This window comes from Rhododendron vialii, chromosome 10a (assembly GCF_030253575.1).
Source record: "Rhododendron vialii isolate Sample 1 chromosome 10a, ASM3025357v1".
NCBI lineage: Eukaryota > Viridiplantae > Streptophyta > Magnoliopsida > Ericales > Ericaceae > Rhododendron > Rhododendron vialii.
The window spans coordinates 18,891,711-19,019,720 of NC_080566.1; the positions used below are offsets into that span (position 1 = coordinate 18,891,711).

At 40.7% G+C, this 128,010-nt stretch overlaps 5 protein-coding genes and 1 long non-coding RNA gene across 10 annotated transcripts; 4 read left to right on the top strand and 2 right to left on the bottom strand.

The window, feature by feature from the left end:
* Positions 1-3,378: 3,378 nt before the first annotated feature.
* On the bottom strand, positions 3,379-31,122 carry LOC131302645 (uncharacterized). 2 transcript variants are annotated; one of them, XM_058329391.1, is made up of 3 exons: positions 30,971-31,122; positions 3,789-3,871; positions 3,379-3,522 (listed from the first exon to the last, which is right to left on the bottom strand). In XM_058329391.1, exons 1-3 carry the CDS (start codon positions 31,120-31,122, stop codon positions 3,416-3,418), a joined length of 342 nt encoding a protein of 113 aa, XP_058185374.1. In that variant the 3' UTR covers positions 3,379-3,415. The 2 variants fall into 2 exon arrangements, 1 of the variants encoding a protein (XP_058185374.1); XR_009191849.1 differs by lacking the exon at positions 3,379-3,522 and having other exon boundaries at positions 3,789-3,866; positions 30,971-31,112.
* A 19,351-nt stretch (positions 31,123-50,473) lies between these two features.
* On the top strand, positions 50,474-58,435 carry LOC131303814 (CDPK-related kinase 5-like). Its single transcript, XM_058330841.1, has 11 exons — positions 50,474-51,300; positions 53,800-53,930; positions 54,209-54,250; positions 54,388-54,496; positions 55,476-55,554; positions 55,646-55,942; positions 56,027-56,139; positions 56,979-57,086; positions 57,213-57,275; positions 57,407-57,574; positions 58,205-58,435. Exons 1-11 carry the CDS (start codon positions 50,731-50,733, stop codon positions 58,343-58,345), a joined length of 1,821 nt encoding a protein of 606 aa, XP_058186824.1. The 5' UTR covers positions 50,474-50,730; the 3' UTR covers positions 58,346-58,435.
* A 7,949-nt stretch (positions 58,436-66,384) lies between these two features.
* LOC131304282 (zinc finger CCCH domain-containing protein 62-like) lies at positions 66,385-88,564 on the top strand. Of its 4 annotated transcripts, none has more exons than XM_058331475.1 (9): positions 66,385-66,708; positions 66,824-66,939; positions 77,787-77,904; positions 86,440-86,501; positions 86,631-86,682; positions 86,796-86,901; positions 87,362-87,460; positions 87,560-87,674; positions 87,766-88,564. In XM_058331475.1, the coding sequence occupies exons 1-9, from the start codon at positions 66,533-66,535 to the stop codon at positions 88,302-88,304; spliced, it is 1,383 nt and encodes a 460-aa protein (XP_058187458.1). In that variant the 5' UTR covers positions 66,385-66,532; the 3' UTR covers positions 88,305-88,564. The 4 variants fall into 4 exon arrangements, with proteins under 4 accessions (XP_058187458.1, XP_058187459.1, XP_058187456.1 ...); XM_058331476.1 differs by having other exon boundaries at positions 66,402-66,708; positions 86,787-86,901; positions 87,560-87,679; XM_058331473.1 differs by having other exon boundaries at positions 66,402-66,708; positions 86,787-86,901.
* A 3,890-nt stretch (positions 88,565-92,454) lies between these two features.
* On the bottom strand, positions 92,455-100,258 carry LOC131304283 (uncharacterized). Its single transcript, XM_058331478.1, has 3 exons — positions 100,053-100,258; positions 96,896-98,723; positions 92,455-94,558 (listed from the first exon to the last, which is right to left on the bottom strand). The coding sequence occupies exons 1-3, from the start codon at positions 100,088-100,090 to the stop codon at positions 92,483-92,485; spliced, it is 3,942 nt and encodes a 1,313-aa protein (XP_058187461.1). The 5' UTR covers positions 100,091-100,258; the 3' UTR covers positions 92,455-92,482.
* An 8,591-nt stretch (positions 100,259-108,849) lies between these two features.
* Positions 108,850-109,999, top strand: LOC131302982 (uncharacterized). Its single transcript, XM_058329774.1, has 2 exons — positions 108,850-109,329; positions 109,433-109,999. Exons 1-2 carry the CDS (start codon positions 108,850-108,852, stop codon positions 109,997-109,999), a joined length of 1,047 nt encoding a protein of 348 aa, XP_058185757.1.
* A 5,953-nt stretch (positions 110,000-115,952) lies between these two features.
* Positions 115,953-116,810, top strand: LOC131304284 (uncharacterized). Its single transcript, XR_009192344.1, has 2 exons — positions 115,953-116,240; positions 116,587-116,810. It is a non-coding gene; the product is annotated as an uncharacterized LOC131304284 (long non-coding RNA).
* The last annotated feature ends 11,200 nt before the right edge of the window (positions 116,811-128,010 follow it).

Below are 128,010 nucleotides of genomic sequence, written 5' to 3' on the forward strand. Positions count from 1 at the left end.
ATTTGTTATGAGAGGTTGCCTTGATCCTCGGATTTTTAGCGTGTATCCTCATTTAGGAAGCGTCGTTCCCCAAAAGCTGCTAAAATAAGTTAAGTATTCAGCTAGTATTTCATCAAGAAATTGACCATCAGTTTGGAATGACTTGGGGCGAACAACGTGATACGACAACCGAAGTGGCGTAAGCAACACATTTGCTTTTAGCCTGGGCGGTGCCGGTATCACGATGTTCTGCTTCCGTGTCATTCCTCCTTTTGGTTAATTCCCCAATCGAACACTAGTCAAGGACTTAACAAAATCCTAGTTTCCCTTAGGTTTTCGCTTGAGTTAACAACACGCATAAGGGTGCGTGACTCTTCATCGGGTCTCGGCAACCTCCCAAAGACCGCGCGAGCAAGTCTCGAGAACCGTGGCTGACAGCATGAGGGCGTGAGATGAAATGCAGCAAGTAGACATGATATAGCACGTAATCCTACCCTGCAGGCCCCTGTCCTAATTTGGAATGTTCTATGGCTTGCTAAACACGTACAAAGGCTGGTTTTGGCTTGAAATGGGTTCCCCGGACTAGAGTCAAAGTATACCTCCCATTATTGAGCGTACACCCAATAACGGTACAAACGATAGAGATGACTCGTCATGGTCGAGGGTTGCTGAGCGTTCCAGGATTCCCCATCACCGGCAAGTCGGGCAGGATTGCCGAAACACAACAGCGGGGCTACACAGGATATACACAGAAGAAATAGACAACGAAACAAAATCAATTTGAAAATCCCACAAACATTTTTCAAGCTTGGCTCACAAGTTTAATTAAACCACGTCCCTAGCAGAGTCGCCACTGTGGGCTACCACAGCCCCGGGTGAGATGGGGGCGGCCCAAAAAAAAAAACACATACCGCTCCGGCTAATCGATTTGAAAAATTTGAAGAGTCGCCACCCGGATTTATGGTTCGCCACCCGAGAAACCGTTTTTGATTTGAAAATTGATTGACTTGAATTGAAAACCAGAGACATTTGAGGGTTCGGAAGCCATGTTACGAGGGGGGAAGGGTTTTATAGCACCCCCCCTCGCCCGACGCGATGTCGGTCTCTACTAAACGTTTGTGGGATTTTTCAAATGGATTTTGTTTCGTTAGACATGTAGCAGGTATCCACAAGTGTAGCAAATAGAAGGTGTATGCTGGTGCTTGTGTACAAGGAATGATGAAATGATGAGGGGCACATGCATGATGGCAAAGCAGTATAAACTGCTACTGGATCAACTCTCGAACGCTTGAGAGTACTCTCGAGCGCTTGGGAGTGCTACTGACCAAATCCTGCAGAGTTTGTTAGTCTCGAATAGGATGCCAAATAACGGTGTACACTGGCGCATGTGTATGGGACGGTGATTATGTGATGAAAGACAGCAAGATAACAGGGAATGAAACACTCCTCACTGGCTTCACTCTCGAGTGCTTAAGAGCATTCTCGAGCGCTTGGGAGTGTCTGAACCCCCACCTGCACTTTCTGTTAACACTGACACAACACAATGTAAAGACTGCAAAATGAAATACTGTTACACAGACCACTGGCTCAGCATAGGACTTGAAAAACTGAGATGGGACCTCAAGTTTTCAAGTCATGTATCCTTGCCATTACACAAACGGATCTACAATTCTAAAAGAGCAAATGTACATATCTATACATGCAGAAGCTCAGAAAACACAGAAAACTGGGAAAGTGAAATGCAATGGCATGCATGCACTCCTGAGCGCTTGGGAATGGATCCGAGCGCTTGGGAGTGAGCTGCATGCCAGCTTACTCTCAAACGGAAAAATGGTACTGCTTCACCATACAAACATCCTCATCTGAGTTTTTTTAACAAGAGAAGATCTTATTTTTAACTTAGTAAAACTTTATTCTTACTTGAAATTTGTAAGAAACATTTTTGTTTTAGGAAAAATGATCTTCTGTGTCTGCATGCCAGAATAAAACCATTTTGTTTAAAAGTGCATCTCGTCCCAGCCTACTGCTTAACAAAATGCCATGCATAGGACTGGAAACAGTCCCGAGCGCTCTGGAGCACTCTGGAGCGCTCTAGAGCGTTTCCAGTTGGGATTTTAGGAAAACATTATTCATGGACTCTTTGCTCTTGCCTTTTCCACTAAGGTCTCCCAACCATGCACCAGTATTAATGACTGGGATAGGCTGAGAGACCCCCCTCAGAAGGGAGAACAACCTCTTGATTTGAACCAAGGATAGAAATGTTTCTACCTTTATTTGACACTTTGCTCCTTGGATGGTTGTGAAAGGTGAATGTGGAGATCAGAAACTGAGAGTGCTCTGGATTTCTTGCCTTTTTCTTTGATGATTTTGAAAGAGACCTTTGAAGTTGGACAAGAAGTTTTTATTTTTGAGACCTTTTCCTTTGAACAAGAAAGAGGGAAGAAGAGAAGTTTAGAGAGAGAAGATTTTCGTCCCCCCCCCCCCCCCCCCCCCCTCCTCTTTTTTGCTGAAAGACAAGGTGTATATATAGAGAGGATATAACCCATGGTTTTGATAATCAAGTGATTTTGAAATAAATCCATTTTTAAAGAAAGAAATCTTCAGCTGATCTCTTTTCTGACTGAGGTTGAGTGTTGACTCACCTCAGCCGGTGCAATGATGGCTTGCATGGATAGTGGGAATCTTCTTCACCCATTGGGCACTGGGAGAGGTCTCGAGCGCTTTAGAGTGGTCTCGAGCGCTTGGGACTTCGCTCTTGAACGCTTGAGAGTGAGTCAGGCCAGTGGTTTTTGGAAAACAGTTTGGAGCGCTTAGGACTGCTTCAAAGCGCTTGGGAATGATTTTGGTCATTTCCTCCAAGGAGCAACGTCTCAATTGGTACATGGCTTGTTCTGATCCATATTCATCATCGGGGAGCCCCAGGGCCACAAATTAAGGAAATTTGACAAGTCCAAATTGGGGTGTCTACAATAGTCTTGTTTTCTTTCTGATTCCAAAGGCGGCACATTTATCAGCACTTAGATTAGGTTAGGCCAATACAGCTGGGTTGGGCATCGTGTCGAGATGTAGTAACGATTAGCATGTAGCGAAGTGGTTAACCAGGTTTCTCGGATACCCACTAATCATGATAACAGTATACTTTAAAGAGAGTGACATCTACATTAATCGGTAGAAAAAACAAAAAACACAATAACCAAATAGCTTCTAGATGTCGTCTTGGATATGAAAGGGCAAGAGATTTCACAATAACTGTAAAAAGCAACAAAAAATAGTCAAATCATGGTTAGTGCCTGTGTGAGCATATCTTGGCAAGATGGATAAATAAACAATACCCAAAAAGGCAAATAGATTTGTAGAGTTCACCTTTCGTTCTTGAGAGAGGGTTCCAGACCTTTGAATGAGCCCGTCCATAGTTTGAAATGAGCGAGATAAACTGTTATACGAAAGAAAAATGGTGAAAAAAGAAGTACGGTTCAACTGTTCCTTTGCATCTACTGCATTTTAAGGATAACGAAACTTCACAAATCCAAAGCCTCGTGGTTCCTTAAAAAATTTATCAGAACAACAATAAGCCATGAAACTCTAAAAATGTCATTGCGAGATATAAGAATTTAGTAAAACTAAAAAATCCCACCGATTTGGCAGTACTTTCAAAATTAAATGTAAGATTTAAATTTTTAATGTCTGAATCTTTGGTTATGCAATGAACTTGAATGTAAAAATAGATCTTTGCAGAAACCAGAAAATAACTAATCAAGAACGCAAAGTTACAAACAAACAAGCAGTACAAAATAGATGAAGTTGGCATACCCAGTGTAGTAATTCGATCTTGGGTAGATAAATATCTTTTACTGCACCAAATCGTTCAAACGGGATTCTAAGATCTTCTGGCCTGCAAGAAGCAAGCAGAATCATTAGATTTCCTCTTTTTAAAAGAGAGTGTTTCACATTCAAAGACGAAAAAATTGAAACCCAACTACATAAAACGAAATCAATGATAATGTTTTTTATTTGGCAAAGGGGTTAGGGAGGGGGATTTTTCTCACAATGGCAAAAACTCCAATGAGTGCAATTGATAAAGGGTCCTACACTCCTACTTGCCTCATGAAGCAGCCACACCACCTCCTCCACATTCTCTAGCAAGTTTAAGCTTCGAAATTCCATGACAACAACAGGTAAATGTGTGGGCACATGCCCCTAAAATTTTGTATAAAATCAGGTGTGCCTTTTTGGAAAGCGCGGCGAAACGTGCAATTCAGAGTCGCCACTTGGGTTTTTGTGGTATGCCACCCAAGGAACCGAACTTGAAACATTTGCTATATTGTTTGATTTTTGAAAAGGCATAGACTGGTCCATCTTCACCTTGAAATTTGAGGTTCGAGAGCCAGGTTACGAGAGGGGAAGGGTTTTAAGGCACCGATCTCGCCCAATTCAGAGATCGGTCTCTACTCGAGCATTTGTAAAACATTTGGATTCTCTCTCATTAATCGATTTTTAGCCAATTAGGGCGAGGGAACAGTTAAGGGGATTAAAATTGTAACATGTTTAGCATGATGTGATAAAGTGGCATGCTCGCTTATTAAAACATTTAGTATAGGATGAAAAAAGATTCCTATGGGAGTTTTAAACAGACTAGAAGGCACTGCCTTGGAATGAAATACGCAAGAAAGAATCAGTATTCACTGATCAAGTCACTGCATGCTGACCCTACCTGCGTACGCTACACCAACACACGCGTACACCAGTAAGTTTAAAGCCACAACTCTTATTTTCAACCCTATGGGCTCTGAAAAATGACCAGTGCACACCCAGGACAAACCAAACAGTATTATATACAGATAATATGCAGTTATAAGCAATTTAAATGGGTTACAAAGCCACAAAATAAATACACACCCCATAAACAGTATGAGGACAAAACAGAGGCCAAGGCCTAGTTACCATGTAATGGCCAGCCATTGGCTTGGGCATGACCTGCGTGCGCGGGTAAACCACTACAGCACGCAGGTTGTAACCCATTGGTCATGGCTTTGCACTTTCTGGGTTCTGAGACATGATCAGAAAGACTCCAGAGGTATTCCTGTAGACACTCTATTCTGGACTATTCAGATTAGTTTACTTACGGACTTTGATCCCCCAATGATGATTAAGGTCAAGAACACCCTAAGATTGTTGGAGTGTTTGAGCTTTGAGCATCCCGAACCTCATTCAAACCCTTTTGAAACCCCTTTTCAAATCCTTCAAAGCCAAAACCAAATGGCCTCAGCAAAACCCTACTTGTATACACTGGTATTGTGCTGGCGTGCGCTAGTAAACTGGCACATGTCAGTCATCGATCGTTGACTCAGTTGCCACTGGCGCACGCAGGTATAAGGCTGGCGTACACCAATCAAAACCAGTCAAATGTCACTATTCAACCACGTGCATAAGACTTTTACAGCCACCCCAACACGATGAACAGCCTCCTGATGATTGTGAATGTACCGGGATGTTCTCCCCTCTCCTACAAACCCTTGCATGCAACTCCCATACATTTGATGCATGGAGACTTATCTCTCTAACCCAACCAGCCTTAAACCAGCATGGTTACTACCCTCTTACCAGCCCTCCTTACCTATATATATCCCCCCTTGAATTTATATGCAAGGGGTTAACCTCCATAAAAGCTCTAAGTCTCTCTCTCTCTCTCTCTCTCTCTCTCTCTCTCTCTCTCTGGGTTCTTTGTTTCCTCTTCTCTCATCCATTGAAAGTGTAAGCAAATAACATCTCCATTCATCCTTCACTCTCCTTACATTCATCATCCACCTCTCATACCTCAAGTTCAAAGCTCCAACATTCCATCAACCTAAAAAATAAAGGTATACCACCTTTTGCAACCTGTCTGTTCTGACCCCTGAGGGGGGTTGGCAAGGTCAAGGTTGGTAATAAATACCAGTCTTGGTCCTAAAGCTGGCAAGGTTTCAAAGATAGTGAATAGCAATCAGTGGCGCACACCAGTAGATTTAAGTCGTACGCCAGTTATGGTTGTACACGCAGCACTGGTATAGAGATCACTGATGAGCTATTTTATGTTTTTCTTTCCATTTTATCACCTTATTGCATGCTAAAATCAGTTTACTATTTTCTGTATCTAGAACTGTGTAGTCATCTATTTGTTTCTTTCACTTTGGAATGCCTCTGGGGTTCTTCTAGTCATGTTCCAGAACCCAGAAGATGCAAAGCCAAGCACTGGACAAAAGCATCTAACTGGCGTACGGTTACCACTAACTGGCGTACGACAATAGGATCTAGCCCAGTGGTTGGCCCTTGCATGTCAACTAGGCTTTGGCCTCTGTTTACTTCCCCACACTGTTTATGGGGTGTTCCATTCATTTTATGTATCTAAATCTATTTTTGTTGTCTGTAATTGCTTAATATCTGCTTTATAAACTGCGTGGTTTGTCCTGGGTGTGCACTGGTCCTTTCCAGAGCCTAGAGGGGTTGAGAGTAGAAGCTGTGGGTTTAGGCTTATCGGCGCACGCCAGTCCTAGTGTGGTGTACGTAGGTAATCTCTGTATGCAGTAGCATGGCCAGTGCATACAGATTTATTCCTATGTGCATCGTTCCAGATCAGTGTGTTCCAGTTTGTTTAAAGTGCTCACAGGTATTATATCTGTTTAGATAAATTATCCATTATATTTTATCATATTGCAAATTTGTTACTGTTTTAATCCCCTTTAACTGTTCCTCCGCCCTAATTGGCTAAAAAAATGATTAATGAGAGAAAAATACAAATGTTTTACAAAATACCTGAGTAGAGACCGATCTTCGGATTGGGCGAGAGGGCTATCATAAAACCCTTCCTCTCTCGTAACCTGGCTCCCGAACCTCAAATATCGAAGGTGACGACGGACCAGTCTATGCCTGTAACGCCCCCAATTTTCTGGGTATGTTAATAAGACATTTTATTACAAAAACAAAGTGAGTCTGGCTCATTATTACATTACAAAGTCTTACAAGAGTACTTTTCCAACAAGGGAGGGAACTAGGGTTCCTAACTACTGTTCCGCCTGCTCTTCCATCCTAGCAAGCTCCTTGGCTCCGAAGGCCTCCAATGTATACAGCTCACCCTGTTCATCTATGAGGTCTGACACATTATACCGGCGTCGCCACCAATATAATATGTCAGGGTCACCAAAAGGTAACACCATGAGCTACAACGCTCAATAGAATAACCCATACCCTCTAACCCTTAACTTACAAACATTAAACCATAAAATCAACGATTTCCACATAGTTCAAACATATTTGACAAACAATGACACATCCACATTCATTATCCAAACTAACATTGGTGTCCATGATTTTCTGAGTTTCTCCTACGCGACTTCTCGTAAACCGTGTCTCCATTTCATAACCATATCAACATTTTCAAAATCATTTTTAACACACCCAACCTCAGTTCCGCCATTCCGGTCTCCCGAGTATCCTCACAATGGTTCCGCCGCACTGGGTTTCCATTGGCACACTTTGCATTGGCTACTCTCCACGGATAACCAAGCCACACACCCAACCTCGGTTCCGCCATTCCGGTCTCCCGAGTATCCTCACAATGGTACCGCTGTCCCGGGTTCCCATTTGCACATAAAACACACACCACACAATGGGCTACCACGTCCAGCCACATTGCGGTTTCCAAAATATTTCACCTTTTCAAAACACGCTTTTTCTTTAACCACACCCTAGGTGTCATGTTTCTACTTTCTCGATTTCCGTGTCTCGTTTTCATGCAACGACTCTGCGGTAGGACTTCATATGTAATCATAAATCATTCATTGAAATCTTGAAACTAAACTAACAAGATCATCCAACTCAATATTATACCACAAGTAATACAAGGAATTCATGTATACATGCTCATAACTATCCTAAATATCAAAATATGAATACTTCTATCAATGATAAAGTCTTGTCTTTTGAAAAAACGTTCTTTCTCCCTTTGAGGGAAATTCAAAACAACACATGTTTATTAAGGAAGAAGTCAATTATTCCAACATGCTCATACTTCCATTAGCGAGAATAAGTTTACTAACAATCATACATTTCAAACCTTGTAGGCGATAGATAACCTTATATACTTAAAGATATGATATAAGAAGATTCTACGTTATACTTTTCAACCTACGGTTCTATGTTATACGTAGAGTTTAGCGGACAAGGGATCCTACCTTACTTCTTGGCGGTTGGTCGGTTTTGAGAATAGATCGTCGGTTTTGCGAATCGGCAGCGTAACGGCTCCAGTTTGCTTCGAAAGGAAGAGAGATGGATTTTCTCTTCCTAGAAACAACTTTATTAACTAAACTAGACTATTTTAAAGATCTAGGGGTGGTTTGGTAGTAGCTCTCAAGAACTTCAAGAAAACTCAAGAAACTTGAACTTTGGAACTTGGAAAGCTTAGAAATTCTAGAGAGAAATTGGAGCAAGGAGTGAAGGTGTGAGTTTAAGCTTAAATGAGCTTGCTATTTATAGGCCAAGCATGCCCCCTCTCTCCCTCTCACCTGAATCTCTCTCTGTCTCTCTCCTATCTTGGATTTTTATCATGCTTTGATTGAAAGATCAAGGATTTGCTTGCACTTTTCTACCTAGTTCTAGGCTTGCATGGCTAGATTTAGTACTTTGGATTTGATTTTGGAAAGATTGGTGGGAGAAAGGAGGATGGTACAAGGTTTTATATTGGCAATTGTACATACAAGGACAATGGAGGATAGATTTTTGCTTGAAAGAATATATAATCATAGATTGGAAGGATGTAAGAAGATCATGGAAGTCAAGTCAAGGTACAACCAAATCTCCTTCTCTTCTTCTTTCTTTCTCTCTCTCTCTCCATCCCTCTCTCTCTTGGCCACTCTCTCTCTCTCTCTCTCTCTCTCTCTCTCTCTCCCCTAGCACTAGTACATATATATATATATATATATATATGTACTTCTAGGTACAAGTAAACATATATATAGAAATGTACTTAAGGTACTATGTGATCTAATGGGATTTCAAGTCAAGATTTTTCTATTAAACTATTCTAATAAACACATGTGTACTTTTGTAATAATATAAGTGTGTGTGTGTATATATATATATATATATATATATATATATATATATATATAAGTCCAAGTACACACACACACACACACATATATATATATATATAAGTGTGTACCATGCAATCTAGGTAGATTTTCAAATCAAAATTCTTTATTAAAATAGTCCAAATTGGCACATGTTCTTATTATAATATTGTACTAGTGTACCTAGGAAATCTAGGGTATTAAATCTATAAGGTACATACACACACACACACACATATATATATATATATATATATATATATATATATAAGTATATCATCACATGGGCAATCTAAGAAATGATTTATTTAATAAACCCTAGCACTTGTTGGTAAGACTAACTCTATTATCCAATGGGTAATAATTTCCCTAGTAGTTATTGACCAATGGATAAAAGGGTGGAGTACCATATATACTAGAATAATACCATATGTCATTTAGGCATGTGTATATATAACTATATATGGGTATTTTAACAAAATCTAGTAAATACTTTTGGTAGAAAATCTAGGTTTTCTGTTGTCCAATGGATAAAGATTTCCCTAACATTTATCGTCCAATGGGTAATGGTTAAAAGGTAACTAAATGGATGGGTAGTTCGGTTCCTCCAACTAGTTGGTTAGAAGCGAACTATACTTGCCAAGTAGAATCTCTAGCCAAGAAATATAATGTAGAAGTCTCAAATCTAATTATGACGCATTATTAGAAATTAACGAGAAAATTATAAAGCCAACCAAGAGAAATTAGAGAATTTTGAATAAACAACGAGATTTTATTTATTAAAAATCGGAATTGTTACAATGCCTTTTCAAAATCAAACAACGTAGCAAACGTTTCAAGTTCTGTTCCTTGGGTGCTTCACCGCTAAAACCCGAGTGGCGACTCTAAATTGTAGCATTTTATTGCACTTTTCCAAAAAGGGCGCACCCGATTTTATACATAGATAAAATTTCTGGGGTGTGTGCCCACAGTTGCGACTCTGCTGGGGACTCATTGCATTGATTGGTATTTGGAAATTAATACATAAATGAACAATCTTTCAAAAGTCTATCAAAATAGTACGCTCCGTGCTGTTGAAGAACGGAATAGTAATGTAACAAGATCTCATGTCCAACCAATCCGAACTGGGGCTTTTACTATTGTTCACTTGTGTAGTTCTCTCCAAGTACCGGCTAATAAAAGTGAGCCAAGCTTGAAAAGGGTGTTCATCAAAAACATTGCATTTCTCTCTCATTCAAATCATTCTTTGGCATTTTTCATTTGCATCGATGTTGGCTAGCCCCGTTGAGGTGTTTTGGGTAACCGACACAATTTATTGGAGTTCAGGGTCCTCGAACGCCCAACAACCTTGGACGATGATGAGTCGTACTATCGTTTGACCGTTGCCTTGCTATACGCATTGCAACGGGAGGTATACCGCGGCTCTAGTCAGAAGAACCCCTTTTAAACCAAAACCAGCCTATACATGTGTATAAAGCAATAGAACCTTCCAACCTAGGACAGGAACCCGCAGGGTAAGATTTCTTGCATCTAACCCCATATACTATTTATGTGTTACTGCTTTCCCTATCGCATGCCTGTACATACATTCATATCGTTCTGTGTAGGAGCATGCCAGGGCGGCTTTTAGGTTGTCTCTTGTCGACTCTGTCTTATGCCTATTAGGGCGTTGCCTTGGCCTGATGACGAGTCGTGCATCTCGATGTTGCACGTTATCAATTTTGAAAGTCCTTGGATCAACGAGACTTTGGGAAAGTAATACTTTCTAAATCTTTGTCTAAAGCCCGATCGAGGTTTCAAACAGAAAACAAGGAACAACGGAGAGAATGTCATGATACTTACAACACCAAGGTTAAAAGTGCTAATCACTTACACTGCTCAGGCTCCAGCACAGTGCTGCTTACACCACCCCGGTTATGGTATCATGTCATTTACGTCGAGTTGTTTCGATTCCAGCATTGAAACTTCGAGAAAGGAATAGCCAAAGTATTAGGCTGTTTTGACATCTCTTAGTGATAGTCGATCGCATCAAGGATACACCATCGAAAGAATATTCGAGGATTTTTGGCAGCGTCCAAATGTCATGAGGCAAACTCTCTTTAGTTATAGAGTCTAGGAGGACACCGACAACGTTGACATGCGCATTTCCTATTCTTTCAATTCTTTCAAATAAATTACTGCAGGCTGCCACTGAGCTCTTGTACTTTGCTATCTAGTTGTTGCACCGCCAAGGAAAGTTTCAAAATCAAGAGTCAAACCTACTTAGGAACGTCCGCCAGGTCTATAAGAAGATTTGGTAGAGGTTGCTTCCTAGTTAGTCACAACGGAAGCTCTGGCCAGTACTTTGTCAAGGGAGGATTCACCGCCAACTACTCTGCACGAATCTCCTCCATCCACTCCATCTCCACCTGCATCACCAAAGCTTGTCAAAACAAAAGTTCTAGTCGTGGCTGACGTCCCTCCTCAAAACCTTGCTACTGTCCTGGCAGATCTCCAGCACAACCTGGCTATCATGCAGCAAAGGGCCGACCAGGCCGATGCTTCCATGGCCACTTTGCATGCCTTAATCGAAGAACGACTCTCGGCAGGAGGGGGAGGCAGTGAAAGATGCGAGCACAAGCCGCAGCCGAAGAAATTCCTCAAATCGAGAACCCTGCCCCAAATCCCGACATGGCTACACTAATTGCCAAAATGGCAAAGCTTGAAGAGACAGTCTCCAAATCCGAAAAGATTGGTGTTGGTGGTTTAGACATGGATTGACTTTGCCCATTTCCGAATGCTAGGCTACTTGAAAGGTTCAAGATGCCAGATTTTACGAAGTTCAACAGAACTGGTGATCCAAAAACTCATCTTTTGGCTTATCATGGTGCAATGAAATTGCATGGAGTTGAGGAAGATGCAATGGCTCAGATGTTCCCGCAGACACTCTCTGTCCCGGTATTCCAATGGTTCCTGTCTCTCGACGTATCCAAAAGAAGGACGTGGGAAGATATCAGCACGGCTTTCAATGCTCAGTACAGTTACAACTCTCAACTCAAAATGACCACTCGAGAGTTGGAATCAACCAAGATGCACGCAAAAGAGTCTTTTGCGGACTTTATCAAGAGATGTAGGGCCAAGGCAGCTCTTATGACCGATTGCCCGAGTGAGAGGGACCAGATCCGCATCATCTCCCGTAACCTGCAGCCTGACTTCGCCAAGAATCTTGTGTTAGTTCAGGGGGCTAACTTTGAGACTTTCTTTGACTTTGGCCTGGCTATCGAGGAAGCTCTCCAAACAGGAGTTTTGCCAAGGAGTGACACCTCCTTTTCTACCTCAACTCCAAAATCTAAGCCCCATGCTTACATCGGAAACAATACTGCTCTATTTGGCGGTAACAACTACGCCCATGCAACTTCTGCTAGCAACAATGCCACTACTCAAAGCTCCAACCACATTGCGGATGTTAACCAAGTGCAAACCCTTCAAAAACTCCGAAACCGAAATCAACCTCGAAACTTTGCCAACTTCGAGGCGCCACTTTCCTCGGTGTTGGAAAAGTTAATCAAGACTGGTCACCTTAGGCCCTTGACTCGTACCCCACTTCCTCAAAATCCGCCTCCCAGCCATAACCCAAATGTCTTCTGTGCCTACCATCAGATGTCTGGCCATCACACCGACACTTGCTATCGTCTCCGACATGCGATACAAGATTTGGTGGACAATGGCACCCTCCTAACTCCACCTACTTAACCCAATGTCATCTCCAATTCCTTACCCAATCACAATTCTAACCCCCAAATTAACTAGATAACCCTCAGCTCCACCATAATCAACCCTAACTCCACCATATTCAACCCCACTAACCATATCATCCCAGAAAACCACCCTAAATCGATTATAGCCATCCTGATCGACCTTGATGTCAACATGCTGGTTGTTCGTTGGAATATGGAGGACAAAGTAGAAGAGTGGAAGGAACTCTATGTAGATTGGAATGAGCCCTACCACTTGGGTTTCCCTGCAGCTCCATAAGTCGATCAAGAGTGGTTGGACCATTGGGAAGGAGAATGGAATGCGGCGCAGGCAGATCCTTTGGATGGCTTATCTCTGTTCATGCTCTATGATCAGTCTGAACCAGTCATTCCTAAGGAAGAAGTCGAAGAGTACGTTCGGGACCCACAGCCCGATGTAGCGCAGCTAGCATGGAATCACAATTTCAACATGAGTCGAGTTGATTCCGACAGCGACATAGACGAGTAGTACTTGAACTTCTATGTTGAGGAAGAACTTATTTCCAGTGAGAGTCGCCAGCTTGGGGCTTTTCTTCCTCTCATAGACTCAATTTCAAACGCTGTTCATGAATGCATTCTCGAGTGCAATCATACCCTTAATATAGTCTTAGTGGAAGAATTGCGTCTGTATGTGGCTCCTAGCGATGATTGCTCTATCATGACTCTCGACGCACCACCAGATGACTTATGGGATGTGGGTGAGATGGTTGACCTGGGCAAAACCCCATCGCCTGCTGATCTTCGAGATGCGGACAAAATTGTTGATTTGGACATGGGAAATGAGGTGTGGACCGTCAACATTACTCTTGTGGATGGAGGATTTTGGGATGTTCCGTTCGTCACCAACCCCGGAACGCCTTTCGAGGAAGCTGCTGCTCAGGACCCTGCTTTTTGGGAAGGTTTGGTAATGGAAGATTTGGAATGGGATTCAAGTCTGGGGCAAGATTCGTCTGCAACAATTGCATCAGTCGACAAGGGGAAGCACAAGCCGGGGGATGTACCTACCGACCTATGGGATTTTGTTGATGCATCTTCTTGGTGGGATGTCGCTAATGTCACAAGGAGTAGCCGAGTCTTTTAGTCATCCAATCTGCAGGCCAGAAGCTCGTCTAATCCTCCTGTTCAGAAGTCCGCCGCTCCTACCACTCAAAGAAACGTTCCAGTTGTTCTTAGCGGAGTCCCGGAGGAGGATGTTATCCAAAAGCAACTCGAACAAATCCCTGTTGCCGTCTCTATTTGGGGTCTGATATCTTCCTCAAAGGAGCATCGTGAGAAGTTGTCCTCAGCTTTGGCTCATCTTAAAGTACCAACCAACATTACTCCTAAGACTATGATCGCCCTCATATTGCCGCTTCTCTGTAAGCAGTGCCTCCTTCTTTGCGGACAAAGTAGTTGTCGGGATTACCATAAAAAGTTCGAGGTCTTCCCGCATCTTTTCTCTTTTTGGCGTCTTTGGCAGGGGGAATGTATCCCAAACCAAAGCGGCCTTCGGTAAAAGGAAAAATAGGGAATTCGGCGATCCCTTGTTGGTTGATCCCGAGTCCCAATCCAGGCATAAATGACATTTTCCTCATCATCTCGAGGGTAGTTGAACTTATGATAAAATCATCATCCACGGCAATGGCAAGGACTGAGCCGGATGTGTCAAAAGAGAAGCCACAAAATTCTGAATCTTCCTCCCTGTGAAGGATTTCCAAAATCGGTACCCCATCTTCAGCGGGTAGTGTGTGTGGATGGATCCCAAAGTCTCCGCAGATTGTCAAAGTCCCTGTGAGGAGTCCTAACATGACCTTTTGATGTAGAGTCAAAGGTACTGCCATGATGTTCGGCCTGTAAAGCCACGGCCTGCCCAACAACAGATTGAAGGTAGCGGGGATATCGACAACATGGAACTCCACATCCATCTCGAAACCCTCAGTGTCGAGTTTGAGCAATAGGATCCTTTCTACCACGTGGCGCGTGCTGTGATATGCCTTGACCGCCAAGCTAGACGGTGTAAGGTCTTTCTTGGTAAGTCCAAGACAGCAAGCAACCCTCATAGGGCAGACGTTGATTGCAGAGCCATTGTCAATAAGTACGGTTGGCACCTAATGTCCCCTACACTTAACAGTGATGTGCAGCGGGCGATTATAAGCAATCCCTTCGACATGCAGATCCCTTTCGGTGAAGGTAACAGACTGCTTACTTGGGACAGGTCGAACCGTTTTGGGATCCGAAGACTTGCACTTGGCTACCGGGTTTTGAGATCTTTGCTTCTGACACTTGGTCCGACAGCGAGGAGGAAATGGCTAAAGAAGAGCTTGCCAAAGAAGAATTCAAGAGGCAGCTAGCTGAGATCAAGGAGAAGGCTGACTGGCTGAAGACTTTTGTTAGGGGAGCTTGAAGATGCTATTCTCCCAAGTAGGTTTGGTTGGCAAGGATGAAGAGGCTGAAGTGCTAATGTTTGGGCCTGAATCTCCAGACACTCTCGAGGATCCCACTTCTCTCATTGTGGAAGCAAAGGGAAGTATTAATAACTGTATTTTCACTCCACGTTTGACATGCATTGATGATACATCTGAATCTGACATAGAGTCTGTCAAGTCTAGGTCTAGCTCAGAGTCAGAGTTTGTGCCTCTTGGCCCTCCACGTCATAGTTATTACTTTAAGTTCGATTCATCTGTACTTGGCAACCCTGTGGGGTTTTATGAAATGCATGATCCTACTTTCGACTACTTTGTTAGCTTTTATATAAACTGTGTCGACCCCGACGATGAAGGAACAGACTTCGACGGGAACATCCCAGCTGAGTTGCGTCCCCTTATCGAAAGGGAAGACGAAAGACATGCTCAACCTCTAAAAAAAGAAGTAATTTCTGTAAATTTGAAAGACGAGGATGACCCATGTATGATGCAAATTGGTTCAAACCTGTCCCTAGAGGACCACGCTGCAACAATCGAACTGCTCAAGGACTTCTTCGAAGTCTTTACATGGTCTCACAAGGATATGCCTGGCATTGATCCCGAAATAGTGCAGCATCGAATTCCTTTGACGCTTGGGGCTAAACCTATTAAACAGAAACTCCGCAGAATGAGACCGAACTGGGTTCAGAAGATCAAAGAGGAAGTCACCAAGCAAATTGATGCAGGATTCCTGAGGGTTGTGGAGTATCCTAAATGGGTTGCCAACATCATGCCCGTTCCCAAGAAAGATAGGAGAATCTAAGTCTGCATCGATTTTAGAGACTTGAACAAAGCGAGCCCCAAAGATAGTTTTCCCTTGGCACACATCGACATGCTTGTGGACAACACAACAGGGCATGCCTTGCTCTCTTTTGTCGACGGATTCTCAGAATACAACCAGATTTTTGTGGCACCAGAGGATCAGGAGAAGACAACGTTCGTCACTAAATGGGGTACATATTGCTATGTGATGATGCTGTTTGGGTTAAAGAATGCTGGTTGCACTTTTCAACGGGCACAGACGACCCTGTTTCATGACTTCATCCACAAGACGGTGGAGGTCTACGTCGACAACATGATTGTGAAGGCAAAAGAGCAGAAGGACTACATTCCTTCACTCAGGTAGTTCCTCGAAAGACTCCACAAGTACAAAGTGCGTCTCAACCCGTAGAAGTGCACATTTGGGGTCACGACAAACAAGATGTTAGGATTCCTAATCACCGCAAGAGGAATCGAGGTAGATCCGTCTAAAATCAAGGCAATTTTTGAGATGGAACCACCGCGGTCTGAGAAAGGTGTGCGAAGTTTTCTAGGAAAGGTCCAGTTTATCAGCAAATTCATCGTCAAGCTAACCTTGACTTGAGACCTACTGTTCCGTTTGCTCAAAAAGGATGTCCCATTCGAGTGGACGGACAGGTGCCAAGCCGTTTTTGAGTCTATTCAAAGATACTTGCAAAACCTACCAGTACTAATGCCACCTACACCTGGTCGACCATTGATTCTATACTTGTCGGTCACTTCAACGGCCATGGGATGTCTGCTGGCACAAGAAGGAGATAATGGAGTCAAGAAAGCTATTTACTATCTGAGCAAGAAGATGGTAGGATGTGAAAAGCATTATACTCCTTTGGAAAAGACGTGTTAGGCACTAGTTTGGGCTACCAAAAAGCTTAAACACTACATGCTAGCCTATTCGGTGAGACTGATTTCTCGGATGGATCCTATCAAATACCTATTTGAGAAGCCTGCGCTCACCCATAAGCTAGCACGTTGGTTGCTTCTGCTGGCTCAGTTCGATCTCCAATATGTCACAAGGAAAGCTGTGAAGGGCCATGCTGTGGCAGAATTCTTGGCCGATCACCCAATTGCTGGTCCAGAGGATGTGGATTTCACTTTCCCTGATGAAGATGTGCTAACAGAAGTTAAGCAAATTTGGATGCTCTACTTTGATGGGGCTGCTAATCAGAAAGGATTTGGGATTGGGGTGTTGCTGATCACGCCTGTCGGTGCTCATATTCCGCTTGCCTTTAAGTTAAACTTCAACTTCACCAACAATCAAGCTGAGTATGAGGCCTGCATTGTTGGAATGGAGGCTGTTATTGCTCTGGGAGTCGAGAAGCTCGAAGTAATTGGAGATTCAAACCTGGTGGTCTCTCAAGCCAATGGAGATTGGAGGGTTCGTAAGGAAAAGCTGAAGCCTTATCACCAAAATTTGGAAGAACTAATTCCTCGCTTTAATAAGGTTACCTTCACCCATATTCCATGCTTGAAGAATCAGTTCGCCGATGCTTTTGCGACTTTGGCTTCAATAATCGAACTTCCAATAGGAGTTAAACTGCGACCGATTGTGATCGAACAGAGGGATTTGCCCGCTTATGAATACGTCAACACCATCAATGATTTTGATGATGGCTTACCCTGGTACCATGACATTTTGGAACTTTGTAGAGCGTGGGGAGTTCCCTGCCGAGGCCACTAAGAAGGATCGGATCGCTTTGCAAAGGTTGGCTATTCAATACATCATTTGTGGGGGGGAAAGTGTATCGAAGATCTCACTGTGGGATGCACAAGCTCTGTGTTAATGGTGCCGAGGCAACAAGGATAATGGAGGAGATTCACGAAGGAGTCTGCGGTCCTCACATGAGTGGTGTTATGCTTGTTAGGAAGATCCTCAGGCAGGGCTACTACTAGCCTACAATGGAATCTCAATGCATTGATTATGTGTGGCGCTGCTACAAGTGTCCAATCCATGCCAATCTGCAGCATGTTCCCCCATATAAGCTGTATGGCATGACCTCGCCTTGGCTTTTCTCTGTATGGGGCATCGATGTTATCGGCATGATTAGACCGTCTGCTTCGGACGGCCATAAGTTCATACTGGTGGCGATTGACTATTTCACCAAGTGGGTCGAAGCTAAGTCTTACAAAACCTTGACAACGGTTCAAGTTGCTCAATTCATTCAGAAGAACATCATCTATCGATACGATGTCCCTCAAGCATTTGTATCGGACAACGGAAGTCATTTTAAAGGTATGGTTTTAGAGCTCTTTAAGGAGTTCAAAATCGAGATCCACCATTCCACGACCTATCGTCCACAAACAAATGGAGCAGTCGAGGCCGTAAACAAGAATGTTGAGATGATCATCAAGAAGACTACTGAGTCTGCAAGAGATTGGCACGAACAACTACCTTTAGTGCTTTGGGGGTACAGAACGTCGATCCGCACTTCAACTGGTGCGACTCCATTTTCCCTAGTCTATGGAATGGAGGCAGTACTCCCCATTGAGCTTGAAGTTCCATCTTTGAGGATCATGGCTAAAAGTGGTCTCGAGGAGTCCGAATGGTTGAGTGGGAGGTTTGTCGAGCTGATGCTGTTTGATGAGAGAAGGCTTCGTGCTTTGTATCATGTTCAAGGATATAAGCGTCGAATCACTCGCGCGTTTGATAAAAAGGTGAAGTCCAAGGGCTTGGTCGAAGGGGACATGGTTATAAAGGAAATCCGCGCTCCATTGTTTGATCCTCGCGCGAAGTTTCGGCCAAAACGATCTGGGCCTTACATCATCAAGACCAGCCAATCTAGGGGTGCTGCTAAGCTCATTGATCTCGACGGCAACGAATTCAATACCTTGGTCAACGTGGATCAACTCAAGCGATACTATCCCTGAGAGATGCTCGTTGGATCAAAAATCACAAGGGTGGGTGATACCAAGCAAAAGTTAGAGCAGCCTGCTAGACTGAAAACCTAAGGAGGCGGTCTAGGCAAAAATAAACAGGCAAAAAGTCGAAAGCTCGCCAGACCAGAAACTTGAAAAGATGGTTCTAAGCAAAAGTCAAAGCGCAAAAGGAGAGGTAAAATACACGAGAGAACCTTGGCCTGAACTACGTTCTGACCTGATTCCTTGAAAATGGATACGTAGGCAATATCTCCTTGAGATTCGGTCACAATCTTTCAAGTCGATCCATGGTTGACACATTTTGGTCCATATCAAAGGTCGAGAACAAGTCGAAGCTGCATTGGAGAATCAGAAGGGGGAAACCCTTCGTCTTTCAATTTTATTGCAAATCACTACCTCTAATACACAAGCTGAGCATAAAAGCCTTAAAACATTTGAAGCATGAAAAACAGAACAAAATGCTTGAGAAGCCTAACAGCTCATAACTTATTCTAAGTGCAGCAAAGTGGTCTGGAGTCAGTCAATATTTTCTCTTGCGTTTACTTCTGCTCATAGCCACTGCTTGTAGCGATTCTTTAGCCTTAGGGTGGTGAATTTCGTATCCTCTGCTTGGATACTTCTCAAGCCCCAGCGCCTTTGATATCCATCGAGTGTCTGAGCATTGAAGTTGGGAAGACGGAAGTTCCCAATGCCAAAACAGTTGTTCTCTTGGCAAATGCCTAACTGGCGAAGAATGCGGCCGGGAATGTAGAAAGTGAACCTTGTCAATCAAGCAATCACCATTCTGTCAAACCCGTCAGAGTGAGTAGCCATGTCAGGAAGATCCAACCAGGGGCACCTCCAGACAATCTAGTCAGGCTACATCTGTCGCAGGAACTCATACCAGCCTTCCAGATTCATGTCAAGATATTTCATCTCTCTTTGGTGAATCCTTTTTGGGAAAAGGTTCCAACTTGTCGCCGGTGGGTGCAGCAACCCAAGTTTATCCGACAACCATATCTGCAGGAGTGAAAAGACAAGTAAGAAGCCAGATAAAGCCTGAGTGGAAAAACAAGTAAAAGAGCTAGGAAGCAGCCTAAGCCGAGAGTCGAGGTAAAATGAAAAGGTGCAAAAAACTGGAAAAAGGCGAGCTGAGTGAGTTTACTTGAAGCAGAAGCGGACTTCCACTGAAGGTGTTTGTTTGGCCGGTATACATCAAATCCAAATCTAGGAGAGTCTCTAACAAAACAAGGGGCACCACATTTCTTCGCCCCCCCCCCCCCCCATTTGAGTAACAACACCCACCTGCAGGGGACTAACTCTTCCATTGGCAGGAATGAGCAGATAGGCAACAAGCAAACAGATTACCAAGGCAAAGCGGCGCCGAGCCTGCACGACATTATCGTCCAAATCACCATCTAGACTGTACATCTCAATCAAGTGCATGATGTTGACTTGACCACCTTCAAGCAGAGTGTTGGCCAAACCCTGGGAAATGTTAAGTGAGGGTGCCAACATGACAGGCATGCTCACTTGGTAGGGCGGAACAACGAGTGTAGGGGAAGCAAAGCTCCGAAGCTATGCTTGGAACTCTTCGACAATTGGGCACATCTCATCGTCGCCAAAGCGGAAAACATGGACATCAGGATCCCAGAACCTGAGAGCAGCTCTTAGGAGGGCGGGACGGAGTGGCATATGTCGAAGGTATCGAAAAGGGACAAGGCCGTGCGATTGGAAGTTCAACTAATCGATAGCCGGAAATTGCACTAACCAAGGCCTGATCAAGGTTGGGAGTGGGTTTTCCATGAGAAATGCTAGAGAATGCTGAATATGGGGCTTGAAATGAGAGTGTGGATGTAAAAAGGCATACACCTTCCATTTGTAGGCCAGAAATACACCTCGTTTCCTGCGTCAAGTTCAAATCTAAGCATTAGTGTCCAAGCAACCATTGTAAGGAAAGACTCTGCCTTCTGCAAACTCAGAAACCGTGTTCAAACTGTGTGGGGGTGAGGACAAAGTGCCTTAGAAAAAGGACAATTGGTCAAACAAGTGGATCTGCATCAGACTTAACTGGTGTGCGCCAATTACCAACTAGCGTATACGTGTCCCTCCCTACTGGCGTACGGCATCAAACCACTGGCGTACGCCAGTTAGATGCACTAGAAATAGGTTTTGCAACAGCTACTGCCTCTGTCATGCCGTTTTTTATTCCAAGGCCTGTTTTGCAAGTTTGATGAATCCTACAAGTCATGAATGGCATAAGGGACTATGTCGGAGCATCGAATTCCAAACGTCGCGCTTAACGAATATTTCAAACCCCCGACTGCTCGTTTCAAGTTCAAATCAAGGTTTCAGAAGGTCGAAATCTGTCCCAGGGACTTTTGCCAAGTTTTTTCATACCGTACGCGTCATATGGACCTAATGTGACTGTACGAGGGTGTCGGTGTCAGTGTCGGTCCGAGACTATATTGAGTTATCTTTTGCGTCTTATGTCCATTTTTTTGACATTTTTAGCATTTTGGGTTTATTTCTCGTATCGGTGCGCTTTTACCAATTTTGTCGATTCATACAGGTTATTGTACAACCATATGGTCTTACAAAAGTGTCAGTTTTCACCGTTTAGGAGAATTTTGAGTTTTGGCTCATTAATGCCCAAAATTTTATTATTTTCCATGTGTCTAAGGATAGGTGTCGTATCCTGGGGCTTTCCTACCCTTTTCTTCTGAGCTAAGTCAGTTGTATACGTATGCAAGTGTCTATTTGACAATTCAGATCATTCATCAATGCATGTTGGGCATTAGTGGAAGGTTTATTCTTTTCCTTTGCCAATTCTCATCAAAAGGAGATTAATAAACAGAAAATGCAGCTATTATATACTAGCAAGTCAATATCCGTAAGAAAAAGGTGAAAATGTATGGAAGCGGCACAACGGCCCGAGCAAAACCAATATGTACTGGACATATCTGCCCGAAAGTCAAGAGGCACGTAGACCCCATCCCATAACCAAATTATCAAAAGTCAAAAGGCAGTAAAGTAACTGAGGCTCAGTGATAGCCCTCAGTCATTGAAAAGGTCCTCGTCGTCGTTGCCATTTCTCTCTTGGGTCTCTTTTGTACCCAAGGTCGTTGGCGGAGTCATCGGAGTCGCTGCTGAAAAGTGAGCGCTCCTCTTCCTCTTCTTCCTCCTCGCTCTCACTCTCTGTAGTCCGAGAGGTCGTTGCTCCTTTCCTTTTCTTCTGTGTTGGCCCCTGAGCTGGTTTCTTCTACGCTGGCCTCTTCCTTAGTTCTCGACGGAACTGTGGCTCGTCGCTGGTAGAGATGATCTCTACTCCTTTCTAAACGATCGCCGCTGGTCATGAAGCGTTCACCTGTCTTTGAGCTGCGACAGGAGTAGTAGAGGCGCTCGGTGCCGCCTTCTTCTGAGGAGGTGGCCGCACACTCTTTCTCCTAAGAGCCACCCTAGCCTGTCCCTGCACGGTCATTTTATTCAATTATTTAGCATACATCATACATATTGTATATTGAAATGCTGAAAATAGGAAATATCAAAAGCAATTCCATCAAGCATACATTGAGTCAAAGGCAAGCCTATCTACGTGTCGAAAGCAGAATGGAACAAGTTTTTGAGGTTATACCTGAGGCTGTACAGTAGGAGCCGAAGCCGTCGGTGGGTAGTGCAACTACAAAGGAGTGTCGCTCGCTATCTTGTGGAATTCTCTTCTCCATGGCCTGCATTAAACGGACGGCCTCCCGCACCCATTCAATTGGTGTCTGTATTACATTTTAGAATAAAAATCAGGATACAGTTCAAATATGGTACAAAGTAATGAACAAAACTGAAACTACGTCATACCGGTCCTGTGATCTCCGCTGGCTCTGTCCTAGCAGGCTCAAACCTAACTATGGCAGCTTCCTCCTGTGCATCCCGTACCTCCAACGTCCACGAAAGTCGAGGAAGCCCGGTCGCTGCAGCATAGTCACTCCTCTCCCTCGAGCGAGCTGTCCTGCCCCTTTGGCTCCGTCTCTCCTCGCCAGCCTCCAGAGCCTCGCTCTCCACAACTATGTGCTCCATCACTCTAAGTGGCCTCGCCAGATATTGCCTTTGGTAGACGGCATAGTTGCGCTCAGGCCTTAGGAAAGTAGCAAGGTCCTCCGGAATGGTAAAGTGCTGCAGCTTAGCCAGCGTGTACCTATCTGTATGTGAAGCACGAGGCGGAAGAGGCCCGGGGACCTGGAACTCAAGCAAGCCAAGTGACTATCGTGTCCCAGGTCACCTAAATACCACTGCCACCCAAAAGCTGACTCTAGCAGTATTCGGCTCACAGTCACCACCTTACTCTTCACCAGGTACTCAGGCTCAGGCTCAGGCTCTACAGTGCTCCACGGGTCCCACTCCACCTGCTAAATAGTCAAAAGCCAAAACCAAACAAGCATCAGTGACAGCATTAAAGCAATTCAAAGGCAAAGATAATCGATGAAAGTTTTGTTTACCTGAGTACCCGATAGCTCGTCAAGGTACGCTCTGAAGGCTAGGAGGCTCCCTCTCGATTTCTTCTTGCCTATGTGCAAAGGCCCCCAAATCATAGCATGTGGAAGCATCCTCATGTCCAGGCACTTGTTCTCCGGAGGGTACATCTTCAGCACCTCGTAGGCCCACAACTGCAGGTTTTTCAAAACAATCAAATCATCAGAAATACAGCAAATACGATTCAAGGGAAAATGCGAGTATCAAATGAAATCGAACTACAAGTTTTGTTTCTTACCTTCCATACTCTTCAGTAGCCGGCGGTCGCCTTCTTCCCTTGCGAGAACTCGCCCATGAAATTGTAGCAAGCCCCCAAAGCTGCTCCTCCCCAATCGTACCTGGAAGTAAGTCGCGGAGGGCTGGCAAGTAAGACAAGTGCACTGTGGCCCGCTTGTTCGGGTACAGCATGGCCCCAAACAAGTACAGTAGGTAGGCTCTCGCCATCTGCTCATCCTCCTGCTCCATAGTCGATACTCTCCCCTGTAAGTACCTCCTGAACTGGTCGTGATGGACCGTCTCTGCACCACCCTTCGGCACCTGTCCCAAGAACCACTCCAGTGCCGCTGTATCTCTGTGAATCCCCGAGTCAAACAAGATGGGCTCTCTTCCTACCCTCAGGCCAGTAAGAGCTATAAAGTCTGATGAGGTCACTGTCATCTCCCCAATCGAAAAGTGGAAGGTATTGAACGTATCCCACCACCTCTCAGCCAGTGCAGTAAGTAGGGCATGGTCACTCTTCACCGCGATTAGAGTGAGGATAAACAGACCAAACCCTGCAGCATCTACCAAAGCCCTGACTCGCTCAGGCAGTCCTCTGTACAGCTTGAATGAACTCGCTGGACCGCCATGTCCTCGCGTGCTAGCCGCTCCTCTCTGCACACCAAGACAGCCACAACAGAAAGAATTTTATCAATAAAGTGAAATGCAGTTCAAATCCAACAGGCAGTTGAATCATTTCAAAGTAATCCCACAATCGAATCAAGTCAAAGGCATTCTAATTAGTCAAGTCCCAACTATCGTACATTCTACCGGTCGATCTCAATTATATCAGGGCATTATCTCCAATCAATTACGTCAAGGTATGCTTTTCAGTCGATCCCAATCATTTCAAAGGCATTCTACTTGTCGATCAGTTGTTATCAGTCAATCAAGCTACCAAGGGCAAACTACCAGTCGATTCAAGCTATCGGGCATGCTATCCACATGATTATCGTATCGTGGCATTCTACTCAGTTGATTTTCAGCTCTAAGGTTACATTACCAGTCGAGGCAGTCTACAATCGATTTGAGCTCACCATTAGCAATTCCTATCAAGTTCAGGCATGTTATGGTCAAATCAAGCAATCAAGGCATTCTAATCAGTTGATTATTATTCAATTGAATCAAGTAATCATGGCATTTTACAAGTCGAGTCCAAGTTCAAGTCACATGCATTGTAAGCTATACAGTACAATTTCAAACACATGCAGATACAACAGTACAAAACGGAAGCTAAAGCATGTTCAAAAGTATACCTGTGCCCAGGTCACGGACAAGGGTCTCTTGGGGTCCCTCAATATGAGCTCTGCATCGTAGCTATCATGTCGGGGCACATAGCTCTCGACCCCAAACGGTACGAACAAGTGTGGCTCTGGTGGGGTGTACGTTTCTGCCACAAACTTGGCATGGGGTGCCTACCGTAGGGACTCGACAATTGTCACTGCGCGTTCATGCGCCCATACCCCCTCCTCCTGGGCCTTCTCAGCCATCTCGGTCTCTCTCATAAAGGCCTCCTCTTCAGCCCTAGCCCTCTCAGCCTCGGCTCTAAAATGCTCCTCCTTTTGAGCTCTCTCAACTTGCCTTTGTCTATCCTCTCGAGCCGCTATAACTACTGCAACCACCGCCGGATTCTCCCAAAGCAATCGGCCAAGCTCCTCCTCCATCACAAACTCCACGAAGTCTCCGCGTGTAATGCGACCATGCGCCGAGGACCCCACTGCTGGCCTAAACTCGGCCATTTCTACTGGTACTTCCCCGGAAGCCTCCTCCACAACCATGGGTCCTTGGGCCCTTGACGGATCTCTCCGAGGTGACCCCGATTGAACATCACCATCGCCGCCACCAATGTCACTGCTTCCAGCCTCAGCCGAACCTACCCCGGTGACCACCAAGCCTTCCACACCACTCCGGTAGTCCAATCGACTAACCCATGGGCCTCCTATCTCAACAACCACCGGCGTACGCCCCACCTCCTCTAGCGTACGCCGATCGCCCTTTTTACCAGCCCCTGTTGCATGGCCACCATTGCCATCGCCAGCGCCCAAAACCTCTGCACCAGAACCCGACGAAGCCCCAATTACAAGTTGATCGTCGATTTGAGGCACCGGGACCTCAATTTCACTCATCGGTCGAGTCTCATTGCCGCTATCTCCCTTGCCACTACTGCCCGCCTCCGCCATGGCTGTGGGTATGTGGGTATTGCAGTCTAGGGCACGAAATCAAAGGGGGAAAATGAAGAAGGTGGAGAGAAGAAGAGCATGTGGGAAGCTTGGAGAGTTTGAAAGAGAAACAAAACTGATAAATGGCGGTTTCATCATCTGCATGGAGTTATAAAGTGTATGAAAGAAGTCGGGCTGGATCTGGGCTTGGGCCCATTAAGTCTTCTGGCGTATGCCAGTAGTGTGGCACCGTACGCCTGTAATATCTGGGCCTCAGGCCCAAATCACTCTTTGCATTGAAATTCATTCTCAACTGAATCCCATACTACCCTAGTTCACGTTGGTACGCATGGTTAATTATTTCCCAAGTAGAGTCCGTCCAATTTCAAATCAACAACGGTCCGCCTGTCCAATTTTAAAATCAACGACGATCCGCCCGTCCAATTTCAAAATCAACGATGGTCCGCCCGTCCAATTTCAAATCAACGTCGGTCTGCCCGTCCAATTTCAAAATCAACCACGGTCTGCCCGTCCAATTTCAAATCAACGACAGTTCGCCTGTCCTATTTCAAATCAACGACGGTCCTCCTGTCCAATTTCAAAATCAACAACAGTCCGCCCGCCCAATTTCAAAATCAATGACGGTCCGCCCGTCCAATTTAAAAATCAACGACAGCCGCTACTGTCCTTGTTCTTTCAAATCAAGCTAGCAATGCTGACTTTCTTACAAATGGATTATTCCCCAGGAGAGTCCACCTTCTGTGACAGCCCGTTCTGGCCTTTCAATTCAATCAAGCAGCAATCAATCCTGCCCATATTATCCCCAACAACAACAGCCTGCTCCGCCCATTCAAAGCGGCAATCTATCCATCCATATAATTCAAAGCAACGATCCTTTCATCCAATCCATCCAATCAGGTTCTTTACATTTCATGTCTACTTTGACTCGTACGTTTTGTTCTGGATAACCTAGAAGGGTGTCTAGAAAACCTTTGACATTACTTGTACCAGGTCAATGGTGCTCTAAGTTCTGTCAAAGGGGGGCTACTGTAGACACCCTATTCTAGACTGTCCAGATTAGTTTACTTACGGTCTTTGATTCCCTAATGATGATTAAGGTTAAGAACACCTTGAGATTGTTGGAGTGTTTGAGCTTTAAGCGTCCCAAACCTCATTCAAACCCATTCGAAACCCCTTTTCAAATCCTTCAAAGCCATAACCAAATGGCCTCAGCAAAACCCTACTTGCATACGCTGGTACTGTGCTGGCGTGCGCTAGTAAACTGCCATGTGTTAGTCATCGACCATTGACCTAGTTGCCACTAGTGCATGCAGGTATAGGGCTGGTGTATGCCAGTCAAAACTAGTCAAATGTCACTATTCAACCACGTGCACAAGACTTTTGCGGCCACCCCAGTACGATGAACAGCCTCCTGATGATTGTGAACATACCGGGATGTTCCCCCCTCTTCTACATACCCTTTCATGCAAGTCCCATGCATTTAATGCATGGAGACTTATAAAATGCATGGAGACTTATCTCCCTAAACCAACCAGCCCTAAACTAGCCTGGTTACTACCCTCTTACCAGCCCTCCTTGCCTATATATATCCCTTTCTCTTTTCTTTGGGTTCTTTGCTTCCTCTTCTCTCATCCATTGAAAGTGTAAGCAAATAACCTCTCCATTCATCATTCACTCTCCTTACATTCATCATCCATCTCTCATACCTCAAGTTCAAAGCTCCAACATTCCATCAACCTCAAAAATAAAGGTATACCACCTTTTGCAACCTTTCTATTCTGATCTCTGAGGGGTGTTGGCAGGGTCAAGGCTGGTAATCAATACCAGTCCTGGCCCTAAAGCTGACAAAATTTCAAAGATCGTGCATAGCAATCAGTGGCGCACGCCAGTAGATTTAAGCCATATGCCAGTCATGGTTGTACGCGCAGCACTAGCGTGGGGATCACTGATGAGCTATTTTATGCTTTTCTTTCCATTTTATCACCTTATTGCGTGCTAAAATCAGTTAACTATTTTATGTATCTAGGACTATGTAGTCATCTATTTGTTTCTTTCGCTTTGGAATGCCTCTGGGGTTCTTCTGGTCATGTTCCAGAACCTAGAATATGCAAAGCCAAGCACTGGACAAGAGCATCTAACTAGCGTACGGTTACCACTGACTGGCGTACGACAGTAGGATCTGGCCCAGTGGTTAGCCCTTGCATGGCAACAAGGCTTTGGCCTCTGTTTACTTCCTCACACTGTTTATGGGGTGTTCTGTTCATTTTATGTCTCTAAATCTATTTCTGTTGTCTGTAACTACTTAATATCTGCTTTATAAACTGCATGGTTTGTCCTGGGTGTGCACTGGTCATTTTCAGAGCCCAGAGGGGTTGAGAGTAGAAGCTGTGGGTTAAGGCTTACCAGCGCACACCAGTCTTGGTGTGGTGTACGCAGGTAATCTCTGTATGCAGTAGCATGGCCAGTGCATACAGATTTATTCCTGCGTGCATCATTCCGGATCAGCGTGTTCCAATTTGTTTAAAATGCTCACAAGTGATTGTTCTCAATCTATTATGTCTATTTAGATAAATCATCAATTATATTTTATCATATTGCAAACTTGTTACCATTTTAATCCTTTTTAACTGTTCCCCCACCCTAATTGGCTAAAAAAATGATTAATGAGAGAAAAATACAAATATTTTACAAAATATCCGAGTAGAGACCGATCTCCGGATTGGGCAAGAGGGGTGCCATAAAACCCTTCCCCTCTCGTAACCTGGCTCCCGAACCTCAGATATCGAAGGTGACGACGGACCAGTCTATACCTTTTCAAAATCAAACAACGTAGCAAACGTTTCAAGTTCGGTTCCTTGGGTGCTTCACCACTAAAACCCGAGTGGCGACTTTGAATTGTAGCATTTCGCCGCGTTTTTCCAAAAAGGGCGCACCCGATTTATACATAGATAAAAATTTTGGGGCGTGTGCCCACAATTCCATAGCAGCAGGTATATTTATTGAAGATACAACTAATAGATTTATTAATAGAAAGCAGTAAATTGGTTTTAACATGCTCACAGGTGATGAAAATGGAAAGAAAAACATAAAATAGCAAGACCCCAGTCCCCATGCTGACCTGCACGTGTTACCACATAGTGGCGTACGCGTCTTATGGATTGGCGCACACTGGTCCTTGCTCTGACAGTTTTTAAAACTTTGCCAGATTTAGGGCCAGGACTGGTATTGATTACCAGTCTTGCCCCTGCTAGCCCCCCTCAGGGATCAGAACAGAATACAGAACAAAGGTGTTATACCTTTGGTTTTTGAGTTTGGAAGGTGTTTGAGCTTTTAACTTGTGGTTTTGATGATGAAGGTGTATGGATGGATGAATGTAGTGTGTTAGAGGATGAAGAACAAGTGTTGTGTTCTTGAATGCTTTTGTATCTCTTTAGTTTGCAAAGAGGAGTACAAAGTGTATAGCCAAAAGTTGTAACCTTGTAACCCTTTGAAAGATCAATGAAGTGGGTATTTATAGGAGATGAGGGAGAGGGGGGGGGGGGTTAAAACCAGTCAAAGGGGCTGGTAGCTTTACCTCAAAAGCTTCCCTCTTATTGGATGAGAGGGAAAAGGTGATAGGATGGGTGTAAGAGATGTCCCCTGGCGAAGACTGTTTTTCCGACGGATTGGAAGGTTCCCATGTGCTGTAGACCCCTAATCATGGCTTCTGCATGCTGAATAAAGCAAGTTTGACCAGAAGTTCGACCAACGTACATAGGTAGTTGACCTTCGTACTCGGGTCCAAACTGCCTTGCCCTGTCAACGGTCAAAGCTGGCCGATGACTGACACATGGCTAATGGACCGGGGCACGCTGGTTTTGGACCGGCGTATGCAGGTAGGGTTTGGCTGAGAATTGACTTAGGCTAGGTTAGGTTCAAAAGGGTGTCAAACACTCAAAACTCAGACACTCGACATTCTCGGGGTGTTCTTGATCCATTTCATCATCGAGGAATCAAATACCGTAAGTAAACTAATCTGGTAAGCCCAGATTTGGGTGTCTACAAAATGATGCAACTGTGTTACTCTTCTGAACTATATTTTTATGGCTTATCTTGTCAAAAGCTAATCTTAAAGGTTTTCTCCCCCTCCTCATCTCATTTGAATCTCTCACCTATAAATTTATGAATATGTACTATGAGACTTCTGTGTCTTGTCAAAAGCTTATCCAAAAGGTTTGTATTCTCAAGGGATTTCTTGTCTACTTGTACTAGAATTACAAGATTCACTACCAACAGTGATTCTGGTATTTTATTCTTGAACCAAAAAAAAAAGTATGAGAAATATTAAACACTTCTAGATACTAATCAATAGAACATGTTCTCATGGGAGTTTGAGACGGAATCATCGGAACCTTCAATCTCACGGCCACCTTCGGATCCGGCCTCTAGGGAAGGCAGTGGTGGAGTGGGAGCTTGTAGCACCAGAATCGGTCTCGAGAGGCAGAAGGCTGCCCTCTGGGATTATCTGATATTTTTTTAGATCATGTTTGGTTTGGTTTGGTTTGCTTTGCGTGGTTTCATTGTCGAGTTCTTAATGCTTCGATTAGGTGTTGAAGGAAAGCAAAAAGTTGATTTAGGCTGGTTATCTTTCGCTAATTATGAGCATGCAAATCGATTACTTTTTAAAAGGAAATGAACATGCAAATGTATTGTTGTTGTCTATAGTCCATTTCGTGAACTTTGATTGATTATTGTTGTCTATAATCTATAATTGCTGACTCTCAAGCTGCCCATGAAAAGCTTGGTTCGTTTATATGTAAACACCCAACTATTCAAAGCAAGGCTTCCGTGGAGTTCTACTACCTGAGGGAAAAATGCGGGGCAAGTTCAGAATGTCTTAAAATGGATACTCAATTGATAGCTTGGTTCCACTACTAACATAAGTAACAAGAAATCAAGTCACTGCTCAAGTTCAATAGCCACACTCGCACAACACGATAGATTATGACTAGATATATCTATCTACCTATCTATCAATTTATACATACGTATACGTATCGAGGGATTAAGAAAAGGACCTTGCGTCGAGCGAGATGTTGCGAACAAGGAGACCAAAAGGAGTAGGGGAGTACCGGTCACGACGAGACCTGGAGGAGTCTCGATGACCCAACAGATCGCAATTTTCACTGCCAGGAAGCCCCCAATAGCTCTTGTGATTATCTGGAACCATTTACGGTTTAAAAGAGGAAGAAAGAAACAAAAGATCTACACGTTGTGCGATGCCAGCACAATAAACAAAAGATCTATGTCTGAAAGAAACAATCATCAGCTGCACAACACAAAGAAAATACGAACCCAAAGAAAACGGCAAAAACTTAAAAGGGTAAGGATCCCACCTCGTGCGACCAATTTCAGCCGCCGACGCCACCAGAACAAGATGCAATAGTCGATCGACTTTGCTCCACCAAGACAAGAAACCTCCAATTGCTATTATTTGACTTTGCTACGAATTTACTCACCTACGCAGCACAAAAGGAAAATGCAAACCGAAGAGGCAAAAAATGGCGCGAACCTTAACGGGGAAGAACCTCACCTCACGCAACCAGCTGCAGCCTCCAACGCCACCAGAATACCCGATCGCCACTCTCCCCAGAAACCCACAGACGCTATTCTCTCTCACCATCTAGAAACATCTGTCGAAGATATAGGAAGGAAGAGAGAAGGACGTAACATCAGCAGTCTGTAAATAATAAAAGACAAAATTACCCTCAACAACAAAACAGTCAGCCACCCAATCGAGGGGCATAATTGGAAAAATTGGGGGGGGGGGGGGGGGAATGGGCGAGCGGTCCAATTGCTTTAACTCTCTTAGTTTTAAAGCTTTAGAGATAATAATAATAAAATGGAGCGATATCTTTTTATTATGTCCAGCCATATGAAACGAGAGTAACTTTTATAGGCATCCGATACTGTTTTTCTAGCATCTACCTCTTTATCACCCTCCTCATTTTTCGAATAATGTCTCTAAGTTAAGCACCATTTATTTTACCATTTTAGTCAAAAAAGGAAAACTTCTCTCCAAGTTTCACATCTCTCTCTCTCTCTCTCTCTCTCTCTCTCTCTCTCTCTCACGTGTAATACCCAACCCATTAACACGTAATTAATGGTACCAATCTGAATTTACTGCATTCCTTCCTCTCGTCTTTGCAATCCCCGTCAACACTAACTCTTACATATTTAAACCTTATCGCCATATATCAAAATGATTATGATTGGTTTTATAAATGAGTTTTAACTTTTATTTTAATGTAACAGTGTTTTTTTCCAAATATTAAAGAAGTTATTTATCACTTTATATTTGAAAAATCCTAGCTCGCCTAGGTATATAAATATTTGCTATGTATGAATATTTAATTAATCAACCAACCAACCAATAACAAAATCATTCGCACAAACGAAAGCAACCAAATAGATAAGAGCCCTGTATTTTTTTATTATTCCGAGGTTTGATGAAATGTTAGAATATGGATTGCACGTGAGAGGATATCGTAGTTGTTTATTTGGGATTAAACGGGAACTAGTGAGAGAGTACAAGGGTAATAAGTGGTGCGAAGTGTGAGGGTGTGTGTGTGTGTGGTGCATGTAGGGAATAATTTCCCATGTCTCCCAATTATTTTTGGGGCCAACTATTTGCAACCACAAATTTTCTAAGTCTAGCCTGTTCTAAACCTAACCCACAAATCTTATAACAATTTTCTATATGCAACCTAACAAATATCCCTAAACTTCCAAAATTACCCTCTCCTTCCCCCTTCTATCTCTCTCGTTTCTCTCTTCTCTTCTCCCCTGCACCACCACCAAACTCCATAACCACTGTGGGTGTTCATCGAGAACTCACCGGCAACGTCACCAACACCACTGCCACCATCGTTTTGCCCTTCTCTCTCTCCCCCCATTTCTCTCTTCTCTATCGGTTCACTAGATGCTCAGGTCCTACTGGGTAGGATGGATTTCCCCTGCCTAGACTTTTGTTTGGTGCCTGCACCCCCTATCCATTAATTGTTTGCTATGCCTACCAGCCCCTCGGTCGGTCTCGATCGTCATCACCCTATGGGGAAGTTAAATAGCAAAAGGGAATTCTTGAATTTCTAAGATCGAAGGGCCACCACAACAGCCGACACCACCAACACCAGCAGCACAACAGCAGACGCTTCTTCCACCACATCCGTCGGCCACAACCACCACCACCAACACATTCTCAATTCTCTCTTCTCTTCTGTTGTACATACCACTGGGTATCCGAAATTTCAAAAAAAAATCCCTGACACATTCAGATACACATTTCTGAATTTTTTTGACAATTTCATATTTTAAAACTTGAAAATGTTTACAAATTTCATATTCTAAAATTGGAACACTTTATAACGCATCTTGAAGATGCGTCATGTATTTTTTTTTTGTTAAAAACGCAAATTCTGACTGTTAAAAATGCAAAAAAAAAAAAATGCAAATTCCAAATGCGTCATGCTCCATAGAACGCATTCACGAAATGCACGATTAGCATCGCACATTTTGTTAATGCGCAATGGGACTGGGTTCGTCGGCGAAGAAATGTGAATTCCATACGAAAACCGGCGGCCAGCAATGGAGTTGGTGGCAGTTGTTGCGGTGGCGGATGTAATGGCAACGGCGGTGGTGGTGGGGAGTAGGAGGAGGGGACGGGTGAGGTGGTGGTATTGGTAGGTGGGAGGTGCAGATTAAAAAAAAAGACTGGTAGGTGGGAGGTGGGTTGGGGAAGAAAAGTTGGGAGGAAGATGACTTAAAACGACGTCGTTTCATTGGGGGTATTTTTGTCCATTTTTTAAAAGGACATTTTTGTCCGAAAAGCATTATTTTTAGAATGGGCTATGCTTAGGAAATTTGTGGTTGCAAATAGTCCGGCCCTTATTTTTTCCCAGCACCTACCCTTTCTCTCATTTCTCTCTAACTCTCACGCTCACTCTCTCTCTCCCGAAACCCTCCCTCACTTCGGCTCCCTCTCACTCTCTTAAGTTCTTACCAAAAACCCTCCAAATAACCAAAGACCCAAGAATTTCAACCTCCAATATACCTCCTACATGTGATTTCAACCTCGATTTCAGTGGGTTTAAGCTTGGATCGAAGTTTTCAGGTTGATTTCAAGTCTTGGAGTCAAGGGCTCGGGTAATCTCGTGGGTTCGGCTTTGAGACTTGAGGTAGGGATTTCTTGCACATGTTATAGGTTGATATGATGTTTATGTTGTTAGATCATGCTTATTATTGTTATTAAGGTCATTTGTTTGAATTTCTGAAAATATGTCGAACTGAGAATGATCGTCCAAAATTTTCAGGTTCCTACCAGCAGAACCCCATCCCTACCGGTAGAAATGGCCTCCTACCAGTAGAACTTCCTTCCCACCGGTAGAAAACTTATGAGCTCAAGTTGTGTCCCTTCTGACCTCATTTCCTACCAGTAGAACCACTTCCCTACCGGTAGAACTTCAGTGTTTTTCTAGTAACGAATTTGGTGGCTTCTCTGGATTGATTTTGTACTGGTAGGACTTCTCCCTTACTGGTGGAGCCTCTTGAGTTTTAGAAAGGCTATACTACTCTACACGACCTTTCGTTTCGCCATATGGTACTCTCTCTCATACGATCAGCTTTGGTCGCTTTCGATTGGTGATTCGTCGTCTTGATTTCTGAGCATTTCAAACACACTCAGGTTATCCCAGAGTTACCTTCAAACATGACTGTTGTGTGTTTTATCGATTCGTTGGACATTTCTACTCCCTTGACACTTGTAAAGTGTTATCTTAGTATCGCAGAAAATAGAAGAAGTACCATAAGGTTGACTAGGGGTACATGGGGGTGTTGAGGTGAGCATCAAGGGTAGTATGTAGTAGAGATATTTATGGGGTAAAACGTTGGGTAGGACGTAGCATTATGCTCGGAGCTAGAACGGTATGGTCAAATGTGATGATTGATGCATGCTATAGTTGACCGTTGATTATGAGAATGGGATTACTAACGGTTGTTGTAATAAAACGGGATAGTGAGAACATGAATGGTTATTATGATATGAAATGAATATGATTGACTTACTGATATTGTGGACACATGTATATATACTCGAGTATCATCGTTCGGTTGGAATCCGATATGGTTGACAATTTGGGACGTTTTGAAATGTAATCAACGTGGTGGATTGGTAGGTAGTTTAGGATGCTTGAAGTATGATCGATGTTGTGATAGAATTGTTTTGGATGATTAAATTGTGATTGATTGATCGATACGTACGGATATGATGAGATATGACACTATGGGCACCACTTATATGTGATGTGTCCCGGAGTATGTAAATGGGCATCACATATAGTGTCCCGGAGTATGTAAATGGGCATCACTTATATGTGATATCTCTCGGAGTACGTGCGATATATGCGAAAGCCTTGATTGATGAGATATGAGATCTTGAGAAAAAGAGAGAAAGGTTGAATTTTACTAAATCGGATTGTTTAAGAGGAAAAAGGATTTTGATATAAAAATCCTCCGGCATTCTTGAGTGAATCAACGATTTTCGGTATTCGTGCAAAGAATCAACGGACTCCGGCTATTCAAAACTCGAATCAACGGAGCTTGACCACTATAGATCAAGTATTTCTATACATAACACCAATTTGGAAAAAAAGGTGGTTTTGATAACAGATGAGGATGAGAAAGGAGATTCGATGATGGAACGAGAAATGTGAAAGATTGTGATATTGAATGAGATGTGATAATACGGTATCAAAGCCGTTGCTGACTCATTATGTGGATTGATGTGGGGGTATTAGTGGTCCTCGTATGGGGTATATACTAAAGGGGTATTGCGTATTGAATTGCCTAAAATCCTTTGGCCATAATGAGCTTCCTGTCGATAGTCATAAATACTTTGGGCGTACCTGTCTACACTCATTCACTCTACAAGCATACTCACTGTATTTTCTTATAACTTGTGCATAGATTTTTCTCTACTAGGCGCATGTTTGCTCAACCTACCATTTCAGGTTCCTTGTAAGTCATGGTCATGAAGTGCTTGGAGTGCATGCTGACATTATCGAGTAAAGTTATTTGGAGAGTACTTTATTATTCTTATAAGATAAACCGCTTGTTATGAAGTTCCTATTTTGGAAGATTGTATTTGTAGATCAGTTTGTGTAATTGGAAACTGTATTGTATTTTGGGGTAATGTACGTACGATTGTGAGGATTTTGTATTTCAAATGTTATTTTTAGTTATGTTAAAAAAATGAGGGCATGACATAAACGCAAGGATATACGTGGAAAACTCCTAAAAAGGTAAAAAACCACAGGAATGAATCAAACACTATAAAACATTATGCAATTATAAGTTATCTTGCCCTACGATTCTAAATCCTCACAATCGTCCTAAGACCTACTTACCGAATCCTCGTTCACCACACCCAGTGTTTGATTGCCACAACCTTAAATCCTCAAGTCTTTCGAAAATTCTTCCAGAAATTCACCAGAAGCAACTCTAAATATTTTGAGACAAAGTTATAAATAGCCCTTGGAGTTAGATGAAGACTTTTATTCATAAAAGGCAAGCCAAGGAAGAAAATAAAAGGCAGATTGTTCCAATAGATAGCAGATTGATAACCCAATCAACCTGTTCCAACTGAGCTCCCTCTAACCAATTAATCTTATCGCACAGTCGTACTTCCTTTGGTCCTTCAATTCAATCACTCTCAATTACAAATAAAATAAAGATTCCTTTCACTCTAATTCTATACAGACTTGTCATGCTTAGAAAAAATAAAAAGAAATTACAACTCAATAAAGAATGTGTAACGACCCTGATTTTTAGTAAGTAAAAATTTTGTTAAAAATTTGAATTTTTATTTGCTTTTAAAAATTCCCTTTTAATTCTAAATAATCCGTCATAATTAGATTTTAGTCTATTAAAAATTATACTTCTTGGCTAGAGATTCTACTTGGCAAGTATAGTTAGATTCTAATCATTTAGTTAGAGGGACCTAACTACCAATTCACTTATTACGTTCTCCTAACCTTAGATGAGCCTTTTAAACCTTCTTGAACCTTATGAGCCCTCCAAACCCTAGTGGAACACTTTGGACCTTTAACCTTTACCCATTGGACGAAAAAAGTTAGGGAAACTTTTATCCATTGGACAATAGATCTTTCATCCAAGATCTTTTGATAGATTTGTTAAAGAACAAATATATAGTTATATATAGGTATATATACACATGCCTAAAGGACATATGGTATTATTCTAGTGTATATAGTACCTCACTCTTTTATCCATTGGTCAATAACCGCTAGGAAAATTATTACCCATTGGATAATAGAATTGGAAAGTACTAGGGTTTTATTTAATAATTATTTCCTAGATTTTCCATGTGATGATATATTTGTATAAATATATATGTGTGTACTTTATAATATACCCTAGATTTCCCTAGGATTCTCTAGGTACAAAATCTAGTAATTTAATAAGAAACATGTGCCTATTTGGACTATTTTAATAGGGAATTTAGATCTTATAATTTTTTTTATTGGATATTGAAAATCTACCTAGATTACATGGGTACATATATATATATATATATATATATATATATATATATATATCATATTATATAAAAGCCTAGAGAGAGGAGGGAGAGAGAGAAGGAGAGAGGAAGAGAGGGAGATTTGGTGTACCTTGACTTGATCTTCCATGATCTTCTTACATCCTTTCAATATATGGTTATATATTCTTCCAAGCAAAATCTATCTTCCAATGTCCTTTGATGTTCTTTAATCATAAAATCTTTGTACAACCCTCCTCCAATCTTTCCATAATCCTATTCAAAGTACCAAAATCTAGTCTTGCATGCCTAGAACTAGGTAGGAGTTGTACAAGCAAGCCATAACCTAACCCATCAAGCTTGACAAGTGAAAGAAAAGTGAGGTATAGAGAGAGAGAGAGAGAGAGAGAGAGAGAGAGAGAGAGAATTCGGTTGAGAGAGAGGGAAGCCTTGGTCTATAAATAGAAGGCCATTCCAAGCTTAAACTCACACCTTCTCCATATACTCCAACTTCTCTCTAGAAATTCTAAGTGTTCCTAGTTCAAAAGTCCAAGTTTCTTGTTCTTTCTTTGAAGTTCTTGAGGAATACCTCCAAACCATCTCCAAAAACCACCTCTAGATCTTTAAAGTAACTTAGTTTAGTTAGTCAAGTTATTTCTAGGAAGAGAAAATCCATCTCTCTTCCTTTCAAAGCACTTCGGAGCCGTTACGCCGCCAATTCGCAAAACCGACGACCAATTCTCAAAACCGACTTACCGCCAAGAAGAATGGTAGATTCTCCCTATCTACTACTCCTAAGTATATGTAGAATATCCCTACCTACTTCCCCTAAGTATAAATAGAAATATGTATGTTGTTGTCTATCGGAATGCATGGAAGTATTCATATTTTGATCTTTAAGATGGATATGAACATGTATTATGAATTGTTTGTATTACTTGCCTTGTTGTAAAGCATAAGTGATTTTCACTCCAAAGGCGTCCATACATGTGGCGTTATGCTTTAAGTTGTGGTTTGAGCATGATGACTAATATAGAATTGGATGATCTTGCTAGTTTAGTTTCAAGATTCCAATGAATGATTTATGTGTACTTATGTGAAAAGTCTTACCGCGGAGTCCATGCATGAAAACGAGACACGAAAACCGAGAAAGTAGAAACATGACACCTAGGGTGTGGTTAACGAAAAGGTGTGTTTTGACTTGGATAAAATATTTTTGAAACTACATAATGGCCGGACGTGGTAGCCATTGTGTGGGTGTGTTTTTCGAAAACCCAATGGGAACCCAGAGTGGCGGAACCATTGTAGGATACTCGGGAACCCGGAGCGGTGGAACCGAGGGTTTTGAATTGTGGATTGGTTATCCGCGGAGAGGAGCCAATGCCAAATTCAATGATTTTGTGTGCCAATGGGAACCCGGAGCAGCGGAACCATTGTGAGGTTGTGTGCGTTCCCATGGGAACCTGGAGCGGCAGAACCATGGTGAGGATCCTCGGGAACCCAGAGCGGCGGAACCGAGGTATGGCTTGGTTATCCGTGGAGAGGAGCCAATGCAAATTTTGTGTGCCAATGGGAACCCGGAGCGGCGGAACCATTGTGTGGATACTCGGGAACCCGGAGCGGCGGAACCGAGGTTGGGTGTGTAAAAACGATTTTGGAAATGATGATTTGGAAAATGAAAAGTGGAAAATGGTGACACGGTCCACGACAAGTCACATAGGAGAAACTTAAAAAACCATGGACACAAACGATAGTTGATTAGCGAATGTGGATGTGTCATTGTGAACTGTTTTGTTAAATATGCATGATCTATGTGAAAGTTGTCAGTTTTATGATCTATTGTTCGTAAGTTAAGGGTTAGTGGGTATGGGTTATTCTATTGAGCTTTTGTAGCTCATGGTGTTACCTTTGGTGACCCTGACATATTATATCGGTGGCGACGCTGGTATAATGTGTAAAACTTTGTAGATGAACAGGGTGAGACGTACGCCTTGGAGGCTTTTGGAGTCGAAGAGCTGGCTAAGATGGAAGAACAGGCAGAGCTGTAGTTAGAAACCTTAGTTTCCCTTCCCTTGTGTAATGAAAGTACTCTTACGGAGGTTGTGATGTAATAAAGAGTCAGACTCTATTTTGAAGTTGCAATAAAATTGTCTATTTAACGTATCCAAAATTGGGGGCATTACAGAATGGGATACAAAAAAAAATGCATTTTGTTAATGGAATTGTCAACCAAAAAATAGTGCCGCTTTTCGGAGCTAACAATACTTGCAAGAATAATAATATGCAACATGATTGAGCTAATTATAGAAATCAACTTCATGAAATACCTTTAAGCATGATCATTTGCTAGTCTATATAACAAAATGTCAACCTAATCTACACCTCTAATTATGAGTGACCTAATCCAAAAAGTATTCTACTTTTCATGTGTATATGAATACCCTCCTTAATACTGCTACAGGTATGTGACTCTTACATCTACTACTTATGTACTTTTTATACTACACAGCTACAAAATTTCAAAGTGGTGTTGGTAGGTACCACACCGGTGTCATAGTTCCTACTTGTAGGTCAAAAGATCAAGATTGCTCTAAACCATGTCATCAGTTGGAGCCATCTTTGGAAACATCTTTCTTGTTCCCAAAAAAGCAATATATGATGGACAGTTAGTGGCTCAAACTCGATGCATGGCATCACCATCCAAAAACGATGGAGGACACAATCTTGGGGATCAACATGGCAACTAGGATGGCAGGATGGGATGGCACGGAGTGATTCCGCACACTGGAAGAGCAAGTTCGTACGTTAACTTAAGGGATGCAGCAAGTCTTACAACAAAATCAAGCCCTCATGCAACGATGTCAAAAACCACCCCCGATCTAGCACTACCAAACGAATTATTGATGGCCCAGCCAAACTAGCAACACAGCCAACGTGAATGAGACATTCAGGAAGCCAGTCGTGTCCACAAACGCAACCAATGTATGAATCCACAAGCTAGGAAATAATCTGATCCAACCCTGGAAAAGTTTGAGATAGATAATAATCATGTCGACCAGATGAAAGAGATGAAAGCTCGACTGGAATAGATCGCAGATGAAGGCTATTAGAGAATTCTTAGAGGGTTCTAAACTAAATCAATTGGCAATAGGTGGAGTAACTTCTAAAATATGTTAATCAAGTTTGGATGGCTTACAGAGCGATATGGGATAAAGTCTAACACTCCTCCTCACTTGCAGTCAGATGCACGTAAAGCTATGAATTGAGGAGACAAGGAGATCTGACTCAGGCTACCCTCATGTGCAGCTCGGATGTACGAATCAATGAGGTGAGGCGATTCACTCAGGCAACAGAGACTTGATCATGAGAGGTGAGGCCACCCAAGACCTAGCTCTAATACCATCTTAGATTTCTTTTACCAATTAGTAATAGGAGGAGTAACCTCTAGAATATATTAACCAAGCTTGGGTGGTTTAGATGAGCGAGGTGGGATAAGGTTTAACAAAGGAAAAGGCCCATGCAATGGAAAAGGAGTTGGTTCAAAAAGTTGACTCGCCCTTTGCTTCATAAGTGATGGCGACACCACTTCCCCGCAAATTTAGGCCGATGCTTCAGACTGAGAGCTTTGATGAGACCACAGACCCTTTGGACCACTTGGAGACTTATACATCTCTCACGCATCTCCCGGTGGTGTTGGATAACATCATGTGCAAGTCTTCCCTAACAACCTATTATGACCTCTAAATTGGATATGTCTCACCTTTTATTAATACGTATGTACTGTTGTGCGGCGGGCCCCCGAAGGACCCAACCACAACCCGACGATTATTGATGTTCATGATATTGGAAAAATAACCAAACCAAACATATGCGAAAAACAACGGAGAAACCAAACCAAACAAAAAAACAAATAAGAGAGACCAGGATATACGTGGTTCGGTTTACGACTATAAACCTACTCCACAGGCAAGCGAACGAGAGATGATTCCACTATGTGAAGAGAACGATGCTCCAAAAAGCTACAATGGTGACAAACAAACAAAGCCCTCACAAAGAGACTCTCACCAATCCCAAAATACAAATTCTCTCACCAAATAAAAAACCCGATTGGAATCTCTCACCAAATATAGAGTCTCTCATCTAGTCTCACAAAATCCCTAGGGTTTTTAACCAAGAGACACAAACGGAACGGAGTTTCTCAAACGTGACCAGATGTCACATAGATACAGATGATTTTCATGAAACCCAACGGTTTCAACCAAAAAGAATCGTTGAAACAGATGATCTTCCAGATGGCCGAAGGCCTACAGAACCCACCATGAAAGGGGCAACCAGATGCAGATGAAGATCTTCCAAACGAAACCTAAAGTGATGAGGCCCCCTAGGGGCCTCTCAGAGGGATTCACTCAAGAAGTCCAAACCCTAATGAGAGAGAAAAGCTATATTTATAGCCACAGATTGCTTCCTAAAGCCAGAATCCTTGCTAGATTATGTTTCCTTTGCATATAGAGTCCAAAACCAAAAAGGAAACTCCAAAATCAATCTTTAGGAAGTCCAGAATATAACCAAAATCGGCTGAAACGCGCACGCTGGTCCGGACCAAGTGTGCGCTGGTCCGGACCAAGATTCCAGCGAGCACTACCTTCGAAACGGGATGACTGGTCCGGACAAAAGAGGAGCTGATTCGAACCAAAATACCGGCAAGCTCCAAAAACGTATGACAAGCGCTAGTCCGGACCACCAAGGCCTTGGTCCGGACTAACCAAGCTGCGAACTCCCAAAATCGAACCGAAAATCAACATGTACATCTCTCTATCTACAATAGTTTGATCTCTAACATTTCTTAATTAGGTAAAAAAGAAAAAAGAGAGAGGCTATGTTAGGAGAGTATTCTCAATGTCACGAGAAACTAGTAAAGCTCAAGTGTGAAAGTATTTAAGCAAACAGAAGAAAAGGAGAATATATCAATTATAACATATTGAATTACACCAATAAATAAAATTCATTCCTTGGACTCGGGGAGCCTGTGGTGAGGGAGGTCACCACAAGTGTGCACCTAGGCCAAAACGATGTCGTTTCATTTAGTGAGGCACTCCCATCAAACTATAACAGATGTTCTCGAAGTAGGGGATAAAAATTCCCAAATAGCGACAAAAAACACAGTAACATGGTTTATTTCACAACAGTCTTCTAATCCCTTCCAAATTCCACTTGAAATCCTCCGTTTCATAATCTTTGATGTTGTATTGCCATTTGATCCACACGGCCATCCTTGTTTTTGCAATATCCATAACTTCACCAACTTCTAAAACTATTTTGTTAAAGACAATAAACTTCCCACATGACTGCATAAAAGCACATTTCCCATACCCATTTCTCCAAATTCCAAAATCTGTTTGAGAACCAAAAATACATAGCCAATTGCTAACTTGAAGCCTCTCAATCTCTGTTCTAGCTAAGCCAATTGCTCTTCTTCCTAAAACTTCACCAATCTGCTCTTGAATGTTTCTAATAAGTTCATATCTACTGGAGACGCCAATGGGGATGGATCGGTGCCATGGAGATGGGAGACACTGAAGAGAACGAATCGACTGTGGGTGACGCCAATTGTGGTAAAGAGTGAACGAATTGACTGGGGAGCCATTGAAATGCGAAAAAGTGAATCAATATGATTTTAGGGCTCATGTCTTTTTTTCATCGTTATTCGGGAAAGGCAATTGCTAAACACCGCCATGGTGCGCCCATGTAGTGTAGGTCCACAGTAGCTTTTTACATAGGTGTCAGTACAAATGTCTTGTTCCACTGACACATTTTACTTTCCCAACCCGAATTACAATACTGTACTTTGACTTTTCTCCAGATTTCAATTCTTCATTTTCTCGATAAACCCATCTCCTCGGATATTTTTTTTGATATTTACGTGGCTCATTACATGTCCTATAAGTTTATTCAAACCATAACTATTCTTAAAATAGTACTTTTTATGGGTTTCTGAAAAAAATTAGCTCAATCCGATATCGGTAAGGGCTGTTTCAGAATTCGTAGGGTTATGAATTCTGAAACAGCCCTTGCCGAGATCGCATTGAGTTAATTTTTGTTCAGGAACCTATAAAAAATATGTAAGAATAATTTGCGATTTGAATCATCTTTGTAGGGTCTATAATGAGTCCAACAAAAATCATCAATTTCTTACCCATTTTTCACTGCACCAAATAGGGCCTTTGCTGCAACAATTTTTTAATTTCTACGAGGCCCATTATGGGTCCCACAAAGACAATTCAAACAGTAAGTTATTATTAAAATATTTTTTTGTGGGGTCCTGAAAAAAATTAGCTCAATTCAATATTGATAAGGGTTGTTTTAGAATTCATAGGGTGCACTACGAATTCTCAAAACAACCTTCACTGCTTACGACGAAAGATAGTACTTCTGGATGTCTAGCCCGAAGTGTAGGGCTTCCTCGTCATTTGCAAAATAACTCAGTAAGACCGAGATCGTACCACAAAGAGCTCGAATATAACTAATTCGGATTGTAGGCTTTATGTGAGGTTTGCGGCGTTTAGACGACCAACTGTCGATTTTGCTTTTAAAGTGGAAATACTCTAATGAAAAGACTAGAAATGAGGTTTTAAACTTGGTAAAAATGTGGCAAGGTCGAGGGGATAAAACCACCCGTGACGTAGCTGTTTAAATCGTTTCTTTCTTACAACTCAAGGTCAAGAAGTAGACAATCTTGAACCCGAAGCACTCAACATTAAAAGTCAAGCATAATCATAGTTTTAGTTCGGAAATAGCTTAATCTCGTTTGGTAAACTTTTAGTTCAAACACAAGGAGCGTTAAAGCTCCAAGCACCGTGTGCAACAAGTAGGTTAAAACTCCAGCCTACACACGATAAAAAAGGGTAACAACTTTTTGGTTTGGCCGAAAACAATAGATTTGAGCATTTCCTTAGTAAACCATGATCAAGTTAGAGTTAAACCATTAAAACCACTAAGTCATGGGGAAGAAATCACCCATCACCCAAGCTTATAGTCTACTCACACATAGTAAAAGAACAAGGCATTAAGCTAAAAAGAGACATAAGATTTAACCGATAAAAACGAGAATAAACTGGATTTATACGAAGATTCAACGCGTAGCTACAACTTTAACAGTTGACAAAATAACAAACAAACTAAACTTACTTAAGTTCTTGAGGAATTGCACTTGAAAAGAGCTTAAGAGCTATGGAGGAAATCCTAGAGTGAAAAATGACTTAAAGCGTAAAAGACTAGAGATGGCCATAAATGGCTTACAATCCTATTTATATGACTTGAAAATCAGCCTTACAAAAGACCAAAAAGTCCCCAAAATATCCCAAAAATAAGCTACAAGTGGAAACTTTTCATAAATGGAAAAGTGGCAAAAAGTCAGCAAAAATCTGGATGAAGGACTTTGGTATCAATACCTCAAAACTGAGGTATCGATACCTACAGGCCTGTTCAGTTTCTGAGTGATTTAAGATGATTTGTATCGATACCTACGAAAACTGGTATCGATACCCAAGCCATTAAGGCAGATTTTGCTTAGATGAACTTCGTGAGCTCGCTCCGGACACTCCCAAACTCAGATTTTGGTGTTCTTTGGACCGTTGGAAAGTTTGTCGAGTCCACTTTCTAACCCAAGTGGTTTGGATCAAAAATAATTTATACATCAAAAGATATGATGATTCTATCCTTAGTTGGTCGGAAGATGAGTAGTTTTGGAATGTCCTCACATCTCCTTCAATTCTCTTGACCCTTGGGCGATCCGAGCAACCTACAAACCATCTTTTCATGACTTTTCGGGCACAACAATGGGGTGGCATGTGGCCTTGGGTGCTTGGTTGTATTCGGAGCATTCATTGGCGTTCAAACGCGCCTTATTTATACGAATTACCTAAAACACACAAAAACGTACTTTACGTGCAATATCGCATAAAACACTAACTTTATAAACATAAATATAATAAAACTAAGGACTTAAGCACCAATAATATACATTATTGGGTGTTTATTATTCACCGATATCTGATTGAGCTAAATTTTTTTCAGAAATCTATAAAAAAAATATTTTAAGAAGAACTTGCAATTTGAATCATTTTTGTAGGACCCATGATGGGTCCCACAAAAATCATCAATTTCTTGCCCATTCTAGCTGCACCAAATTAGGCCCTTGCCACAATAATTTCTTGATTTTTGCGGGGCCTATTACGGATCCTACAAAGATGATTCAAATAGCAAGTTATTTTTTAAAATATTTTTTATAAGTTTTCAAAAAAATTAGCTTAATCTGATATCGGTAAGAACTGATTCGCAGGGCGGCATATATATGGGTTGAAGTTGTAATTTGCGAAAAGTAGAAGATGGCATGATTGCTTTGAAGCATGTGTCAGAAAAAGTTGTTAACCCCCGCTACCAAGCGCCTATTAGAACAACCCTTCGGGAATTCTTATCCCCTAATTTGAGAGCAGTTGTTAGAGTTTGATGGGAGTGCCTAACTCAACGAAATGGGCCGTTTTAGCCTAGCTGCAATACTATGGTGACTTCCCTCACCACAGGCTTCCTGAGTTTGCACTTCCTTATATATTATTATAACAGTACTCATAACAGATTCATTTGCTAAGGTATGAATTACACCAATATAACGTATGCTTGCATATTCGTCCATTGGTCAAATTGGATTCTAATTAGTAATTTTGCAACTCAAAAAGCAAAACAAAATAAATTTAAAAAGCAATTTTAAACAGGACTCGCGTATTAGTATTTCGCCTAAAGCCTCGGAAGGCCTTTGGGGCGCCTCTAAAAACGGATGCAGTGGAATGTTTTGCTTATGTGAGAAAAAGTCTACATCAAATAGGTTGACGCCGAATACAACAAATATATTTGTTTGGTTATATGTCAAAATTGCTTTGATGGATACAAAAGTACTTGATTAATTGCCAGTTGATAAGATCAAGTCCAATTGGAATTAAGAGGGCAACTTCAACCGTCACTTCTTACGTAGGCCAATTTGACCTGTCATAAGCTTTGAATTTTCAAGTTTATGCATTTTTTTTTCTTTTTTTCATGTTTTATACTCCTAGTAACCAAAAGGAGCACTTGGTATAAAGGTTTGACGATTGAACAAATAGTTTGGTCTAACTTTACTAATGGCTAGGGGAGGAGTACAGTACCAAGTCACCAACAGATACGTGTATGACAATTAACAAGTACAAACAATTACACACATATTAAAATCATAATCAACAAATTAAGATTCGCTTTTTAATTTTCTTTCACCAATGGACAGAGATAAGATATTGATGTTCTTGATTCTCCTATGGTTTTGGTAAGCTTCCTCATGTTATTTCTCAAAAGAGAACTTATCTCCTTAACCATTCGGTAGCCGTTTCATGGTGATTGGCAGAGAGAATTAGTAAATAAATTTTTTCTAAACAACTCTGCTTGAGTTGACTGACCTATCTAATTTTTTTTTTTTATAAGTGACTTATCCATTCTTCTTAAATTTTTGATTTGGTATTTTTATTTATGTTTTCTGAAATTTTGTTAGATTCACATATTATTTTTTTGATATATTATTCGTATCGATTAGCAGAGTCTACAAAGTAAAAAATATATACTGTCAAAAGGGGGGGAAATCACTAAATACAAGAAAAAAACACAAAATAGGTGATATTTTTGTCTTTGGTGAGTTTTATATGAATTTTTTCTACTTCGGTTCAATCTTGTATACTTTTTTGACATGATGTTGGTAGTTTTATACAAGTCAGGGCTGGAGTCAAATTCGTCAATACGGGCAACAAGGCAAGTCATGTGGGCTATAGTCCTGTATAGTCGTAGACTAATTGTAATTTCTTTTATTTTGGTTTTCAATTTGTATTTGGTATCGCGCCGTAGTAATTTTGAAATGAAAGACGTATTCTATAAAATACGATCATTTTTTTTGACTAGTTTTTTCCTACATTTTATTTACGTGGTTCAAAAGATCTTTTAGAGAGCTACTCCCTCTGTCCCATATTGCTTTGGAAACTGTGCATTTCGCATGCAAAAAATAATCGCTAGACAGATAATCAAATTCAATTAAATTAACAGCATTGGCAAGTGGAGTGGAGTGCAGTTGGTGTCTCCTTTATGCTTCCATGCACATGGACAAAATTCGATTCACATAAGCACCCATCCCCTTTCGAAGTCCCGTGGGATATAGTAGATTAAGTTTAACGAATGCCAAAAACAAAAGAAGAAAGAATAAACAACATTGACTCTTTAGTTGGGGGGAAAGCAGCAAAAGTGAACAATTCAACTAACAACAATTACCCAATGGCTCATGGCCCTAGCTCTTGATGATGTTAGAGCCTCAGACTCATCTTCTACTATATCGTAATAAAATCTCCTTTCGGTTTGAAAAAAAAAGCTAACAACAATTCTTGGGGCTAAGGGGTGTTTTGACCTAATGATTAAGTCGGCTTATTAGATTATTGGATTATTTAGCTCCTTTAAAAAATTAAAAAGTATTTTGGTTTGGCTTATTGGCTCTTTAGTCGGTGGATTATTTGATTTCTTTTACCTTCCAATTTGGACACCCCACTAATTATCAGAATGCCTTTGAATGAAGGGGCAGGTAGGGATTAACACAAACAAAAAAACAAAAAAAAAACGGAGAGGAGAAGGGTAAAGTGGTCTATTCATGACATTTTACCCTAGAAATTGATTTGGGCTCTTGCCACGTATAGGTAAGAAGCCAGTCCAACCACTCTTATTTTGAGTCCAAACAAGTTGGATTTATTGGCCATGAATAATTCAATAATTCGGATGAACTTTTTTAGCCAAAGCACTCCTAAATTTCGTCTTCCCATGCCCGGCCACCGACTAGGTGTGAGAAAAAAAAACGCCAAACCGCGAGTCCAGAATTTCAAGTCCAAACCGAATGGTTTGGTCAGGTTATTTAGTAGTGTGGTTTGGTCTTAATTTTAAAAATTAAAAACCGTGTTCAATATTTTTAAAACTGTGTTCAATGGTTTAGTCTGTAAATTTATGTTAACGGTCATTCCAATCCAATCCGAACCATGTGTATATATATATGATCTAGATACACCAAATAAATATAGGCTAATCATAGTCGAATAATTTTCTAGATAAAAAGTATTCATATTTGTCATTCCTGTCTTTTTTAGAATGATATCATCCATCACAAGAATAAACTTACCTATTCCATTGGAATGATGGGTCACCCAATAACTACGTACTAAATTTGCCAACATATGCAATTTGACAATGAAATTTTAGTTATTTTATTGTAGCGATGGTCTTGTTTTTTCTTTGTTAAGTTGTTGGAGATGCTCTTCAACTTTATACGAAAGTCATGATATTCTCTGCGTGTTTGTGAGGATATTTTATTTTAATTTTGAGATTATAGTTTTTCAAAATCAATTGGGGTATTTTTCAAAAATTCTAGATAACGGATTATCAAAATGTTAAAGTTGGGTTTGGGTAACTTTTAAAATTCTGCAACACAAATTCTCATAATCTCGCAGTTGCAATAAGCAATATTTCTGAACTTTTACTAAAATTTGAAATTTAAAATCTGCAACATAATATGAAACTAAAATCTATATACACATCTATCGCAAAACACGCCCTATTACGTTCTGTAAAAAATAAAAACAAGACAAAAGCGGATATAGTTTAATCATCTATGTATTTATTTGCCTAAGTTCGGACACTAGATGAGACCGTTCAAATTTGAATTATACACCGGTACAATTAATGATTCAGGTTTATACAAACACACTTACCAATAATAATCATTTTTTTTCGAAAGAGTCCTCGAACAAATACAAATCATTAATTGCAACAATCAAATATTCAGATTTGGACTTTTTCATCCTATACAAACTCATTCTATACAAACAAAGGTCCGACTCCGTTCTAGTACCGCATATAAGTACCTATTTTGTAATTTTTAAATTAAAAAATAATGGGCGTACTGAAATCTAAAAATATACAATATAAATCTTGTTAAATTAAAAAATTATTTTTATAAGTTTATTACTATTTTTTAAATTGAAATTACAAATAAATACTTAGGCTCCGTTTCAGAAACCTTTTTAAAAAATAATAAGCTTATTTCATATTTTCAAACTCAAAAATAATGTAACTGAAAAATAATTTTTTCATTTTTTTTGCCTCGTATAAAAGATCTTGATGAGATCTTTCAAATAAGATCCATATTGCATATTTTTGTATTTCAATAAGCCCATAATTTTTAAATTTAAAATTATCTTCTTAAAAAATAAATTTTTTTTTATCGCTCCATAACGAGGCATTAGTACTTTTCTGGAACGGGAAGGAGGGAGATGATCTAAACTCCTCCTCTTTGGCCCACCCGAGTCACCTGACTATAAAACCGAAAACATATCCCCTAGGTTGGTTTTCCATTTTAACTTTGTTTTATTTTATTTTTTAATTATTATTTTATTTTTTTTTTCAATTATTATCCTACTAGGAGTTTGTTCAGGCACGGTGCAACGTGAGATCTAATTAGTGGTAACTGTGCAATTAATATTGTTTGGGAGAAAGAGAAAGAGCCATAGGATTTATGAAGCAAATCAATGGTTAGGATCTATGAGACATAAAATTAAAAAACCATTCTCCTTTATTATGTAGATTTCTCCAATTATTACTTTCATTTCTTTCTCCAATCATTATCCGTCTTCCCAATCTTTACTCTGCTATTAAATTATTATATCCACTACCAAAACTAAAATGAGAATAAATTGTTTACACCGCCGGTGTAAACATTTGTTTCCTTCAAATCAATTGCATTGCGACACATGTCAAAATAGTGGTCCCAATTAATAAAATATAATAACGTGACGCAATGCAATTGATTTAGAGAAAACAAATGGTTACACGACACTGTAAACCCAAGTATGAAAGCCAAACAAAGCCATGTCGTCTCCTTTTTATCTACCATCTCCAGATCTCTCTCTCTCTCTCTCTTTCTCTCTCTCTAACAACCAATTCCGTCACATTATTCCTAGGGCTCGGAAGACAGACCACCAAATCCGAGTAAAACCCTAGGAAACAAAAAAGCCAATCCGAAAACGTCTAATCAAATTCAACCAAGTCCTCGTGTAATGCTCCAATTCCCAGCTACACCTACAGCAACATTCCGTTTGGAACGGCGAGCACGTTAAAAAAACCTCCATGGGTATTTGCACGTCCAAGCCCCCCACAGAAACCAGCAACCGCTACGCCAATCCAGCAAAAGACATCATCAACTCTGGTCCCGGAAACGACGCCGTTAAACCATCCGACACTGCCCAAAACCCTACGAACGAGGATATAGGCAAGAAATCTCCCTTCTTTCCGTTCTACAGCCCGAGCCCAGCCCACTACCTGTTCTCCAAGAAGACTCCGGCGGCCAATGGGGGCTCTGCCACCTCGACGCCGAAGCGGTTCTTCAGGCGGCCGTTCCCGCCGCCCTCGCCTGCCAGGCACATCAGGGCGGCGCTGGCGAGGAGGCAGGGGTCGGTGAAGCCGAATGGGAGTGAAGGAGGGGCGATACCGGAGGGCAGCGAGGCGGCGGGGGAGGAGGGCGGTGGGCGCGTGGTGGGGCTTGATAAGAGTTTCGGGTTTTCAAAGAATTTTGGGGGTAAGTATGAGATTGGGGAGGAGGTTGGAAGGGGGCATTTTGGGTATACTTGCAGGGCCAAGTTCAAGAAGGGAGAGATGAAGGGGCAAGAGGTTGCGGTCAAGGTTATCCCTAAAGTCAAGGTTTGACATGTTCCAACTTCTGTTGTTATTGTTTGGAATAATTTTTTTGAACAGATATTTAGGTGACAGCCTTCTATGCTTGTTGAACTTCAGTTTTAGCTCTGATAAAATGAAAAAAAATATCCTTCAGTTTTAGCTCATTTCTTTTGGAGATGAAATGATTTAGATATGTAGGTTCATGGTTTGTGATTAATCTTGGTCTTATGAACTGGGAGCTTTGATGAGCTTGACTTTAGAGGGGTTACGAACTGTGGTGCAGTTGATTCCTCTGTCTACTGTCGTGTAGACAAATGTCTTATGGTCTTGTCTTTCCTTTAGTTGAGTGATTGCAAAGCAAATGACACCATTAGTGCTAATCGGTTGGAAGTTGGCTGGAGGACACGCCGATGCTTAAGTCAGCTTCCCTTCGGGAAAGTACTGAACCATAGAAGTGCTATGTGTGGCGTAACTCTTTTTAGGGTTTCAGCTCGTACTTTTTAGAGAGAGAATTACTTGCCCTCCAAGCACCTCCTGCCCGGTTCGTGCCTTCATAATGGCCTCGTGCTCATGACATCATCATGTAACCGTCTTAGGAGTAATCAAAGTCGTCATGCATGCTCAGTGGCACGTTGCCACCTGGCCGAGTAATCACCCTGGCATCCACGTGAGGCTGACTGAGCCAAATGCCCAAGATGGGCTGACTGAGCCAAATGCCCAAGATGGGCTGGGCCTGGTCCATCACCACCCGGCTCAATAACTGGGCGGTTCTTCTTGCTTGTCACACCATAAGGTGGGGTTAAAAGCCCATGGTCCAGCTGATCCTAGCCCGATTAGTTCACATCATCTTTGAGTGTTCGACCCAATAACCTGTATGGGCCTCGGGCTTAGTATGATGTTTGGCCCAGTAAGTGTCATTCAGCCCTCCACAGAAACAATATAGAGTACTGTGGTGGCATATTTTCTGGACATGTTTCATTTGTCATTGGAGATAAAAGGAGGATATTGTTCTCATGTTCTGGAAACACATATGGTGAGGGGGTGTTCGCTTATGACAACTTTGTCAGAGTCTACCAACTACCATGGATAAGGAGCGTGAGTTTTAGGTAGGGGATTGGGAGGTTTGAGTTTATTAATGTGATTTTTGAGCTGCTAAGTTGGAGATTGATCTGTGCAGGGACGTGTGATGTTATGGTGGAGCCTTGGAAGTGAGAATTTTAATCGAATTTGGTCCATTCTATCGTATGTGGTGATTCTAGTAAAATATTCCCTTGGGAGAGTATTTGGAGGATTTGGATGCCATTTTAGCAACAACCTTTAACTCCATCACACCATGCATGACATGCATGGGAGGCGCCACATATTGCTTAGGATGTTCACGCGAATACAACGAAAATATATATGTATGTTTAGTTGTTGGACCTCACCCACCTCCATTACATGATTTCATCGCCTAACCAGCTCATTCATTTTTCTCTCTCCATCAACTATAGTTTTGGTAGTACAGATGGATGTATTTTCCTGGCCAAAAGAAATTTGTATTTGAAATACTTTATGTTGAGCTTATTATACAACTATTGCAAAACCGAAAAAACATCTAGTGTAAACTTAGATTATTGGAAATAGGTGATCGGTGATCCATACCAATAAATGTGAATATTAATATACACCAAACAATACTAGACGTTGTGTCTAGAATGAGGTCAGCTACATGAAATCTTGCCATTCCACTTTGTCTACATTTAGTTAGATTTAATTAATTCACAATCATTTTTTTACCATGACATGTCAATATGGATCTTTGTCTCCTGTTAGCATTTTTAATAACTATGATGAAGTTAATTTTTTTTTGGCTGTTGCATCTGATGGTCTTTGTTGTATATGACCAAACATCCCAAAACCACCTTGGTCTATTCTCTCTCTATACGTGTTAATATCACGCATAACAAATATGTATTCTTTGTTAGCTCTTCACTTATCCTTCTATGGTTATTAGATGGAAATTCCATATATTCAATTTTATTTCTACTTATTTTGAAAACTTGGCTCTAATGCTTCTCAGTTCTCTCCAAATTGGTAGTTTAGCATTGACTCGTTTGAGTTTTATCAACTAGACAATATCATTGACTAACAACAAAACTAATGAAAATAAGATGATGACTCAAAGCTGACCCTCGATGATTGGAAATTCACTTGTTTCTCCTATTGAAAGTAAAGATCACATAATATTGTTGCTCAAGGTGTCTTTGGAAAATTGTGTTCCATTTCTTCTTTCTTTTCTCAAGGAAAGGTGTATGAATCAATTTAGCTTGCTATATTTACTGATGTTTTGGTTGGAACTTATTGAATTTGATCCTTGTGTCAATTTGATGTTTGAACCCCTTGCTCTCTGCAAGAGAAGCATAATGAGTTCTGGTTGATATCTTAGTTGATTTGTAGAGTGCTTTCAGTTTAGTTCAGATTTTTCATGTGTTAATGTTTTGACTTTGTATGCTAATCCTGCTCTATTATACTTGTAACTAGATGACCACCGCCATAGCCATTGAGGACGTAAGAAGGGAGGTGAAAATATTGAGGGCTTTGTCAGGACATAACAATCTAGTCCAGTTCTATGACGCATTCGAAGACAATGAAAATGTCTACGTAGTGATGGAGTAAGCTTTCATCTTGACACCTGAATGAATTTTGTTCCCCATCATACAGTGCAATTGGCTTCGCCTATATAGTGGTGACAAATTTGGATCTTTGATTAGTTTAGTAACCACTCACATGAATTTTCATGTTTAGCTAACAGTTCTATCCTCTATGTGAACAACTATGTTGAGAGTACCTTTGTATTTTGCTAACTGATTCTGTGCACGAAAATGAAGGGCAGTACCGCATGCTTGTACTGGGTTAATTTCTAACAGCATCGATGAATTACTTTTTCTAGGTTGTGTGAAGGTGGGGAGCTTTTGGATAGAATACTGGCGAGGTATCTTTTTGTTTTTAGCTATGCTGAAATCTTGTATTTTCACGTATTTGTTTTGGACACTGGTGGATAGAAGGGAGAACTTTGACGGATGAAACTGGGCAGTAATTAACGTATGGATAGTTTGTTTTATTCTGCAGGGGTGGCAAATACACAGAAGACGAAGCAAAAGCTGTCTTGGTCCAAATATTAAATGTTGTTTCCTTTTGCCATTTGCAGGGTGTGGTTCACCGTGATCTTAAACCTGAGGTGGGCTATAATGTCAAGTTGAGATTGCACACACGGCATTATTGGCATTAGATGTAGAACTGTTTGATTGTGAACTGTGGTAATTTTTTTTGGGGTTTTTTGTCTATGGCAAGAGAATGGATTTGTCTGCTTGAGAAGTTTCTTGGGCAAGCGAATGAAATATTGTAGTTTTAAGATTTGACAAATTTTTTTTCCAGATTATGAAAAGAATTGAGATTTTGGTATTGTCATTGATTGCTCTGAATGAGAAGCATGGACATCGAAGAGAAGGTGTGATCTTCGTGTGAGTCTCGCGCCAAACACCAACAGGAGTCAAACTGTCGCCAATGTGTCCTTTATCAGCATCTAGGAATGACAGGTGTCCAATGCTTAAATACATGAGATTCGTTGCACTTTGAAGAAATAATGTGGGATCCTATGTCAAATGACAACAGTGGATATCTCAATCATAGTGTCCTCCTTTAGGCTTCTTAATTTCATAAGATTTCTTAGTTTCCAAATCTAAACCCCAATGCTTAGCATATTTTCACCAATAGAGCTTTTTAAAATAGATATTAAGATCTTTTGTTCACACTTGTTTCTCAATTTGTAGAACATAGAAAATGATTTTAACAATTCTCATGTAGTTTTGTTGAATATAAACAACATTAAAATTGAGAAATAGTTCTTATATCTATGTATACTTGTCGTGTCCCTGGTATTGTTCTTCAAAGAAAATTGACGTGTGAGTTTCTCGGTTTCTCCATTCGTGTCCTATCTGTGTCCATTTCCTATCCATGCTCTGATTGCTTCAAACCTCAAATGTTCGACAAAGAAGATTTGCACTCATGATGATGTTGGTTATTGGCTAAAACATCTATATGACTATATCAACAATATTTATATTTTATATTAGTAATATAACTTTGCTTTAGTATTTCTGTGTCTTTTCAGTTTCTTATGGTATTTGTGTCATCTAACTATTGAATTGCTGGATCAGAACTTCTTGTTCACATCAAAGGAAGAGAACTCACCACTAAAGGCCATAGATTTTGGGTTGTCAGATTTTGTGAAGCCAGGTCTGTCCTTCGTAATGCATGTCATACTGTTGTCTTTTGCGTAGAATGGCTTAATAGGTTAGGTTTTCTTGACATGCCTAGTTATTTGCAGATGCGAGGCTTAATGATATTGTTGGCAGTGCATATTATGTGGCACCAGAAGTGCTGCATAGGTCTTACAGTACCGAAGCTGATGTCTGGAGTATAGGGGTAATATCCTATATTCTATTATGTGGGAGCCGCCCATTTTGGGCTCGAACAGAATCTGGGATCTTCCGGGCTGTTCTAAAAGTCGATCCCAGTTTTGATGAATCACCTTGGCCTTCTCTATCGTCTGAGGCAAAAGACTTTGTCAAGCGCTTACTGAACAAGGATCCACGGAAAAGAATGTCAGCTGCACAAGCCTTAAGTCAGTGTCCCAAACGCTGTTAAAAGTTTGCCGTTTACTGTTTCTTACATTTCTGAAGCACTACATAACAATCTTTTCTTATAGGTCATCCATGGATCAAAAATAACAATGACGCAAAAGTGCCCCTGGACATAATGATCTTCAAACTCATGAAGGCCTATATGCGTTCATCTGCTCTTCGTAAAGCTGCTTTACGGGTTCGTATATGCCCCTACAGAGAGTATATCTTTCTGCCATCTTTGTTGGCTTCTTCCGTAGGAATTCATGTAGAGGATTCCTTTAACAGTGTTACGCATTGTAAAGAAAAATAGCTTCACCTTTCCTTTTGGGAGAAACAAGTTATGTGCACGTTTGTCTTTTCTTTTGTCGCTGTAGTCTTCTTATGTATTGATTCTAGTGGAAGCATTGTGGAACCTGCAAAAAACAAAAATTGATGATTGTTTTCCATATTTAAGTTCCTTTACCAGAATTGGAACAATGGGATGCCCTTTTCTGCAGCCTGAGAACAAATTGAGTGAAGCATTGGGTTTATTTCTTCCTTTCATGCATGCAGCTTGTGTGAAGTTTGAGGAAATAATACAATGTAAAACAAAGCAAATGAGGCCATCCCTGGAGTTTTTTCAGAAAATACTTTTATATTCATTTGGGTATCCAATTTGTATGTGATAAACAGCAGGGTTTCCATGCATTTCGGTTTGCATTCTCAAGCACTTAAAAAAATTGCGGCAACTTGCATGGTTCTGAATTTTGCCTTGATTGGTTATAGTCACACATCTGTAAATAATCTGGATACTATCCCAAAAGAGAAAACTAAGACAATATATGAAAGCATAAATACCAGTTGGACAGTAGGATATTAGTTCCACTGACCATCTGAAGTTTTTGCTTCTCTCAGTTTTGTTTAGTCATGTTTTTGCGGAGATTATTAATTTGCATTTATTTGTTTCCTATGCCGATTGTGGTTTGTACTTGACAGGTTAATACATAATACTTCTAGTAGTTTGTGTTTCATTTTTTCTCTCTTGTTATTTGGCAGGCTTTGTCCAAAACCTTGACAGTGGATGAGCTATTTTATTTGAAGGAGCAGTATGCGCTATTGGTACCAAACAAAAATGGCACCATAAGCTTCGATAATATCAAAGCGGTTGGTTGAAGCAAGACAGTTGCATATTTATACTGTATTTGGTGGAAATGTTTTTTTTTTTTTTCCTGGGTAAAATTGGTGGAAATGTTGCTGCTCAGGTTTTGTTTGTTTTGATGATTTGGTCAGGCCTTGACTAAAAATGCAACAGATGCTATGAAGGAGTCCCATGTCCTTGAATTTCTAGCATCAGTATGTGCTTTGATTGTTATGCTGCAATAAATGGTTTTTATTTCTTTATGGTGTTCTGTTGTTTGGAGTGGTATACTGTTTTCTCTTTCTTTTATGACAGGTTTTTTTTAACTGGCATTCTTTTATGGCAGCTTAATGCACTTCAGTATAGAAGGATGGATTTCGAGGAATTCTGTGCGGCTTCATTAAGTGTCCATCAGCTTGAGGCTCTTGAACGGTGGGAGCAACACGCTCGTTGTGCTTATGAACTTTTTGAGAGTGATGGGAACAGGGCTATTGTCATTGAGGAACTGGCTTCGGTAAGTTGTTTCCTGTTCCTGGGCACCAAAGGGTGGTCAATTGGCAACCCTCAAAAACTAAGACAGACAATGGAACTTCTTAAAATAATAAATGAAGACCCAAAATGTCTTGGTCTTTTTGTTTTGAACCTTAAAAGGTTGATTTGAACCGACTTGAGGACTCCAAACACTCATTTCCATTTAGCTCATTACATAATCGATTTTTCAGCTCAACCTAGATTAAAAATAATTTTAGAGCTCTATCTAACACAAATAACTAAAATTCCTGCAACCGCCACTGCATGGCACCATATTGATTTATCCCGGTTCTTGATTGATGCAAGATCTTAGTGTTTCTATATTTTCTTCCTATGTATATAATTTTTACAGGAAATGCTAGGGTGACCACATTCCCTTATCCCTTAGTGTCTCATTATGTTTACCATTTGATGGAACACATCCACGATCTATAATGCGAGGGGCCCACATGAATCCGTCTAATGTACTGCATTGTGGGTATGCCAATGGCCACGTTTGATGGTTAGAAGAAAATGGGGTCGACCAAGTTATACTGTAGGCTTATGAGTTTCATGATTCCAGTTAACTGCAAAATCGTAGATTGATTTGTAGTATCTTGGAAATTTGTTTCAGGAACTAGGCGTTAGCCCATCCATCCCAGTTCATGCTGTTCTTCATGACTGGATTAGACACACAGATGGAAAGCTGAGTTTCCTTGGGTTTGTCAAGTTGTTGCACGGTGTCTCTAGCCGGTCTCTTGCAAAATCTCAATAACACTCTTCCACCAGGCAATTATCGTCGATTACCAGTTTCTCTGTGCTTGTCTCTGCCTATAAAATAGCAGAAGAAAAGTGGTCAACATACTTACTAATCCTTCAGTATGAGAAACTTCCACTATTTCAAGAATGGCACAGCACTTTCCATTTTGGAACTGGTACTGCACTAATAGCAGCGGTTGAAGTAGCGACTGTTGTAGTATTTGAGACACAGGAATTTGAGTTCCCACTGTAAAGTTGTAGCCTAGATTTGTCTTCAGTTGCTGGTTGAGAATATTTCTCAACTGCTTACGATCTTTTTTACCTGAGATATGTGCCGACATATTTTTCTGCGATTGTCCTGTATGGTCTGATGTGCTCTAATTTGTATTGTAGTTATGGGATTGGGTTCAACTTAACTTTCCAAGGGTCTGTTTGGACAGCCATAAATGGAAGGCAGTGGGAGCTAGTGAAATTGCCTGATTTTCTTTGTCAGATAGATCTGATCTTTGGAGCTCGATTGAACTTGAAGTAAACCAAGTTTGAATAACTTTCTATTTAGGACCATCTGATAATTATGTAAGAACAGTAGTCATCCAGCTAAATTTTACTGTCGTTTTGCTTTTTCTAGAAAGGCCGAAAGATTTTACATGTGCTGACAACAAAAAAATGACAGTTTGTATGTGCTGACAACAAAAACAATGGACAGTTAATACACATGCATGGAAGTAGGGGTGCAATCGAGCCGAGCCGAGCCGAGTTTCGGCATGTTCGGGCTCGGCTCGCCTCAAAAACAATGAGCTCGAGCTCGGCTCGAGCTCGTGACGAGCTGCAGAACTCGAGCTCGAGCTCGGCTCGATAGGTATTTTCGGAGCTCGAGCTCGGCTCGTTCGGCTCGTTTATGAAACAAATATATATAAATATATATATATAAATAAATATAAATATGTAAAATATATATATATATAAATATATATATAAATATATTATATAATCGAGCTCGCGAGCCAATTCGAGCCGAGTTTCGACTAGCTCGAGCTCGGCTCGTTTATGAAACGAGCTCAGGACTCGAGCTCGAGCTCGGCTCGTTTTTGTCTTGAACCGAGCCGAGCCGTTATCGAGCCGAGCTCCGAGCCGCTCGCGAGCGGCTCGGATCGTTTGCAGCCCTACATGGAAGGTAAGGAAACGATCTTAATTGTTGCTCATACCCACAAAAAATGTAAATCCCCGCACATATTGTGAGAAATTATAAGCCAAGTTAAAGGTGTTGGAGGATTCTCCCATTAATTTCACCTCTCAATACTTTTTAAGACATTTTTGCTTAGTAAACGCCCATAAAATGTATTTTTTCACTTTCTTGCAGTTTTCTCCTTTTCTCCCACTAATCAAATGAACCTTCATATGTTGTGTTTTAAGAGGGTAAGGAAGAGAAAAGGAGGAAATTATAAAATAAAAAAAATTCATTGGCTAGTTTGAAAAGAAAAAAGAGGATAAAATAACAAATTAAAGCATTGAACACTTTAAATTTTCCTTAATACTTTCTTTACACTTTTGTTTATAATTATTTTCATTTTGCTTATCTTCCTTTCCCTCTAAATCAAACATGAAACTTAGAATTTTCTTTTCTTTCCTTTTAAATATGGGAAATGGGTTTTGCACTCCACTATTTTATAACGAAAACACTACCGACATAGATGGTTTTTACATAGACATTACACAGATTTTTTGTGGGACCCACTATGTGATCCCTTAAAAATGATCCGAACCGTCCATTAATTTTAAATATTTTTAAGAAACCCTGTTAAAAATCAACTCAATAGAATACATGTAAGTGTTTGATCCAATCTTACAATTTTTCATTCAGAATATTGAGTTGATTTTTAACATGGTTTCTTAAAAATTAATATTTTAAAATTAATGAACGATTCAAATAATTTTGTGGGACCCTCTAGTGGGCCCCACAAAAAAATCTGTGTAATGTCTGTGTGAAAACCATCTGTGTGGGTAGCACTGTTCATTTTATAAGTACACTTCAAATATTGCCTTCTAGCGTTCTTATTGTGTGTAGTTTGAAGCACTAAAAGATAACTCTTGAAGTGTATTTATAAAAAAGCGAGGTGTAAAACTTTTTCCCTTAAATATTTTTCTACTAAAAGCATCTCAAGCCCTAACCCATTTTTTATTATCGATATTTGGCTGAAAATTGGGTCAAAAGCTTCATTTGGTTATTATCCATATTTGGCTAGGCTTTCATTAAGCTAAACAAAATTAAAAAACACAAATTTCAACACTTTCTTTTTATTTTTTATACACTTTCACACACTTTTATACATTTTTCACACTTAACTAGGACCCCATTCCATTAAGCACTAAAAGGACTTTTTAGGACTTTTTATTTTTGTTTTTATTTGAATTTTTTTCTCTTTTGTTAGTTTTGTGCCAATTTTTTTATTGCTGAAAAGTAAATTTTATCCAAATATTTTTAAAATGACCACTTTTAAGTAAAAAAAATCGACTCCACAAAAGTTTGGCGTAAAACGAACAATCACAAAAAAAATTTGAATGAGGACAAAATGTTCTAAAAGAAAAAGTTCTTAGCGTAATGGGGTCTAAAGCCCTCCTTACCCAATTTTCAGCCAAATTTGGGTTAGAAGCTTGATTTGGGTAAAGCATCTCCAATGTTAAACCCATATTTTTACCCAAATCTATTATTGAATGGCACACTTGTAATTAATAAAGTGACACATAATTGATGAAAGAGAAAATAGGGTTTAAAAAAATGGGAATGAGTTTGAGTCTCCCCAAATTTGGATAAGAATATGATATAACTCAACGAGATGGGTTTTTTAAGGGAGGCGGCTATTCGCAGTCCTAACTAGGGCTACTTGCGGTCCGGTTTGGTTCAGATTTCTAGGAATCTGAGGACCGAACCGCTAGTCATGGTTTTTACAAAATGAAATCCGTGTCCAGACCAAAAGTCCTACAGTCCGATTCCAATCCGATCCGTGACTCGCGGATCGGTTACGGTTTTGTCCACGGATTTTAGCAAAAATAAATCTCAAGCATTTATCCCACAATAAAAGAGAAGAAGGTGACATTCAAAATTAAGTTTAACACCACCAGAAAATACTTGTTACATAAACCACCAAAGGCTTACTTTAGAAATCAAATTCAAAAGAATCTAAAACACTAGTAGGATTGTCTCATCTCTATTATAAAACACAATGGTGTAGGGACAAGTTGTTGCAATGGTTGAGATTGAATTGATCCAATGGTTGAGGTGAAATTTTCCTTCTATTAAATTGTCCAGCCTCTTTCGTTTAATTACATAATTGCCACCGATCAAAATTACACCCACTTTCAAATTTGAAACCCTACTTCAGAAGAGTTCTCCTTCTCTCTCTTTGATCCTACACAAACACTACCTCACCCAGACCATCTCTCTTCTTCTCATGCGCCCTTTTCTCCTTCACCGTCCTCCACCACTCACGACGACACTGACCTGCCTTTTAAGCTCTCCACAATCGAGACCCCCTCGCCCCTCACTAGCTTTTGCTCATGGTTCGAATCTAACGGAAGGGTACAAATCAATTCCAATCAGGATGGGTAGTGCCGCAGGCACGGGTAAGCACTAGTTATAGTACATTACATAACATAAAAGAACCGGAAAAAAAACGAACTGCTGAAACTCAACTAGGGTTACTCGTAATTTATACGGAAAAACTAGGATTTACTCCTTATATTTTATGTTCATCTACACTATATCCCATTATTAAGATAAAATACTAAAATTGGTGGAAAAAAGTATTAACATTACAAACAATTTATTATATAAATACACACACATATATGTATTATTTATATAAAATAAATATCCCACGGTCTGGTTCGATTAATCCACGGTTTCGTAATGAAAATCCGTGAACCGAACCGCGAGTCACAGTTTTCTAATTTTTCAATCCGGTGTCCGGACCATTAATCCATGGACAAAATCCAAAAGGTACGGATCGGTTCGGTCCAGACTGGTTTCACGGTTCACCAGATTTTTTGAGCAACCCTAGTCCTAACCCCCCCCCCCCCCCCCCCCCCGAAGACCGCAGCACCACCCTGTCACACTTCCGTCCTCTCTTCAAGGTCTCTCTCTCTCTCTCTCTCTCTCTCTCTCTCTCTCTGTATAGTCACCAGTACTTCCAAACTGCAACCATTTTGAAACTTTTGGTAAAATCTAAAATTTGTAAATGTTGAAATTATGGGTTGATGACGAACATGTTTTATTGGGGCATTTTTGTCGAATTAGTTAACCCTAAACGACATTTAACTACTGAAATAGTTTACACACTTCAAAATTTTTAACCCGTAATTGTTGAGATAAAACGGAAGGTAAATGTCGAAAACAAAGTAGGTTTAGATTCTCCAAAATTTAGATTCTGTATGAAGTTATTAATTTCAGTTGATAAAAACTGAAGAATTATACATATATCGGTTGTTAGATGTTGAAATATGCCTAAGCTGGGCTTCATAATTTACGGAAAGTAGATGCCGAAATTGGTTAACATTTTAGGTAACCAAAAACCATATTAGTTGCATATTTTCGGTTTTTGAATGTTGAAATTGTTATTGTTGGAACTGTGCTTTGTATGTTAATTAGGTGCTGGAAAAGCCTATGAGTGGTGAAACTGGTTTTAGGACATAACACTTATAGATTTCAAGAGTATTATTGGCATTCGTAACTTTTTTTTGCCTTTTCGGACTTCTAAGTTTGTATTACTGTTATTATATGCAGGTTATTATGCGTCCACCATGTGGAGTTCGAGGCCGGGGCCCTCCCCGAAGCACATCTACAGGAAGAGGAAGAGGTTGTCCATGAGGACGAATCTGAAGCTGCTGAGGTAAATTGCTTTCAATAGTTTTGTTTATTGTGACGAATTGAGGTAGTTTTTAGTAATCGGAGATTGACAACAAAATTTTCTCTTTTAAGTTACCTAGAATTTGGCTTGGCTTGCTTTTTAATAACTGATATACCGCACATTGTTTCTTTTCTTCTTGTTATAATTGTTGAAAAATTGTGTACAAAAAACTAAAATATGTAAGTACTTTCAGTAACCAGAAACCAAAATTGTTTACAAGTTTCACTAATCATAAACCGAAATGTTATAATTATTTCGGCAACCAAATGTTGAAATTCTAGCAAATTATTTTTTTCCAACTTTACACTAAGTCAGTAATTTGTTTTTGTATTTTATGAACACTAACTTGTATTATTTTCATATATGTGTTGGTTATGCATACACCGCCTCGAGTTTGAGGTCAAGGAGGTCGAGGTTGGGGCTGGGATGGCCGAAGTGCATCCACATGAAGAGGAAGATGTTGTCGTTGAGGACATACTTGAGGATGAGGTATTTTATCTTTTTTTGTTTTATGAAAACTAACTTTTAATGTATTATTTTCATATACGGTTACAATATTTTTAAACGAAATGATACGTTCGGTAACAAAAAACTGAAATCTGTAATTACTTTCGGTAACCAAAAACCAAAATTTTTTACTAGTTTTAGTAATTTGAAACCGAAATGTTATAATTATTTCGGCAACCAAATGTTGAAATTTTGGCAGATTATTTTTTTCCAATTTTACAATTGCTAAGTAGTTTATTTTTGTATTTTGTTAAACACTAATTTGTATTATTTTCATATACGTGTAGGTTATTGGTCGATAACCTCGAGTTCTAGGAGGAGGTCGAGGTCGAGGCTTGGGCCTGCCCGAAGCACAGCCACAGAAAGAGGTAAACTTTTTTCAATTTTATACTTGCTTTCAATAATTTTTTTAATCTTTATTTGTTCTATGAACACTAATTTGTATTGTATTATTGGCATATATGTGTAGGTTATGGGTCCACCGCCAGTAGTTCGAGGCCGATGTCGACGTCGAGGCCGGGGCCAAGCCGAAGTGTAGCTACATGATGATGCGCCTTTGGATGTGGGTGGTCCAAAGGACCTATCCTTGCTAAAGAGTTTTCGCATGCACATGGCTAAAGCCATTTTGGAGGAAGAAGAGAGGAGTACATTGAGATTGCATCAACACTCGGTTCTTTTGGGTAGTTAAAAAAGACAGGTTCAAACAAAAGATTGTGATTGCTGTTAAAGACTGTGACAATCCAACCTTCCAACCCCTTAACACATCCCAGTTCGAATAGGCATTCACATTTCCTAGTTCCTGTGATGCGCTATCTTTGCCTTTGGTTCTTTGTCATTCTCTTTGGCATTGCCACCTTTGTCCTTTGCCTTATTGATATACGGTCTATACTTTCCACCCCGTTCACACGCAAACCGCATCCTTGGCCTTCAGTTTTTTGCCATTCTTTCCGACGCCTTAATGATAATCACAAACCCATTTTTTTTACCAGTAGATATTATCCAATGTCTCAACTCATCTTCGGATGGAAAAACCTACAAACATGATTGAACAAAAACATTCAATACCAGTAAAAAAAACAAAATCAAAAGAATCAATAATCATCCACCTGTTTGAAAACCCTCACATTCCCCATCGTAAACTCCCCTATGAAATCATATAGGGCCACTGGACCTATGTGGTTGCCGTGCGTTGAAGTATCACCCTGAAAGTATAAAAAATTGAAAAGTCCATTTAAAAGAAGTTTTCTAGCTCTCTGAATCTGTTTCGGTAATTAACAGTCGACAATACCTACAAATTTTGATAAATAACTATCGAAATTTAATCTATATTTCGGTAAGTGAAAGTCGAAAATATACTTACAATTTGGTATCTAACTGCCGATTATTACTAAATGAAAAGTGAATACTAACACTTCGGTAACTAACTGTCAAAAACAAGTTTCAATTTCGATGTCGAAAATATGTGCACAATTCGGTAACTAACTGCCGAATTCTAGTAAAAATAAAACATGTGTGTACATATACGAAAATTCTACATACATTTTGGTAAATAGCTGTTGAAAATAAGATTATATTTCAGTAACCACATATCGGAAATGCGTCTACATATCCGTAATTAACTGCCGAACTAGAGTAAAACAAAAATAAGATACATATATTTCGGTAATTGAATGCTGAAATTATATCTTAATTTCGGTAACTAACTCTCGAACAGTGTAATTGTTTACTGTAGTTAACTACCAAAATGACTTAACTTATTCGGACTTGAAACACCAAAAAACTGGTTTAAAAATTTGTAAATTAGGAGGTTGGCCATTGTGAACGGAGAAAATTTACCTCCTCACGCGGCTTCCAAGGTACAATGTCCCTCACAACATCTTTCTTCGCCTCAGCCATCATATCGTTGTCGATAGAATTTGATTTGATTTCAATTTTGAAATCATAATCTAGAAGTGGGTCATCTTTTTTTTTCAATTGAAGGACTGGAACCTTCTATTGATACAATATTTGGCTCCTCCATTGAGATTAAAATGATAAACAAGCTTGAAAGAGAGGAGAAGAGAAAGGATGAAGATGAAAGAAGAAAAAAGGATGGATTTTGATTCCTCAAAACAAGCTTGAGAGAGAGGAGAAGAGAAGAAGAAGAACAAGAAGAACCAGATGACTAGTTCTGTTTTTTCAAACGCGATGAATTTCAGGGGAAAGGGAGGAAGATAATTTAGAGGTTTTGGTTATAAGGGCATGTAAGTCATTTCATGTATAAGTACAAGGGCAAGTAGGTCATTTTGCATTGAGTCATGTTGTAATCAGTTGAAAATTTTTAGTCTCTCTTGTTCGGTTATGGGTTTGAAAAATTTTTGGATTTGGATTTTGGGTAATGAATGAGGAGAGAAAATAGGGTAATAATTTGGAATATGAGTAATGAGTGGAGAGAAATAAAGAGATAAATGAGATTAATGATTGGATATAGGGATAATGAGTGGAAAGATAAATAAAAGTAATGATTGAAAATATAAATAATAAATGGATTTGGAACCGAACAAGCGCCCCGGAGAAAATAAAAGATTGCAAATGTCTTTTAAAACTTTTTACTCAAATTTTGGGCATGGATAATAAAAAAATGGATAAGGAACGGAAATGAGAGGACTTTGAATTTCAACGGTTACGGGGAAGGATGGCCGAATTTCCGACGGTGGAATGGTGAAGAAATATTGACGAACCTCTATTTCGTCGATTGACGGAATACTTCTGTACGTCTCTCTCTCTCTCTCTCTCTCTCTCTCTCTGTGGACATGACCGAGAGGAGAGGTAACAAACGAACTTATATTCAAATCTCTTCATCTTCTTCTGGAGATGATGAAGAAGAGGAAGAAGACCGAAGCGAATCACAATCAGAATCAGAATCAGAAGAATATGATGGCAGCGACGATGACGAATGTGTCGAGATCAGGGCTTCTTCTACTCCCTGGTACTTGTCGTATATATATTTATTTTTATTATTTAATTGTGCTTACCTGAAAAAAAATGTCAGAGGGAGAAAGAATACAAACATGAATAAATTAGTTTTGTATTTATCGAGGCAGTGACGACGAAGAAAGTGGAAGTGATGACGAGGATGATGAATCCGACGACGACAAGGACGAGAATGATGAATCCGACGAGGAATCTCGCTGCAATAGCGTCATCCGCCTCCTCCGAGGTTAGGTTTTTCTTCAAATGGTTGATGGTCTAAATTTCAATTTTTGCTTAAGCATTTTAGTTTACTGAATTATTTTGATGTGAAAGTCCGTGAATCATTTGGTATATAAAACTGAAGATATAGAGTGGTTTTTTTTTAAGGTTAGAAAATAAGAGGGATTTAAACACACCTCTTTGGCGGAAAACATACAAACCTAGAAAGACTGGTTGCTTGATTACGAGCCTCACACGCACTTGTGAAACCAACTCGTCAAGAAGAGAGACTACTAGAGCCCCTTTGATATTCCACACTCTAAATTCCAAGGCACAAGATGGTAGCCTTTGAGAAAAGACCACAAGAGAAGAGTCTCTCACACACCCACACTGTAGCAAATCCTTCTCTTTAATTGTCCTTTTTCTCTCGTCTTTTCCTTGAACGTAAAAAGGGGTGCTTTATAGGCACTTTTCTCCCTACACTCATGCATGGCATGTAGTACAAATGTACATACAAGTGTAAGACAAGGAAAAAAAGGGACATGTGGGATAAGAGTGGAAGATGGGCAGCCACCCACATGGGTGTTGACTTATATCTCTCACTCACACATGTTGGTAAGGCTGGAAACTAATCTCTTCTCAATCTTGCGTCTCATTATCTAATCGTACATAAAATAGAGCTTGTGATCGGACGAGAAAGTTTAGAATATGAGTGCTATATTAAGTCACCATCATACTAACATAGCACGTCACTCATGATATCTCGCCTAAACCCCAGACTGCTTGAACACACCAAATCAATCATCTTTAATCCCTCGTGAGTCCTCACTCAAAACAATGCTTGAATCTCCAATCAGCGTCTATGTTCTCAGGATTACTTTGAATAACAAATATTCAAACATAATCAGCCGGACTATGAGCTACATAGCTGAGGTGTGTTACCAAACAATCTTCCCTAACCTCTTTGTGGGGCTCCGATGAACGTGGCTCGGTTCCTCTGGAATTGTTGTTCGTCTGAATCTAGCCTCGTTCCCTTGAACCTAACCTACACCACGAAGCACGACTAAAGATCACACCGGAGGAGCCCCGGAATGGCCCTCCGGCATGAGGATGAGAATAGTGCAGAGAGAGGAAAGCAAAGGACCAGGGTTTCGAGGGTAGGAGACGATGTACCTTTTAGGGCGGCTATCCCTTGGTATTTATAGAGGGTTCTTGGCTTGCTCTCCAAGTTTGTCTATGCGTTTGACACGCTTCGGCTGACATCACCCGTGACGTAGCGGATAAGGCGGTTAGTGTGAGCTGTCATTGGAGACATGGCCGAGCCCAGTTGCCTAGCTCCGGGCCGAGCCGAGCCGAGCTTCGAGAGAGCATCGTGGGAGATATGGCCGAGCCTAGTTGCCTAGCTCTAGGCCGAGCCGAGCTTCGAGGGAGCTTTGTGGGAGACATGGCCGAGCCTAATTGTCTAGCTCCGGGCCGAGCCGAGCTTCGAGGGAGCATTGTGGGAGACATTGCCGAGCCTAGTTGCGTAGCTCCGGGTCAAGCCGAGCTTCAAGGGAGTATTGTGGGAGACATTGCCGAGCCTAGTTGCGTAGCTCTGGCCGAGCCAAGCCTCGAGGGAGTTGTCGAGGGAGACATGGCCAAGCCTAGTTGCCTAGCTCTAGGCCGAGCCGAGATGGACCGTGGAGGGTAGCATCGTGGCCTTCCATCGAACGTAGTGACTGTGGCCGAACCAGAATATTCGGACCACTACACTCTCATCTCGGTCCGCTTAAACTAGACTGTTTTCCTAGACATGCTCCGCTGGACTGTATCGATCATGGCCCTTGGAAATCATGCTAAAGTAGCAACATCGAGTTCTCACTTCTTGACGTAGAGTTAGGTTCGAGGGCATTGTTTAGACCGTGCAATGGTCTCTGAGGGCTGACACAGTCCTAGAGCAGGGATCAACTAGCCACTCCCTCATATAGTCGGCAATAGCACATACAATATGTATGCTACAGCATAACTCCCGCTAGATTGTGCTGTCACTCTTGAATGCCATACGAATCTTAGTCTAGTTGCCCCGTTGGCACTCAACTTGAATTTCTTTACACAGTCGCCTATCAAGCGCTTGTTTAAGATTTCACATTCGGCTTTTTCAAGCTTCATGAATTCGTGGAATGACTTAATTATCAACTTTTAAAAAAAAAAATTAAAAAGTCTAATCTTGGATGATATAAGGTGACATCAAAATAAGTAAATGAGTTTTGTCTGCTCCACAGGCAGCAATATTCTTATCTTGCTTGCTCTTTAAGCACCAAGATAAATAATGTCTCATCTTGCTCGCTATCTAAGTGCCAAGGCGATCACCCGTGTGAGTGGGTCGATCTTAGCCTGGTGACATATGTTTCTGTGTACAACTTTATAGTATGCATCATGCCATAGAAATCACATCTATGTAAAGAACTCATAAGGTGCTCATAAACATACATCTCACAAAGTACATAGTCAATAAGGTGTCTACAATACGTATCAAAGCCTACAAAGTCCCAGACTCCTTACATGAGTCTGAAAGACATCTGTACTAGTGGCTTTTGTAAGTGGGCCTGCCACCATCCTACTGATGGAGAGATGATGTAGAGTCACCTCTCCTCGCCCTACCATGTCGCGATGTAGTGACATCGAACATCTATGTGTTTGGTTCTACCATGATACTTGGGATCTCCTTTGTATAAGCTAGAGCTGCTGTGCTATCACAGTGAACCATGACAACTTCATCTGCCGAAGTTGTGACTTTTTCTGCCCTGAAGAAATCTCTTCAACCGAACAGCTTCTTGCACTGCCGCAGAACAAGCAACATATTCAGATTCCATTGTGGACAGAGCAATGCAAGACTGTTTCTTACTAAACCAAGAAACAGCTGCTCTACCAAGCAAGAATGTGTATGCAGTCGTGGATTTATGCTCATCTCTGTCACTGGCCCAATTAGCATCACTGTAACCTTTCAAATCTCAAGCTACCTCTCTGGTAGTGGTAGCAGAGAACAAGATCCGGTGTCCCGAAAAGATGTCGGAGAATTCTCTTAAGTTCTTAACTTCTAACCAATGAACATATCCTGGGTTACTCTGGTAATGATTGGCCATACCAACTGCGAAGCATATGTTCGGTCGAGTACACAACATAGCATACATCAGATGTCCAATTGCACTCGCATAAGGTACATTTGCCATTTTTTCTTTTCTTCATCACTTTTTGGACAATTGTCCAAGCTCAACGTAAATCCCTTCTCTATAGGAGTGTCAACGGGTTTTGACTTGTGTATGAAATTGTTCTAAGACCTTCTTAATATAAGTCTCTTTGGACAAATTGTGAAGTCTTTCAGAACAATCCCTTAGGATCTTAACTCCGAGCACGTAATTTGCCTCACCCATGTCCTTCATCTCAAAATTAGAAGACAACCGCCCTTTGGTGGTGACAAACAACTCCATATCATTTCTGGCTATTAATATGACATCAACATATAATGACAAGATTACAAACCCTCTTCTGATCGTTTTACATTCACACAGTGGTCTTAATCCATAGATGGAACATTTGAGACGGCATTTTTTGTGCTATTGTCCCTCAACCACAAAGCCAATTGGCTGATCCATATAGATTTCTTCGTCTAGATCTCCATTGAGAAATGCAGGTTTCACATCCATTTGGAATAACTTTGAATCTAAATGTGCAACAATAGCTAGAATGAGGCGAATAGAGACAAACCTCACCACCAGGGAGAATGTCTCTTGATAGTCCATACCACCTTTAGCCACGAGATGGGCCTTATACTTGTCCATTGATCCATCAGCCTTGCGCTTAATTTTTAAGATCCACTTATTTCCAATGGTCTTACACCCAGCCGAAAGATCAACCAACTCCCAAACTTGGTTACTGTCCATGGAATTCATCTCATCTTTCATAGCAGCTAATTCCTTGTAAGTAGACTCATTGATCTCATCAAGGTCTACTGGAACACACATGAAAGTGTTCCCCTCAATCTCAAAATGTCGCCGAGGAATTATTCCACGTTCACTTCTACGTAATTGAGATCCTTGAGAGTCTGATTCTGGTGCTGCACTCCCACTAGGAGACAAGTCACTCCCACTATCTTTGGCGATGTCAGGATGAATTACTTTCCCACCCTCGCTCAAAGATAATGGAACTCCCTCAAGTAGTCAAGTTCTTGTAACTCATAAAGTTCAAGATCTTTCTTTTCTTCACCTATGCTAGGAAAATTTTGCTCAAGAAAAATGACATCTTGTGACTCAATTTTAGTCATTCCTCTGATAGGGTGTTCACCATACATTAGATATCCATTAGAGCAGTCAAAATATCTTATGAAAACTTGTTTGTTTGCTCTAGGGCAAAGTTTCCCATATCTATGGGAAGATGTGTGAACAAAACCCGCACAACCCCAAGATCGCAAATGCTCCGAATCTGTCTTTGCTCCGATCCATAGCTCATATGGAGTTGTGGGAACAGACTTGGGAGGCACACCATTAAGGATGTAGGCAGCAGTTAAAAGGGCATCCCCCAAAAGAATATTTTGTGGTTAGCTTGCTCCATCATCAACCTAACCATATCCAATGAGGTCCGATTCCTTCTTTCCACAATGCCATTTTGTTGCAGCATTCCAGGAATTGTTAATTGCCTGCGTATCCCCTTAGCCTCGCATAATCCTTGAAATCGATGAGACAAATATTCGCTACCACAATTACGAAGGGTTTTTAAAGTTTTTTTCTTTCTGATTCTCAAACCTTTGATGAAAAGTGTTTGAAGCAATCCAATGCTTCAAAATGATGGGAGATTAGATAAACGTAACTGAAACGTGAATAGTCATCAATAAATCGGAGCAAGCAAGAGGCGCCTTAGCGTGCCTTCACATTCATAGGTCCACAAATGTTAAGAGTGAACTAGCTCTAAAAGATAAGATGCTCTGGGTGCCTTTCCAAAAGGCTTCCTACAGACTTTTCCAGCTAAGCATGGCTCACACACAAGTAGGCTTATACTAGCGAGAGACCTCAATAGGCCTTTCTAGGTAATCTAGCCATTCTATCTTTACCTATGTGTCCTAGTCAGCATGCCATGTCATAGAATCGGCATCATCATCATTATAAGCCATGTAAGAAGATGAAGAATAATCTAAGTCCAACATGAAAAACCCATTTGGTTGATACCCACATCCGTACAAAACTTTATTTAGGTACATCTCGAACATGGAATTTTCAAAACAAAAAACTGAAACCAAGCATTAACAAACAGGAAACTGATAATACATTGAACACCAAGTGCAAAAAGTACATCATGGAGGAGTAAGGTGCGCCGTGCCCTTGATGCATCTTGAGTTGGTACACTCCAACTCCAAGAACAACTTCCCTTGTGCAGTTACCCAATGTGATAAGCTGAATAATTTTTTTTTGGGTACTTCGGAATATGATATACTGAGTATTTGCCGGTATGCTTCTCTAATCTATGAACCCTTATCGTTCTCTTGCTACATGCCTGATTGCTCTTTTTTGTTTTGATAAGTAGATTATATTACCAAGAAGTCATTAAGGGAATGCCGCCCATATACAATTGAAGACCACGAGACAAAAGGGGCCTATACACTTGCACTCCTATTCGACCGAAAAAGCTCAAACCAATCTAGAAATTGGTCAAGTTATGGAAAATAATCATACATGCCTGATTGCTCTTACAATCCATCCAGGGGGAGAGTGAGCAACAAGTGCATGTGCACAAACCCAAGTAGGGAGAGAGTTGAGTTTAAGGTCTACCTCCTTTGGCTCAGTGCATTCACGAGCAAAGTGACCCAGCTTTCCACAGTAAAGCATTTCAATTTCGACCTGTCCTTTTTTCCAGAATGCTTGCCTTTGGGGTGCTTCGCAACATTGCCCTTTTGGGCCCAAGGTTACTGTTATAGCATCCAAATCCAAACCAATTGGCAAGGAATGGAGAGGTTGCCCAGGCTCATATACTAGTTTTGGGAGGAGATTATTAACCGATGTGTGACAAACTCCAACACTCCCCCGCACGTGCGACCCTCGACTCGCACGTGGAGAGGTAAACAAATGATCCATAACACTTGGATCACAACAAACAATGATGTTGGCAAGGAGTGGAGAGGCCGCCTAGGCTCATATACTAGTTTTTGGAGGAGATAATTAACCGATGTGGGACAAACTCCAACAGTTACCAGCTTTCCCTGCACGCTTTCCTTGTCCTTTGCGCTTAGCCTTGAAAGGCTAGCACTGCCCAACATCGGTGATATGAAGCATAGTAAGCTTTGGAAGCATGCCCAAGTGCTTTGCTTCTAGCTCGAGGTGTTGAGAAATATCAACAAAAAAATTTATATTTTCGCTGTGTCATCATAAGCTTTGATTTGCCCCCTAGATAGAGGCAATGAAGGTATGACAACGGTAACCTCCCTGTCACCTGCTGCTTATCAGTAAGAGCATAATAGACACCTTTCAACTTACAAATTATAGTTGACATCGCTATCAGATGCTTAGTCATCGTGTGCTTAGGGTCCATCACATAGGCGTCAAACTTCAAAGTAAGAGCCCGCAACCTAGTTGTTGATGTCGTCCCATAGGCAATTTTAAGCCGCTCCCACATTTCTTTAGCAATCTGGCAATCAACAAAGCCCCTTGGATATCATCCTACATGATGCTCAACATGGTAAAGCGCGCAGTCGTTTTTGAACCATGTGTTGTAGGCTTCCATGTCAATATTCTATTGGGCATCATTTCCCTCAAATGGCTCATCAGGCTAAACCATTGAATTTGTCAATGTTTCCATGACTTCCTGTTCATTGAGCAGATATTGAATATTTCTTTGCCATGTGTCGTAATTGACCCCATCAAGTTTCTCTCCTCTGTTGAGATCTGCAATTACGTTTTTAGTAGCCATTTCTCTTCAATCATGCGCATATGATATCCTTTCTTACGTAGTAAAATCAAATTAGCATATGATATTCTTATTTTTCTCAAAAAATCTAATTAGCATATGATATCCTTCATCAAATTATAGGGTCATATTGAATTATCCTTACAACTCAGGGGTCCCTATGGTACTATCTTTAAAATCTCAATGGATATATATATAAACATATACACACACACAAAACCTCCTATAAGGGCGGCCTTAACTTGTTAAGGTGAGGACCTCTCTTTTCCCGATCGAATTTCGATGATCTGAGCCGCTCAATGTCTTTAGAACGTTATTTTAAGGGTACTTGCGAGAAATTGAAAAAAAAATGTCCGGGAAGGGCTTTATCTGAGCAGTTTTTGTTTCTTTTTTATCAAACAGTTCAAATAAAAACTGCTCGGATGAAGCCCTTCTCGGTCTTTCTTTTTTGCTGATTTCGCAAGTACCCCTAAAATTGCGTTCTGAACACATTTAGCGGCTCGGATCATCGAAATTCAATCGGGAAAGGGGAGAAAAGGGGAGGTCCGCAACTTAATACGGTAAGGGTGCCCTTACCTGAAGCTAATTGCTATATATATATATATATATATATATATATATATAGAGAGAGAGAGAGAGAGAGAGAGAGAGTTCTTTTCAGGTTTGGACGCCTTACTGTCCGGACCTCCCATTTCCCGATCGATTTTCGATAATCCGAGCTGCTCAATGTGATCAGAATGTGGTTTTAAGGATATCCGTGAGAAATCAGCAAAAAAAATGATCGGGAAGGGCTTGATCCAAACAGTTTTTTATTGAACGGTTCAGTAAAAAACTGCTCGGATCAAGCCCTTCCCAATCATTTTTTTTGCTGATTTCTCGCAGATACCCTTAAAATCACGTTCTGAACACATTGAGCGATTCGGATCATCGCAAATCGATCAGGAAATGAAAAGTCCAGACCATAAGAAAATCCGGGCGATTTTATATATATATATATATATATATATATATATATATATACGGGGGCGATTCAGGGAACAACTAATTAGACACCTAAAAAAACACCTCATAGTTTCCGATCAAATTTTGATGATCCAAGCCGCTCAATGTGATCAGAACGTGATTTTAAGGGTATCAACGAGAAATCAGCAAAAAAAAAAGACCGGGAAGGGCTTGATCTGAGCAGTTTTTATCTTAGATTTGATGAACGGTTCTATTAAAACTATACAAAACAAGCACTTCCGGTCATATTTTTTGCTAATGTCTCGCGGGCACCCTTAAAATCACATTCTACACACATTGAACAGTTTGGATCATAAAAATTTGATCGGTAACTATGAGATTGAGATTGGGGTGCCCCTTGAACCGCCTAATCTCACCAACTACCCCTTAATCTCCTTGGCCAAGTACCAACTAGTGACTACTCACCTAGTAATCGCCGATTAATCCCGATTTTTAGAACACTGCAATCATGTGCAATGATTGTAGAGAAATGGCTGCTAAAAACGTACTCCCTCCGTCCTACTTTAAATGTCCCGTACGGGGTTCTGTGCATTTTCAAACTCAAAAAACAATATTTTTAAATATTTCTACATTTTTTTTATTTTCTTACACCAAATTGAAGTCCTCAATGAGCACTTTAATTTGGTGTAAGAAATTTTAAAAAATAATATGTAGAAATATGTTTTTTGGGGTTTGAAACTGTACAAATTTACGTAGGGGACATTTAAAGTGGGACGGAGGGAGTGATTGCAGACCTCAACAGACCAGATAAACTTGATGGGGTCAATTGCAACACATGGCTGTGAAAAATTCAATATCTGCTCATTTAACAAGAAGTCATGGAAACACTGACAAATTCAATGGTTTAGCCTGATGAGCCATTTGAAGGAAATGTGTTCAGTATAATCTCAACATGGAAGCCTACAACACATGGTTCAAAATGGATCGCTCTGCGTGCTTTACCATGTTGAGCGCCATGTAGAATGATATCGAAGGGGGCTTTGTTGATTTCTAAAGAGATGCGGGTGGCTCTTCTCTAGTCATGTAACATGTTTCCAAAGATAAAATTGTTTTTTTCGAGACTAATTAACATGGGAAAAAATATGGCTCCCAAAGTTACCATTAAAACTTTTTGACGGGAACATAAAACTTCATAGAGGCGAATACAAGCAATATATGTGCTCTACAGTGTTCTAAAAGTCGGCTGCCTAGGCCGACTAGTCCCCGCTTAGGCACTAGGTGGTGGTACAATGCCTAGATTAGTCAGCCTACTAGTCGGCACTTAGTCCCTACCTAGGCACTAGGCAGCCCTTTTCCGTCCGACTAGCGCCTAGCGATCTTTAGAACATTGGTGCTCTGACCACTGTTAGAAAATAAGAGGGATTTAAACATACCTCTTTAGCGGAAAATATACAAACTGAGAAAGACTGGTTGCTTGATTACGAGCCTCACGCACTTGCGAAACCAACCCATAAAATAGATAGACTACTAGAGCTTGATACTCCACACTCTAAATTCCAAGCACAAGATGGTAGCCTTTGAGAAAAGACCAAGAGAGAAGACTCATTGATACACCCACACGGCCACACTATAGCAAATCCCTCTCTCTAACTGTCCTTTTTATCTCGTCTTTTCCTTGTACGTACAAAGGGGTGCTTTATAGGCACTTTTCTCCCTGCATGGCATGTAGTACAAGAGTATATACAAGTGTAAGACAAGAAAAACAAGTCCTTACAACTTGTTCCAAAAAGGGACATGTGGGATAAGAGGTGGAAGATGTGCAGCCACCCACATGGGTGTTGACTATATTTCTTTCTGGGAATTAACCGGATTGCTCGTGAATATGTGCATGTAGCTTAAGCTGAAGCTCGCATTGTTTGAGACCTTAATGGCGAAAATGAATTCATGTAGGAGATCGCAATTGATTGGGACTTAAGGCTCGTTTTTTGGTTTAGTTTAAAAAATGTTTGGATGGCAGGAATCAAAGAGAAGGAATTAAAAGCTGATCCACCGAACTCTATTATTTGTTAGAGAATAGATAACGGAGAATCTGATCAATGGAGAAAAGGTTTTGCTTTATTTGGAAGAATGACTCCTGCCTTAAGTAGGTAGCGGAGAATCATTTTGCAAATCCAATGCATTCGGAATGGTGGAATCATCCAGAATCACCTTTCCATTGCCCCTCTAACTGAGCCTTACACTCTGTTTGGAAGTTGTTGAAAGATTGAGTAAAAGAAGGAAAGTAAATAGGAGAGAGTGTAGAGAACCCGAGAACATCAACTGGCTAAAGCCAGAGTTAAAAACCGAGAAAAAAGGAAGGAGACATCTAACAACCAATAGCTCAAACAAGATAAGCAACCTGGAATTTCCAAATCAACCTCTCAGCAATCAATACCGTAGCAGAAGCATTCACACTCAGAGGAAGTTGCTTGTTAACAGGTTTACGCTTGAATGCTTGATCACTCCAGCTTGAATTGATTCTGGCTCTACTGGCATTCTTAATCTTTGCAATGACATTATACAAGCCCAGAGCTTTGCCTTTGAAATTTCTGGCACTTCCTTCACCCACAAAAAGTATGTAGTAGCACGAGAAAGCTTATGGATTAAATCTTAAAAGGTTCCCGTTTTGAATTTAGAGTGTCTCCACATCTGAGAATGAAATCGCTATTGAAAATTAAGTATGGGAGCTTCTCTCTCTTTTTCCCTTGTTCCTCTGCCCCCCCTCTTTTTTATCTCCCTGTTTTAAAGCTAAATGCAGATTGGGTCATAGGACACATGGTATGTAAAACCTTTTCATTCTACCTAGTTTGCAATATTAACACTTCATTGTACCATTATGAAATATCTTGCTTTTTTACATGAATGAGCGAGTCGAATATTGTTGATGCACAGCCACCAAGGTTCAAAAACGATCTCTTTTCAAAGGTTTCTTTTGTTATGCAGAAAGGAGTGGTTTGCAAGAATTAAATCTTAAAGATTGCAGAGCTTACTTACGGAAGCATGGACTGAGAATAACAGGGACCAAGGTAGAATGTATACAGAGAATCATGGAGCACTGGAGGTCAGTTGCTACAAGCCACATAAAATCGCTTTCAACCCTTGTCTGCTAGAACTAGTGCCTTGGAGTCAGTTGTATAGATACGTCATTTTTCTGGTGGCTGAGACCTTTTGTTCAGGTTCCATAAAGAAAGTTTGCTAGTGAGATTAAAGGAATTAAAAAAACATCAAAAATAAAAGGTGGGATTACTCCAGCTAGAATGGAAAATGGCCAACTCTCAACAGCATGCTCTGCCATGTACTCAAATAGCTTTTAGGCACCAAGGACAAGCAATATTGGGATCTTTGGATACTTGTTCAACATCTTTCTCATAAGGAGATGATAATGTCAAAACCCATTTTGTTTGTGCCAAAACTCATTTTGTTGCTTCCAAAACTCACACTAAATATATCCGTAATTGACCTATTTGTCCTTATAACTTGTAAGTCCTAACTGTTAAATTGTTAGGGGTTTTTTTGTTATGTATCTTTTAGATAGGGGTATATTTGTACTTGTACCTTTGTCCCTATATATACAAAGTGTGAGAGAGGGAAACCTAATTTGGATTGGCTCTCATTTTTTCCCCAAAATTCACATGGTATTAGGAGCTCCAACGATGTACCTGGCGCCTACCTTATCATCCTCCGTCAGCCTCTTCCGATGCCGGCGAGTCCTCCGTCAGCTCTTTCAGATGCCGACGAGTTCTCCTTGAGCCTTTTCTGACATCGTTGTTGCTGACCCACTCCTTTTTCCAGCCATTTCGGCACTGGGTACTGCTCGTTTCCAGTAGCCCAGACCTTTTCCAACCACCACCAGACATCTCTGGCCCTAGCCGACCATTACCCACCTTCCGGCGACCGTCGTAGTGGCTGTTTTCTGATTTCGAGCCTGCCACAGTGATTTCGAGTCAGATCCGTGGTTTTTCAAGCTCGAAATTCACTAGGCTACCTTCGCCAGGCTCTCGCCAGTCGCTGTACGATCGCCGACGACACCTCTGACAGCTTCTGCGAGGTTCTTCGTTGAAGACCCAGTACAACCAAGGCCTCCAACAGCTTCGCCTACTGTTCCGAAACGACTCCAGCCCATCTCCGACGACCTCCAGCTTTTTTCGACGACACCCAGCCTTTTTCCGACGACGCCAAGGCTCGCCGGAGGTCCGCCGGACCACCTACGACTGTCTGACCTTCGTACGTTCACTTTACAGCCACTGTTTACTGTACGTCTACTGTACAGGTACTGTTTGACTATTTACAGGTACATTTTAAGGGTTTTGTGCTATCAGAGGTGGTGTTTTTGGTTTATCAGAGGCTGGGGTTTGTGGGTATGTTGTTTTCGAGTTCATACGGGGTCGAATAGGTCACTGTTTGCCGCCGTTGCTATTTTTCAAGGCTGTCTAGTGTTGGGTTTATTGGGAATTGCAGTTTCTGAGTTGACTGGTACTGAGTTAGTGAGTTTAATTTGTTGATGGAATTTCACTGGGTTTGATTGAACTTGAATTGCCCATTTTTTGAACTTTAGAGGATTATTTGGACTTCATCTATCACTTAGTATAGTTTGAAGGGTTGTGCCTCTGTTATTAGTGGTCCGCAGTTTACTGTTACGACAATTTTGTAGTCCCTGTTTTTTGGGGGCTGTTTGGATATTATTTGCTACTATTCTGCCCTGTTGAGGCTGCTTATGTGCTGATTTCTGGGGCTGTTCTGTCCCACTTTGGTCTTCATTTACAATAGCTTGGCGCACTGGTTTAGGGAAAGCCTTGTTCTCTGTTTCTGGGCTCTTATTGCAGTTGTATTAGGGATCTCTAGTTCATCTATTGGGTGAGTGAAATCGGGCTCCGGTCTCATGGACAAAGTACTGTTCTTTTTGTTGGTATAGCGAACGATCTCAAGAAGAATGATCTCAAGAATGCTCTTTCTCAGGGGGAGTTACAAACTCTCAGACGCCTAATAGCTAAGCTTAACATTCCGTCTACCACAGCTTCCACCACTACCTTCTTTGCTCACACAGGTATCCAATCTAGTGCATCTACTGCCTCCTCTTCTCTTCCTTGGATAATAGATTCTGGTGCTACAGATTATATACAGGTTGTTCATCTGTTTTTGCCTCCTACTCTACATGTTCCGGTAAGGATAAAGTTCGAAGCGTAGATGGATCCCTATCTGCTATTTCAGGCAAAGGTTCCATTCACCATTCTCCAACCATCTCACTTTCTTCAGTTTTTCATGTTCCAAATTTTTCTACTAACCTTCCCTCTGTTAGTAGTCTTACTCATTCCTTAAATTGCTTAGTGACATTTTTTCCTACACATTGTGTCTTTCAGGAACTGGATACGGGGAGAGTGATTGGCAGTGGTAAAGCCCATGGGGGTCTATATTTTTTGGAGTCTGCACCTCGTTCATCTTTTCCACCTTTGTCATGTGGTCAAGCTCTTAAAACAAATGCTGGTTTTGCTCTTCCTTTGTTACATCAATGGCATCGGAGATTGGGTCATCCTTCTTTTGGGATTTTAGAAAAACTTTTTGCTAATTTAACTAAGCACTGTCCTAGGAGTCAATTTTTTTGTGAAGCTTGTGAGCTTGCGAAACATAAACGTTCCTTTTACGCTCCTGTTAACCAAAGAAGTGCTTCTCTGTTTATGGTTATCTACTCTGATGTTTGGGCTCCTTCTCCTGTCACCTCACTTTCTGGTTATCGATGGTTTGTCACTTTTATCGACCGTTATTCTCGTGTCACTTGGGTGTACTTACTTCGATCTAAAAATGAAGTGTTTTCGTGCTTTAAATCCTTTCATAAAATGGTGTGTACTCAATTTTACACTCACATCAAGATTCTCCGTAGTGATAATGGGACTGAGTATCTAGATGGGCTCTTTCGAGCATACCTTGATGACAATGGCATTCTCTTTCAGACAACTTGTGTTGGTACTCCACAACAGAATGGAGTTGCTGAATGTAAAAATCGTCATCTTGCTGAGGTAGCTCGCTCTCTCTTGCTCACTATGCATGTCCCTAAACACTTTTGGGGAGAAGCTGTTCTCACTGCAGCTTATCTTATCAACCGTATCCCATCCAGTGTTCTTCAGTTCAAAAATCCTCTTGAGTCTCTTCCTGTCAATTTTCGGGTCTCCTCTCTTCCGCCCAAGATTTTTGGTTGTGTGTGTTTTGTTTATGCCCCTAAACAACCTGGTGGTAAATTAGATCCTAAAGCCCGTAAATGTGTTTTTCTTGGCTACTCTCCTACCCAGAAAGGCTACAAATGCTATGACCCTCACGCCCGAAAAATGTTTGTTTCTATGGATGTCACCTTTTGGGAACTTAAGTCCTTTTATCTTTCGTCTAGTCCATCTCTTCAGGGGGAGAGTGACAGAGAGGAAGAGCTGTTGATATCTCATAATCAAGAGTCATGGTCTTACTTCCCAATGGCTTGTTATGATGAGGGGGAGAAGGAAAACTCAAGGGAGGAACCTATATCTGAAACAAGAGCAAAACATGACATTGGTGGCCGAGATGTTGATGACGATAGGCTTTACCCGCATAGGTTGCCTAACTTGCAGAAGTTTTCTTGACGGAAAAAAGGACAGCCAGCTATGATGCACGGACACGGACACCGACACGGACACCGAAACCGACACCGGGACACGGGAATTCTAAAAAAATGGGGACACGGACACGGCGGGGGACACGCCACGTGTATATTTATTTATTTATTTATTTATTTATATATATTTATATATATAAATAATTAATTAATTATAGTTTAGCACCCAGAAATTTAAAAAAAATATAATTTGGCCTCAAATTTTTTATAAAAAAATTACAATTTGACCCCCAAATTTTTCAAAAATTACAGTTTGGCCCCCAAAATTTTAAAAAAAATTACAGTTTGACCCCTGCCGTGTCCCCAGCGGTGTCCCCGCCGTGTCCCCCTCAAAATTTAATATTAAAATATGGGACACGTCACGTGGCGTGTCCCGTACGTATCTCCGAGGTGTCCCGCGGTGTCCCCGTGTCCTGACACTGCGATACTTCGACCTTTAGAGGTGTCGGTGCTTCATAGACAGCCAGCATGTGCGATGCCACCTTGCCAATCACTATCACCTACTTCGGCTCCAAGTCCAGTTTCTGATTCTTCGGCTGACTCATCTGGTAATGAACCATCCCTTCTTGTTTCTGATAATCTTGATGCTCCTATTGCTCATAGGAAAGGAGTTAGACAGTGTACTCAACATCTCATCTCACAGTTTGTTTCATATGATCATTTATGTCCTTCGTATCGTGCATTTGTTTCCTCTCTTTCTTCTATGTCTATTCCACAGAATTGGCACGATCATTTATGATACCTAAGTGGAAAGGAGATATGGTAGAGGAGATGACAGCTTTGAAAAAGAATGACACTTGGGAGTTAGTATCACTTCCAGGAGGAAAGAAATCAGTGGAATGCAAGTGAGTTTTCACTATTAAGCATAAGGTAGATGGGACGGTTGAAAGATACAAGGCGAGACTTGTTGCCAAGGGCTATACTCAGACATACGGAATTGACTACGAGGAAACCGTTGCTCCAGTAGCAAAGATGAACTCTATTCGAACCTTACTCTCTTGTGCTGCTAATTTGAATTGGCCTTTTTAACAATTCGATGTTAAAAATGCATTTCTTCACGGTGATTTAGAAGAAGACGTGTACATGGATATTCCACCAGGTTTCTCTTTGCAACCGAAGGGAAGGTGTGTAGATTGAGAAAGGCCCTCTATGGATTAAAGCAGTCACCGAGAGCTTGGTTTGACAGATTTCTTAAAGCTATGTTGAGATTTGGCTACCGACTGAGTCAGGCAGATCATACCATGTTCATCAAGGGAGGTAATGGCAAGATTGCTATTCTCATTGTCTATGTGGATGACATAATTATGTCTGGTAATTATGCAGAAGAAATACTCCATCTTAAGGCTCGTCTTGCTCAAGAGTTCGAGATTAAGGACTTGGGGTCATTGAGATACTTTCTTGGGATGGAGGTGGCAAGGTATGATAAATGTATCTTTATATTCCAAAGGAAGTATATTCTTGATCTCTTGGAAGAAACGGAGATGTTGGGGAGCATATAGATAAGGAAAGATATCAGAGGCTTGTGGGCCGCCTGATATACTTATCTCACATTAGACCAGATATTACATATGCCGTTGGAGTTGTCAACCAATTTATGCATAAGCCACGTACAGTGCATCTGGATGCAGTCTATCGTATTTTGAGATGTCTCAAATCAGCTCTAGGTAAAGGAATCTTGTTTTCCAATCATGGTCACTTGAGGTTGGAAGCATTTACAGATGCAGACTGGGCTGGTTCAGTGGATGATAAGCTCTCCACTTCTGGCTACTGCACCTTTTTTGGTGGGAATTTGGTTACTTGGCGCAGTAAGAAGCAGTCAGTGGTAGCTAGATCCAGTGCAGAAGCTGAATATAGGGCTATGGCGCACAGCGTGTGTGAACTTTTGTGGCTCCAAACCTTGTTGAAGGATTTGGAACTCTTTGACGATGGCCTTATGAAACTTTATTGTGACAACAAAGTGGCTATAAATATTGCTCATAATCCTGTGCAGCATGACAGAACGAAGCATATCAAGATTGATAGACATTTCATCAAGGAAAAGTTGAGCAAGGGTTTGATATGTATGCCGTTTGTAAGGTCTGAGGACCAGTTAGCTGATCTATTTACGAAAGGGCTTAGTAGTAAGATTTTTCATCCCATTGTATTCAAGTTGGGCTTGATAGATATCTTTGCACCAACTTGAGGGAGAGTGTTAAATTGTTAGGGGTCTTTTTGTTATGTATCTTTTAGATAGGGGTATATTTGTACTTGTACCTTTGTCTCTATATATATAAAGTGAGAGAGGGAAACCTAATTTGGGTTGGCTCTCATTTTTTTCCCAAAATTCACACTAACCCATATCCTTCAACACCAAGTCCCCCTCTTTTCAATGTTTCTTCTTCCTCCTTTGTTGCTCTGTTTCCCATTCTCAACTCATCCTACACCATTAAAGCCCTCATCAAGCTTGAGAGTGAGAAATCCTGAGCTAGTCGTTGATACAGGCTTAGATCGATCTTGACTCGTCAAGTCACGACGAATGAAATCAACCGAGTTGGTTGTTGGACCACTTCAAAAAACCTCGTGGCCTCTGCTTTTGAAGCAATTCTCGAGCTTGAGCTCTAAATAAACCTAATCTGAATGTAAATGAGCAATCCCAATTCAAATTTGGCTCCAGTCCAAGTAAAGGGTTCGTCAATGGTTGAATCTCCAATTGTCAGATTTAATTATAAATCGAACCTATTTTCGAAGCTCGAATATGTTATGTAATTTGAAGAACTCAAATTAGGTGAGAGAAGAAGTTGCATTCTCCATTGTTGAGTTGAGTGGGTTTAACAAAGATGTGGGCCGGTTTCCTTCAAATTTGAGATGAACGACTAGTATAAAGGTCATAAAATTTTGTTTCGAAAGTAAAGAAAGGAGAACGCAGTTCGAATCGATTTGTGGGTATATAAATGAGGAGAATAAAATCGGGGTTGTTTGTAGTTGAGTTGCAAGAAGATAAAATAATCAGAGAGTAGAATTAAGGATGGGAAACAGAGGACGAAGCAACAATAGAAAATAATAGAGTGCTAGGATTGAATGGGTTAGTATTTAGGAGGACAAATAAGTCATTTAAGTGTAAATTCATTCTGGGTTTTGGCAGCAACAAAATGGGTTTTGGCATTATCATTTCCCTTCTCATAAACATAAAAGTTATGCTAAATAGTAGTTGTCAATATTAAAATGGGAACCCGTCCTTTGCTTGAACCCTATGATGCATGGACACAGGGACACAGGAATTTCTAAAAAAATGGGGACACGGACATGGCGGGGGACACGCCACGTGTGTGTGTGTGTGTGTGTGTGTGTGTATATTTCAAATTTTCCCAAATTTAAATGGCAAAATGTGGACAAAACGAAAATTCCATAGTTCCAATACCATTTAAATAAAACAAGACATCCATAAGTTCAATACAACCCCATTGAAAAATTACATTTTAACCCTTGAAATTTTAAAAAAAATTTACAGTTTGACCCCAAATTTTTTTTAAAAATTACACTTTGACCCCGATCAGTGTCCCGCCATGTCCCCCTAAAAAATTTATATTAAATTATGGGACACGCCACATGGCATGTCCCATACGTATCCCCACATGTCCCCGTGTCCAAACATTGCGAAACATCGACCCCTCGAGGTGTCGGTGCTTCATAGCTTACCTATAAAATGGTTCCTTATTCCCACTGTGTCCCTATCTCAAGACATGGTCTGTGTTTTATGAGTAAGGAGGTTTGTGTTATGTCAGGAAACTGATGATGCAGGATACAAAAGGCCATGTACTTATGCCATTCAACCATTATTTGGTCCTATTATATGATTAAAACCATCATTAAACCGGAAGTATATTGTATAGTAATTGTCCTAGTTATGATAACCTAAGAAAAGGATAAAGCAAATTAGAACAAGAATAGCCAGAAGAAGCATTAGGTGCATGCATCAAAAAATTTCATGGTTGCGAGATTTTCCATTGTTTGATCAGTCTGTTTCTTAGTTGCATAAAGCGGAAACGGGTGTGGGTGCGGAAGGGGGGGAGCGAGGGAATATAGAAGCTCCCAAGGTTGGGAGCGTGAGAGGAACGTGGACTTATATTATTAAAATAATGTAGCATAGAATATTCACTTCAAAAAGTACAATAATTTAGGAAGTAAAAATATGGGTCAAGTCCTCCATAAGTGTAAGAAATGGGCTAGTGGTACAATATATGATTTTCTTTTCAAGATATCATGAATTAGGCTAGATATATGAGTTCATCAAAGACCAATTAATAAAGCCAAGTGATAGATCCCTGTTTTTCTATACAAATATCATATAAAAGCTCCCATCTTTGTAAGGAGCGAGCTCCCATCTCGACTCCTTAGTTGGGAGTGCAAAAGCGGGCTCCCAAGGTGGGAGCGGCACTACTTTAGGAGCTCCCTACAACTAAGGTCTGTTTTGTAAGCCGTTTTCAAAAAGTAGTTGAGGTGGAGGTCTTTAATTCTTAAATTATTTGTACCTTTATGTTTCTCATACCAAATCAAACAGAGCCTCCAGTCCTAATCAATTGGAACTAAGTTTAGAAGGTAGTCTAAATCTGTAGATTCTATGCTCAAAAATGTCCCCTTCTAGCTTCTATCCATACTTTTTGCTTTCATGTTACATGGACTCTTACCACCGGATATGACAATGTAAAAATAAGGATATTTCCCATACCCAAATTGGACACTTGGATTTGTTTACTTTTAGTGCTGTTTGACGGAATGAATACTTTTACTGCTGTTTGACAGAATGAATCAAAAGAAATTTTCTACTCTCACATGATGAAAGATGGAAGTTGAATTTTTCCCCCCTATATACCCCAATGAATTTGAAGTGCATTCCAAAACTAATAGCAAAATTTCATGCCAAAGAATCTTCCAAATTGTAATCTCTTAAAAGGTTTATGACGCATAATTCATGACTTCCTTCAGAATAAAAGATGGAAATGCTGAAGCACTATTTCCGAGATCATCCTTTACCATCAACTGTACTGGTAAAGTTTCATTTAGTCCTGTCTTTTGAGTGCACTATTTGTGTTTGCTTCGAGAGTCATTTTCTATATATGTATTTACTATTGCTTTTCTCTTCTTTTTTGAAAATGTAACATTTTGTTCCCTTGCAGGTGATGTCTGCAAAGGAGATACTGTTTTGTTCACGCAGAAAGTATACAAGAAGTAGTAACTCACTGGTTCCAGCTCTTCTTTCCTTTTGTATATGAATCTCTCAATTTCAACACCAAGTTTTAAATTTTATTTGCACTATAAATTGAGGAGCTAAGTCTAAACAGGTTTGACAAAGTGACGAGGAGTGGAACTTCTATTGGGAAGAGAACTGTTGCTGGGAGGGTTGTTAAGGAAAGCTACGGTGCTGCCAAACAACAACATACATTCACGGTAAGTCTGGGCAAGGTTAAAATAAATATTCTTGAGCTTATATTTGAGGGTTCCACAATTATGGTGCACTTCTGGCCAGGGCACATTTGTTACGAATCACATCCAGGAATCATGTGTACATAAATACTGTTATTTATATGTCCAGAGTCGTGATTGTTAAGTTTAGGGAAATGATTTTCACAATCCCCTTTTTATCAATGACACTCCTCTTTTGTCTTGTAGTTGGGTGAATCTACTAAATTATCCTTCAATGCAATAAACTTTCACAAAATGCATGGACTATTTTGTAAATTCATGCACTACAAGACAAAAAGGGGAGTGCCATTGGTAAAAAAGAGTGTCAAAATCATTTCCCTAAGTTTATAGCTATTGTTGATGCTTTCTTTTCTTATGATTGTTCTGATTTGATTTCTACTAACTCAACTCCCCCATTTATATATACGTATACTTTTATTTAAAGGTTGAAGTACTGTGGAGCAAAGGGATGAAGAAATTGCCTCCACTTTTTCCTTTGCTTGTGAAAGGTCGTAACCTCTACAAGTTGAAGACTTTCCGGCAGGTGAATGTATACTGATTAGAATGCAACAGAAGTTCTCTGGTATGTTCCTGTTCTAATGGTTTTTAGTTGCTTGGTTTCGTATACCTATCCTTTTTTTAGCGTTGGAAGAATGAAACAGAAAGACATAAAGTTCTAGCCGAGAAGCACAAGAGAGGTGCAGCTGCAAGACTTGTGAGAGCAAAGATGAAGACAAAGAAGGCATGCTCTAAAAACGGTGGGGTATGGAGAGAGAGTGAGAGAGAATTTCGTCTTTCTTTCTAATTCTTTATGTTTCTGTGATTAACTTCAGGTTTGATGTCAAACAGGTGTTAAGCGTCAGAAACGTTATCATCCAGAAGGAAAGAGCGCTGGACTGGAGAAAGGGAAGCACGCTAAAGGATGTGACAAGGCCCCAATGGAGCACGCAAAATCCAGTACTCATCGTCAGAAGGCCCCAGCAGTTGCAAGAGCAAACCTGGAAAATTCCTTTTCAAGCGCGTCTAAACCTTCTAGGAATCGTCCAAACCCTCCCCATCCCAATCAATATCGAGACTTAACAACCCGTACTTGCACTTTTCCTCCTCAAAATTTTCACCAATCTCAAATGCCGTATCACCACCACCAGAGTTCTCTCCAGTTTCCACCAACGGGCTCTACTTCATCTAGAATGGGGTTCCCTCATTTCAGGCCTTATGTCGATTCGTCTGTCATGCCATTATCACAACATCAAGGTTCAAATCACGGCTTTTATCCCTACCATGTTTATTCACATCCTAGCTGGGTGTTCGAACCCAGTAATTTAAACCCATCTCCAGAATTGATGAACATTTATGGACTGTCAAAAACATATGGACAAAGGAGGTAAGGATTTTAGAGCTTTTTGGAATAGGTGTTCAAAGGAGATCAAAGGAGATAAGGATTTCAAACCAGGAAAAGCCAGCGTATCGGTTGGCTTCACCAGTTGCTGGATTTGGTTTGTTAACATGCAAAATATTTTGGGTATCTTTTCTGGGGGAACTATTTTCTCCTTTTGTCCGTTATTATACCAACAGCTTAGTGTATAAGAGCATCTCAATCAGTTTTTAGAGCCAATATTATGGTCAAATTTTTTGCTCCCCACGTAAAGTCAAGTAGCAATGCTGTCTACATTTTTTCCACTCATCCGTTCTTTAACCACCGTGTTAAACAAACACCTTGTTTTTAGAGTTAGGACCCAGCTTCTCCACAATCAGATTGCAAAGAAGTCTTCGAACCGTAGTTGCATCTTGGTCGTCCAACTTAACAAATAGTGATCCAAAGTTTAAACAGATTCTTCCCGTGAAGAATAGATTCTTTCGAGGAAGAATCTTTCAACAAATTTGATTCATTCTGAGATGATGACTTTTTTCAACAGATCAGGACTTGTGTGTTACCTTCCATATTCTAAGCATTAAAGAGTTGGACACTTTAGAAAAATGTTTTGTCCTTTTTTATCTTTGGTACTTTAACCATCACTACAACCAGCCAAAAAAAAAAAAACACATCGGAAGAAGCAGCAGCAGCCAACACAACAATTAATACCTTAACACTTTCTAATGTTGACATCCGATAACTAAGAAATCTACCACACATGTGGGTCTCAGTTTTAATATCTTTTGAATACTACATCAGTTCCAAATGATTATCTGCTTCGTAAAACAAGAACTTAAAAAGAAATCATTTTTGTCAAAAAAAAATTGAACTTTTTATTCCACAAATTGAAAGAACTTGGTAATATCTTGTACCTTGCTTTTTTTGGCCATTGGTGTTGTGATTGTCGGGGTTTCGAGGTTGCCAATCTAGTTGAGATGTCCGTGCTTCATTGTGATGCCTTTTTGCCTCGGGTTTGTTTAATCGTTATAAATTGTTTCAATGACTAATAAAATTTCCTTTTGCTGAGCAGAAAAATAAAATTTAGTGACTTGCCAAAAAATAAAGTTTGAATTTGTTTGGTAAAATGCATTTTTTTATGTTCTCGTTTAGCAGGCACAAACAATCTTTCGAGACCGTAGTAGTAGCACATTCCTAACAAACGGTTTTTTAAATGTCCAACTATTTTTGATGCTTAGAATATAGTATGGTACACACGAGTACTCCGTTGAAAGAAGTCAGCATCTCAAAACAATACCCGGTCTACATTTATTTGGTACTCCCTCCGTCCCTTTTTTAAAGTCCAGTATTTCATTTTGGGTTGTCCCTTAATAAGTGTCTATTTTGTAAAGTTAGTGGGTAAAAGTTGGTACATTTTTCATTTTCCCCTAAAAATAGATTCTATTTTGAAAAGTTAGTGAGTAAAAATGTAATGATGAGTAAAAATGTAATGATGATGTCTCCATAGAGGGTAAATAGGAAAAGTGGAGGTAAAAGTTGATGTAAAATGTGTAATGATGATGTTTTCTTAATAAGTTGAAATTACGAAGCGAGACATTTAAAAAGGGACAGAGGAAGTACTACTTGGTGACTTTTGAACTTGCTTGCCAGCCGAGATGCTTATTTTGTATTTTCTCTAGAGTTCAACTTTCATCCCGTTCACCGGCAATAATAGCTCTATTTGGTAACGCTTTCACTTTTCTGTATCTTGTTTTCTATTTGGTGAAATCAATTTTTACTTTTTATTAAAAAAAAATGAAAGCAAAAAACATGTTTGTGTCAACTTGTTTTCAAAATAACCAAAGCAAATTAGTTGTTCGAACGGTGAAACCATATAGCAACATCAAAGGAACCAACTCAATCAAAATTACAAGATTAATAGGTATTCCTCTTACATAAGCTTTGTGAGAGGAAATTACTTTTTGGCAGCTTGTTTTTTGCTTCTGAAAATAGTGAAAGCTGTGTTTTGTTACTTCCTCAAATTATGAAAATAGTGTGAGTGATTTCTAGAATTTGGGAGCGGAGGTAGTGCACCAAACAAACTTTTAAAGTTAATTTTTGAAAATTTTGAAAATGAAAACAGAAAATAGAAAATAAAATGGCTACCAAACGTGACCAATTAAGTCTCATTTGATGTTTCTTGCTTAAACTGATGAAAGGGGGGAAAGAAATGACACTGCTTGTGTTGAAACTCGCTTGTCATTTCGTTGATAGCTTTCGTACTTTTTTGCGAGCAGGTAAGACGGCTGATAAATTAACACTGAGCAGATTTTCAGATTTTTTGAAAGTGAACCGAGCACGAGTTATTGACAAGAAAAAAGAGGGAAGAAACTGAGCACTGACGAGTAACAGTAGTTTTTACCTTTGCCCAATCAGTTTTTATATGCCTAGAATCTGCATGGTTAACCTTTGTGACAAATGTTCAAGCATAAGTCTAGAATCAGACCCAACTTACCCAGAACGTCATAGCCAAAATCAGCTCCTACCATACACAAATGCTACTCAGACGCAGGGGCAACGACAAGAATTTGTTAATAGGGTCAGAAACTTGAAAGTACTAATACTTATCCTACAAAAGTCCATACTTGTCAACAGCCATCACCTACTTCAATAAACATGGAGAATATGAGTAACAACGAATACACAATTAAAACAGGAGTAACGATGAATCAACAGAGTAATAAAACCGTTTTTGTTGATGTCAAAACTCTAGTGCACAAAAGGCTTGTACCATTTGCAATACACAAGACTTTTATGCACTGGAGTTTTGGCACCAACAAAAACAGGTTTGGCATTATCATTTCCCAATTAATATGTTATACTTATTTTTCATATGATACATCCAGTAAAACCCCTAAACAACCAGTTCCTCATTGATTCAAAGAAGAAAAAACAGTTCCTCATTATCACCCATTTTCCTTCAAATTAACATACAGTCACTCGTACATACAGTTGAGTCCACAGTATCACCAATTTTCCTTCAAACTAATGTACCATAAATTGAACACAGTTGTACAATGGCCCTTGCAAAATCCTTAACAATGACAAACTTTCTTCTCAATAAAAGCTTGTGTGTCGGAATCAAAAGGCAAAAATCGAACAAGGAAAAGGAAAATCCCTACAATTGCGCTTCTCAAACTCGAGAATATGAAATTGAGCCCACAAACTAATACTGGTTGCTTGCTTGTCACAGAGAAAAACAAGTTACTTTACATTTTGCTAATATCTTGATTATTGGCGTGTTTTTCGTGTTTAAAGTACGTTATTGATGACCAGAAGCAGAAATTAAACGATAACATGAGCAAGAAAATAGAGACAGCACTGTTGAAGCATGTGTCACATAAATAGTTATACTTAGAATATAGCCCTTTCTATTGCCCTTTCACTGGAGTGTGGTGGCCTTGGTGGGAGAGTGGCTGGAGCCTATAGCAGCCAATTTGAACAATTAAGAACTAAAAGTTATAGTAGGGTCAACTGCCACCAGTCATTCCTTTGTTGCGTTGCCCCTGGCTCAGAAGCCAGTGCTGAAGCCACTACCCAATTTGCCATCACCACAAAGGGCACAGTTTAAGCAATTAATCGATGTGTTTTACATAGCTTCCTTTGCACTGAAGGCCTGAGACTACAAAAATCTTGATGGTTTAATTGATCGATCTCAAATCTCACGTTGCCAGTAAGTCTCTGAAGTCTTTTTGGTGGAAAATTTCAGCTCTCATGAATAGAAAAGGACAATGTTAAGGTGATTTTCAAAATGAACAATACGACAATACCACATTAGAGAAGGGTGATTACAAGACCAAAAATAAATTTGCTTGTTCCGTATGAAAACAAGGCATAAAGAGTAAAAAAGAAAGAGAAATTCCAAATAGTACCCATGGATGAAGAATTGGAAAAGAACTCAAAACAAAAAATTCATTTGTGCTATTAACATCACCCTCAGATAAGAATATAAAAAGAAACTATCTTTTACTATTTTTTTAGCTACTTTCAATCCTTAATTTCAACTCTTCAGTTTTAAAACATAAGGTAAGAATCATCAATTTAGATGTGATATTTCCTTTTTATGATTTGGAGGAGTTGGCACAACTTTAGACTGACAATAAAGAAGACATGGTGGCGAATGTAACTTTAATGATAATTATTTAAGTTTCTTCATTAACCCACTTGATAAGAACTTACAGATCTTGGTTGAGATTTACTCACCAGAGTTTGCGGACCACTTACAAAGAAGCTATCAGAGTGGCTTTCAGAAACACCAGAGGTCATGGAAGAACCCTCCTTTGGCTTACCCATCAAATGAAGTCCAGAAAGATGGTCTCCCCAGATATCATACTTGAATAAATCTTCATGCCCAGTCTTTTCTTCTGGTTGAACTGCTTTCTGGTTAAAAACTTTGGATCCAGGAGCCCGGGCGTGCGGAGGAATGGGAGAAGTTGAAGCCATAAAACTCGGGACAGGCCTATTTGTGCAAGGGAAAGTAGCAGAAGGCAACAAAACAGGTTTTCCAGGCAATTTTCTTGGAGTAGAGGGCTTCTCTTGAACGAGGAAAACACAACTTTCATTGGATAACTTCATAGAAACCTCAGGTTCTACTATATTCCCCTTAGTGGAAGCTTTGGTATCTGAAACCTTCTGACACTTTTGTTCTGCCACTTCTGCAAATTGACTCCTAGCCTCAAAAGTCTGATCCAAACCAGAAGTCACTGGCCAAGATCTTTTGGGTGTAAAAGATGTGACTGGTGACAAGGGTGATGAAGGTGTAGAATTACCACTTTGACTGCTTGAAACTTCAAATATTCCAGTTAATCCCGTTCCTGAACCCTTTCTCTTTCTTCGCCTTCTTCCCTTCTCTTTCCCAACCTTAACAGTAAGCTTACCGTCTTTTGATGCATCCTGAACATCTGAGTGCTCAACTCTATTAGACTCCGGTAGGGCACAAGATTCGAATACCATTTCCTTTTGAGCATGAGGCAAATAGTTTGCTTGTCTCTGATTTCCCACAGTTGGCTTGACATGTCCCTGTTCTAAGGCAACTCCTTCACCATCTGGATAGCTATTACCAGAATTGAGCAATAATGTTTTATCCTCCTTGACTGAGCTAAAAAAGCCATTCATTTTAGAGGACCAAGAAAACCTGCCACTGTTCTTCTGGTTGCGATGCACACGAGAAGATTTCCCTACATGCCTGACAGTGGCTACAGAGCTTTCTCCACTCTTCAAAGTGTAGTCCTGGGAGCCCAGTGCCAGAAATTGGGGAAGGATGTAAAATAATACAAGAAAAACACCAAAAGTAGAGAGGAAGACAAAGGAGAATTTCTTCACTCGCAACCAGAACATAGATTTTTTGCAAAAACTGAGCATGTGTAGAGGGAGGTTTGCTTTCATAGGGATCACAAGAATACCAGTACCCAAGGCCAGTTCAAGTTCTCTCTGTACATTGACTGCAGAAAAGTCAGCTTTATACGAAATCAGAAGCTGTGTGGACTCTCCAGGTTCAAGAGAAAAACCTTTACAAGTATGCACTAAGAACCCATCCAAGCCACATTCGGTCCCAGAAACCTGAATTCTTCTGAGCTCCAGAGGCAGGTCCCCTGTGTTCTTTGCATACAGCTCTTTGGACAATGGCTGGGAACAGGTAGAAGTGGCTTCTTCGATGCTATAGAAAATATCAGGGGGGGAGATATTTAGAGGACTTGGGATGTTGAACTTAAATTCTAAACTCTGAACAGGCTTAGATCCTTCAAACAAAATGAGGGAAAATGACCCTCCAAATCCTCGCAAAGATAACCACTCCACACCAGAAAGATTGTTCCTTATCAGTGCTGAACTTCTCCACCCACATCGATTTGAAGGGTGAAAAAGAATTGGCCCAAAAGATGCTGTCCCATAAGGATGGACATAGGCCTCTGTTTGTGCACTCTCTCCTATCGAGAATCCAAACCTTATTGGTGCTTTATATTCACTAAGAACCAAGCCACTGGATGAAGATGGCTGTAAAGGCCCATCTGCGGACCTACACTCGTCAACAATTACACCTGAGTTCAAAATCAACTGCATTACAACAGGTTGTTGGCTCGGATTTTTTACAGTGATCCACTTCGAGCGATAAGTTCCAACTTGAACTGTAGGGAACAGAACCTCATGATCATGAAGCACAGACATGCCACTAGCAGTGCCTAGAGACTTCCAGTTTTCCAGTACCAATTCATCTGGTCCTGCTGCATCCATTGCCTTAAATAGAAGTACACACAAGCATAAGAGAAAATTTCAATGTTTAAGTACTTGGAAACGGAAATGAAATGAAACTAGAAGTTAAAGGATCCTTGATTATTCTGGAAGAACCTCTAGATTACATCACAACACAAACTTAAATTCGTACGTACTTATGCATGTGTGTACGTAACTACATATAAATCCGTGTGCGTGTACAAAATTATTTCTCAAATCTACAGATGCGAGAGTTCTTTGCCCAGGAGAACCATCACAATCAATTAAGTGTGAATTCATCATATCAAAATATTATCATGATATATACATAAATTTAAGTACAAAATGTTAAAACTGCAAACAATTGCATTTCCTACACTCCACAGGCTTCATCTTATTTGGAAATCTCTTATTCATCCAAGTAGCAACTGTGAAATGTCATTAAAGTATAAACGACAATGTACAATAGTAAGACAATGCCCGTTTCTCCCATGTCAAAGATCTATAATGCTTTTTTCATTGCAAGCAAAAATCCATCACTAATGCACCATTTTGACTGTAGTTGGATTATCTCTTCCTTCTATATCCAGAACTGGAAGATGGGATTGGCTTATTGGTAGATATCATCTGGCTTTGAGAACATGAGCTCGAGGAATAATAAGAAGACAAGACAAGGGACCGAGCTGTAAAATTGAGTCCCAACGCATTTGACAGCCTTTTATATCTGTTTAATTCCAATATCATCATGTGCAAGCTTTAGAGCTTTGGCATGAACCGTGTGTTAGGCGCAATGGGTAGAATGATGCCTCTTTTATTTAAACCTAGTTGTTTCGCGAAATCAAATACATACCTGAAGCCGTGCAAGAAATTGTGCAACGATTAAAAATAGTGAAGAAGCACAACATAAAGCATGGATATGGAGCACAGGACAACATTACAACGGTTGTGTTTGGTTGGGAGTTTAGTTTAGTTTTGGTAGTGAGTGGAGAGAGAAATAGAGTAATGATTGGAGAGAGATAGAGAGAGATGAGAAAGTAATAATTGGAAAAATAGGGTAATGATTGGAGAAAGAAATAGGGTAATGATTGAAAACAAAACTAAAACTAAAACTAAACAGTTAACCGAACAAAGCCAGCATCATCTGAATATGCCTAAATGGAAAATTCCGCAAAATCATGCCACAGACCCGTCAAGGACATTATTGTATGTGAATATTGGCTTATTTCATAAGCATTAATATTTAATTTCTTTGGATATACCAATTAAATCTATACATTAGGAAGAAGTCAGTAGAAAGCCCTTACATTTGCAGTCTTACATTTGCCAAAACTAAAAAGTTCTAACAGGGGACTTGGATAAGTACAATCCCAGCTCATTTTAACGTGTTCCTAAGGGCACTTGTTAACATGGTTAAATTCATCGTACATCTTTGTAAGAGTGCTCAGAATATTACCACATTCAAAGCATGTAGTTAGATGTTTATCTATGCCATATATGTTCGAAAAGTTTAATCAGAGGTAATTAGGAAGAAAATATAGAACTAAGTAAAACTAAAATAACAAATTTCCAATATACATCAATTCATCAGCAGTTTAGTAATGAGATGATCCCGGTGGCTTGTCCATAAAAATTGGTTGATCACAGATCACTCCCTTATGGTGATTTCACACAACAATTGTATTCACTTAAAAAAGAGAAAATAAACCATCAATGATCTATCATTTACTTTACCACAAAACTATTCCATTCATATGCACATTAAAGATGCAATTTATTATCGAATGAAAATTGTTTCCAATTTTTAAATCGAAAAGCTAACAGATGATGAGGTTTAATTCAACAATTTTATTATTTTACCAATGCATCACACGTTACTTTTTCAAACCTTGTTACGTTGTGTTGGTGTAAGTGATGATATGTGTACCTCAAGTGCCCAAAGCGTGTCCTGTTCTAAGAAATGGAATAATAATAATACAGCAGAGGCAAAAGTCTGACACGTGTCACTGCAGGATTAGATAACACAGACACATTAGGAGGTAGAATTCAACCATTTTATTATTTTGCCAATGTATCATGTGTTACTTTTCCCCAACTTTTATTGTTTTGACCTTGTAAATGATGATACTTGCGTCCTTCATGCATCCAAAGAGGGTCCAGTTCTAAGACAAGGGAAAATGATAATAAATGTCGGGCAAATGTCTTTGACACGTGTCAGGATTATTCACCAACATGGACAGGCTACCTTTTTATATTAATTTTTAACATGAGAGAGGATACCTTGACAGCACTTTAAGATGGTTAATGATTGTGAAACACAGCCTTTCTATCGTACCAAGTTAGGAAGGATCAGAATCAGCATACCTTGATCTGGGACAGCGATTGCCCTCTGCTGCGTAAAGACCCTGTTCTTGCATTGGCATGTTTAGCCTTTCCATCTTGTTCAAAGTTTGGGTATGAATCGGCTTTCGAACAAATGTTGACTACATCCTGGCAGAGAGCCTCAATCTCGTGACTACTCGAGTCATTTATCAGTATCATTATTTTACAATTCAACTTCATTCTGGGAATATCAGACGGAGGCTGGGAAATATAGCTAACCACAGCTACTTGTGTGACAGTGCCTGGAAAAAGAATTAAGCCCTCCATGTACTTAATCTGGAAAAGCTTAGTGCCCTCTCCAATTAAACTGATCTTAATAACATTCAGTAGATGAGGAACACCATTTCTCAGCGAGAGAGCAACAACAGCAGTTTCACTGGCATCGCACGGGACTAGAGTGTCAAGTGATAACGAAACAGAATCTGCATGATAATTGGCTGATTCACCCACTTCTACTTCAAGAGGAACCATTATTGTATCTGACTTGTCTTCTGAAGACCTAAGCAACTGAAGACAAAAGGCACCAAAAAGTTTTCCTACGGAGTTATACGAGTGGTCAATCTCTAGAATGGTCTCAGTGCTACCAGGGTCAATATCCCAATTTCTATGGGGCCTCATTGCCATTAGTGGTGACCCAACTTGACTACTTTTGACATCCATCCACTCCTTACCATTCACCACACTATGATCAGCAGAACCTTGATAATTATCTATTTTACAGATTGCTTTTGTCAAATGTGAAGTATTCCCGGAAGAAACTGATATCCATGCAATTACTTCCTCCACATGGAGGATTTCATCAAAAGGATTAAACAAAGAAAGATTCTTTCTCCACCTTCCACTGGAGAATATATCCACTCCCATTAAAGGTCTAATCCCATATGGGGACTCGACAGCAAAACCTTTGGCCTGAATCAAGAAACCACCAGAGCTTGTCTGCAATATCAGATGAGCTGAGGACATGCCTAACCATGTCGGGAGAAACACAAAACAAATTGAAGTTGTTTCACCAGGTCTCAGGAGGAGATCACTAAAATTGCAAGGATAAAATTGTGTATTTGGACTGAAAGGTTCATATATGTTCAAAATGATGTCGGTGTGGGTATTTTCCACAGTTAAGAAAGCAAAGGAAGGAGAATATAAATATTTATCTCCCCAGTCAAGTAAAGGAGGACTTATATCAATATAAGGGGACAGAGAACCATCTAAAAACCCTGATTTGATCATCTCAGAGCCCCCATTCAAGTTGGAACCTGGAATCTTCTCATTATGCAAAGGTCCTCCGCATGAAGAAACGTGGTTTTCATTACCACTACTTGTTTGGATAGATGAGATGTCCTGGATTCTCTCTTGGGAGTTCAACGAACAAGAAAGGGCATGTCCGCTGAATAACAGAAATGTACCATAGTCCGAGGACCAGCTTAAGTTGCTTCTTTCTTGTGCTGCTCCCAGAGGGGATGTGGCATCCGATTGAACTCCAGATGCCTCCTGAACGGTTGATTCAGGACTATGGTCTTCAGATAAAAAATCAGGCAAGGTTGAAGGAAAGCAAAACAAATTTGAATTGCTACATAAATTCTCAACACTTGGAAGGCCCAACCAGCTCTTTGAATCAAACCCTGAACTTCCACCATCAACATACGCATCCCGAAACCCGGCATTGTGATTGGCACTGTAGGGCTCAACTGTATCATATTCCACTGGACTATGCATCCCATTTATGGAACATGGTCCGCATGCAGCAATGTGGAACAAGGTACATGTCAGAACCACCATAAATTGGCATGCATTGGTTTGGTGACACATTATCCTGAATAAACCACCACAGCAAGTGAATATTACATGCTAGAATCTCCATTCGCTGAATACACCTTCAAATGGCATAATTATGAACAAGCACCAGAAATCCTATGTAGCTGAATGTATACCTTGAAATGGCGCATTATGAAAAAGTGACAGAAAGCCTATGTACCGAAACCAAACCCAAATTAGAATTTACCTTGGCATGCTATACAACTAGTAGCAACAAAAAATTTAAAAATAAAATCACTAAAATTGTAGACAACTCAAATGTGGATGGAGCATTTTGCAAAACACCAGCATAATATCATCAAAAGCACTACATGATCGGTTATTTGAATTGACGAGTTGACAACAATACAAATATAATCACTAATTATTTCAAACAGATGTACACGAAACTTCCATGTACAACTCCACACTAATTATCACTCAGAAAGGACAACAGTCACAGACACAAGACTAGTACAATACACCTGACAAGCTAAGAGTTGCTCTAGGAAAGCTTCAAGTGCACCTCCAAGTGTACTTCGATACACTCTCCTACGCACATTATCAAATGAAGCATTCTCCCTCTGAGAATGTTTAACTACATTTTTCCACGTTATAGACCAGTCAAGAAGGATTTCAAATATTCTACAATGGCCTAGAGAGTTATCCACCGTTTCAGAATCCTCTAGAACATACTCTCAAAACTCCCAGACCCCTCTAGAATTTCTCTAGGATTACTGAGAATTCTAGATCCGCGCGGGTTGACTCTCATGAAAAGCATACTGAAAAAGGGCAAAATTTGAAATAATGCACCAAAAAAAAATTACTAACAGAGAAAGAAGAAAAAAAGTTCCATTAATGTTGCATTTTTACAATCAAAGTTTCCATGACCCTGTGTATTAATAAGACTTATTAATTACTCCAACTTAATATTTCCCATTTTGTCCTTAGTTTCCATTATGTTTTGGAAGTAGGAACTACCATCCGTATTAATAGCCGTAAGCAAAAAAAAATCAACCAACACCCACCATAAATGTTTTTAGAACCAACCCCCACCCCCCCCCCCCCCCCCCCAAAAAAAAAAAAAAAAGTAAGTGCTAAAAAGGAGAAAATTTGAAAATCACATGAGATGTATGAAGGTTACTTGGAAATCACCAATACAAATCCTTGTCACCACAAACCACAAGCTTTATACGTAAACGATTAAAAAAAAAACCTTGTTAGAACGAGAGATTTAAAAGGAATCGAAGATCGAACAGTGAACTGGGAAGAACTTTTAGGGCGACAAAATGTGGAGTAAAAAGAAAAGGAAAAAGAAAAAGAAAGAGAAAGAGATTGTTGGAGTTACCTTGGTCGAGCCCTGATCAGTAGGGTTTGAGAGTCCATATGTGACGAGGATCGAAGGGAAAAATCATGTAGGGTTATCTGCGTCGATGGCGGATTTTTTTCTAGGGTTTTGGGGGCTTGGATTCAGCCGAGTGCTTAGGACACAAGCGCGCGCACACCTGACAACAACGGATGAATGGACTCGGAGAACGAAGAATGGAAGAAAAGAAGAGAGAGAGAGAGAGAGAGAGAGAGAGAGAGTGTGTGGCCCCTATTTGTTGGAATTACCAAATTACCCACAGATGTTCCTTTTTCACAGGTCATCTACTCATCCTCCATTTGTTTTGTTTTGTATTCTACCTGTCCCACAAACGTACGTTCATTCTTTTTTTTTTTGAGTTTCCAAGTGTAACAATCTTAAGGGAGCGCCATCCAAAAACAGGTAGTAGCAAAAAAAATCTTGTGGGAGTGTGCCGCTGAAAATTTATCTATGAATTCGGATGTTTATATTCAAGCCGGCATTTGACTTAGACCGTGTGATTTCATTCTTCAATTGGGATGTATTTGAGTTGACATGACAATATCGACGAAACTAAAATTTTCTATTGGTCTAATGGTGGAAAATCTAATAAAATGGACAAACTCAATTACCCAAATGTTTATATTCAAAGCAACTCGCACCTATTTGAAGTGATTTCATCATTCATTTATAAGTGGATATCTGATTTGACATGATAATATTAATGAAACAATTTTCAATTATTCTAACAATGAAAATGGAATGATTATGATTTATTTAAGTGGCTATTAGTCAAAATTTAATAGTCATGTCATTAAGTTGACACTTGAACTCGAATCCTTTTCAACCGCACAAGTTGTCATTTTGATACTTTAAGTTTTAAGTTAAGAAATTAAACTCCTAGAATAGTCAACTTAATTTCTATTGGTTTAATTTGAAACTGCCATTAAAATTCTTAACGGACAAACTAACCAAATACTTGTGGCCCTAAAAATATGCATTTTCGTGTCCCTAAGGTGTCCAAATAGTTCTTTTGTGGTAATTTTTTTTTTTAAATTTAGAAATGTGACAAAATATGCTTTGTGCGAAGATGGTAAAAACTACATTTTTAAAACCCAAGTGCCACAAAACATATGCTTTTTATAGGTGTAATTCCCTACTTAAAGGATTTTTAAGAAGGGTAAAATGGGAATTAAAGAGGGAGCCCAGTCAGCTGTTGAAGGGAAGTTCGAAGACTTTCTGTAATGCATATATTTTTTTAATTAAAGTAAAAGTTTAGTTTTCGACGGAGACAGTCTGTACGTTCATTAAATTCACGTGGAGCATTGAAACGTATTGATCGCGTAAACTAATGGGGTTCGAAAGTGGAAGGTCCGTGTTACCCTTCTGACACCCTTTTGAGTTTTGACTGCATAGATACACACTGAACAAGTTGTTAGTGACAAAATTTTACTCCACTGTGCAAGGTTAAACTTTCTAGCTATAGTTTACTGGAAAAAAAAAAAGAAGAAGAAGCTGAAACTCTCTAGGAGGGGACAACGAAATAAAACTATCCGAGGATTTTTTTTTTATCGGCCAAAAAAAGTTATTGGGAAAATCTTGACAAGGGGAAAGAGATCTAATCAAAAGTTAGAATAAACCAAAAAAACCCCAATGGGACGCAATCCAAAACATCTAGGAACAAAACCCAAACACCTAAAAAGCCCAGCCAAACAAAAGATGGACCGAGAACAGCCCAAGAAAATCCTAAACCTAACCCTAACCAAAAGATACAACCCTCCCACTGCTACCACCAACATTTCGTTCACCTTCACTAAGCCAACACCACCATAGATCATGGAAACACCGACAGTGCGTGCCGCCGCGCACCTTAGAGTGAACAACACCCGTAAAGGGCCGCCGAGAAACCGCACAAACAACCCTCATAAAAGATCTAAGCCGCTGTCCACTGGAGTACCATAACGTCGCCACAAGCTGCCAATGCCACCCACACACCACCAACCGAGCGACACCAAATCCCACCTTGCCGCCGCTGGACATCACCCAATTTGCATCGCCTCGGAGTTGGAAACCCACACCAGCTGTTAAGCAGATCCAGCTTATCCAAGGAGATAAAGCTGGCGAGAGGTGCGAACCTCGCCACCCTAGCTACCGACCGCACATACACCCATGAGTAGTACCAGCGAGCGACGACAAAGCTAAGGAAAGGACTAAGGCTTGAGAGAGGAGAAAACGGAGCATTGGAGAGAATGGAGAGAAAGCCATAAAAACAGTGGTTAGGGAGAGGGGGGAAGAGAGAAAAAGCATTCGTCTTGACGAGCGGACTATAGAAATTAAAAAAATGATGACCAAAATAAAAAGTTTTCTAGAGATAAAAAAATGCAATATCATTTTATTTTTGTTCTTCTTTTCAGACTTTTCTTTTCATAGAACATTTTAAAACTTGGATTCATATTTTTATATAGAGTGTTGCTAGCCGTACCGACCAAAACCCACCGAAATCGTACCAACGGCCACCGCCGGGCTGTCTCCGGCCACCGGACGGCCGATCCGAGCAGTCCAAAAATTCTAAAAAAACGAACCGAGGGGGTCTTCGTGGGAATTAACGGCATCCGATGTGTGTATGGTAGTTGGATCAAGCACCCAACTTTTTCGTGTATTCGTGTATATACATATATACATGAAAAAATGGGTGCTTGATCCAACCACCATACACACATCGGATGCCGTTGATTCCCGCGAGAGCCCCCTCGGTTTTTTTTTTTAGAATTTTTGGACGACTCGGATCGGCCGTCTGGTGGCCTGAGACGGCCCAGCGGTGGCCGTCGATACAATTTCGGTGGGTTCTGGTCGGTTCTCATAGGATTTCTGTTTTATATAATTTCAATTCTTTTTGTTGAGACAAGTGATAGGTTATAAAAAGGGAAAATTTCAAGAAAAACCCCTGACCTTTCAACTCAATTTCGCATATTCACCTAACCCTCAAGAAATGTAAATCCCCACCTGACTTAACCACTCTATCATCAATTAACCCGCTCCCCCTATTTCCCGTCCAAAATCTAACGGAATTAATGACATGGCGCTTACGTGGATGTTTCAGCTCTAAAAGGATGACACCTGTGCAATGTGCACCACACAATAAGCCGTTCGGCTAAATAAGCCACTTGTCTTATTTTTTTGTTTTTATTCAAAAAAAATTCGCATTTGTTAGTTTTTTGTCAATTTTTTTTGGAGATTATTGCTTCGTCATGATGAGAGGAATCTAAAAAGTAAAAAATTAAGATCGAAACCTAATTTTTTTTGACAAACTTTTACTCAAATTGTCTTTTATCAATTTGTAGCAACCGAATAAATTTTTTTTGTTTTCAAATAAACTAGAAAGGGAGGGGGGCTGGTGGAACAAAGTGTAACCACGACTCTTGCCCTCTCCAGTATTTCCATACAAATTATCTCAGCATGTATACATCTATGTTTGACAAAAGTTGTGTAATATTTGAAACCCTCCCTACAATTCTTCAAATCTTTTGACCTCACATTGTCTTACAATTGGTTATGTGTTCCAAGTTCTAACCACTTATATGAGACCTTACACCAAAAGCTTATCCCTACTTACTCTTTAAAACAACTATATAATTACACGTCAAAGAGAGTACGTAGCACATGCAAGAAACATATCCCGATATAAAATTAGAATAATTTTTCGCACTCCCTAAGAATGATATATGGAGAAGAAACTCATTACAACATAAATTAGAACTTAGAAGGTTAGTAAAATTAGTAAACACCAAGTCTTTAGCTCGAGAACTTGGAACAAGTAGCCAAACAGGGTCAACTTGCAAGTTCCACCGACTTTTTTCAATTACACTACTTTCCCCTCCACTGGTCAAAAATTGAGAAGAGAAATTATCCCACTCCTAATCTTTTAAAAAAAACACGTACCGTGCTTTTGTGTTTACGAGCCAAAGTTCTAGCACAAGAAAGTCGAAGGATATACTTTATTCGATACAAACTCATTTTTTTAATAATCCATTATGATAATGAGAAAGGTTTCTATAAATATGCCCGAATCGTTCAATAATATCAGAATCTAATAAAGCGGCCCAAACTGGCTTACTCATGGAATGTCCTAACACATTACAAAATTTCGCTTTAGACAATGATCCAATCATTGGAGTAATTTTTTTTTTATACATTTTTTACTTAAAAGTGATCCTTATTCAAAATATTTTGGTAAAAGTAAATTTTTTTACTTCTCCGATTCATCTTGACGAGACGAATCAGAAAAGCAAAAAAGTGAGGCGCAAAATTAACAAATGTGAAAAAAATTCAAATAAGGACAAAATAAGAGCTCAAAAAGCCTTTAGAAAAACTTAGCGATAGATAGATATATTAAATGTATGACAGGATAGAAGGGTAAATTTCTAGCTTCACCAATGCAAGCAAAAGAAAAACTTTTGGTAATTATACATAAGAAAGGTGAAGTGAAAAATTAGCTCAAAATAATCGGCAGTGGGATGAACCTCCTCCTCCTTGTAGGTTTCTTTAGCCAAAATCATGACTCTTGTCCCTAAAAAAAGGGGAAAAAATAGAAAAGAAAGAAAAGCTAATGATTTTTTTTTTTTTTGCCAAAAATAAGTTCTTTGATAAGTTTTGTCATTGGTAAACTTTCAAACTACTCTTATCTAATTCAAAATTTCCTTCAAGTTTAGTTCGCCTTGCAAACGAATACTAAAATTCAATTCTGTTGATCAAAGTATATAAAAATAAGTGTCTAAGAAAATAAGTTGATTTAGTGGTTGTTTGGATTGATAATCCATTTGGATCATTTTTAGTCGTTATTCAATTTTTCTCGAATGTGTTAGTTTTGCATAAATTTTTTTTGTCGATTATGAATACTTTTCAACAAGAAGAAACTAAAAAGTTATACTAATTTTTTTTTTAAATAAAGACAAATATTGTCATTAAAATACCAGAAACAACTTGATTATTATCATTAACTTTTGGGGAAAAAATATACGGAAGCGTATAGTCCAAATCTCATTTTTGCCCAATAAAACCCAATGCAACATAAAAAGTTTTCTATATCAATATCTGGGTCATTTTTTACACAGCGCGCGTAATCCTGAAGGAGGAACACCTGACGTGGCAGTAGTGGTGTTGCGATCCTCGATCCTGGATTCCGTGGACTGGTAGATCCGTTTGAATCCGTTTTTTATGACCATTAGTTTCTTTTCTAGACCACGAATTCATCATATCTCCCATTCCATTTGATCGATGATGATGATGATGGTGAGAACAGGCGTGGGGGGTCCATGGCCGCCACCGATGGGATTGTCGTGATCTGATATTCGTCCGGTAATTGCTACAGGCTACCAGTACCAGGGGTTGATAAGGAAAAACAAAACAAAACAAAAGTAAATTCTACACAGGGTCAGTGTAGAATGAAGTGAACGCAATGATCTGATATTCGTCCGGTAATTGCTACAGGCTACCAGCAAAAAAACTATGAGCAGGGACACTCCGAAGGGACAATCCGCAGGGATAAACGCGTTTGGTCCCATTTGGATCCCGAAAAAATCTAAAAAAATATTCATAAATTTTTGAATATTATTTTATGGGGCCCTGTAAAAAATCAGCTCCAGTGGATATCGGTAAGTATTACTTTTGGATAAGTAGGGGCGAATTGACAAGTTTCGCCCCTACTTATCCAAAAGTAATACTTACCGATATCCACTGGAGCTGATTTTTTACAGGGCCCCATAAAATAATATTCAAAAATTTATGGATATTTTTTTAGATTTTTTCAGGATCCAAATGGGGCCAAACGCGTTTCTCCCTGCGAATTGTCTCTGCTCATAGTAGGGCTGGGCTACCAGTACCAGGGTTGATAAGGAAAAACAAAACAAAACAAAAGTAAATTCTACACAGGGTCAGTGTAGAATGAAGTGAACGCAATGCAAGGAAAACACGACAATTCATCAATTCACACCACGTGCAGTTACTTACCAATGTGAAAATGATTTTTTAGAGTTCTATGGAGCAAAAATTTGATTATGAGAGCTTTAGAGACAAAATTTAATTATGAATCTTTAAAATAAAATAATCAAAAAATTAAGATTTTCGCACCGGTTCAAACGAATTGAAAATTAGAGCAGTTAAGTATCTTCTATTTATTTGGGACTCTATGCAATAGAAACTTGATTATAAGAGTCGTGAAAACAAAATTTAATTATGACCTTTTAAAATAAAATGGTCAAAAAAATAAGATTTTTACACCGGTTCAAACAGATTGAAAATTGAAGTACTTAATTTTTTTGAGACTGTTTATATATATTAAAAAATGTGGTTACAAAATTAAGTGCTTCAATTTTTAATCTATTTAAACCGGTGTGAAGATCTTATTTTTTTGATCATTTAGAATCATAATTAAATTTTGTCTCTAAGGCTCTTATAATTAAGTTTCTACTCCATAGAATTCCAAATAAAGAGAATATACATAATTATGAGAGCTCTAGAGACAAAATTTAATTATGACCCTTTCGATTAAAATTGTCAAAAAAATAATATCTTCACACCGGTTCAAACAGATTAAAAATTAGAATATTTAATTTTTTAACCATATTTTTAATGTATAAACGTCTCAAAAAAATTAAGTGCTCCAATTTTCAATTCGTCTGAATTAATGCAAAGATCTTATTTTTTTGACCATTTTATTCTAAAGGATCATAATTAAATTTTGTATTCACGACTCTTATAATCAAGTTTCTGCTCCGTAGGGTCTCAAATAAAGAGAAGATACTTAAGCGCTCCAATTTTCAATCCGTTTGAATCGGTGCGAAGATCTTAATTTTCTGATCATTTTATTTAAAGGGCCATATTTAAATTTTGTCTTTAAGGCTCTCATAATCAAGTTTCTGCTCCATAGTATAGTGGCCTCGGTTAATCTCGGTACTCTGGCCAAATAATCCGATCCGTTACACCGTAATGGCCTAGATTGCAACTTGATAAACGCCAATATCTCTGACATGCTGATCAGTACAGCGCTCGGCGAGAAGCCTTCTGTACCCGCTTTGGTAAGTATCAGCAGTATGCAATGTATTTGTTTGGGTGTTCCCAAGGTTGATGAAGGATGGTAGTTACACCAAATGGGGACCATAAGGATTACGTGGCAATTGTAATAATTGGGATCAGATCTGGACAGCTCCGTAACCGCTTTACCTCTCTCGTCATGTATGACGTCACCCGAGGCGGTTACCCGAGCGTACCCTCCACGCGTTAGCTTGGAGGCCAAGTAAACCTAGGTCTATAAATACAAAGGGATACTCATCTTGAGAGGTATGTCATTCTTCCCTAACCTTAGATCTACATTCTCCCCTGAGATCTAACTTGATCGTCGGAGGGTCACTGGGCTACCCTAGCCCTAGTGACTTGTTGCAGGTCCAACAACGGAAGGACGGAGCAGCAAAGGGAGAACCCTAGCCTATACCGCGGTCAAGGTCCCGTCAAATTGAATCCCTACAATTGGCGACTCTGCGGGGGACATAGCCTACCTTTCAGTGTTCATCTCCCTCTCTCCAAGAAACTCTGTTCATCGCTCCTACTTCAGATATGGTGGAGGTCAAAGAAACGCACTGCAACGACACCACCCTGGGCTCGGCCCCCTCGGGGACTATAACCTGGCGTCCAGCGGAGCCAACGCCCTAGGAAAGGCTCATATGTCCATCGAAGTCGAAGCCAGGACCACAAAGCCAGATGGCCGGATGGCGGCTCGTCCTCTGAACTCCATACTTACATTCGCCACCTTGAAAGGAAAATCGACGACCTAGCAACGGTCGTAGAACATGACAAGCACGTTTGAGACGAGCTGGCGGAGATCAAACATCTCATGCAGATCTCCCCATCTCATTCCTCCGGAAGCCGTGGCTGAAGAAGAAATCATCATAGCCCTTCCCGCAATCACGAAGGAGGCCACCTGGTGGAGCACCGGTCTCGGCCCTCAGTCAAAGACCGCCTGGAGCCACCAGGAGCAGATGATGGTCGAACCGAATGAGGAATGAGGCATAGGGAACGTTCCCGTTCCCCTAAGCAACCTCGTCGGAAAACCATCCGCCTTTCAAGAGACTCGGAGCAGGAAGCGTCTCAGCCTCTTCCACTCATTCGATTCGGATCGGTAAGGGGCAGCGTGAATCCACCCCAAGCATTACAAGGACGGCAAAGGAAGACGACGGCCTCTTGGAGTTCTAGACAAAGGGGTACCGTGAACGTTTGAAAAACGCTCGAACCAGTAGCCTCACCGTCTCACACCCTAAAGAAACCCGTAATAGAAGCCCAGTCACCGAGCGCCTCAAGCCCTCCCCTCGGGATAGCTGCCGAAGAAACCACCACGAGCGCTCCCCCTATAAGTCGGCAAGTGTCGTGCCGAAGAGAAAGGAGTATGAAAGGCTGGATCAGCTTGCCCCGAAGAACCGTAAAGTGACCGAGTGTCTAGACGGCTCCGACCATTCGATTCGACCTCATCACGACGCTAAACTCGAAAGACTCAAGACCTCTCCCTTCATGAGAGAAATTGACTCGATCACCCCCCCAAAGGGATTTACCCAACCCAAATTTGCCAAGTACGATGGCAAGACCGAGGCATACACTCACCTGGTACAATTCAAGCTTGTCATGTCCCTTTTCTCCCGAACGAACCTTCTTATGTAAGGTCTTCCCCGCCAGCCTCGGCAACCTGGGTCTCACATGGTTTAACCAGCTCCCTGCCCGGTCGATCTCCTCGTTCGACTCCTTATGTGATGCCTTCATGGCTCGGTTCGTCACGAGCAATAAGCACAAGAAGGAAATCGATTCCCTCCTCGCTCTCCGAAAGCGAAACGACGAAACACTCCGCCAGTACGCCGATCACTACTGGGAGTTCTTTAACGAAATAGAACGTTGTTACGGTGTCATTTCGACCCGAGGATTTAAGCTCGGTCTTACTTCTCAGGACGAACAAATCTACGACGACCTCGCCCGCCACAAGCCCAACTCCATGAAAGACCTCATGACTCACATAGAAGGATGGTGCCAGCTTATTAAATCAAAGGCCGAGAGGGGCATCGGAAAGCCCATGAGCGCAAAGACGGCGTTAGCTTCGGCGGCCGCTCCAGCTCCCACACCAGTTTCGACCCGTAAGAAGCAGGTCAACAACATCAAGCTGTCACAAAGGAAAGGACCAAAGCCTAGCGACTTCAACGCCGAGAAAATAGTCTTTACCTCTCCAATCTACCAGATCATCGACCAGGTGAAAGATCAGCATTTATTCTCCTTCCCGAACCAAAAGCTTGGCACCAAGAATGGGAAAATCAAAAACCCTATCGTTCGGTGTAGTTACCACAACGAGCAAGGTCACACTTACCACTGCTTGCAAGCCCTTCAAGGCTTACTTGGAGCAGCTTGTCGCGGAAGGCCACCTCAATAACTTCATTGACCACGAAAAGACAAAGGCCCGAGCAGAACGTGCCGAAAACCATACCGAAGAGGAGGTTCAAACGATCCATGTTATCCACGGTCCTCTCAACTCCGAGGCCGCTCGTATCATCCGTGCCAAACTGAATGACGCCACTTCTTCCAAGCACGTCATATTGCTCGGTCCTGAGTCAAAGCGCCCCAGGACCGACAACGGCTCTAAGTGGACCATCACCTTTACCGAGAAAGACCTCGATCGTGTCCAGCTCCTGCACAACGACGCCCTCGTCGTCACGCTGCGCATCAGAACCTATAACGTCCGACGCGTCCTCGTTGACCAAGGCAGCTCGGCCGAGGTCATGTACTACTCTCTGTTTAAAGACCTGAAGCTCTCAGATACCGACCTCCGTCTCCTCCGAAGTTTCCCTCATTGGGTTCAGCGGAACCCCGGTATGGCCCCTCGGCATGATCACTCTCCTCGTTCGTGCCGGTTCAGTGGTCCTTGACATGGAGTTTATGGTAGTCGACGTTCTTAGCCCTTACAACACAATCGTCGGGCGCACCTGGCTCCATAAGCTGAAGGCCATTGCCTCCACTTATCACCAGGTGGTCCGTTTCATCGGTGCTAATGGGCACCAAGAGGACGTGTACGGAGATCAAACCGCGGCCAAAAGATGTTATGTCAACGCGGTCCGAAGCAGTAAGCTGACTTCCTGAGTTAACCTTATTGAGGTCCCCGAGGCCCCAGTTTTGGAAGACGTCGGTAAACCAGCCGATGAGAAAGCAGTAGAAGACCTTGTCACTATCCCAATCACTGAAGATGGCTCTCATTTCTTCCTCATCGGTTCCTCACTTAGTGATACCGACCGAAACAAGACGTTTGACTTCCTCAAAAAGAACATAGAAGTATTCGCATGGACCCCATATGAAATGCCTGGGGTCGATCCCTCGTTTATTTGCCACGAGCTCAACATTAATCGATCCAAGCAACCCATTGTGCAAAAAGCAAGGCGATCCTCTCCGATCCATTCAGAAGCTGTCATAGACGAAGTCAACCGGCTCTTAAACGTGAAGGCCATCCGAGAAGTGCAATACCCTAGGTGGTTGGCCAACACTATAGTGGTCAAAAAGAAGAACGGCAAATGGCGGGTCTGTGTTGATTATTCCAATCTTAAAGACACCTGCACGAAAGATTTATTCCCCCTTCCACGGATTGACCAGCTCGTCGACGCCATAGCCGGCCATGCTCGACTCAGTTTTATGGACGCCTACCGGGGTTATCATCAGATTGCCATGAGCGAAGGAGACGTCGAAAATACAGCCTTCATCACCCTTCACGGCATCTTTGGATATCTCGTTATGCCCTTCGGCCTGAAAAACGCCGGAGCCACCTTTCACCAAATGATAACCAAGATGTTTGAGCGCTTACTTGGTGACACCATAATGGCTTAAATTGATGACATGGTAGTCAAAAGCATGGTCACCAGTGACCACCTAACCCACCTCGCCGAAGCCTTCAAAATTCTCAAAAAGCACAAGCTCTGCCTCAATGCCGAGAAATGCGCTTTCAGTGTAAGCTCCGGTAAATTTCTTGGCCACCTCGTCTCCCGACGCGGTATCGAAGCCGACCCCGCTCAACTACTTGCCATTGAAAGACTCTCGGCTTCACACAACAAGAGAGACGTTCAACTGGCATGGCTGCCGCCCTAAATCGATTCATCAGTCGCTTCTCCGACAAATACCAGCCATTTTTCGCCCTCTTGAAGAGCAGCCGATGGAGCTTCAATTGGACAGAAGACTGTGATCGGGCCCTCCAACAATTGAAGACTTATCTCTCCACAACCCCACTCCTCGTCACGCCTGGGGATCAGGAGGACTTGTTCCTGTACCAAATCATCTCTCCGCACGCTATAAGTTCGGTGCTCATCCGACAAGAAGGGTGGGAACACCAACCCATCTACTACTCCAGTAAGACAATGACCCTCGCCGAGATGCGTTATCTACCACTGGAAAAACTTGTCCTCGCCTTCATCTAAGCCTCCAGGAAGCTTGCTCTTTACTTCCAGTCACACTGCATCATCGTCCTCACCGAATACCCTCTTAAATCTCTCCTCCTAAAGGTAGACCTTTCTAACCGAATCTCTCAGTGGGTTGTCGAGCTCGCGAACTATGAAATCCATTTCCAGCCTCGGACAGCAATCAAAGCTCAGGCCCTCGCCGACTTCATCACCGAACTCATTTCGACCGATCCTCCCACTTCGGGTTTAGCTCCAAGCACCGAAGCCATACTCCAGGCAAGCCCAAGCACAACATGGAAGCTTTTTTTCACGGAGATGTGTGGAAGATGTACGTCGATGGTGCCTCCAACAGCCGAGGCGCAGGAACCGGAGTCATCCTCCTCTCCCCTTCCGGCGTTTTACACAAAAGCTCCATCTCTATCAACTTCCCAGCCTCTAACAACGAGGCTGAGTACGAAGCATTGATCTCAGGACTCAAGACGGCCGAAGCCTTGGGTATCGAAGAACTTGTGATTTACAGTGATTCCCAATTAGTAGTCAACCAACTGTCTGAGGAATACAAAGCTCGGGACGATCAAATGCGTACCTACCTTAGCTCCGTCGTCCGACTCATCAAGAATTTCAAAGCTATCCGAGTTGAACATATCTCCAGGGAACAGAATGCCCATGCCCACGCCCTTGCAGGGCTCACTTCGGCTTGCTCCTCCTCGGGACACCGTTCTATTTCCTTCAATTCCATTAACAAGCCCAGTTTCGAGCTCGAGGTACTTAACATAGAGCTCGGGCCGAGCTAGATGGATGAAATCATTGGTTACCTGCGAGATGACATCCTTCTTCCCAACAAGAAGGACGCTCACCGACTTGGCAATAAAGCTGCTCTTTTATGGCTCAATCCAAACGGTAAGCTCTACCGAAGGTCCTTCACCGGCCCGTATCTACTGGTTGCACACCCCCACCAAGTACAAAGCATCATCGAAGAGCTCCATGCCGGCGATAGCGGTTGCCACTCTGGTGGATGGTCCTTCGCTCACCGAGCCATCTCCCAGGGCTATTGGTGGCCAACAATGAGGAAGGATTCTGAAGAATTTGTCAAGCGTTGTAAGAAATGTAAGATGTTTGCCCCTATCATCCACCAGCCGGCTCGAGACCTTAGCCCTCTCACTAGCCCTTGGCCTTTTTCTCAATGGGCATGGATATCGTCAGTAAGCTCCCCGTTGCTCTGGGAGGATTCAAGTTCCTCTTAACTGCCACTAACTATTTCTCAAAATGGGCCGAAGCTGAGCCCTTAGTAACTATCGAGGAAACAAACGTCATTTGTTTCGTTTGGCGAAATATCATTTCACGCTTCAGTGTCCCCTTCGCCATCATCACGGACAACGGACGGCAGTTTATCAGCCAGAAATATCGATCCCTATTAGACGAGTACGGCATCAAATGGGACACATCCACTCCGGCTTACCCCCAGGGTAATGACGGACAAGCCGAGGCCGCAAACAAGGCAATTTCATCCGGACTTAAGCGTCGACTCTTTTCACGCCGAGGCAAATGGGCTGAGGAGCTACCTAGGGTACTCTGTGGCTACCATACTACATTTCAACAATCCATCGGCCGCACCCCTTGCTCCTTGGCATTTGGAATGGAGACGGTTATTCCCCTCCAAGTCGGGCTCCAAACAATGCGTACTGAAAATTTTGACGAATCGGTGAATAACGACAGCATCGCTTCGGATCTCGACTTGGCCGAGGAGGAACGCAAAAACGCAAGGATCAAGCTCACGTCGTACCAACAGGAAGTTGCAAAAGCTATAACCTCAGCTTCCGTCTTAGGTCGTTTAAACCCGACGACCTCGTCTGGAAAAAGGTGGTGGAGAAGTCTAAGAAAATGAAGCTAATGCCCAACTGGGTGGGCCCCTACCGAGTCCTTAAGCACCTTAGCTCAGGAAATTACAAGTTGGAAAAGTTGGACGGTTCTCCAATTGCTAAAACCTGGAACGCAAACAACCGAAAAAAGTTCTATGGCTAGCAGCCCTTCGGCTCCAGGGACCCGTCACTTCCCTTATTAGTCTTTATCCAAGTAATTTTGTTTTGGAGACAACATGCTTATGTAATGACAGTATCAAACGAGTATTAATGAGAATTGTTTTTTCTTGCCAATGATTGTTCTTTCTGTTTCTGTTGTTTTACTTTCTCCATTCGATTTGTTACCAATCGAATTGTTTTATTTCGACTTCAGGGGTTGTCTTCTCTTGGGTAATACCCTCGGACGAAATTCCCACCAAGTCTCTCTGATCTCCGCGGTCGTCTGGACTATTCGGTCGTTCGCCTTAAGGATACTCGGCTTTTTCCTGAGCCCTTTATACCGACCCACCAATAGTTATTCACTGCTCGGTTTTGCTGCGTCCCGTAGTCATGGCCAATGCCATCTCCTCTTCGGGACTCCAGCCCAAATCCCATAGCAGCCCCACCTTATCATGAGTCTGCTCATCTCCCATCTAATTTCTTAAACATTTAGCCGAGGCACCCTAACTCGAAGCAGGGGCACGAAAATTCAAAAAATTACTTAATACTTGTTTCTGATTAGGTCACTCGGCCCCTTCCGACCCTCCAGGAGGCTGGGGCTTCGAGAATTAACCCCTATACTTCGGTGCCCTTCTTGTCTGTACACAGCAGTCCCACCCGAAGCAGGGGGCACCCACAAACCATTTTTTTCTGAACTAACATCTTTGAGTATGTTTGGCAAATGCTTCGGTTAAACTTGTTTCACAATTCCACAAGTCTCACCAAAGCAGGGGGAACAACACCCGAGCATCAACCATAAATTCATACAAGCATTTCAAAGATAAACGTAACATTCAGGAAAAGAAAGCATTCATTCACAAAAACCACAGTGGATTGCAAGCTCAAATCCTACTTAAAACTATTACAACGATCCGGCTTCGGCCAATTGTTCGACTCCTATCACAATATCAAATATTTACAAACTCTAGAACGGCAAACTCCAAATGTTCGGAGCCGTCAAGCCAAATAGAAAGTCAAAAAGTTGAAGTATTTCCTTGAGAAGAGGGTTGGAGTTCTCCTATGCATCACCAGGAGCAGGGGCATTGGGATCGGCCTGGTTCCCTTGTGCTTGCAACTCTTCCGGGAACGGATCGGAGCTCGGAGTCTTCCGGTAGATTAAGCTTTCTTACCAAAGCTTCATGGCCGTACCAAAGTCCGTCCAAGAATCGATCTCTGTAGAGCTCGGTCTTAATCTCCCGGACCTGCTTCTTATACTCCACGCCGTGTAACATCCTTTTATCTTTGAGGTGCTTTAAAGTTATACTTTAGTAACTTAAAGGACTAAAGTGCAATATTTTTTTAAAATTGTGCATGTGTGCCGTGTGTGTGTGTTTCTTTTAAAACAAAAAGAAAAAAAAGGAAGAAACCCGGTTTTGTTCTAACGTAGAGAGAGAGAGAGAGAGAGAGAGAGAGAGAGAGAGGGAGGCGGTGGAAAGAAGAGGAAGAAGAGTGTTTGAAACCTCAATTCAGTAGGTGATTTTCAGTTCCTTTTTCTTAATTTCGTGTATGCTCTGCATTATGATATCTGTTGCTGGACAGATTCGTACAGCTCTGAGATTGTCTATTTTCTCACCCTTTTATGCCGAAATTTACTTGGGTTTCTTCATGAAATCTGAACTAGATTTGATGCTTGTTCTTTTGGCTTTGGAATTACTTGAAAAGGTTAAGAACTCAATTTACTGTGAATTTTCGAATGTTGGTCTGATCTTGAGAATCTGTTTTGTGACAGATTTGCGAATTTGTTGTGTTTGCCTATTTTTATCATCAACAGGCTGACCATGTTATTTTTTGGTAATTTTTCTTGAGATGTCTCTATGTGTGTAGCATGCGCTGTAAAAATTTCAGAATTTTCTTAGTAGTATGGAAAAAGATAAAAATCTTGAACCGGGCTGCAGTCAGATTCGCGTCTGGGCAGACAGCCCAGACACGTGTTGGAAAAACGGGCATAACTTCTTGCTCGGGTATTGGTTTTAGGCACCGTTTCTTGATTCCGAAACTAGACTTGTATATCTTTCTGAATCTGTAAAGATTGTGCCTTAGTTTGGTCTGAGCAAATTCAGTTTTGGTTCCGAAGTTAATAGTTTGATGATTCTGAAATTCTGGGCAGGTTTTATAGCTGTGTTCTTCATCAGTTTTCTCATAGTTGAATATGCTTACTGACTATGGATGCTGTTGAGTCTTAAACCTTGATCAGTTGGTGTTGTTTTGGCGTTGGAAATATTGGAAAAGATTAAGTGTGTGATTTTTAATGAGCATTCGATCGCAGACTGTTCTGCTGGGTCTGTAGTTTCTGTTTTAGACGTGTAATTTCAATTGAGCATATCTTAGTCATTCGGAGTCCAATTTGGGCAAATTTTATATCTAGATTGATGTACTAGAAGCCTTCTTTCTAATGGTGGTGGTTTCATGACCCAACTTTGATCCTATAAAATGCTACAGTCTTTTAAAGACAGGCTGGTTATAGGATGTTTTGTTATTTTGGGAGTGTTGTTGTGTTTGAACTTCATGTGTGTTATTCTTTGGCCATTGTTTAGTTCCTTATGAGCTTATTATTCTCGTGTTGATCGTTCGTTGAACTCATTACTAATACGGTTAAGCGTGTGGTTAGGTAACGAGCTGAGTAATCGGGAGGTGCCAAAACCGTAAGTTGGCATACTTCGGTCGACTTACAGGTGAGTGTGTTTGATACCTTATATCTTCAATAAGATGTTAACATGTTGGTTGTGCATCATGCTATGGTTGGTTTAGTTACTAGCGTGCATGACTGGTGTATGTTGATTGTACCCGTATAAGGTTTGTGGAGTGAGTCACACCTTGTCATGGGCCGTGCCGTTCTATTTACGGTGAATGGGAGCTTGGTGTGCGGGACACAATACCTTGGGTACATGGGATGTGGCAGACGTGTCACTGCATGTGTTGTGAACATAAATTGTAGTTGTTCAGTTAGTTGTTTTATGTTGAGTTTTATTGGATTTATTCTATATCTTACACACTCCTGGTTTTCTTTTGGATTGCCAGATGGCAGGGGTTCGTAGGATGGTCCACTACCGGTCGGCGTTTTGGGGTTGGCTTTAGGGTTGTCTTTTGTGTCGGTGGTGGTGAATCGTTTTGTACATATTATCAACTCGTTTTGTAAAGGATGTTTTGCACTTTAGTTTGCCAAGTATGTAAAGTTATGGGTTTAACGTCGACTCTTTTAATAATGTTAATGTTAAGTCTTCCGCTGGTTTATTCTGAGTTAATATCTCTTGTTAAGTGATTGTTTGGTTGGCGTTTGGGAATGCCACGTGGCCGCGCCGACTCGGGCCCACAATGGGTGTCGTTTTGCGGGGCGGGGCGTGACACGCCGGCTACGTCCCAGCCTTCATCATAACCCCTGTTTCTCGCGTCCTCCACCTCCCAAGCTCTCGTGACCCTCAGAGTGTTGCATCCTCCTCGACCTTCGTAGATCATCCTTCGGCAAGCACTCTCTCTTGATCACATCTCTGGAAGTCTGCGAGATAGAGGTCGCAGCTTTCCCGAGCTATTTTTAGGTCATCCTCCCTCTGGGCAAGGGCCTGCTTCAGTTCTTCGATCTCCCCTTCCTGCGCCTTGCATCGGTCATTTACCACTAATGCCCGAGCGCCAAGCTGCCAACAGAAAGTCGAAGCATTCCCCAAATGCAAATACCCAAATCAAAGGGAGCAAAGCACAAAATAATACCAACTTACAGTGAAGAGGGCCTGCGCTATCTCTGCCGTAATATCCTCAGTTAAGCTTTTGACAGCTCGGGCGTCCCTTGAAAGAATGCTTCCCCGGAGCATCCCGAACGCTATACCAAGGTTTTTGACGCAGTCTGCATAATGAATCTGACGCCCGGTGTAGTGATGGAATTCTGGAGCCCAGCGAAGTTCCCTTGGATGCACCCAGCGGCCACCTTCCCCCTCCACAGTCTCTTGCTCCTCCTCCTCTGTCCGCTCTTCTTCCTCAAAGATGTGGATGGCTTCTTTTTCCTTCTCTCGGTTATCTCCTCCTTCCTCATACTGAGCTCTCTTCTCCGAGGGCTCTTGGGGAGACACGGGTGACACCCTTGAGGTCTCGGCATCAAGCGTACCGAAGACAGAACCTCAGCCTTGGCCCCTTGATCTTTGGCGCCTCAGATTCAGGACCTCCCGAGTTCCTGGATCAGCCATTTCACCGCTTAGCCCGGTCCTTTCAGGCGTTTCTCTATCGATCACTTCGCGTACGACGCCCTGAGGCCCCGAGGTGCTGCTTTCTGCTTCGGTCGTACCGCCTTCTGTTCCTTCTCCCCTTCCGCTCCCCCTTCCTCTACCTCGTCCTCGGCCTGCCCTCGGGACCCCCTGTTGCCTCAGTTTCTTTTTCAAGAAGCCGGTGTAAGTGGTAACATACCCAAGTAAATCAGAGGCGTACCAGCTTGTGTAGGGATGGTGTAGGCAGCTGTTATCCGAGCCCGTACGGCTCTCTCCCGAAGCTCCTACACGACACCCTTGGCTGCAAGAAAACACCAAACGAAGTCAGTACATGCAAAACATGACAAGATATGTAGAGTACCGAGGTAATAATTTTACCGACCAGGAGCTCCAGCCTCGATCTGGACTGTGGTGGCGGTATTAACGCTCTCCCCGGGACAGAACATAAAATTCCCGGTGACCGAGACGTAGATACTCGCCCATTCTTCAGAATCGGGCAAGTGGTCAATCAGAAATGTGTCGTACCCCGTCCTATAGGAGAGGTAGTACCGATTGTTCTCCCGGTTTATTCCTACCAAATATACGCTGAAGAGCTCTTCGAGCCCGAAGGTCAAATTGTATTGCCTTCTCAGCTCTATGATGTTAGTGATAATTCGGTAGGAGTTCATTGTGAGCTGGGAGGAAGTGAGAGTAAGGGTTCAAAGCACCCGTCGGATAAACTGGTGAAATGGGAATCTAACCCCCCCTCGGTGATTGCCATCAAGGGAAAAATCAACTCCCCTTGCCGGTGCGAAAGATCTTTGGGGTCGGAGTTCGAACGTAGGTGGACCTCGACATCAGGAGGGATGTTGTAAACCCTTTTGAACTCAGCGTAGGCAGGCGAGGTGCCGTCAAAGTATTGATTTTTGTAAGGGCATGGCCTCATCGGTCTCCTGCAACCCCAGACCTCCTCGAAAGTGCCCGCGTATGGTCCCGGCCCTTGGTCCGAAGTACTAGGAGCTTCCATCTCCCGAAGATCAAATGTTGTTACCTCTCAAGGAGCTTTAAAGGGGTCAGGCGGTTCAATACGGTCAACCGAAGTTCAGAAAAACGCTCGGATTCGAAGTGCTTGGCGGATGTCCTCGGGAATCTCAACAGGAGAATCTGAACTATTAGAGTTGCACGAAGAAAGCTCAATGACCATTCGCCCCTACCTAACCAAAGAAAGAAGTGCAAAAACCCATTAGCTATGTGCCAAGGGGAAGCAAGAAGATCTAATGCTCGGGGCAGAACAGTCGTTGCTCCTCGGGATTTCTCGGCCTCGGTTACTATCAGAGCACTCCTCCTCGGGAAGAGCCCCTGGGGTTAAATACTATCCTTATGGTCTCGGGATGAAGATAGGCCTCAGGATAAGTTTAGGCCTCGGGAAAAGCAAGAACAGCGCCATAGATGTCCAGCGCCGCCGTGGACCAGGCAGCGGCGAATGGTGGCACAGTCACAATGCGTGCTAGAATCGATGAAAAGCTTTAAGAAAATGTTCAAAACTTGAAGATTAATGCAAGGGGAGTCATCATACCTGGGATTCGTGTGAAGATCCACTGCCAAAATGCTTGAAATCTCGATCGAAAAGCACAAAGCAATGGCGGCAGCGGTTCGTCTTCAAAACAGAGGGAAGTAAACCGTTTTGTCTTTGTCCATCCTAGTTATAATGGAAGAATCGAAAAGTTACGTGGGAAACGAAGCGACGTGCACGGAGCCATTGGATTCCTGACACGTGCCCTTATCAAACGGTCGGCATTGAGGGCTCTGCACCGAGGTCAGAACGCCGAATCACCGAACCACTGGCATGCTGACACGCATCCCAAAAATGATGTTTCATATCCATCAAACTGACACGGCACGTGCCAAGCCAGCTATAAATTCCTGGCACCTCGACGACGATCGACACGTGGCTTCGAGAGCTGGGGCTAAAGTCTAGCATCGTCCGAAGTCGCTCGTCGCCTCGGTGACCTAAATGTATAAGATTCTGATATGACATTTCACGAGAAGGGTCAACTCCCTAGAGCCGAGGAATGTCGTCCAAGAAGTTGAAGGGCTATTGTAGTGGCCTCGGTTAATGGCTCAGTACTCTGGCCAAATAATCCGAACCATTACACCATAATGGCCTAGATCGCAACTTGATAAACGTCAATATCTCTAACATGCTGATCGGTATAGCGCTTGGCGAGAAGCCTTCTGTACCCGCTTCGGTAAGTATCAATAGTATGCAATGTATTTGTTTGGTTGTTCCCAAGGTTGATGAAGGAAGGTAGTTACACCAAATGGGGACCATAAGGATTACGTGGCAATTGTAATAATTGGGATCAGATCTGGACAGCTCCGTAACCGCTTTACCTCTCTCGTCATGTATGACGTCACCCGATGCGGTTACCCGAGCCTACCCTCCATGCATTAGCTTGGAGGCCAAGTAAACCTAAATCTATAAATACAAAGGGATACTCATCTTGAGAGGTATGTCATTCTTCCCTAACCCTGGATCTACATTCTCCCCTGAGATCTAACTTGATCGTCGGAGGGTCACTGGGCTACTCTAGCCCTAGTGACTTACTGCAGGTCCAACAACGAGAGGACGAAGCAGCAGAAGGAGAACCCTAGCCTATACCGCGGTCAAGGTCCCGTCAAATCGAACCTCTACACATAGTATTCCAAAAAATCATTTTTCACATTGGTAAGTAACTACACGTGGTGTAAATTGATGAGTTGTCGTGTTTTCCTTGCATTGTCGTTCACTCCATTCTACATGAACCCTTCGTGTAGAATGTACTCTCAACAAATAAACACAAAAGAAAAAGAGACCATTCTCGGTGGGCCCCAAAATCTCAATCTGTGGCTACATTTGATTCCTGGATTGGGGTGGGTTGGTTTTGTACGATTATTAGATGGCTAGATTCCATGGGACCCTCTGGTGCTTCGTAATTGAGCCTTCCAGTTCGATTTGCATACAAAGTGTTTTTGTTGGCCACACCCAAAAAAAAGGCGGGGAGGGGCGATTATGCGTAGCAGCCCTAGTCTAAGCATCATCATACATCATACGGGCTACGAGGTCTTAGCTCAATGACATTTACGTTTTTGGAGAAAAGAGGTAAAAAAATTCAACTACTCTTTCAATGTACTAATTCAATCATTCTTACCTTACTGACTTTCGTGGATTTAAAAAAAACTTGATCTTAAGTACTTCCGGTTTGCGAAGGAAGGGATCAAAGAGCTATAGCTTCTACCACGTACCACCAAAAAGCTAGTGGAACACAACCAGACTTCACAAACTCAAACTTTGAAACTCTTTACGGCCACCCAAACCACTTGGAGTAACCATCAATACTACTTACAATGTTACTACTTTGGGAATGGAATAAATTTTCATTTGCAAGCCTTGTCCCTGAGGGAAGACGAGAAAGGCTTGTGCCTTGGGCTCTCAAATATATATATTTTTAAATTGGGGAGCCCTAAATTCTATAGGGTGTGATACCCGATATAAAAAATAAAGGAAAACTGACGGCTCAGGACGTGTTTTGATAATTAATACCTGTCAAGGACATGCTGAGATCATTTGTTAATGTTGAAAATGTCATTGCCAAGTATTAATTATCAAAACATGTACTTGGCCATCATTTTCCCAAAATATAAATCCAATAAGAACAGGAAAGATTGATTGATTATGTTAATGTTATTACTATTGTTCAGCTAAAAATGCATGAATAGTGATATTTAATTGATATTTTTACATTTTTTACTGATCCCTACTATTGAAAATTTAATCTACTACATAAGTTTTCTCTCATTGAAATTGATTTACTATTTAGTTTGTGTACTCGTAAAGTATGCATGGGCCTTAACTTTAAAGTTGCCTTGGGCCTTAAAAATGTCAAAGACGGTCCTGCCATTTGTTTGCTCAATTGTTTGATATTCTTTCCATTCTTAATTAGATATTTGTATATTTCTAACTAGGAAAGTAAACTTTCTAGAACATTTTAAAAGATGCTTCATTTATGAAAATAAGAACAGTTAATAAATAACGAGTAAAAATGATTTCGAACATTTTGTTTGATGTGTTATTTATAAAAAAAAGTTTAGTTATTTTAATTTCTTTATTTAATTAATGTCTCTCGTTGAGACTTATCAAAAGAAACAATACTCTTTTTATTTATCAAGTATGAAAAATAAAAGAGGCGACAAATAATAAGTGAACAATAATATCAAATTCCTGAAATGTACTTAACTTCTGACCGGATGTAAAATGTCACCACAAAGGCAGACAAAATTATATAAAAGCCATGAAACCTATCATTTATTGTAGAAAATTGTTGTCAAATAGCTAATAGCATCTTAAATTAATAGCGACATCTCTCTGAATTAACAAATTACCTTTCACTATTTAAAACTAGCCTAACATCCAGGCTATGCACGACCGATTAATGTACTGGATACTCTAACCAATCAACTTTATGTCAATGAAAGGGTGGTGTTAATTCCACGACTAAATTTGTTAGTGCCACGAAGGATTTGTGCATCTTGACATTTTTAACCTGTGACCCTTTTGTCTTGTAGTTGTATTACTTCTCACATATTGGCCCCAACAAATAGAAATCCTACTGCTTTTTCTACAGAGATTGGCTCTGGGCGACGCACACCTCTGCTTTCCCCGCATACAACACCCATCCACGACCACCTCCTCTCCGTTCTTACTCTTCGGCTCGGCCCTATCCAGCATCAATTATCCATTAGGCTCATTCAATCTACTAAAACACCAATTGTGTTCGAGAACCTACACTCTAAATGAATTTATTTGAGCTGCCTTGGAAACCCAAAATCGCAGTCTGAAACCAATCGCCTTCAAGATTTGATTTAATTCAACGAAGCTGAATCACCGCCGCTACCAAACCTTATCCACCCATTTGTTCTAGGTAGAAACTGTTCCTATTTCTTCTCTTAAATTGAAAAACTAATTGGTCTGATACATGCAAAGAGATTGGTAGCCATCGAATTAAAGGGGAAAAAAGCCTCAAAATCACCCAATCAAAGAAAGAAAAACAAGAATCTTTTACCACTCTTTCCTTGGCCGTAAATGGGCAAAAAGTGAAGGATAAAACAGAGAGGAGATAGAAGGTCTTCTTGCGGTATTTGCCAAGGAGGATCTATGGTGGGGTTGAACTGATTGATGAAGGGGAGGAAGAGATAGTTTGTAGTGAGTGTGTGTGTGTGTGTGTGAGAGAGAGAGAGAGAGAGAGAGAGAGAGTTTCTCCTGCATGGGCAAAAATGTCAGATTGGATAATCCTTCGTGGCACTAACAAATGTAATTGTGGAATTAACAGCACCCATATTAAAGCATATAATCTTTTAAAAAATAATTCCTAATTCCCAGAATCACCAAAAAAAATGCTATTGTTTGATCCCACCAACACTCATATGTTTGTCTCAATATTAAGGCCCCGTTCCGGAACGTGAAATAAGTACTTATCTTTTTAAGAAGACAATTTCAAGCTAAAAAATGATGGGCTAATTGAAATCTAAAAATATGCAATATGGATCTTGCTTGAAATATCTCATTGAGATCTTTAATACGGTGCAAAAAAATCAAAAAATTATCTTTCATTTACATTATTTTTTAGTTTGAAAATGTGAAATAAATACTTATTTTTTAAGAAGGTGTTCTAGAACGGGCTCTAAGCCATCCGTATTAGTATGAACTAGTTTAGACTATGAATTATGTAATCAACTGAGACTAGCTTAATTAGCCAAGACTTTTACATCTCACTAGGACGTCACGAGTTTGAATCTCTTCATCTGCGTGCGTGTATTCTTCCCTTAAAAAGTATTTTCTTTATTTGTTTCTACCCTAGAATGAACTTATTTATTGTGTTGATTATCTCGCGGACTCTTATAATTGATGTACTGTTCCAGATTTGTGCTTTGTACTTCATATGTGCTGATGATGTAAATGATCTCTCTTCTGTCAATTGACAAAAAAAAGAAAAACTAAAAATGTAACTGGCTTGTTAATTTAGTTATAGTCTGTTGGATCAAATCTGCTACTCGCATGAATATCACAATTCTTCAAGGAAATATGTGCAACACAATCCCAAACTTCCGGAAGGAAATATGTTCCCAATATTTATGAACTTACAATTAAAATTTCTGCTCTAATGGTTTACCAAAACCCATATTTCTATGGATACATACATACATATATATATATATATAGTCTGTCTTTCATAAGAACCTCCTCATTTTAATAAAATGCGAACCTCCCTTTCTCGATCGAATTTTGATGATCTGAGCTGCTCAATGTGTTCAGAACGTGATTTTAAAGATACCTTTTAGAAATCAACAAAAAAAAAACTGGGAAGGGCTTCATCCGAGAAATTTTTGTTTGTTTTTTATCGAACGGTTCAAATAAAAACTGCTCAAATCAAGCCCTTCTTGGTCATTGTTTTTGCCGATTTCTCACGGGTACCCTTAAAATCACATTCTGAACACATTGAACGACTCGGATCATTAAAATTCGATAGAAAAATAGGAGAAATGAGGATGTCTACATTTTAACTAAAATGAGTACCCCTCATGGGAGACTGATTGTGTATATATATATACACACACACATACACACACGTCTACGTATTAATATTGACTTCTGATGGATTTGCTTTCAAATTCCTTGTTTGAATCTATCCAGTGACAGCTCTAGAAATCTATTCGTAAATACTATTTTGTTTGAACTAGTATTATCCAGTATTTTTTTTTGTTTTGTTTTGTTTGGTAAAAATGGAACTGCATAAAACTTAAATAATAAATCGAGGGGAATTTCTAAACACAATTGCAAATTTACTACATGCAACCCAATTTCTAAGTAAGAAATATTTAGACAAAAATGCCCTTAATAGAATTGACAAAAATACCCCAAGATTACTCCATACAACCACGTACATGCAACAATTTCTAATTACTAGCGGATGCCCATGCCTAAAGGCACGTCCTAACGAAATAAGTTGTCCGCTCTACCCATCCAATATAACCTACTTACTCTCTGCCTCACTTTAAAAAGCTCATGCCAAGGCAGAGAGAAGAAATAAAAAGGGAAATAATTTATAGGTTAATTATCAACCCTCTTGAAATAATATCAATTTAAAATGAAAAAAATAAAAGGTAATAAATTGAAAAGGAAAGTGTATATTAACAAGAAGTCAAAGTATAACTTAAGGAAACATTCTCTTAATCAGACGGCTACAATCTTAGCTTGAAGGCGATCAACGGCTGTAGAGGTGCTCATGTTTGTATGTGTAGACAAAAATCGCTCTGTTTTATAATCTACTAGTGGATACCCGTGCCTTCAACGCATTCTGAGCACAGTCTAAATAAAGTATCAAACCCCATTTTTATAAATAAAAAAATGAATACAACGGTTGTTTTTAACTCGAACTCACATGAGGTGAGTTTTGTGTATGTGTATATACCCCATGTGAGTGGATTTTTTCCTCCTCCCAACAAAATCTACTTATTGAAATTCCAAATTCATAGATGTGTTTCAGTTCATACGCTACGATCACTAGCTTTCGTTGTGTTTCTGTGTGATTAGATGACTAGAATACTAGGGTTTTCCGAAATTGATCGTTCGAGTTTTCCTATTTGTTGAAGTTTTCCGTACTACGAAGAATCTGAAAACCAAAAATAAAGAAAGGGAAAAAATACCAAGCCTATGTTTAGCCAATAACAAAAGGGAAAAAATTCTCAATTTCATCATTTTGATTGGTGTATTGAAGTATTAGTTCTAGCGGTTCAATAAATCAATTATTGGTAGTACATGGAGATGTTGTTTAAAATAAATTTATCTATTTTAGTTGATAACTTTTCAAATGATTTGCTATTTATGTTTACTTATATAGGATTGGTAATTTGAAAATGCAACAGAGTTGAGGAGGATTAACATGAATAGATTGCTTCAATGGAATCGTAATGTGGTAACTTCAATTGCACATATACCATTTGTTATCTTCAATAGTTAATACTGATGTATCCATAAAGTGTTCGATGAAATGCACAAATGATGAAAATAATATATTTTCGCTGAGCTTCTTTCCGAAAAGTGAACAAATTTACTTTGTTTGAATCCTTTGATCTTCTCATTTCCATTTAGGAGTATTCTAGCAACCACTGGATTCAAGTAAGCTTGTGGGAGTTTGGTGCTGATGTTGCATTTTAATTCTCAAAAGAATCATGAACAATGGGCCTTTGATTTGAGGCTACAACTGTAGCTTCTTCTTTTTTCACCAACACTATTTATAAAAGCTTATGTTGTGAAAGTGAAGAATGCCATTATTTTTGTATATTTTTTCCTATTTTGAGTTATTCTATTCTGGGTGTATGTGACTTATGACCTGGCAGTTTGTTTTTTCAGCTTGATGAGCAAATGCTGAGTGATAAAATAGTTGGAGGCGCTGACGATGCTTTCAACACATCCTTCAGCGAAACCAGGGCAGGAAAAGACGTCTATGAATTTGGAATTTCAATAAGTATATTTTGTTGGGAGGAGGAAAAAATCCACTCATATGGGGTGGGATATACACGTACACAAAAACTCACCTCATGTGAGTTCGAGTTAAAAACGACCGCTATATCCATTTTTTTATTTGTAAAAGTGGGGTTTGATACATTATTTAGACTGCGCTCAGAATGTGTTGCGTCGTGCCTTCAGACATGGACATCAGTTAGTATAGATAACAAAATCACTTCTCCCCTAAAATGTATTACGATCGTCTTCTTCCTCACTCCCACTTTGCACCATAGCCGAAAAGCTTAATCTCCCACCTCCCACTTTCCACACCTCCCACCATAAACCCACTCTACCTTCCAATTCCTAACACTCACTACCTCAATTGTTTCCACTCGCTCTATTCATAAAGATGAAGTATTTGACCCAACAAATCAAAGCAACGTAGATTTGGGTATTTGGATTCTTTTGCAACCAACATGGAAGTTGACAAGGAATTTGGGAGCTAATCCACAGCAAGAGATAACCCAAATTTTCTCTCTATTTCTGTCCCGACATTATCAGATTCAAAAAGTTGATTTCATAAAAAAATTTTGAACTCTAGAATCCGAAAATTGTCAAGTATATTAAATTATAATATCCGAAGTTAGTTAGTATTTTTGAGTTTTAGTGTTCGAAGATACTTGTTATTTTTCGACTTCTAGTGTTTGAAATTGCGGACATTTTTCAAGTTCTTGTGTATGAATGAAACTGCAGAGAGCCCCGAATGTTTTTAATTGGTTTTTCTTTGGCCGTTTTAATGTAACACTTCAACGCTTGGTCATCATGTAGGGCCTTCGACTAATCCCTGTTTTTAATTGGTTTTTCTTTGGCCATTCTAGTGTAACACTTCAACGCTTGGTCATCATGTAGGGCCTTCGACTAATCCCACTCCCACACTTCAACACTATATGATTATACGGAGCATTTCACAACGGACAAGGTGAGTGTTTGTGATGTAGTAAGTTTTGGAAAAAAAAAACTACTATGACAGGTGTTCCTTAAAAAGGGTTCCCCATGCCGCCAATACCTTGCAATTGGAAAATCTATCACAAGCCTCCAGCAAATAATTGGGATGCATCATATGTTGTGGCCATTTGAAAGTTCAACGAGATCATTGGCAATGGCGTAGCAATAAAGTAGGTCATCAACGTGGATCCTGTTAGCTCGGAGTCAGATCCCGTCCAGTATGGGTTACCCTTCGGTTCCATCCAGTTTGGCCTTTTGGGGGGCCTTTTTCGGGCCCACAACAATGATCGAATTCGTTCATATTTTAGGGCTCGTTGAGACCAACGACTGCACAAAAAATCACGTTGATCGGATACCGTTTACTATCATTTCATAATGCTTTAAGTTTCGGAAAAATGTGTTGAAGGGTTGCAATCTTGTGTTTCACACCCTTTTTTTTTTACAACATTAATGTAATTTCAAATGATATCATATGGTATCCGATTAACGTGATTTTTGGCATGATTGTTGTTCTCGACGAGCTCTAAAACATGAACAGTTCTGATCATTATTATGGGTTCAAAAAGAGCCCACAAAAGACAGAACTGGATGGGATTGGAGGGTAACCCATACTGGACGGGATCTAACTCCGTTCAGCTCGACGTCATTCTTTCAATTTGGAAACAAGAAAATTACCAAAAGAAGGGTTTTTTTAATTTTATTTTAATATAACATAGAGAGCTA

Bases quoted from the DNA above. Each gene is read 5' to 3' on its own strand.
- LOC131302645 (XM_058329391.1), bottom strand. From the start codon at position 31,122: ATGGTTCCAGATAATCACAAGAGCTATTGGGGGCTTCCTGGCAGTGAA. The intron at 3,872-30,970 runs GTCCTTTTCTTA...TGCTTCTTGCAG, and splicing joins AACATCTCGCTCGACGCAAG to GCCAGAAGATCTTAGAATCC. The intron at 3,523-3,788 runs TATGCCAACTTC...AAATTTTTTAAG, and splicing joins GATCGAATTACTACACTGGG to GAACCACGAGGCTTTGGATT.
- LOC131303814 (XM_058330841.1), top strand. From the start codon at position 50,731: ATGGGTATTTGCACGTCCAAGCCCCCCACAGAAACCAGCAACCGCTAC. The intron at 53,931-54,208 runs GTAAGCTTTCAT...TACTTTTTCTAG, and splicing joins AATGTCTACGTAGTGATGGA to GTTGTGTGAAGGTGGGGAGC. The intron at 55,943-56,026 runs GTCAGTGTCCCA...CTTTTCTTATAG, and splicing joins GTCAGCTGCACAAGCCTTAA to GTCATCCATGGATCAAAAAT.
- LOC131304282 (XM_058331473.1), top strand. From the start codon at position 66,533: ATGACCGAGAGGAGAGGTAACAAACGAACTTATATTCAAATCTCTTCA. The intron at 66,940-77,786 runs GTTAGGTTTTTC...TTTGTTATGCAG, and splicing joins CGTCATCCGCCTCCTCCGAG to AAAGGAGTGGTTTGCAAGAA. The intron at 77,905-86,439 runs GTCAGTTGCTAC...GACTTCCTTCAG, and splicing joins AGAATCATGGAGCACTGGAG to AATAAAAGATGGAAATGCTG.
- LOC131304283 (XM_058331478.1), bottom strand. From the start codon at position 100,090: ATGGACTCTCAAACCCTACTGATCAGGGCTCGACCAAG. The intron at 98,724-100,052 runs GTAACTCCAACA...TGGTTTATTCAG, and splicing joins CTGATCAGGGCTCGACCAAG to GATAATGTGTCACCAAACCA. The intron at 94,559-96,895 runs GTATGCTGATTC...CTTCTATTTAAG, and splicing joins AATCGCTGTCCCAGATCAAG to GCAATGGATGCAGCAGGACC.
- LOC131302982 (XM_058329774.1), top strand. From the start codon at position 108,850: ATGGCTCGGTTCGTCACGAGCAATAAGCACAAGAAGGAAATCGATTCC. The intron at 109,330-109,432 runs GTGAAAGATCAG...ACAACGAGCAAG, and splicing joins TCTACCAGATCATCGACCAG to GTCACACTTACCACTGCTTG.